Source organism: Parus major, chromosome Z (assembly GCF_001522545.3).
Source record: "Parus major isolate Abel chromosome Z, Parus_major1.1, whole genome shotgun sequence".
Lineage (NCBI taxonomy): Eukaryota > Metazoa > Chordata > Aves > Passeriformes > Paridae > Parus > Parus major.
In genome coordinates this window covers 32,819,823-32,964,001 of record NC_031799.1, presented here as the reverse complement: position 1 = coordinate 32,964,001, position 144,179 = coordinate 32,819,823, and the positions used below count along the sequence as shown (strand labels likewise).

The 144,179-nt window shown below is 38.4% G+C and overlaps 1 protein-coding gene and 1 long non-coding RNA gene across 6 annotated transcripts; both read left to right on the top strand.

Moving 5' to 3' along the window:
* The first annotated feature begins 12,104 nt into the window (after window positions 1–12,104).
* LOC117243704 lies at window positions 12,105–13,507 on the top strand. The gene is made up of 3 exons (XR_004495524.1): window positions 12,105–12,248; window positions 12,560–12,605; window positions 13,196–13,507. It is a non-coding gene; the product is annotated as an uncharacterized LOC117243704 (long non-coding RNA).
* Window positions 13,508–28,315: 14,808 nt separating this feature from the next.
* Window positions 28,316–140,805, top strand: SLC24A2 (solute carrier family 24 member 2). Of its 5 annotated transcripts, none has more exons than XM_015615369.2 (11): window positions 28,316–28,432; window positions 30,281–31,355; window positions 83,466–83,504; window positions 84,552–84,660; window positions 101,348–101,398; window positions 108,766–108,861; window positions 110,495–110,580; window positions 124,120–124,251; window positions 131,167–131,256; window positions 131,674–131,840; window positions 133,819–134,157. In XM_015615369.2, the coding sequence occupies exons 2-11, from the start codon at window positions 30,423–30,425 to the stop codon at window positions 134,066–134,068; spliced, it is 1,953 nt and encodes a 650-aa protein (XP_015470855.1). In that variant the 5' UTR covers window positions 28,316–28,432; window positions 30,281–30,422; the 3' UTR covers window positions 134,069–134,157. The 5 variants fall into 5 exon arrangements, with proteins under 5 accessions (XP_015470855.1, XP_015470854.1, XP_015470856.1 ...); XM_015615368.2 differs by lacking the exon at window positions 28,316–28,432 and adding an exon at window positions 28,527–28,653; XM_015615370.2 differs by lacking the exon at window positions 28,316–28,432 and adding an exon at window positions 28,527–28,670.
* Window positions 140,806–144,179: the final 3,374 nt, after the last annotated feature.

The following is a 144,179-nucleotide window of genomic DNA, read 5'->3' as shown; positions in this document are numbered from 1 at the left end:
GTCAATAAACATCTTGCACTGGGAGATGAACCTGTTAAAAATCTGCGTAATCCCTGAGCAGTGGGTGGTACTGAGCAACCAGGTTCACCTTCCCTTCAGTAATCACTGTGTGTGCGTGCTACACTCTGCCTTGAGTCTTGGTGAAACAACAGCAGTTTATAGATCTGTAGAGGTGACTCCTTGGCTTACAGTGGAGCTCATTCCTTAATCCCTGGCTAGAAACTCTAAAACTGCAGCCTGCCTTGTACGACCCCCAAAGATTTTGTTTGTGTTTCAGAGAAGCAAATCACATTTCAGGAGACCCTCGAAGACAAAGAAGTGGACACTTATTACGTAAAAATTCCTAGAGGAATGCAGCACAGAGAAGAGACAGGAGTTTGGGGTGCTCATAATGAACTTGCCTTAATGTCTTATTCTGGTTTATCTTTTGCCATGTGCTGAGTGAAAAGCTCCAAACTAAATTACCTATTAAATCAGTCAGGATGTACGTTTGTTTGGCTGCAGACTCACAGACATTATAAAGCTTTTTTCCCCCTCCTTCCTCCTCCCACCTCAAAGGCACTGAGTCTTCTCTAAACACCGGATAAGAAATGGATCAGGAAAGTCACACACGCAAGATTGCAAATACAGGCTTGTTTTGACATTCCTTTTATCCAGAGCTTGAGAAATAACTGTCCTAACACCCTTCCTTATGAATCAAAAAAGGTGAAGGATATGCCTTGCCTGAGCTGACAGCACCTTTATACATCATGGTCCCTTTTGGTATACAATGTTAAACTGTTTGAAAATCGTTGTGTAACACAGACAGTTACTGAGTTAAATATGCCAGTGATATTAGCCAAAATACATCTAACATATTTATCAATTTGATTGAATACTTTTAGATGGGTACTGGAATAAAGGCCAGAATTCCAACGATGTGCAGACTTGACACACTATATGTATTTTATTGTTGTATAAGCCTTTGATTATTTTTACTCTGTTAAGTCTTCCACCTTTCCATGTGACTAAGACAAGTGCATTTTGGATTTAGAAATTAGCTAGTTAATAGCTACAAGCTACTAACTTGTAGCTTCAGAAGAGATCAGTTTCTACACCCTATCTTTTCCCCGCACCATAGAGCTTGCAAAATGAATCTCTCCATTCCCAGGCCAGGCCCCAAACATAAATGTTAAAAAAACTGGAAGAAGTACCCCCTTCTGGGTCTCCCCGCACAGAGTGTACCTTCTGTTCTCTGCTTGTGCTTCTCACAGCCATGCTTGAGTCCACAGCTCTTTGGCAGCATGGACTTCCTTCAAATATACCTATATGATCTGAAGAAAATTAGTGAAAAGACTGAGCCAGAGATACATAGAACTGTAACTTTTCCATTCATATCTCTTTGGGCTTTTTATATTGTGCTTGTTTGGCAAAGAAATCCACCTTTTCTTCCACCTCTCTACCTTTTAAAAAATTATTTCTTTATTGTAAATTACATTGACCTTTTCTTTTTTTTTTTTTTTTTCAGGATGAAAACACTGAGAATTTATCATCCTCCCTGCAACATGGCAGTAGTTGAAATTATGACCCTGGATATTAGATGTGAGATAGCCTTGACCTTCCGCATGATATTAAGGTCATTTTATTGTCCAACATGTCTCGCCAATCTACTTCTATGGAACAGTTTTTTCTGCAAGGTACCATGTTTCTTGTCTGTGGCAGTTTTGATCTGTTGTCTAGTTAATCTGTTTTCCCAGTGATGTTAGATGTCTGTTTTCTTTCTGCCTCAAATCCCATGGTTAACAGAAACATATCTGCTCCCTCGAGCCTCTAATGCTCTGCTTCAAATCCATGCTTTATTAACTCTTTGAGCTCAGATGTTTTCTTTTTGAGTGGCAGTTCATGGTGGAATCTTTTGCCTAATACTGCAGGAAACAGTTCAATAGGACTTCCAAGAGAAAGCTAGTATTTTCTAGCATGAATATTTCTCAAGGGTAGAGAAGAAGGAGGTCTTGTTATTTGGATATTTTTATAACAGCCTTCTTTAAAGTCCCTGACTTTGCACTTACAGCTGCAGGAATTACGACTTTCCTTTGCAGCTGTTCACAGGACAGAGATTACACATTCCTTCCAAAAGGCTCCATCGTGTAGTACAGCACTTACATCTTGACAATATTAAGAAGGTCCCTGAAGCCAGAAGTAATAGGTATAAGGTAGGCACCTCCCTTGAGTTACAGTCCAAGGGAACTTTTCTTTCCTTGTATGGTAGGGGTCTACTTTTTCAGAGCAGAGTATTTCTGTTTTAGCTGATGTTTCTTTAATAAATAAAAGAAAGCAAAACAGTAAATGTGTGACTACCCCAGTAGTTCCAGTTTTAAAAGTGTGATATTCCTAGTTGCCACAGTGCCTGTCAGGAAGAAGAAGAAACATCTTTGGAAACAGACACCACTTCAGGGGAAATGTTTTTAATCTGTGCATATAAATACTTCTTTCAAGAGCCATGGTATTCCATTTAAGGCCAAAAAATATGCCATGACATGAAAGAAATGTTTTTTTACTTATCTGCGTAACAAATAAGTAATTCCTGTGTGTTTTATTGTGTGGAATTATATTTTATCAGATGTAGTGGACCTGTAAATCTGTAGGTGTGTTAACCTGCTAAACCTGAAGAGGTGCCGCAATGCAGGCTTGAGACATAAAGAGAGCATCCCAGAAAATAGCTTTCTTGTGTGTTTTTTCTTTATTCAGCAGAGAAATCACTGTAAAAAACCCACCTGTATTCTGTGTTTTCCCTGCACTTGCCTGTGAATTGGAGACTTTAAGACACTTTTGTCACCTTCCAAACTTAGGACGTGGTTTAATATCTGCGTTACTGGATTGGGTCCCACATGCCTCATTTTCTGTTGTTCTTCAGCCAGCACCGTTTTCCACAAAGGAACGGATTTCATTTGTTGCATGCAGTTCATTTGTTCAGACACAATTCTCATGATATTTCTGGTCTGGTCCAGAGATACCCTGATCAAATAGAGGTACAGGAACACTAGGAAAAGTAAAAGTGTAGGCAGGGTGCTCCTAGATATGATGGTTTTCATGTGTGGAAAACTCTTTGGTTAGATGCTTTACTTCATAAAAGAATGAAAAAGGGAGGATAAAAGGAATCTGTTACATCATCTGCAGCCAGAAAAAGAGTTTGTTTATTGTCTCTTCTAAAAAAACATCAAATGTAAATGAGAACTAAGGGCTTCAAAGCAAAATTAATACAATCAAAATGGAACTTTTTTGGCTATCTCTGCCAGCAATAGGCATTAAAAGTTTGCCTGTGGCAGGGCAGAGAAGCTGAAGTACAGTGGGCTACAAAATGCCAGTGCAATCAGTCAGGTTCAAAGATTAGTAAAATCTGTGGAGCACAAGTGTGCAATCTGTAAAAGTAGCAGCACATGCCTGAGTTGTCACAGTGTTCCTGAGTCATCTGCTATTGGTTACACTTGGAAACAGAACCACTAAACAGGACAGACCTTTGATCTGACATGATGTGATCATTCTTATGGTCCCCATATGCTGCTACAACATCTGGCCAGTTTTGTTAGCTTTGTCTTAATAAGGCAGAAGAAATCGAATAAATATTTTTATTACTGTGGCTACCAAGCTTTACATGCAGACCAGCACAATGCCTTTGCAAGGCAATACATCTCCTGGTTTCAGAGTAAAGGTGTTTCAGTGAAGTACTGTGGGAGCTGTGTGCAGGATGGCACAAGCTTAGCACTGATTTTTCACAGTTCACTGGGGCAAAAAAGCAACCATCTAGCTGTTGTGAGTGCCTTAACCACCAGAGAATGATAGCAGTCAGCAAGAAAATGTGGTCCTGTGTTTGCAATCACTACACACAGCTTCCAGGTGGGACTGTCAAAGTAACAATTTTTATAGGTTTTACAGTGGCTAGGGAATGGAAACCCCACAATAACAGAAAATTTCAAAACTGTATCAGTAGGCCAACATGAGGTTCCAAAGGTCAGTTATTTCTTCTGTGAAGAAGCACATAAAAACTGATAGACCAACCAACCAACCAACCTGTCCCCATCCAGAAAAATTTCCAGAACCCAATCCAACCCAACTCAACCCCAAAACCCCAGTAATAACAAAATCAAAGCAAAGCACACCCACTCCAAGCCCCCGGCACTGCTGTTGGTTTTGTTGTTGTTGTGGTTGATGCTGTTATTATTACAACCATCATGAAAAAGGTGGGAAACACTTTCTAAAGAGAAGCCCCGTGTTCTCTGAGCGCGGGTGTGTGTGCCCAGTGGGTACTGGTGGGAGCTAAGCGTGCAGGCGAACAAATCCCTGCTGCCGTGGGAAAAGGGGCTCCGCAGGAATCACCCGGGCCAGGGGGAGCTGCTTCTGCAGGGATGCACCCTGCGGGTCCCAGTGCCGGGCTGTCCCCGCGGCCCCCACTGGGTGGTGGTAAAACGCTGCAGATGATCGCGCTGCCGTCACCTACAAAAAGTAGTTCATGGGCAAAAACCTTACAGGCTTATTCAGATTCTGAGGGATCGGTACGTCTTCACTGCCTGCTGTAACAGCCTTAATCTTCCTGTCTCCCCGGTGACTGAAGGGCCTTGATGTCTACAATAGCAGTCCATGCTGTACCCAGAGAAAGCCCGGTGATGGACACTTTCTGGACTTGTACACACTGTTCTGTAGAATCACAGAATGGCCTGGGTTGGAACTGACCTTAAAGATCACCTAGTTCCAAACCCTCTCTGCCCTGTAGAGAGGGATACCTTGCACTAGACCAGGTTGCTCAGAGCCCCATCGAACATGACCTTACATACAGTGATGGGATGTTAACAGCTTCTCCAGGCATCTGGTTCCAGAGCCTCGTCATGCTCACAGTCAAGAATTTCTTTCTTCTATCTAGTCTAAACCTACTCTCTTTCAGCCTGAAGCCATTCCCTGAACACAGCACTCCAGGTGGGGGTCTCTTACCAGACCAGAGCAAAGGGGTCCTGCTGGCCACACTGCATTGGATACAATCCAGGATACAATGCGCTTTCTGGGCTGCAAGTGCTCATTGCCACCAACAGCACTCCCAGGTCCCTGGTGAAGATAGAGAATCCCCAGTGCAAAAGCGTTTTCCAGGCATGGCAGGGGATAGTGTCTCTTCCTGTGGCAGGAAAGAGCCCTTTTGTCATGCCAAGGATGCTGTTATCCTGCCACTGAAGGAGACAGACAGACCTGGACTGTGTGTGCATGCAGAAATGGTGCAGCATTTGAAATGCTGCCTTGCAGAGGAGAAGATGATCTCCCATGTCTATAGTTAAAGGACTGGGTGTGGATAGCCTGTGGGACACATAACAAGAAATTATTTAAATGCACAGTTTTCATTTAACTCCTGAACATTCAGGCTTAAAAATAGAAACACAAATAAAAGTTTCCTGAAGTTTGAGATAGATGGAGGGTACCACAGTACTGCCTCTCTCAAAGTTATCAATTGTCCTAGAAATAATGTTAAAAACATGCAACAAATAAGTGTACAGACACAGAAGAGAACAGTGAATATGTAGTCAACATTTATCTTACACATTAATTTTCTTATGAACCTCAAAGTACTTTTATTGAAGTTTTTGGGAAATGCACTAAGTTTCTTGTGCCTGAAATTTTACTGGTTTAGCTGTAGACTTTCAGAAGGTCACAGTTGCAAGCTGCAGTGTAGCTGAATGCTGATGGACAAAATTTCTTAGCAGACTGATTTTTTCCTGCCTTGGAGCTAATAAATTATTTTCCAAGAAAGCACTTTTAAATTATCATTTCTATGGTTTCAGTTGGGCCCCTAGGCCAATTCTTTTTCAGCCTTTAGTCAAGGTAACATAGTATTGTGAGGTAACAGAAAAGCATGTTTTGTAACAGCAACATCTGTGCAAAGGTGGCCTTCAGCTTGAGTAAGAGTACAAGGTCAATGCTGAAACCTACAAGAGCTAACTAGCAGAAGACTGAGGAAGAGCATAAGAAAGAACAACCTCAGTGTCAGGACGTGTTCCCAGTCCCTGTGAGCTAGACCAGATGTTTAAAACTAAACTTGTAAATATGAAGCTGGTTCTAGACCAAGAGTACTCTCTTCTCCATATGCTCGGATTGTTATTTATATCCCTGGGATGAAACGTCGTGTCCCCATGTGGTAACTGACACTTCCAGATCAATAGCACAGGCTGAACTGCTGCTGTCTGAAAGCAACAACACGGGGCCTGTGATGCTGGAGAGGACAGGCCATGTCCTTGTTAACACCTCAGGAAGTGCAATCCCATATGGCACTCTTTAGCTAGAGCTTTACAGGAAATAAACTGCCTTCTGGAGTTTGTCATTCTGAAACAAGACTGAGGAAATACTGAAGACAACTTTGTCTAACATTTTCAATTTTATCCTGTCATTGCATAAGGAGAAGCCTTCCTTCTTCAAGGCTATTGAAGAACTAGGACATATTGTGCACTTCAGCCTGAAAAGAAGAAAAGTGGGGACACTATGACAGGGACTGCATCCTTGTGAGTGATATGAAAGGCAGATATCTACATCTCTTCTGTCAAAAGAAGATGTGAAACAGAAGGTACAAAACTAAAACCTCACTTAGCAATTTTTTTACCTCTCTCATGAATAAAGCTGTAGAGCTCACAGCCAAGAGGTAATTTTAATGGGCTTAGGGGAAGAGTGCAGAAGTTCATGACAAACAAAATCAGCAAGACCCTTAAATGGGAAGGAAAAGAAAAGAACCTCTGATTATGTCCTTGAGCATGAAAACACTGCTGTGTGGGAGAGCATACTGGGGAAGTGCTGCTGTGAGCTGGCTCTTCCTTAGGCATCACTCTTCAGCTGCTGGTTTCAATGAACCTTTGATCTTTCACTCTGAGGTGGTTGTTTTCCTCCTGTGTCATGAAGCAATTTACTTTGAACTGTCTTTGCAGACTTCTTAGTTGCCTCTCTGGAAAATAGGCATAATTATTAATCTTACTGTATTCAACAACTTTCTTGCATTTATTGCCATTGGTGAAATTACCTTACTTGGTAAGGTTTCTTAAGCTTGAAGGAGTAGGAAAAGACTGAGACAAAATAGAATGAGGCTTCATCAGGCTAACCTAAGGTGCTGAATAAGATATAGAAGATGGAGTCTCTGTAGCATTCATAATAGTTTAAAAGCTTAGATGCAGTGTATGTCACTCTCAATCATGTCTTTGTAGTATTACTTATTAACAATGATCATAAAAAAGTAATTGGCAAAATTTAAAGCATCGTGTTTCCTACTGGTGGAAAAGAACTAGGCCTTCTGAGTTCGGCATCTTAGCACTGCAAAATGCTTTTTTCTGCCAGTGCTCTGCTGGCAAACTTTAAAGAGGCACAGGCTGTAACTATCAACATTCCACCTGCAAATATTTAACCTACTTGCATTTCTACAAGGATTTTGGGTCAATTGGAGAAAAAAAATACGCTAAAAATACACGCATTTTTCTGTATTTATTTAACCTTATGATTTTGGAAGCCATTCATGTATTTTGGATTTTTACCTCAAAACTGTGCTCAGTAGTCACATTGCCAAAGGTCATACGTCTGCACTGTACCTGTTCTTTGTATTTCCTCTCTAGTGAAAAGCTGCATGCCTTATAAAAATGTTATATATGCATCTGCTATTAGCTCTAGAGGCTTGAAGAGAGTTGAGCTGGTTTGACATGATTCTTTAGCTGTCACTGACACAAGTCTTTTCTGCACTGAATATGTAAGTCCCAGGAGTCAGAACCTCAGTGTAATAGGTCATGGCCCCCTGCAACTTTGCTTTCAGTAACTGATTTATCTACTGATGAAGTGTTCTGCAAGTTTACGTGGCTACATTAGAGAGCAGAGCTCCATTTCCTCTTGTCCTGGTGTTTGGAGGTAAGTCAATGAAATGCCCTGTCGAAGAAGTAGTATGGTCTTTCACACTCAAGGTACACATCAGTTTAGACAGAGTCTTCTTGATCTTCATTTTCTTTTACATCCTGCACCTTAAACTTCCCTCATGCTGCTAGGTTGTTTTACTCTGTGTTTTCCACTAAGCTAGCCCATAATAAATTGAAGGAAAAGGCTGATTCCAAGGAGATATTTCCAAAAGAAATGAGCCATTTATTGCTTCCCCAAGTACAAGTATTACCACTGGAGAACTGATCAGCTGGAATTAGCCTCTTGTGAGAATGCTTGTGAAATCTTCAGCCAGTATAGATATGCTGCAGAAATAAGGCAAATCATATAGCAGCCTCCATTCCCTCAGATGCATGAAGGCCTTCATCAGTTGATGAATTAATTAACTTTTTAATCAAGACCTTAGCAAAGAGATGATGATGAATGTCAAAGAGTGGACACTTTAATCAGAAGTATTACACAGAAAGACCTGTCTGGTGCAAAGGAGGTAAATTTCTGGGTGCTGTGATAATCACCTCCCACGACTCACAGATGCACTTAAGAGTCCTAACTTCCTCCATTACCTCAGCTGTGAGAATGCAGATGCCACTTGAGTGAGAAAGAAAGCAGTTAAATATACAGCTGCAGCATGAAATAATTGCTTCTCCAGTTCTCTTCTCTATACTCCCAGAGGATATTCCAAGAAAGTAGACCAAACCCATTTTTAGCTCAGTCTTGAATTATTGAACGTACTATATACCAGGCTATTAACCAAGGGGAAAAGTGTTTAAGAAAAATACTTGCATCTATAGAAGGACAAGATATTTATTAGAAAAAAAAAAAAAAAGGTATTTTTATCTTGTGCATTTGGGTTTTTGTTTGTTTTTTGGTTTGGTTTGGGTTTTCTTGTAATTGAGTTTTTTTCTGGGTTTTGTTTGTTTGTTTTGGGTTTTGTTTGTTTGGTTTGGGTTTTGTTTGTTTTTTGTTGAGTTTTGTTTTGGTTTTGTTGCTTTTGGGATTTTTCTGTTTGTGTATAAAGCAGGTAAATCATAATTTTAAAACTAAAAGCTTTTTTTATCCTACAAGGATTCAGCTCTCATTATAGGTAGAATTATTATGGGGATGGCAAATGCTATGAAATAACTTTTTATTTATATATTTTTTTTTTGTTAAAGTCTCTTTTTCCCAAGTGGATCTTCCAAAATGTAATGTTAATTCATGGAGCGTATGGCATTGCTAACAGCTCTAATACCTCTTGCAGCAAAGGTATGTCTGCAGTGCAAATCCAAGGCATGACTGCAGTTCACAGAAGCATCCATCTCACAGGTAAAGCAGTAAAGCTACCACAGGGCAAGAGGAGATACACTCAGTGAGTTCTCAGGAGCTTAGTTGTTCCATAACTCTGCTGCTAGTCTGCAAAACATTCAGCAAATCTACATCTAGATAACCTCTCTGTGTACACAATCACTAGTGGTGTTAGTGAGCTGCTGATCTTAAATCATACTGGACTAAGAGAAGGGAAAAGAGACAGAAATGTGTGCCCACGAGCATTTTCTGTATGGAATGGGGGTACTCACAGCACAGTACCACACTAACTGACAGCATGGCATCTGCTCTGACCTTCCTGTCGCCTGCTCCACAATTCTTTTGGGAGCCCCAGGAGCAGCTCCTCAAGGAGAATGGTAGGAAGTGGAGGAGCACTGAAAGAGAGAGGCACCTCCATGTGAAGGTAAAGACTGAAACATCGCTTTAAAACACCTGCAGTGGGCATCTTTCAAAATGGTCACCGTTTCAGCTAACAGCAGCAAAAAGAGCAATGAAGCAGCACAGTAGGACATTAAAAAAGCATAGCTATTTCCCACCACTGCTTGCTGTGCTGATCTGCAACCAGGTGAAGGTTGCTGGCAGCTCAAAATCCAGCCTGACCACCTGGACAATTAATTCATTGTAACTTCCACACCACTTGCAAAAATGCCACATCATGTCAGTGTTGTTGGAGCTATGCATATGAGAGGATGAATAAATTATACAGGGCTTTTTGAATGCATCTGTGCAATCAGTGAGGAGAAGTTACATAAGGCTCCTCTTCCTGGTGAAGGGGAAAGTGCCTTTCTTCAGCACAGTTCATCCAGGGACAGGTTCCTCATAGGAGAGCACTGACAAACTCTCTTGTAAAAGACAAAGAAAATAAGGTGACATTTTTCTGTACAATTCTCAAAAATTTATTAGAAGGGTAAAATCCTAGACCCTATGGAAAGCTTGAGCAAAACAGCTTTTAGGCCAAGGATTTCAACAGGCACAGGTAAAACTTTGAAAGCATTGCAGCTGCAGGTCTCCTGCAGGTTCTGCAGTCCAAGACACTTTTGCAAAGAAGAAAGCCTAAAAAATAGACACATAAACTTGCAGAGCCCAAATCCCATATTAACATAATTTCCATTCTGGCAGTCAAGGTACAACCCTTTCCATGGTTAAGACATGGGTCCCATGTCAAGCAATCTTCAGGACAAACATTTTGGTACAGCTTCCCACAGAGCTTCCTGCATTCCCAAACAAAGCAAAACTTGTCTGGTGGCTTGCAGACACACGAGGATAACCTTACAAGAGCACCTACACAGTGCAAGGAGTATTTCAGTGTCTGCTTCACAGTGTGCAGTGCACAGAGCAGTTAGTGATATCTTGTGGCTAGTAGCAGAGACAGACTTTTTTCCCAGTTGCTTTAGGAACTCAAGAGATTGACAGATGGACAGAGAACTGGGAGATGTCTTGAGACCTCTGCTTGGTATTTGGAGAAGAAGGGGCATATGCCTCTCTGAGAGATGCCAGTGGGAGCAGTTTTATCTCCAAGTGAAGAAGACTAGCTATGCACACACTGAACTGCCACAACTACATGCTGTTTATTAGAAGAAAATGCACAGTAAAGCATTCTAGCCCAGTGGGAGGCATTTTCCCCCTTACCTCTGCAGTGGATTATGAGTACCAAATTACCATAACTCAGCTACTTTTGATGTCTTGATTTAGGAAATAACTTTGTGTTTCCTGAAGCTAATCTGAGGGAAAAAAGTACTTTCTTCTTACTTGTGTGTATGTATATTTATACACTTTTTGTGACACCTGTGCGACAAAAGAAATCATGACCCCCAAGTGTTCTGGGTACTAATGAGAACTTTCCTATACAAAACCTCTGTGATTGCCACTACTTTTCCTGGTTTAGAACCTTTGTTCTGACCCCACTCTATAGCTGAATGCCTGCTGTAACTTTTCTACTATTTTCTGAATCAAGCTGGCAAGAAACCAGATTTCAATGTTTATTTCCAGTGCTATTTGAGAAGAAGAGATTGACTAGAGACTTCTCTGCTGCATGTGTCTTGTTGCAGATGGACTCCAGCCACTGATCAAAAGACAGCAGAGCAGCAGATGTGGATTGTAAAGAAGTCTGTTCATATTTCATAACTGGGAGGATGCAGCTTTCTTCCTATGTGTTTGTAGTTAGAAATAAAGAGCCAACAACAGCAAAAAACAATAATAAAAATTACCTGGTATGGACCAGAAGCCTATTAAAAATAAAAATATTTAAAAAAAAGTGTTAAGTCATTTCTCTACCTCTGTCTCACACTTTTCTTTCTGTCTTGAATTCCTTGGGAATATTTGTCTTACTAACTTGACAATCATCATCAAAATAAAATACCAGAATACAGTAAGAACTTACCTTCACAGGGAGCAATAAGAATCCAGCCACTACTAGGCATTTTATTGATTGTTTTACATATTTCTAATTCTCTGGAGGGAACAGAGCAATATTTCTGTGTTGCTGCTCTTCTTCCTCATTTTTGCTCTGCAGTCATTGACCCAGGGGACTCTAACCTGCAAAGCTCTCTGCCCACTGCAGTGCTGACAGACAGAGTCAGCAGAGCTCTCTCACCACAGTTGTTGCTTGCACAGCAGTGGGCTTCTGCTGCTCACCCTTGAAGAAGCAGCACCCCTCAGGGTAGGCACAAGGCTGAGTATCCAAGGCACAGCTCAGTGTGAAAAAACACAGCTGTTGGTGACGAAATACCATTCTGAAGAGGGCATCTGGAATAACAAACAGCTGCTTTAAGCTCCAAGCTTCTGAAAGGGTCAGAGAAGAACTAGATCTTTGGATAGTAATTGTAAACTGCAGTTTACACCCCACCACTCCAGAGCAGACTTGCTGAGGCTGGGACAGCTGCTAGCAGTTAAGCAGGAGCTCTCTGGCATAAAATTGAAAAGCAGTGTGGCTGCAGCTTGTTGAAAAAGAGATCAGACAAGCATGAGAGCAGACAGGTAGATGAAATGAAAAAATACTGTCTTGGGTGACTCTCTTCAGTGATAGGAGGGTAAGAAAATTATTGTAATGTACTAGCCTGATGAGGCAAATGAGAAACCATATTCTTGTTTAGAGATATCAAAACTATTTTATTCTTCCAGTCAATTTAGTAATACTATCTCTGTGTTGCTTTTTCAACAGTAATACGTTTCTCAAAGCTATTAATACTGTAAACTAGTTAGTAAATTTGCATGTACCAAGACATACTCATTAAAACAAGGGGAAGTGATTTATTAGTCAAATTAGTAGCACTAAAGGACTTGAACACATAGCAGGCCTGGAATTTTCTATACCTAATATTTTCTGTACCTAATCTTTCAGGAAAGTGACAAGACCTAACTGAAGAGATAAATGTATGGAAAATTCTGTAAGTGTAACAGAACATGCAAAGAAAAGGGAAAAAAAAAAAGAAAAAAGGGGAGGGGAAAGGAAACAGAAAGGAAAACAAGAAAAAAGAATTTGCCTACCATGGAATTTATATCTATGCAGCTAGTAATAAAATCAGTATTGCCAAAATTTGAACTAAGTTTGAACTTTCAAAGGAAATTAAATTTTTTAGTCACCAGTTATATTTAGAAAGAAAACAACAACAATGACAACAAAAGAGACATGGTGTGTATCTCTCTGTAAGGCTGAATTGAAGAATAATGTGATTCTATATATGTTTCAAAATAAAATTAATATTTTTTAAAAAGGCAATGATGTTGAACATGGAACCAGAGAATTCAAATAAAAATATGGAAAGGGAAACTATAGTCCAAATTACAGAGTATTTAATAAATAGAATTTTGAAGGTATCTATTATTTATTTACAAAACATGCTTTTTGAGGTTTATACTATGCAACTAGAAAATAGTATAAGTAGTACCTGTATTGAGAAACAAAAAAAAAAAAAAAGAGGAAAATGCAGATCCAGCCTGAAGTTATATGATGATTAAGGTCACATTTGCACAACAGCAGATCATCTGGCAGAGGAAAGCTGAAGTGGACCAGAGAGAATGCATGATTCCCATTTCTGCTGAATTACCCAGTATATGTGACACAGAAGACAACTGAAGACAGCTCTGAGAGACCAGTTCAGTGCTTTGCTTTATGTGGATAAGGTTTTGGATGGGATTTACTGCAACATGACCAATGCCTAAAAAAACCCCCATTAATATCACAATTTTGAACAAGAGAATAATTAAAAACTTGGTTGCAAACTGGTAAAAATGGAGGACAATTGTACACCATGCAAATGAAATGAAAACCTCGTGTTTTTATTTAACAGTGGTTTTAAAAATTGTCGTTTTTTTTTTTAAACTAACACAATTTTCAGGTTTGTCAGATGAATAAAATCTCATAGTGTTCTCTGAGTGGACTTTTAATAAGCTTTTAAGCACTGTCCTTTTCATATACTGCCATATGCAAAATTAGGTGACATAGCAGGGTATTGAACTGAAGATTATCCATAGTCACATGTAACAGGTTTTGCAGCAATAAAAATATAAATGACAATCTGATGATGAGTGGCTGCTTGAGAGAGTTTCTGCTGAAAATCATGGTGAATCTACTAAGTTTTTTAAAATATTGTCCCTTATACAGTTTAATGTGTTTACTGATGGTATAGTAAAATTTTATACACTCTAAACACTTTGTCCTTTGCAGCTCCCAGCTGAGCTTTTTGTCCTTATCCCTTCTTAATACCCACAGGAAGTAAACTTTCATCCCTAAGGAACAGTAAAATATTTGATAGAGAGAGGGCATCTTACTGTAAAGTGCATGCCTTTAAGCACAATTTCTCAGTGCAGTGGTTTCTGAATTTTCTCACTTGCTTTGTTGTCCAAGGAAGTTTCACTTTGCCCCTCTATCGCTACCCACAATGCATCATTAAGAGATCTGGTTGATGGCAATTTATGTACACCTGATTCCTCATTAAGTCTGATCTCAGTGAGGTCAAGGCTAATCTGTTCTAACATCCAGACCTTCTGCTTTTGTTTAATATAGCCCACTGAGATTAAAATAGGATTAGAGCTCATCTGATCGGGAGAATAACCTCTGCAGATGAACTCTTCTACTGTTCTTTTGAAAAAATCACAACAGTGTCTTGCAATGGCCATAGCTTCTATATATCAATAGACATAAGACATTTGGTTGTTTTGTCATTTGTGCCTGGCATAGTTTTGAAACCAAATTTATTATTTCCTGGAGTCAGATCTAGTTGTTACTGTACACATGGAATTCATGATTAAAGATTTCAGAACGGGTCATTTTCTCATTCATCTCAATGCATTTTCAGCTCACTACAGCAATAGAATTAAAACAAATTTAAATGAATTAAAGGAAATTGTCAAGGGATACATTTAATAAGGTTAAATTTTCACATATTTTATTTCCAAGTTTGCATTTTAAATGCTTTTTCCTTCTTTAAACACATGCAAGTGCTAACTGTACAGAACTGTGTTTTCATTTCATATTGGTTCAACATCTACATTATATATAATCACAGAAAAAAGCAGGTCTATCTTATCCAAAAGATATGCCTCAGACTTCATTTGTGACAAAGTCGAGCACAAGGATTGCCAAAAAATTTAAACTAATAATACATTTTTGTGGGCTCCCCCCTCAGTACGTTCAGTAAAACCATTCTTTCACAGTTTTTTCAATCTTGACATGGAAAATTTTATATTAAAGAATATGATTTTGATGTGAGAATAAAAGTAAAGCAAAAGTAAAAAGAGCAAAATTATTTGGTCAAGGTGTTTTCATTATTCAGATTCTAAGAAATGCAAAATAATATAACTGTCAATGATTAGGATTATATAAAATATCACAGGTAGCATGCAGTGAAAAGATCAGCAGGGAGAGAGTTCTGAAAATGTTATTTTTGCACAGACAGGCTGCTTGGCTGCTGTCCCAGATTTCAGCCTGCTCTAGGTGGAGGTCATGCTGTGGCTAAAGTAATTAGCAAGGTCAGTCTGACCAGCTCAGTATAAACCTGGAATAACTCTACTGAAGTGCAAAACAAGAACAACTGAGGAGAAAACATAGTATTTTTATCCTGGGTGCAGAACTACTATCCATACTAGCAATGACACCCGTAGATTTCAGGATTTTTTGCCTTTGGGATGATCCTTGGCCATTTTACTTCACTGGTGCAGGGTATTATCCTATAGGTGATGTTATTTCTTAATAGCAGTCTGAGAACCATTCTGCCACCAAGGTTTGACCCTTACCTTCTCTATCAGTTAAGTTTTGGTCTTGCTTGGGTATCCAAGTGAAGGAAAACCCTCTTAAAAGATGGAAGTGAATAATAAGGAGTTCAGTTCTTAAGGAAGTATCACTGGGAGCAAGAGAAGATACCTTTCATGATCTGTGCTAATTACATTTTCTTAACAGTATGGAATGAGCTCCCATGTTCTTTTTACTTCAAGAGACAGAGCAGCAATTTAAAGCATCATGTATCTCACTAAATGAGAATGTATGATGTTATCAGTGTCATTCCACAAAGGTTCACATTTTTAATCTGATCAGAAAATTCATACTTTATAATGTAAGAGTATGCAACTGTGTGAAAACATGAAGATAAAAAAACCAGCATTATTGCATACGTGTAAAATAGATCTTAGACTGCTACATGATGGTTTAACAAAGTCTTTCTTACCAGACACTCTACAATGCATCCTCCTGCTGTCTGTGGTTCTCATGTAGGTGTCAAGTTTGATTTCTCCATAATGAAACCCGAAGACCACATAAGCATCAAAGATACGTGTGTGTGTAGGGGAAATAATATTTTTGAGAGCCAAAGCAATAATCACCTTTATAATCAGGAGCTGAAAATGCATTCTGTGTTGTACATTGCATCTGAAATTATTACTTAAGCAACCTTTCTCAGTTGCTTCCTGTATGCTAGAAAAAGCAATGCACTCTCATTCGCTATGTATAGAAATCATAAACTTTCTGCTCTTCTAACTCAGTAAATAGTCTTTTCTTTTTTTTTTAATTCTCACAGAATGACAATTTTATTTTGTGAAAACAAGAATTGCCATGCAGATGATATTGCACAATTACAACTAAAATGGAAAGTCTCATTCATAACTCTATTTTTAATTTAAAAAGTTCATATTTTTCCTGTGTATCAGAGGTTCTGGACGAGCCATCCCCAAAAATGCTTACATTGCATATCAGGAAAAATTTGGTCCCTTTACAAAACTTTTATATTTTTGACAGGGAATTTTGTTATTCTAACACCTCAGAAACAACTTTGTGGGAAAATAGGTCACAGACCACTACATGATTGTTTGCCAAAGTTTTTCTTGCCAGACACTATACAACTGACCATGTCTGACAGTGGGATATTGTGTATAATTGTCACCAGTTTAAGTAATTGCTGGGAAGACAGATTTCCTAATTAACAGGCCCTGTTGAAACTGGTTCAAAAAGCTGGTGGAAAGTCATATAGGAATAATAAATCAGCCAACCCAAATGGCATTTGACATGAGAGTTTGAAGGTAGAACTGTTAAAGAAAACATGACTAAATCAGAGCGTGCCACTACAGAGGTTCTTGGTAACATAAATTTGAAAATGGAAATATGTGGTTAAACTGAGGTCTGGAACCTTACCATTAGAAGAATTATGATGAAATGGGCAAAGCTGCATCCAAGAAAAAACAATTTGAAATTATGGGATATGCCACATATTTATAAACTTATGATGGAAACTAATGATTGGAAATCATAGGGGTGTCATACAGATTTACTGAAAGAATAGCTGATACCTTTTATCTTTAGAAAAAGGGGAAGAGACAAGCTATAGCACATGGGAGAGTCCAAATTTGGCAACATGCACATCAACATAACTCAGGATATCAACTGCTATAGGAAAAGACTAAATTACTACATCCTGAAATTCCCAGCAACTGGATGAGATACCCAGAGACTACATGTAAAGAATTAAAAAACCCAATTGTATTTGACAGTGTGTATAATAAAGTGTTAAAGTTAATAATATCTTTAGGAAAAACAGGTATGCTATTGGAGCTGAAGCTTTAGGAAAATCTGGGGATCTCACGGAGGTCTGCTGTAATGGTTGAACTATTGTGAAGAAAAGCATGCGTCCTTCCAAAGCTTTGGGACCTGCAGCAATCTGTGGTTGCTGGTGTTTGCAAACATGCAGCCTTCCTCTGGGAATTCACAGCAGCCTGAAGAATGCAGAGAGCTGGTTCCCTCTGCCTGTGGGGGCCTCCAATATATCATGCAGCATCCCTGGGCCAGGACACCTGTGAGGAGCAGCAAGGAAGCAGGGCTGGTCCCTGTCTCATGCCTCCCCTCTGCAGGACCTGCACCCGCGGGCAGCTCACCTGCCCACGGGCCCTCAGGACTGCCCCTGAGGCAAAGTCTGACAGGGCTGTCCCAGCACCAGCTGTGTGACACCACTTGGCAGCTCCAGCTAATTTTCTATGGGAAAATTCTGTTTTCTATTTCCTTCTTACGTCTCTGTTTCATTCTTCATACATAGAAGAATATATACATTCATATACGTTCATATATACATTAATAGACCTCGAAAGCAGAAGCACCTTGGTCATCACCTCTCTCCCTGCAGTTCCTTTCTCATGTTTGTGTCTTTCAGTCCCCTCTGAAACTCAAGGCACATGTGCTCTGTTTATTTGTGGGAAATCAAAGTTTGCCAAAGAGCAGACACATACTGTTTGGCTTTTAAGTATGTTAATTTATCAAAAGAAAGCATTAATTTCTATTCCAAGTTTCAGCAAATTAACTCTATAGAATCTGAATTTAGTATGCCTACATAAAATGAGTGTACCATGTCTGCATACTTAATTTTTGTTTTTTTAAAATGTATTAGTCACCAGTCCAACCGAATTACAGACAGAATGTGACTGATGAGAAAACAAATCCAGTAAATAATTTCACTTCCAGTTTCTGTTGCCAGCAAAGTCCTTTGTTTCGAAGCAGCCAGATTTTTCGCTGTCACTCCCCCAAAATAAAACATCAGGCTGGGATAAAACTGAATACTGACTAGATTGGCAGGAGTTAAGCACCATACAAACCCCTGGCAATTCAGGTAAATCCCACAACTGAATCATCCATTTTGAAATCTTTGACTAGCTAAGCCACAGATTAAATAAAACAAAACATAGTTCCTGGGCCCTTTAGAAGGGACAGAAATTACTCACAGACGGAACAACTTTGCAGAAATAGGTTTGGCTCTTAAAGTTTGCAGGAAAGTCCACACAGGCCACAGAATTGAGCTAGATCTATTCTAAAGGCACCTAAACTACAAATCCTTTATTTACTCTATCAGCTCCTCTATTGGCCCAAGTGACTTTCAACCCTGCATGTGTCCATTCCAAGCTGACTTCCCACACCTAGCATTCCCACCCAAAATGTCCCCCCAGCAAGGTGCAGCATCTGCCAGACTATGCATTTTGCCTGTCCCAAACCTTTTTTCATTGGTGCATCTGTATTTTGATACAATAAAGCAAATAGCCTGCATGCAAAGGATAAAGAAAATTTCCATGGAAAGCATGAAACATCAGTGCTCATGCTAGCAAAGGCCACATAGATCCCTGATACACATGTAGGGCATCTATGAGTAATGAGAGGCGCAGCCCTTTGTGCCTGAACATCACTGCTGCTGCTGCTTGACCCTGCAAGTTCTTGCTGTGTTTGAGGAATGAGAATGTCCCCTTAAAGGACAAAAAAAAAAAAAAAAATTGTCCAAAAAAGAGTGGATTAGCAATCTGGCCTTTTTGCCAGGAGGAATTTCTAGTCTTTCACTTGAGCTTAAACAAAATCTCAGCACACAGCCACCCTTTTCCCCCGTCATGAAAAATTGCAGCTTAACATGGTATTCTGTTCATTCATTGTTTTTTTTCAAAAAGGTCTGACAATAAACTTATTGCTGGAAAAAAATGAAAAATCATACCATCATAGGCTGTCCAGCTGTGTTCAGTAGATGCATGGAAATCAGCCACACTGTTCTGAAATAAATCACCACACTGATTTCCAGGCCTGTTCTTCCTAAAGAAATGACAGGAGTGTGCATTACAAAAGGTGAAAAAACTTCAAGAAAGAGCTACAGCTCTCATCTCAAGACATCCTGCAGTAGATCTGAACATGTACTTTCAGGTTTTAGGTTATTCTTCTCTTGCTCTATGCCAGCAAGATGACTCAAAAATCTTTAGTTCAGCAAGGGTTGTCAATCATTTGCTCTACATGTTTGGGGAGAGAGGACAAGCTTAATGGACTTTCATTACCTGGGCTGTGCTGGAACAGTTCCCAGATGCATGGAGAGTACCACAAGGCAACGCTTCCCTTTCTTGCTTCCCTGTTGCCCTACAGGCACTTATGCAGAAGTTTCTCCTTTTACAAGCAAAGAGAATGGGAAGAGAAATGCTAAGCATTTGTGTCTCAAACTCTGTACACAGCCCATACTAAGAAAAGCTGCTCTTTCAAACACAAGCCAGTGCCTGTGTGCAAAAACCAGTGCCAGCTGGTTTTGTTAAGAGAGTCATGTTTCTCTTACTTTGTTGAAAACTTGCCCTTGTAGCACCAGCTGTAATATCATCACTGACAAAAAGTCTGTAAAGTCACTCTCCTTTTACCTACCTGGCAGTAGTCAACTTTAGTTCAGTGACAGCATTGATTAGACCTATTTTCATTTTCATTCATTTAGAACATTTAAAATTTGGCTAAACTGATGGATCTAATGTTGTTAACATCAAATATTAAGTTTAAAACTGTTCACTGATCTGCTGAAAGATTGCATAATCAATGGCATACCTGTTTCTTACGAGTACAAACTTTTACTTGCAGAAATGATTTCAAGAATATTTTTAGCTTACTTTCTCTAGCGAGTGCTGAGAAATACAAATCTAGAGTACCAAGATTAAAAGGGACTCAACATGCATTTTATACTACATTTAAAATGCTCAGTTTAATTTTAACTGCATGTGTAATGTTAAGTCTCCACTGACCTGGGACATGGTGCATACCATTTACTATTAAATGACAAGAGATCATAAAAAGACTACTCTTTCCCAATGATTACAGAAATCAGTAAAGATGTTTACTCACTCTTGGCATTAAAATGGAGCTAACCTGAATAAATTTTGCACTTATATGTAAATTTCATGTGACAGCTAAGGAGATAAACCAAGATGCCACAAGACAGTGAATGCCTATGAGACAGTCCAAAATTGCCTTGAAAGCAGTAGTAAAACAAGTTTGGAGCAGCACCTTCTCAGATCTTCTGACAAGAAATACTTATCACTTAAGGCTGCATTCAGGCTATCACTGGCCATTTGGTATTTGGAGGGAGATGTTTAGGTTCTGCAGGAACTGATGCTAGTGGTCCAGCCTCAAAGAGTTGAAAAGTCAACATCTCTTAGATGTGACATGGAACAGAGATTCTTAGCACTAAAGATCACGTATCTGGGAGAAAATAAAAAACAACAAACCCAGATCAAGTAATTGCATCTGTCTTCTTAAATTGTTCTTAATATAATGAACATATTACAGTGACCATTAGAATGTCTAATGGGTGATGCATTTAAGCTTTTTGAATATTTAAGCCACCTTCAAATTATGTTTCACTTGTTTATTTCTACCTTAATCTGTGCACTAAACTGCATCATACCCAAGATGTATTAAAAAACAATGCAACCAGTACATACAGAGAGCTCCAGATCTCATTTTTGTATTTTGTCTTAAATCTCAACTATAAAAATAATTCTCTCCTGTTTCTCTTGAGTTACTATGTTTCTCTGGTCTGTTCTTCTAATTCTTAAGAAAGCTGCTACAGTACATAAAAAAGATCACTGATCTTCATTTGTGAGCAGAATAATTCTACACAATACAGGTTTGTAAAATGCAGAAATTTGAATAGATTTTGGGATGTATTTCTCTATAAAGCTAGATGAATGCAGGAAGATTACACACATTTGAATTATTAAACTTATGACTGAGTGTCTTCCATTGAAAAAAATGTGTTTCTTGTCTTCTGAAAACTTAAATCATCAATTTATTTTGGTTCCAACTTCTATTTTATATTCCAGTTTCAGATCCCATTGTTAGTTTGACAGATCTGGTTTTTTTTCTTTTCATGGGACTAATTCTTTAGTGCTGTTTTAAATCACTCCTTAACCTTACTCTAAAATTCAATATAGCTCAACTCAGCGCTTTGACCACTACCAGATACAAAGCCCACTATGTCAGCTGTATTTTGAAAGATTTTTGCTCCTTTTGCAGCCACTGCGAGTTTTGAAATTCTGCTGATAGTTCAGGTCTCTTGTCTGCTGACCTGGGCATGCCTTAGTCCATGATATAAGCACTTCCAGTGCACGTGTGCAGGACTCTCTAATTGAGCAATACTAATTGGTACTATGCATTCAAGGACCTAGCAATGTAAGAGGGAAATACCTCATGAATTTCCTTCCTTTTCATTGGCAATGTCAAGGGGTTAACATTGACTTCAGTCATAAAATGATTTTCTTATCTCTTTCATTTTGCTTCTTCTGTACTCCAGCTCTGTGCATAGTTAAGCATAGTTCATAAATCCTCACTATTTCAAACCTCACTATTTGAGGACAATTTTTACTTCATATTTATTTACCTGAAATAAATCCAGAAGAGTGTAATAATTTACCTGAAAACTAGATTACTGCAGAGATGAAGACCAATAACTTGTAATTCACTAAGTGGAAGGATTATGAGAACATAAGGATAGAGAAATGGTAGAAAAAGGGAATTGTGATGTGTGTGATGATATAGCAACAAAGACAATTTTGTGAGAGGAGTATGGTCAGTGGGAGACCTTCCCTACCAGCTCTTTCTGGACAGTGGCCTAGTCATAAATAAATTGTGTGAGAAATCAACAGTTGTAGCTAGTATAAAGTTCAACCTCTGCCCCTGAGACACTCCTCAGTATTAGATGTCACTGGGAGCAGAGTGTTTCAAGCCGAGGCTTTAAGCAATGTGACATGTGGAACTGCTGGGTACTTGGCAAGGATGCTGGAGTCCATCCACCAAAACAACAACCATTCCTAACTCTGCTGACTTGCCACCTTGCAGGTGTTATAAATGGGGCTGGTAGACCACAGATTATAGTGAAATAAACATTCTTGTTGATTTCAGGGCAGCTCACTGGGGTTACTTTAGATACAAGAAGCTTCAGAGAAGCAATTTATTCCATCTGAAAGATAATGTAATGTGAAAGCTAAAGATGTGTTGCTCCATGCTGCTGGGGTTTTTTGGAATTACCGTGCAAGTAAAAATAATTGTTTGTGTATAATATACCCAGATGTTTTTTAGTGGAATTCAGTAATGACTCCCACAGAGTATTTTCTTCTGTCATAGCACTGAATATTGGGCTGTTGTGCTGTTGTGGCTCTGCTCTGAGATGGGTCTCTCAAGCCTAGATAAAGAGAAGTAAGATTTATACTTTCAATAAGCTTGAATTAGACTGTCCTTTAAGGATGCCAGCATGTTATAATGACAAAATTTACAACTGCTTTATGTCTAATTAGTATTTTAAACATTATATTAAAAAAATATGTTATTTAAGAAACATGGCCAAAAAACCTTTTATGTTTAAAGTTAACCCCAGTTTATATTTTCCTATCACTTTATTCACTAGCAGAAAATGGAATTTAAAAAACCAATTAGTTTTAGCCTCCTTAATAAAGTTGTTCATAGTGCTCATTGTGCCTATGGAGTACACAGGTACAGTCCCCAAATTTCTCATCTTATTTATTCCTAAAAACAAACAAATAAATTAGACAAAAAAAAAAAAAAACCAGCCAAAAAACAAAAACAAAAAACAAAACAAAAAAACAAAACAAAGAAACAACCAAAACCAAAGACCCCCTCAGAAACTCTCAAAACATTTAAAATTGATTATTATAAAATGTATGTTTTCACTACAACTAATCATGATATATAATAATAGCACTAAGGCTGTTTCAAAAGGCATGTAGTAGCAAGCAATATTTAACCCACTGCAAGTTAAACCGAAATGTCAGATGATCTTTGAGGCTTAATAGTAAGCCAATACTAACAGTTGAAGGTAAATCACATATTTTTCATCTTTTACAACTAAATCCCAAAGTCAGGCTAGTTGATGGTATGACAGCAAACTACAATAGTTACACGGTGATACTTAATCTGCATGCAATTTTAGCTTGTGGTTTTGACTCTAGTGAAGAATGTGTACCATTGTGTACATGCTCATACTTTGTTTCCCAATATGCAGAGTGCTGATAAGTAACATTTCTAACTTAAGGCATCTGTAGGATTTACTCATCACTAAGAATTTTAGTTTATGAATATTAATTTTAGATGTCCTCTTTAATATTGGCTACTGGAAACTTGTCACTGTAGTTAATTTAAAGAAGTCTGATTAATTTTGCTCAATATATTCCTCAAGAACGTATTACTCAGGTAATATAAACAATTTCTGCTCCTTAAACACAATGGTTTATATGTAATGTGTTTGCTTATTATTACTAACAATTAAATTATTTAACATACTTTAATTATAAAGACCATATCCACCCTGTTCTGGTTTTGTCTGGGAAAGAGTTATCCATAAGGGCTATCTTTTGAATTTGTATCAGAAAGAGTGTTGATGACACAGGGACGCTTTCATTACTGCTGAGCAGGGCTTAAGCAGTGTCAGGCCTTTTCTGCCCCTCACAGCACCCCACCAGTGAGTGGGGATGCACAAGGAGCTGGGAGTGGATACAGCCTGGACAGCTGACCCCAGCTGACCAAAGGGACATCCCAGACCATAAGGCATTATGCTCAGCGTGTAGAGCTGGAGGAAGGAGAAGGAAGGGTTCCTCACCCACAGCTACTGTCCTTTGAGGACAGAACCTGCTCCAACATGGCCTTACCCATGGTTGCATACCCCCTCATGGGGCACATCTGATCTGTAGTGGGTTTCTCCCTGGCTACACACATTGAGGTGCTCCAACATGACCTCATGCACGCTTCAAGCTCTTCTTGCTGCAGGAGGGATTAATCCCTGTGCCACAGTCCTCTCAGAGGTGTACCTGCAGTGGTATAGGCATAACCATGGCCACAGAGAATGTGGAGTGCCCTGCTCTTTCCTGTGTGCACTTAATCACCGGTCACAGTCCCTTTCAGTTGATTTCACAGTGGAGTTATAGCTTGCCCACTAAACAGAATAAGCAGTGATGCCCTGGCCATCTGCCAGCCCACATGCATCACCACAGCTCTTACCAGAACATTCCCAGGCCTAGCAGAATAACATGATCAGCAGACAGCTCTACAGCAAGCGTGAAAGCAAAACACAGTCACTAATAAGCACTAGTCTCTAACACACAGCCATGGCAAGCACAGGAACCTGTTGATTAATGGCAAAGCAGCATAACTGCTATAAATTCAATCTAGCACATTCCAATCAAACATTATTTTGCACCCTTTAATAATCACACTGGGTGACAAAAAGGACTATTTTGGTTTAACCCCAGCCATCAGCTAGACATACACAGCTACTGGTTCACTACCCCTCCTCAAGATAGAGGGCAGAAGCAATGAGAAAATAGTGAGAAAACTCATGGGTTTGCAATAAAAATTATTTAAAAGATAAAGCAGAAGCTGCTCATGCAAGCAAAGGACAAAAAACAAGGAATTCAATTGTCATCTCCCGTGGGTAGAAAAGAGCTCATCCATTCCCAAGAAAGCAGGCCTCTGTCATATGTGATGGTGACTTGGGAAAACAAAGATAATCATCAAGAACATTTCTTGCTCCTTTTCCCCAGCTGAGACATGCTGAGGATGACACCGGGATATCTCTTGGGTCAACTGGGTTCAGCTGCCTGGCTGCTTTCCCTTCCAGCTCCCTGTGCACCCTCAGCCTTCTTGCTGGTGGGGTGTGGTAAAAAACAGTAAAGGCCTTGATGATGGCTAATAAAACCAGTAATAAAGTATCCTTGACTTATCAATACTGTTTCCACCACAAAGCCAAAACATAACCCCATAGTGGCTGCTTCAAGAATATTAAAGTAGCTGGTTAAAGAAAATTAACCCTATCTCAGCTGAAACCAGATCCAGTGTTTTAATTTAACTCTATGCTGTAATCTTTTCCATCCCATTTCACTTGTTACAAATGGCAAAGTGTGAAATAATTTTGATATTTCAAATGTCACCTGTTCCCAGCTGCAATTAGCATTTAAAAGCTTAACATCCATTTTCATTCAAATATGCCGCCTCTGTAGTCATGGTAACCTCATCAGTTTTATCTTCCAGCTTTAGAAGGTACTGCTGGGGTACTTAGAGATGTTGTTATTTAGGATTTTTCATTTGACTCCCTCCTCCTTCCCTCTCTAGCACAAAAAACATCTCTGTGCTTGGTTTTACCAAGTTGAAGGTTTACAACAGCAAGCAAATAGACAAAACAAAAATACTGTTCAAAAAAACAAAAAAAAGAAAAAAAGAAAAAAAAATAAAAAGAAAAAAAATTTACTTCTTGGAGCTTCCTGGAAATAGGAATTGATGAAGAAGAATGGCTTATGAATTCAAATGACTCCTCACACATGTTGCAGTAAACTACAGATAAGGTATTAAAAACTATATATTCAGCATGAATATAAATAAACATAAATAAAAATGAAAACCTAGTTACACTTATGAATGTGTAGGAGTAGGTGCAGAGGTGCCTTCTCCCCTCTCTTTAAAGAGAAACATTGAACCAGCCGTGAAGCAAATATTGCTTCATTAAAATCATTTAGTTATTCTGTTTTTAACCAGGATACCAGGTGTTTAATTTTGTAAGGAAAAAAAAAAAGGGATTTCTTTTATTGTTATTATCCTTCTTACACTAATGTAACTGTGCTTATTTCTCCTGATTATTGGGCAGAATTTATAGGAGAATGGGTCAGCTGATTCAAAATGCTTAAGTCTGGTAGAGATATTCATCTATGAGCCACATAATTTTTGTTACAGATATTATTGTCCCTGGCTTGCAACATATTTTTATTGTTGGGAGAAAAACCATTGCAAGTAGAGAGAAACAGATGAATATTAGAATTCAGATACATGGAGTTTTGGATGGTATATAATATCATTATAGGGAATATAGTAGCATAATTATAGGTGGATTTTTTTACATATTCCCCCTGTGGTCATTTGCAAAAGTCACCTATTTCCAATTTTTACTTCAGAAATTGATAAAATTGTGGTAGTACACACATATCTCAGCCTGCCTTTGGGCCATCTGTGAAGTTGTAAAACAATTTTTGGTATTTTTTCAAGTGGCCACTTTTCATAGACTACAAACCAACAATTCAGCAGTCACAAGAAATTTTATATGCACACCTACCCTTAATCCTTGGCACATTGTATAGTGCACACAGGTTGAATTTCTGAGATGAATTTTCATTTAGGTCTTGCATATGTGGATACAGAAGTAAATCCACATTTTAGCTAATTCTTATCTATGTGGGGTCTCTAGAAGCACGGTTAAAAGCAATCTCCACATGTGTTCTTGCATCATCCTGAGACTGAAGGCAAAGACAAGCTGTGATAGTCAATGGGCCCCCCTCCATTGCCAGCCAGCAATGACCACCTCCCAAATAAGTAAGACGAAATAAATGTACGCTGCACGAGCAGACTCTGGCCTTAAAGAGCACTTTGTGTGCATGACTCAGCTATGGCTCTCACTAGAAACCAGTGCAATTCTGGACATATCTTTGTAACCTTTTCTTTTGTGGCCACATAATTTCTAAAATGCCTGCTGTACTTTGGTGTATCTGGTTTTGCCATGTCCTAGGTCTTTACAACTTATGGGCTTCCCATTAATGCCAAGGGCAAACCAAACAGCCCAGGTCCTACAAAATGCCTACAAAATGTGAAAATATAAACAGACTGTGCACGCCAGGCTTATACCAGTGGTCCTTATTTTTCATGTGATGTCGTAATAATACTTATAATATCTGTGTGTTAAGAAAAATTCTTACATTTTTGCATTCTTTGTGAAGCACCAATTAACAGTTATTTTCTGTTTGCCAAGGGATGAAATCAGAGTACAAAATGAAGAAGGTAGAAACTGAAAAAGGTTATTTTTACCCCAAAGAGACTGAGGGTTCACCTCTTACAGTAGGGCTTTTCAGAATGTGCAAAGGATGTCACTGAAAGTGGACAAGTTAGTGAGCTGTTTACAAAACTCTTCACAGATCTCAATGGCTGTCCTACCCAAGCCATCCGAATATCCTTGCTCTTGTCTGGGCTCTGCATTTTTCAAGACTTCCACATGAAGTTCCTCTTAAAGTGCCCTGAACCAATCAGGATCATCCTGGGGTACTGGCCCACCTACACTGGATTGCTTTAGTTTATCCATGTAGGGTTTTTAAACAATGGCGTAGAGGAGGAGTGCAACTGCTATTTCAAAAGCCCATCACCTGTGTACTCTAATAGATCTCCAGCACAGAAAAAGAAATTCTACAAGAATTTAGCTGTGGCAGAGCTGCATTGTAACTGTTTCAAAGTTTGTGAGTTTTGAAGCAATTACTTCATGAAAAACAGCTTATTGGGGAAATACTTATGTTGAAAGCAGAAGACAAAAAGAGAAGGAAAGAGCTCCGGCCAAGGAATTCTCCTATTTTCTTGTCTGTTCAGAGCACCTTTATTGTTCTCTTTGGCAACTTTGAAATGCAGTTTTAAGAAATTTCTTCTCAGCAGTAAATTAATCATGATGAATAGCTTAATCGTGGGTATGTCGTCGTCCTTAAATCAAAACCAAAATGAAACGTCCTTTTCTTTCATTACCTGATTCCCCTTCATTTGACATAAAGGATGTTTTGCTCAGAAGGCCTCACCTTTTTAAAATAATCGCGCTCTTCGAGGCTTGAAGACCTTCGCTAGAAGCGCTGCATTTTACCTCGCTTAAACCGCGCCAGCTAGCCCGGGGTGCAGGGGAGAAGGGAAAGCAGTAAATTCCTCGCCCCCCATGCTCGGCCAGTGCCCCGACTCCCGCGGGATCGCGGCGGGCGGGGGCGGGGCGCCGCCTGCCCCGCCTGCTCGGGGCGGATCCGCTGCCGCCGCCCGCCGCAGTCGGAGCGGCTCGGGGCTGTGCAGGGGCCGCCCGTCCCTGTCCCCGTCCCCATCCCGCTCCTTGCCGTGCCCCTGCCGAGCGCCCGCGGGCCGGCGCGCAGCGCAGCGCAGCTCCGGGTGAGCGCCGCGGGGTGCGCGGGCGGGGGTTGGGCTGCGGCGGTGCGGGGACTCCCATCCGCAAATTCCCGCCTCCATGGGCGGTACCGGCTGCCGAGGGGTGACCGGTGTCCCCAGACCCCGGCCGGTGCCTCCGCGGCTCTCCGCGCTCGGGGCTGGACCCGCTCCCCTTTCGGAGGTGGAAAAAGTTTGTGCGGCGTGGAGAGGAGCGCGGCGGAGCGGTGCGAACTTGGGCTGAGTTAGGCGAGGCTCTGCGGCATCTCCGCGGGGGGACGGGGAAGAAGGCGGGGCGGCGGGGGGCTGCGCTGCGCTCCGTCGGGGTCTGGGGTCCGCCGTGTCGGGAGCGGTCTGGCTGAGCTCTGCCGTGCCAGTGCCGGGGACAGCATGAGCGCTTCTCCCGTATCCCGTTCGCGCAGCGGTGAAGGCAGCGCGGACACCGGCCCGAGCCGCCGGCTGTGCGCGGCTGCGGTGGCGGTGCCGTTCGGCTATCTTTCCTGCTAAGTGTTTCTGTGGCGGTCCGTCGAGTGTTAAATCTGAGGTGGAAAATAAATATCTCTGCTGGGCTACTGCATCTTGCAGATGAAGTATGTCTCTATGACATCTTAGTGTGGAAACTGTTTGAAAAAAATCAGGAGAAACTGCGAATGACTTATTAGCTTATAGGGAAATAACTGAATGTAATAGCTGTAATCTTGTATTTGAGAATATAAAATCAGTTATTCTGCTGATTGTTCAGAATTCAGCTACTGCTACAAATGACTTGAATAAGAGATGTAACAAAGTATTTTTGGGCAGTAGTTGTAAAGACTAACGTTCAGGTTTGTTGAGAAAGTATCTTATCTTTTATTTCATATAAAATACAACTTACTCTGCACAACGTATATGTAACTAACTTCTACATTACAGATATTCTTCAAATTCCTTTACCGAAACACCTGTTATTGTCTAGAGGTTTTCCCCTGTATTAGAGGGCTTTTAGTCAAGAACACTTATCTCTGCCATACGTGAATAGTCATTCTTGCATAATTCTTTACCATTTCATTTGTTTCAGGATCAACTCTTGTGTAAATTTAAACTATTTTCTTAAGTATTGGTAAGAGGAGGACTTTTAAAAGGTACTGCGTAGGTATTCTTAGTAACATCCTACATTTATTCTAAATGCATGACATAAATCAAAACAAAATGAGGGGTGACTGAAAATTTTGTCTTCACTCATCCAAGACAGTGTACTAGGTCTGATCAGAAGCAAGCCAAGTTCTCTCTGTAAACCTGAGTTGATTTTATAGAGGAGCTACTCCCATTTCAGTCCTGTTCCAGCACCAGCGTTCTACTTACACATCAATGACTGTTGCACTGTGCACACATAACATTTCAATTAATGCTGCCTCAGCTGTCTAAAGGTCTGATGAGATGCTTGTTAGCACTTTGATTGCTTTTTTTCTGGCAGTGTTGCCCCTGCATTTGGGATTTGGGCATTACATGTTCATAGTGGAAAGTAATTACAGCAGGTAATAATCTTTGGTGTATCCATTAAAGTAATAGTTTCCTCATTTTTGTACAACATCTGGGGACAGTTTTTACCTTCCACTAGGATATTTTTTTGGTCAGCAACTGAGGAGAGCAGTGGAAGAGGCACATGAGAGGCATAAAATGAGTATTGGTAAATTGTTATCCACGGGGTTACTGCTTAAACAAACATATAATTGCTGTGTCTGGTGGGATGTGACAGAGCTTTATGCTGTGTGTTCTGATTTAAATTTTAAATGCAACCCAGTGTATAAAATGCTTTCAGAAGTTTCTAATCACTTCCTCTTTCACTAATATCAATAATATGTTTGTTCTTTTAAGACGAATGAAGAAAACACGTCCTGTGAAGAGTAGAAGTACTTGATTCTGGGAAGACTCTTACAGCACTTCTAACTTCAAAGCTGGAGAAAAGTATGAAGGAACGGTTCATCTGACTCCCTCAGCATCTCGCACAGAACACGAAATGGCTCTTCAGAAAAAGACTGTTGTTGGTGTCTTGGAGGAGTGGTGTTTGGCGGAACCGCTGTTCGGTTGCAGGTGGCACCAGAATGTTAGGAAAAAACTGAGACTGATACGAATTGTAGGGCTCCTTGTCAGTGTAGTGGCCATTAGTACTTTCTCACTTTCAATGAGTGCCTTTTTCAAGATGGAACCACATAGCATGGCGCTGGTAAGCAGCCTAGATAGCCAAAAGCTGGTGCGTGGACACCAAAGAACTCTCTTGGATTTCACAGAACAGAATGAAAACGGCACTCCAGATCCACATGCGTCTATGAAATATGAAGCTGGGCGCGACAATGAAACAGATGATCATGCGAAGGGAGAGTACCCAGAGGACCTTTTCTCTCTTGAGGAGAGGAGACAGGGAGCAGTGATCCTCCATATAATTGGAATGATTTACATGTTTATAGCCTTAGCCATAGTCTGTGATGAGTTCTTTGTTCCTTCCTTGACTGTCATCACTGAAAAACTGGCCATTTCTGATGATGTGGCAGGGGCAACCTTCATGGCTGCTGGTGGGTCAGCCCCAGAACTCTTCACTTCTTTGATAGGAGTGTTTATATCCCACAGCAACGTTGGCATTGGTACAATAGTGGGATCTGCCGTGTTCAATATCCTATTTGTTATTGGAATGTGTGCTTTATTTTCTAAGGAGATCTTGAACCTTACTTGGTGGCCACTCTTCCGAGATATGTCCTTTTACATCATCGACTTGATCTTGCTAATCATCTTTTTTCTGGATAACTTCATAATGTGGTGGGAAAGCATAACACTCCTGACAGCGTATTTTTTCTATGTGACATTTATGAAGTTCAATGTCCAAGTAGAAGAATTGGTGAAGAAATTTTTAAACAGGAACAAGGTTGAGAAGGTAACAACAGATGCTGAAGGAAAGGTTGGTTCAATTTTTAGTTGAATTATATGTAATAATGTCCTTTCTATAGCATAAGGGTTCTATTATAGTACAGTAACCAATATAGAAAAGTTCTGTGTTTTGCTCAAATGTCTTTCTGTTTAATCAAACTGATAACATTGAAAACAAAAGAACAAATAGCCTGCTAGCAAATAAATAGCTTTTAATTCCAGAATGATCCTGATCACACAGAAAGCAAGAAAGAAAATGCCAGCAAAAAGACATAAACCTTTACTCAGCATTTTGGCACATTGATGAGGTCTGAGCTATTTTTTCCCTAAGCTTTTGGATTAAGCAGTGACAATATCTGGGGAGAATCTTGTGACAAAATTTTGCTTTCTAAAGACTTTTAATGCACTTTCTTCTTTAGAGGAGGTACCAGTAATTCAGAAAAATGTACAAAGGTATTTTTATACCTGTTTTTCATCTACTGATGCTGATAATGCAGCATTAACTTCCTGTTGTAATTAGCGACAATTACATGAAAAAAAACTCGTGGAAAGTGTGACCACAATGGCAAAAGTCATAGGTTCTCTGTTTAAGGAGGATGGTTTCCCATATGCCATTTGCAACTATGCAAACTAATTTTTCTCCACAAGCATATAATGAAATTTATGCACAGAGGGCTTGGTGGGTCTCCACCGATTATGATAATCTTTTGAACAGTTTTCTTCTTAAAGCAAGCAATATTTAAAGGACCCATGAAGCTGAGCTGATTAATACTTTTGCATGTTGCAGTATGTTGGTTGGAATGTCTGTTTTTGTATGACTTTGGGTATATTCATCAGATAAAGCTTTATTATACAGTAATTATTCACATTATCAGGGACCTAGCTGCTCACTGTCCTGTTTCTTTTGTTTAGCAGTCCTATGTGAAATGGTTCAGAAGAGACACAATCCACCAGTATCAATGCACAGGCACATAAACAGGAGGAGAGGTAGATTTTGACAGATACATTGTGTGATAGATACATCCGGTTTTAGGGGAAGCTACAAACCATCAAAATCAAAACCCAAAAAAAGTATCTTTTTTTTTTCCCTCTTTATTTTATTCTCTAACAAGGTTTAACAGCTGTACAGTTACTTGTAACTTTGTATTTTCCTTTTAGGGTTTGTTTGTTTGTTTTCCAAAATCAGCATGCTCATTTTCATTGGATTTTATAAGTAAATGAAAAGAAAGGTCAATACCAACAAAATACTTGCATAACTAGCAAAGAGCTTCTTTCACTACATTAGTTGGTTTCTAAATAATCTAAGAGTTCATAGTGCATTGTAAGTCCTTTGACAGTGCTAAAAATATGTGGTGATAGAAAGACTATGGTATATGGAGCAAACTTTATCTATCCAAAAAAGGACAGAAAATATAAATCTCTAACTGGTCTGAAGCAATCATCAGTATGAAAAGCAACTGTCTTGTGTTGTTGAGGCTACAAGGTAAGGGAGAGTAGCTGTATATCAAGGTGTTTATTTTTGGCTGAATAGAAGAAAAAATCATTTGAGAACCACACTGAGCATTATTTATATTTGAAGAACTCTAGTTAGACTTGATTTTAAAAGGATACCTTTAGGACCACTCATTTATTGTTTAACATATTAATTAGTTAGAGTTTGTTTATAACACAGGTACTCAGATTTCAGATAGGGGTGAAAAAAAATTAAAAATTGGCTACTTTTCCTAAAACCACAAGCTTTGCATCGTATGTTTCATGAAAATATTTCTCCTAAATTAACTTGAATTTAATTAAAATGATAAAATAATGTATTCATGAATCATTGAGGGGTGAAGAAAGATGAAAGATGCTCTAATTTTATTGCAATTTAGCTAATGCATATTTTCTGCTTCCTGAGGAAAATAGCTTTTCAAGGTGTCAGACCATGTTTTTACTCTGTGAGCCATGCTGTAAAGATGTAATTTTGAATATTCCACTGACACTTTGAAATTATAAGCCATTATGAATGATTTTATTCTTTGCTTGAACAACATTAAGGAGGATGAATGTAATTTTTTAATAGCAAGGATGTCACAGATTATGGGCGTTGGATAAAATCGCAGTGAAGTTCTCTCTTAATTTATTTGCTATTATTAGATAATTGGTTGTCTTGCTTTTTGAATTAAAAAAAAAAAAAAGTAAAAAGAAAAACTATTATGTGCAGTCCCAAGCCTAACAGAGATGCCTAGGGCTTTCAGCTTGAAGTTACTCTCTAAAGCAAAGGATAAAATGCTTTGATAGTCTGAGGTCTGGTGCCTCGTAGTGAATGCAAGGCACATGGATGTTTATTTCCTAAACAGTGAGGGTTATAAGTATCACAGAAATGATAGTCTAAAATGGCAATTAGTAATAATAAATAATAATAATAATAATGGTGGCAAAAAATATTTCCTCTCCAAAGTATTAGCTATTAGCCTAGCTTGCTTCCACTCATCAAGAGCATGTATGTACAATTGTATGTATCGAATTAGCATACTGAACTGAGAATCTGTGGTCTCAGTTGTTTCTGATGGAAACTTTTTCACTCTCTTTTCCCCCATTGAGACAGAGAATTGCTAGGCAGCTCTCTGGAACTGGGTGTGTTTAAATCTCTTGAAATATTTTAATTTCAGGAGAATAGAGAAAATTCTCTCTCTTCTAACCAAAACTCCCTCTGTGAATCTGTTGTTGACTGCTGCTGCCAAACTGGAAAGTATTCTGCTAAAAAAACATGTGTGTCGTATTTATCTTTAAGACTGTTGTAATCTGAAAGCAGCTCAACAAATTTGAGAAGTCTAAATAAGGCAACATAAAGCTGGATAGTGAAGAGTTAGGTGGCTTATTAGCAAACAAGCACCAAAGATTAAAAAACTGATAAGATGAGAAACCTCTTGAGATACTAAAATGTGTTTTAATGTTAATATCAGTGCTTTTATTCTCAGTTGTCCTGAGAGGCTGAAGAAAGTTTTATGTTCTCATGGATGGTATTTCCCATGAGGAAAGGCTAAAGATATGAACGTATTTTTTTTATCTAGCTTTCATCTGCTCTAGGTGTATTCATCAGGTTGCTGCAATGCATGCATATCTCTGTAGATGCCTTTTTGATTTCTCTTCCCCATTCTTAAAAATTAAAGCACATTTTTTTTTGTACTAGAAAATAGTGACTATTTGAACTTCTGATCTTGTTTTCTTTAGTGTGTTGGTTCCTTGTACAAATTTAAATGCAGACAGAGTACTCTGTATGAATTTCAATGTGATCACTATTTTCCTTCGCATGCTTTCAAACATATACAGTCTGGATTATTAAAGAGTCCAGGTTGAGAAAATCTGGTGACTTTAATTTTTGGAACAATTTTGTGGCACTGGTGAGGACAGACTACAAGCTTTTTTCATTTAGAGTTCATAGAGTTCATTGGCAAGGTTCTGTTTGAACTGTGGATAGTTCTGCACCTCGTGCCACCCCCTAGGAAGCCTGATGGCAGTCTGATACTGATGAACTCCAGAGAGCACTGTGAGGAGGATGAAAAAAAGGAGGATAGATGAAACAGCGAGACAGCATGAAAAGACAAGATAAAAACCAGATGGCTGGGTTCTACAGTGTAGGATGGCATATGGTATATGTGGATCAAGATAGGTCTCTAACAAGTCACACTGAATGGGCCCTACTGTAGTAAGTGCCATCCCACCCATCCCACCACTTGATATCCCCCAAAGTCCTGTCCAGCCTAACTTCTTCTGTGGCATGATTTTTAGGTTTTATGTAGCTATCCAGCAAAGAACAGAAGACTTTTAGGACTAAGGTGGAGACTTTGGTATTAATTTGGTATCTTCCTGAGCTGAACAAAGATGTTTAAAAACATAAGCCTGAAATTTATTATAATAGACAGGAAGAGGAAAACAGAAAAAGCTAATGGGCAAACTTCTTAAAAATAAGACTTTTTTAAAACTTTCTGCTAAGATTTCAGTCTGTTCTTCATTGTCTGTATTGGTGAAGTTTTGTTGAATGTATTAAGTCATGTTAAAACATCATGTGGAAACTTCAGTGCTTCAGTACTTTTTTTCCTTTAAAGTAGCATGGAGATCATTGCAGAAATGCTTGAATCTGATTGTTCAGTAAATAATTCAAAACAGTTCTGTTTGGCAACTAGGAGAACAGAATGTGGGTGGTACAGGGATGTTGTGCAATGACATCTGTTTCACTGACAGTACCATTTTAGATAAATAGCTTACGGTATATACAAGACAGTTGCAGTTTTTCTACGTTTACAGAGAACTACATTTGGAAAATGAGCTATTTTTACCAACATGGCATAGCTATTATTTTACTGCCAATTTTGTTTTCTCAAAAAGCTTGAATAGCTTTTGTGTGATATTTTAAGATCCACATTGATCTCAAGTGTTGCCACGGTGTACTTAATGGCAGTATTTGCATTCTAAAGGAAAGTAACAGTATTTTAGTTGCTTTTATGCTTGGTGGTTGTATCAGCACTGCACATGCACATTCACTGTCATAATGCCTGATACAATATGTGTTCAAGGTAAAACACAAGTTACCTGCATGTGTACGAGAAAAATTGAAACTTCATCTTCCAGGGCTTCTTAATGTTGAATCCACAGACCCAGTAATTATATCTACAGAATAACCTTTCTTTTCTCACTACCAAGATTTTTTTTTTCGTAGTTTTCATAGTCCGCAGTGTTTCATAGTTCTTAGGAAGATTTGACTTTTATTCTAGACACAATTCTCAGTTGGTCTACTTGTGCAATCACGTGTGTGAATACAGAGCTATGAGTATCTGGATCTTGCAAGACAGATGCATTGTTTTAAGTACATGTTTGAAACATAAGCCTCAGCACTGACATTGAAATATCTTTTGTTTAGATAAATGTCTGGTTTTGTGTCACGTTTTATCTGCTTTTATTCTCTCAAAAAACTTTCAATCTACTTCTGTGTTAATTTAATGTTATTCCAGTAACAGGAACTATGAGTTAATTTGCCTTGCATTTTTAGCATTGTTGTTTCAATTTAGGACTATTAACTGACATAACCATAGGCTGATACTTTATATATGAAACCATTAGTACAGTGAAATGGAAACTATTCTCAGTTTCTTTTAGCACTTGTCAGTAATTTATTGACTGTGAGGCAATGATTATAGTTTTCACCACAGGAGTCTCTTGGTACTTTATGTGTGTACTTTGGTAATGAGCAAAAAGTGACAGCATGCAAATACAGTGTAGGTTAAATTCTCTTAAAACATGGCCATCCACTAAGATGCTTCCCTTGTTAATTATGATGGGGAAAGGAAGTCTAGAACTGTGCCACCATTAATAAATAGCAAGGGAAAAAAATCCATCAGTATATTTAAAAATAATAAGTATATGTAATTAAAGAGAAGATAAATTATACATCTTAGAGGCTGTGCAAAGCCAGCTATGTTGGCAAAATTTACCATGCTGTGTATCAGAACTCCAGACATGGCTAAATTTATTGTACCAGAGGCTGTACAAAGAGAGGAAAATCGAGGGATGTTATAAATGTCGTGTTCTTCCTCAGTTTTGGATACTTTGGTCCATTCCTCCACAGAATGTGAGAGCTATGGGAGACTGTAGGTGGAATTTCACTCCAAATCAGTAAACCAGACCTCAAAATATCTGCCAGCTTTGGGGTGCTTTGCTTTATCTCTGGAAGAGCTTTACTTTAAAATCAAAAAGAGGTTCAGAAATCTTTTTTTGGCTCACCTTGTGTTCAGAAATGCCAGACACAGGTGCAGCAGTATGGTACTGCTTTTCCATCTGACCCATATTCCTCCTATCTTGGGGGGAAAAAGTAGAGACTTTTTCCCCCCAAGATAGCTCTCCAGATTTACCTCTCAGATAAATATTTAAGAAAATCCAAAGGCTTTTACAAGGTCTTCAGATTTTGGGGATGAGAGTGTTCAACTTTTATGAAATTACATACAGATCTCCCACATTCACTTCCCGTTTTAAGTTGGTGCTGCACTCATCATGTAGTTTTGAGAGGCAAGGCACAGCTAACTCCCCTACTCTCCAGGTCTTGTTTTACAAGGCAGTAGTGACCACTCCACAACATGTGTTTTAGACTGTGGATGTGGGATGTGGGTAGTAGGAGCTGCCCTAGGGCTGTGCTTGTTGCAGTGTTGAGAGTGCCATGCCACACACATTTGGAGTGTGAGATGCTCCAAGCACTGCTGACTTCCGAGTGACCTTGGCCTTTCTGAGTGGTGACACTCCCCTGGCAGCCAGCACTACACTGCCAGGGCCACAGGCCAAAAAATTAGGTTTGATGAAGTGCTTCTTTCCTGCTAATGATCTGGGTTTTTGTTGTTTTTATTAGCAGGAGTCAGTTCTCCATTGCCAGCTGTAGAGGTGAGAAAACAGGCTCTATTGTGTTCTTTCTCATTTGATTTTTTTTCCCCCCAAGAATTCATGTATTTTGCTTTTGTAACTGTGGAATAAAATTATAAGCAGTTTGAATTTTTTAGTGTGTAATGACTAGTGTGTTCACAACAAAGAGAGCTCTGCATCAAAAGAGATATAGAAGTGGAGATCAGGAAAGTTCTTAAAAATAAGGTATGTGCCCATGCTTCTCTTGGAAAGATCTGTGTGGGTTGAATGAGTATTAAAAGTGTTTTATACATGGCATATAGAACAGATGGGAAGATGTCTTGGAGATGAGTGTAAATGAACAGCTGTAACACCTATAACTCTTACGACATTCTATCTAGCAACATCTTTTTTACGGTTTATAAAATGAACTTCAATATAAAGAATAAGACTTGCTTATTTGTCCCCAGACATGTACCAAGTTTTGTCTAACCTGCAAATGGTGACTAGTGTGATGTTAATTACTCTGTAAATGGTTTCCTTCACCTCAGCCTAGATCAGCCATGCTCTGTTGTTCTTCAGCAGCTTTTATTTAAACATCACTTTTTATCACTTAACTTAATGGCTGCTTCCATTAATCTTTGCAGCAATAAGTGTGCTATTGGCACAAACCAGAAGTTCAAATGCTTTCTTGGCACTGAGAGGTTTTTTAGAACCTACCATGACAAGGTAGATCAAATACTGGGTAATTGTAATGAATTTATCATGCACAGACATGTACCATGAGATGGTGGCTTAGAAAAAGGAAGGTGGTTTTGTGATTTTATTTTTTTAAAATTCCAAACCTCTCATTAATTACTGCTAAAAATCACTATATTCGTTTATCAGTGCAAGCCAAATACCTTATTAATACTTAGCTGTGCATTTCAAAATGCTAGAAATTTGGTCTCTCAAGTAGAACACCTTATAGAATGCTCCTTACACTGTATTGTTCTGAGACAGGCGCATATTTTTAAAGTATTTTTAATTTTCCTATTGAAGTAATGAGATGATAACCTAGTTTCTCCTAGACTAGGTGCTTAGGTAACTGTATGAAATCACAGCTGCTTTCCTCAGTGGAAAGCAACTCATCATGGGAAAGAGATAAATGTGATTCACAGTACCTGATCAGAAGATGATTTGTCATGTATTCGATTTTATGTTAGCATACCATCAGTCTTTTCATCCTCACCCAAGCTGTCACTGAGTTGCTGATTATTTATTAAACATAGATGTCCAAGAGGTGATTTAAAGAAGTAGCTTATTTCTCTGTGTGATCATGCAATAGATCTTTGCAAGTGTCATCAATGATATATCTGGTAGAAGGCAGCACCATTTTGTATTACAGAACCTAAGTCAAAACACTACTGCTGAGGCCCTGTTTTGCTTTTGAGGAAAATAGTCAGATCATGGTTTGGATTTAGTTTGGTTTTGTTGCAAATTTTTGTGTTGGAAGTTCTTGCAATTGTACTGCAAGGTGCAGGTCAGTCACAGGCAAATGGAAAAATCCTAAGTTCAAGCAGCCTTAGGACATACTTTTGGCAAACAAATTGCATCTGACAGAATATATATTGTAGTACATTACTGCCTACTGTTATTTTGCACGCAATACCTGTATCTTTGAGGAAATTAGCTATTTGCTGTCATTGGTGGTTTATTCATGTACCTGTGTTCCGATCTGAAAAAAAGGAAATGAAAAAAAAAAAAACCCTGCTGTGCTGGGAAAACAGCCACTGCCTTGCTGGTAACAGAAGTGGGCCTCAGGGCTGGGGAGAGCAGTGAGAATTCAGTGTGTTGATCATGTATTTGTTTCTACAGCAGGTGGAGGGTTCAGAGCTCACGTTGCCTCTGAAGCAGCTTTATCTAGCAGTGTAACTACTGCCCTGCCTTAACCACTCACTCACTTTGGGTGATTTTACTGTCCTTGTCAGGTACAATTTCATCCGGGCAGCTCAAAGAACAATTACTGCTGAGTTACAGTGTTTTGCACTATTCCATTGCCTTTCCATTGCCATCCGTATTGTGATTTACATGAACAGCCATAAATAGCTGTGATCTTGGATGACTTCCTTTAAGGTGAATGTGTGAAAACAGACTTAAAGGTGTGTATGTGAAATGATATTAAAACCACGATAAAATCCTGCTCTTAAAAGAATAATGGATTGGCACAAAATATTTTCCTGTATGGGGAAGAATTAAGGTAGCAGGGAATTTTTACTACAAACTATGCTGATAAATTAATCAAAAATTTTCCTCAGGAATTAATCCTGCTTTATCACCTCTTAACTGCTTAATGCTGCAAGTCTAGTCTGAAGTCAGCAGTAATACCAGTGACATTTATTGCATAACCAGCTAGTGTAAACTCTTTACCCTCTCACATTGCTGTAAAACAGCTCTAGCTGATATAGATCACTGAGGAAAAGGCACGTCTGCTGTCACAGACTGTGTTTGGTGACCTTCAGGGCATCATTTGAGACCTGTCTAGTTATGTAGACTTTTGCCCAAGGGAGAAAGTTGAAGTTTGCAAGGATTGTAACATTAGAGGATGAGCAACTCTTTAGGGATTAATCAGATGTTAATTTTGTTGGTTTTTTTTAATTTGTGCTGCAAGCTTTTATTCAATTACTAATTAAAGTCCTTCTGTTGCTACAAGGCACAATCACAAAGTTAACATTTAACTAAAAATTTATGCCAATCAAACGGTTGAGTGGAAGACCCCCAGATTTTAGAACACCAACAATTTCTTTGTCCAGGAGTAGTTTGAAATACTAATACTACTACTGCTACTACTACTACTACTAATAATAATAGTAATAATAGTTATTATTGTCATATTATTAGTGACTTACGGATTTTTAAAGTAAACTGAAATAATTTGAAAGCATCGTGCTGTTACAAATAATTTTGTTTGCATATATTTTTATTTAAATATTACTGGTTTTCTGCTTTATTCCTAATATTAATTGTATTTATTTAATACACTTTATTTTAATTTAGCACGTTATTGGAGTGATTTTGTAACCTTTTGATTGTCTCATTGTCAGGAGCCATTTCTCATTTGTGTGTGTGGGCACACTTACGTGTACATGTGCATGTGTGCACACACTGTCGGTCTGAAAGGTGCCATGTGCACCATACAGGAGGTAAATCAGAAACAGTGCAGCTCTCTAGGATGGTAATTTTGCAGGCTTCCTACACCATTTCACCGGTCTTCTGCCTAGTAACCCTTTTTCGTAAGACTTACTTGAATATTTAAAGTTTCTGAGCAGTACACTCCTCATAGGATTTTTCCAGATTAGTTATTCAGAGAAAAAAGTCTATTTCTTCTTAAATATGGACTCCTTCTAAGCAACAAACAAACAAACAAATCATTCCTGCCTGAGGCCAAGGACATGATGTACTGAACTATTGACATATTTTACTGTACCAAATTTATCACATTAATGATTCCCTATACTGTCCTTCTACAGAGATAGAAACAGTAGGTCTACATCACTGTAGTCAGCTGATTTCTTGCTTTACATTGAGGTAATCATGATCTGATTCTATCATGAGATTGGCCCACGGTGCTATTCTTTACTACATGACATTGCGTGTGGAAAAAAGCCATTTCTTGTTCAGGTGAAAGACCAACAGCTGTAATTACAGTAAATAAAATTTGTTACATAAGTAAGAAACTTTGTAGCAAGTTGGGGTGAAAATTTATTACTTTCTTTATTTAAAGTTTCCTATAAAGTATAAGCCCTTTTAAGCAAAGGAATGGAGATGTTTCTGCACCTATTCCTTAATTGTCTCTTACAATACATTTCCAAATATATTAGTAATTATTTGCAAATATAAATCTTAAAAAACAGAATTTTCAAATAGATTAGTATTGAAATTACTTACTGAATTATTTGGATAACTTCCTGTGTCCAATTCATACTTGCAAGAAACACAATAAGGCTATTTAGGATGTAATATGGTGTTTATGTATTTAGCATTAAAAAAGAAAACAAACCATGCAGCCCCTTCTTTTTAGGGCCATGGGAAATAAATGTTGATTTAAAACCCCATATGTAGACATGTGTGAAGAAATACAGACTCTCATCTTAAAATAACATCAATAGGCTTAGTAACAGGCTGGACTGAATTGCAAACTCATGCTTTATCCTCGGTTTTAAGGGTCAAGATGTGGTTCTCTCTTTCATTTAATTGTCTTAGAAACCTGTGGTTTTCAAGCCTCATAAAACACTGTACAGTGTGCTGTAGAAAAGTTTTATTTCTGCTTGCTTGATTGGATTACTATATGCAAGAAAAAGAAAGGTCACTGTATTAATGGCAAAATGGTCTTAAGGCAAAGCAGGAACATGGTGGAATCTGAGAAAAAGGTGGTCAGGCTTGGTGGAACGAAACCAAATAGCATTCATGAGGCTCTCATTTTGCATCGCGCTTTTTTTTGAAGCATCTTGGTAAGCATATCCTCTTTGCCAAAGCTTTAAAAGTAAGTAAATTTTCTGCTTAAGAATTCTTCCCATCATTAAAATTATTGTCCTTCCTTAAAATTTTAGGAAGGATAGTAGGGAAAAAAGTCAAATGGAACTTGAATAAACCTTATATGTGCAGGTTTTTTAAATATCAATAATTATTTTGTTTTCTTCTTTTGTGAGGGAAAGGACTAAACTCAATGAAAGGTAGCTTTGAAGTTGATGACAAGTTTTCCTGTTGAGATTGATGAAAGTGAAATTAAGCCCAAAAGTCAGGACACTGAGAATTACAATCTGGCTGCTTCTCTGATCTCTATGTGCTACTGTATTATTCCAAGCCTCTGAGCTGCTCTCCTTCCATATTAAATCACCCCTAGCAAACAAAGAAAGCAATTTCTTTTGCACTTGTAGTGAGCAAAACAGGCTTTATCAGCTTTCTGTGCCCTTGGACTCAAACTGGAAAAGGGCACTCAGTGCTTCACAGCATGAACTGTCCTGTCATGTGGATTATTGATAAATATCAAAGCAATTATTATGTGGTGGGATCATAATTGTCTTTTCCCAGACCACTGCTAGAAACCACTGCGGCTTTCATCCTTTTTAAGGGGTCTGTCTCTTAATGGGAAGACTGGGCATGGGAAAAGCCAGTTAATTCCTTTCTTAAAGGTAGGAAAAGCTATTAGCTATTTTATTAATTAGGTACACATACAGGCATGCTTTTGTGAGTGATCAAGTGGAAGAAAGCTTTTCTCTGTTAATTACATGCTCTTCATATAGAAAACTACTCTGCAAAATTACAAAGGCTAATTTTCAGATTTAGTTGGCCTACACTCAGAGTTATCAATGAGAACCTCAAGATGCAGACAATTGCAGAACCCAGCTCCTGGCCCCAGATTCACTTGGCTTAGCTGCACTGCCTGACCTATGAATATAGTCTCCTAATGTTACTTACATAATCACTACAGAGGAATCGGCATTTTTATAGTGTCATAGATTCAGGCTGGAAAAAGCACTTAAGATTACTGAGTCCAATAACCTAACATTGTCTGCTCTATCACTAAACCATGTCCCTAAGCACCACATCTACACAGTTTTCAAAAGTCTCCAGGGATGATGGAGACTTTCCTGGGCATCTTTTTCCAATGTCTGACCACCTTTTCAGTGAAGGCATTTTTCTTAGTACCCAGTTGCAACTTGAGGCCATCTCCTGTTGTTATTTGGGAGAACAGAATGGCCCCCACCTGGCTACACCCTCATTTCAGACTAGTAGTGGTGTAGTGAGTGTCATCCTTGAGCCTCCTTTTCTCCAGACTGAACATCCCCAGCTCCCTCAGCCGTGCCTCACTCACAGGTCTTGTGCTCCAGACGCTTGCTCAGCTCTGTTGCCCTTCTCTGGGCACTCTCCAGCCCCTCAGTGTCTCGCCTGCAGTGAGGGGCCCAGAACTGGACACAGCACTCGAGGTGTAGCCTCACCACTGCTGAGTACAGGGGGACAACCACAGCCCAGGTCCTGCTGGCCACACTATTGGTACAGGACAGGATGCTGTTGGCCTTCTTGGCCATCTGGGCACAGCTGGCTTGTGTTTGATTGGCTGTGGACCAGTACTCCACCAACAGGATCTTTATTGTAATGATAATCCTCTTCTGACCTTGAACTGCAAAAATCTGGGCTTTCATCTGTAGCAAGAGATTGGTAATACCTGAAAAGCTGTCTCCTGTGCTTTTATTGCAATACCATGAGTAATTACCACAGTGCTGCCTCTTCTAGAACCCAGAATTACATCAAGTTGTGTGAGGGTGATAGCCTGATGTCATTTAGCACAGGGTCACCTTTGAGATAGAGGTAATTCAAAGTTACTGTTTTTCTGTGCTACCAAGCAAAATAAAATGCTTACATTTATTTAAGTGTTAATCTAGTCCGTGAATATTTAATTTGCCATCTTTCTATTCAGGTCAGTATGCAGATACTACATATGGTTCCAAATAGGTACTTGAGGCAAATAAGCTATTGAGTCTTACTGTTATTTATAGCAAAAATATTGACACTGCAGCCACAGGCACTGTTACTGTACATGATTCATAGCAGATTTTTCTGGATTATCTTTTTTATAAAATGAGACATCATTTTAACTTTCAGAGAATTACACTATTGGTTAACTACTTAATCCCTTCTTTAACTGATCAAATTTTTAATCTTCCATGTTGATAACTGAACATTTACAATAAATGAGTTATATTGCATAGAGCTCCTAAAATAGCTAGGAAACCCTTCTTAGGATTCAGAAACTCCAGCTTCCAATAGAAAAAGGAGTGGTTAATTATGAAAATTCAGATTACATTATTCTTGCTCCATCTGCTTATAATTGTTTCTGGGTGTTTGTTCTTCACAATTAAATGGTAATTGTTGTTTTCAAATATTTCACAATTTAGTGAGGGAACAGAGCCTGCTGTAAGGAGGTGTGTACATACAGTCCTTAACAAAAGGAAATCAGTTTGCAGTCGTGCCTCTTTCAGCCTTCTTTGTTGAATTTCAGCAAGTAATTTATTTCACAGTGTCTCAGATCTCTTCACAGTTGTAAAATCCTATGCCTGCATTTCTCGTTCCTGAAAAAGGACCCAAACCCTGAATATCCTTGGATGTCATCCCATTAAAATAATCAGTGTTACAACACCTGTGTGAAGCAAGAAGACATTGGTATCTCACTGATGAAATGTGGAGCATCATCTCTTTCTTCCTGTTGCAGTGGTTCTGACCATCACCCTATTTTGACATCATGAATGAATCATCAAAGTAATGATTACCCTGTTATATCAGTGTAAGGGTAAAAGAATAAGGCAGAAGTGTAGGAAATTACTATTGAGAAATGGGTATTTTTTAAAGGGCAGAATCCCTTCTATAACAGCAAGGATTTCATGCCACTCTTCATTGGCATGCCTATGTTACATCATCCACTGATACTGTACCATATATATCAGTGTCCATTTGCCATGGAAAACCTAAAATTTACTGTCTTCCCTCTTTTAACCACCCTTCTGAGACATGAGTACCTTCTTTCTAAATGTAGAGGGTGCTGTGTGGGTGACTGGCCAATGGTAAGCCTCAGTCTCTGCTCCCTGACCTCTTCTAGGGCCAATGCTGGTTGCAGTTTGTTCACCAAGACTCTTAGAGCAAAGGAAGAATAAAGAAAAACCATCAGGTTCTGGTCAAGGAGCCATTACCTACCTGATTTCCTAATATGTTGATATTTCTGTTCCAGTGTGTCAGTTTTGTCAGGTGCTGTGAGGGGCTGAGATTGTTGCATCACTGTTTCCCAAAGTGTGGGCCAAGAAACACTTTCTGGCAGCCTGTGAAAGACTACATAGCAAAGTGCATCTTGACATCAAGAGCAGAAGGATCTGTTCTTTCAACTCCAAATGTCAGCCAGGAATTGTGCACTGCAGAGAGCTGAACAGCTGCATGGGACTGGCTTTCTGCTCACAGTAGATGGATATCAGCATTGTTGGTTTTAATGGGTTTTGGGTAGATTCAAAGTGCTAGAAGGACCTTATGTAATTGCAGCATATTTTGTGCAGAAAGTGCTGACCATTATGATGTTTGGCATCAAACACTTCAGAAAAAGGAAGCAGGATTTTCTAACTTATGATGCCCTGTACCTTTCTGAGTTTATTAGAGGGGAACTATACTGCCCAATATTAACCTCTCCAGCAAGGAGAACTTTGATAGAAAAACAGTTTTTCTACACTTGAACTATTACTATGGTTTAGCCTTACTTAGCTTGAATTATTACTACAGTCTGCAGTGCTCCTGATATAAAAAGCTTACTTAAGTTCACAAAAATATGTGGGATGACTATAAAGCTCAGTGTTGAGCAGAACTGCTAGTTTCTATGATCAGAAATAACTATGGAATGTATCTGTGCTTATGAATTTTACTTTTGATAAAATGCAGCACAATTTCCTGTGAAAAATGCTAATGCATTTCTCAGTTTACTTCCGAAATATGGTGCTGCTGTATTGTCTGCTGGGTGAATTTGTTCCTTGTAAAATGCATGAAAGCTTGTAAAACTAACACAGGAGAAATGTTTTCTGTGTGATTGAACTATGTGGGGGGACTTCTGGCAGGGCTCTCCCAGGCCTGTGGTGGCTATTCTGTTGATTTTGATTAGATCCACTTGGGTACTGAATGTCCAGGGAAGCATGTACTCTCCAAATGGGAATTCAGGAGAAAACCTTTTGTTCAGATGACCAGTAAGATTAGATACAATACTGGAAAGCTAGTCTGTTTTCCTTCAACAAGGCTGCTAGCTTCTCCAGTGCAAGCATGTATGTCAATAATACACTTGTCATGAAGTAAACTTCTTTCATTAACTCTGCTATCACATTAATCCCGTTCAAGATTCTGAAAAGATGACTGCATTTTGTCAGAAAAAATTCAGTCAACCTTGTGTGGGTCAGGACTTGTAACAGTTGGGCGTTTCCATCCGAAGTTCATGGCCTGTTTTTTTTCCTGTTTCACCACTTATGAGTTCGTTGAAGTATAATATATGGTTAACTAAAAAGTTTATTATGAATGGGATATGTGAAAGCAAAATAGTAATTTATTGACTCTGTTTTTTTGTCCTGTGAGTCAGGAAAAGAACTGTTAGGAAGCTTGTGTAAGCTTTCGACAAAGCTGTGTCTGAACGAAGCTAAAAAACACGTACAACCTTGAAGCATTAGCAAGCCTAAATTACTATTCTAAATTACTCTTCTAACAAGCTATAGAGCTAATCATGACACACATATCAGGGATCACAAATTAGTACCCACAGAAATGAGCAGTGGTTTTCTGTTGTGAAATAGACATATCAAGAGTTGTTCAGACCATTTGTACATGTTGTGGCAATTAGGAGTGTTAAGGTTAATATTTCTGTTCACGTTGTTAAAAGATGAGCTGGGGACAATCAAGAGAGGTTCAAATGTCAGCTTTCATTGTGTGCAGTATTTTTCTGATAGGTGTGCAGATGCATTTTAATTGGGTCCAAGATGCACCTTGGATATGCTGTATGTCTGTTAGTATAATAGAGTAGAGAAAAGTATGTATTACAAGTATGCCTAGGGCTTTTAATCTCTCTGTAATGACAGCAGAGGGTTTCTGCTTACCAAAGAGGAAAAATCAGCATAGGCAAATGTCTGTGCGTTCCTGCTGTGATGTGTTCCCATTACATGCTAGTCCTTGAGCAGAGAAATACATAAATAACAGAACAGTCTGTACCTTTCCTCTTTTTATGTCTGTATTTAAACCTGCAAAAGAACATCTGGTTCTCAGAGGACAGTTCCTCTGGAAGAACTTGTTAAGGCTGCAGAGATTAAAACAGAGATGCTGCTCATCACACTTGCCCCAAATAAATGTAATGCTACAGTAATAATAACACCAGTTCTTCCACAATTAAAAACTTTCTGTGTGTATTAAGAGACTGAAATCAGGATGACAATGTGTAATAGTGCCATCTGGTGACCCTCTTTCGGATTGTGCAGTGAAAATACGTGATTCAACATAAGACATTCCACTTAGAATGAAACACAACAGGCCTTTAGGTTTAATTTTTAAGATTCAAATTCCTTTGAAGTTGAGTTATCAAGAGAGGATATTTTATCAGCCCATTAGAGATAGATGAGGATATGCTGTCTAAGCATGTGTATAAATAATTGGAATATTTATTTCTCTAGTGATACTCATATTGAAAAAAGACAACTTTTACATATACTGATGTGTGTGTCTTCTTGCTACAGCTGAGAACTGTGGTATTCATTCAGTCTGATGAGAAATTCAGATTATTAATGCACTGTTTCTTCAGCAAGTCTAATGACACCTCCTGTACAGGCCAGCCTTGCTGCTGCTGATTAGTGCTGATCTGTCACGGCATTTGTCATAGGGCTCAATCTCCTGTGGGAGCAGCAGATTCTCCACACTGCTGCAAGCCCTGGCTCTCAGTCTCTTGCTTGATCCTGAGATAATAAGGCTGAAGATCCTGTTCAACTTCTCAGCTGCAAAGAGACACAAAAAATAAAAATACAGCCTCCTAGCTTTGCAGATGGACCGCCTGGAGATTTCTGTGCCCCTGCTGGGCCTACTCAGAGACAAGATAAGAAATCTGATAATACTCAGCACTGTCATCATCAGTCTTGCTCAGCAGCAGTTGGAAAATGGAAGATCATCTTAAATTTTTTCCAAATATGTTTCCCATGTTCTCCACTTTCTTGTTTCTGGAACAGGGCACCAGTAAAGAAGATGCAGTTGAGACCTTAAGTAAAAGAAAACTATTGCATGTACACTGTTATTATTATAAAATATGGTATCACATGTCGTGCTCTGTAATTATAGTCACTTGTAATAAGAAATGCCCTTCCCCTGTCTATATAGATAATTAGTTATCCACACTTTAGGCCAGAAAGCACTTAGTCCCATCAGAGATCAGTCATCAGGTGTATCATGTACAGCAAATAAAGGCCCAGATGTGATGATTTCCAGTAGGTTACCAATGTTGGAAGTATGAACAGAAATGTGCAAATAAACAAGAGATTTTAACAAGCAAGACTATACTCGCAAATACTATGATTTTATTTAATGGCAGAGGTACAAAAAAGTACTGCAAGGCACACACCAGCAAAAGTACTTTGTCCTTCTAGTCCTTAAATTCTAGAAGTCAGATGCTTTTGTTAAATTCTGTAAGTTAGAAAGACAAGATTAATGTAAGTTCAGTTTTTAGCTTTCTTTTGTTGTTGAAGGAATTTGCCCTGATTGAATATATTGCCCTTCAGAGCACAGAGAGTGTAAGCAAGCTTATTGAAACAGCTTTTATTAAAGTATCTCTAATGAGGTTCTCCATTTAGAATCACACCTGGGTTGAGGCTTACCCACCTCTGGGGATTGTCCAGACTCAGCCCACTTCAGGCAGCTCAGCTACTGTGGGTCATATCAGGGCCATACCTGGTTGGACTTAGGAACATCAAAGGAGAGAGGATCCACACTGCCCGTAGGAAATCTGGACCCCTGTTTGACCACCCTTGTAGTCCAAAACATTTTTTTCTAAGGGTTAAGAAAAAATTTCTTGTATTTCAGTCTGTGCCATTGCTTCCTGTCCTTTCCCTGGGCACTGCTGAGGGGGGTCTGGCCCCTTTACACGCTCCTGTCAGGTATTTATGCACACGTGAAAGCTGTCCCTGAACCTGCTCCGCTCCAGACTGACCAACCCCAGCTCTCTCAGCCTCTCATTCCTAACATGATCTGTTCTACCTACTACCCACATCTGGAATGGAAACAGACAATTATTTTTTCTTTCTTATGGGCAACCTCTTTCCTGAGGCTGAAAACTGACAGTATTTTAAGGAGTTATTTTCATGTCTGGGTATTAATTTTCTGTGGTTAATTACTGTTGTACATTAATATTAATATTGTACATTAATATTGTACAGGATGACCTCACATTTGTTTTATATTTGAAATTAACAGGAAGCAAGAAATGAGACTAGGCTGAGTTACATACACTGCATCAAAGTAAGTAGTTATGTATCAGGCAGAATTCTTGTTGGTAATCTCCAAATCCAAAACCTCTAAGTTTTTAGCCAGGGCAACATGTGTTTGCATATTGTGTATTAAATGTTGTAGATACTCTTGTCCCAGATCAACTTTTTAGATTTTGCAGGATAAATTGATTCCAGTGTATTTCAGCTTACATAACTGTTTGGAAAAGACTGACTTGCTCTGCACAGCATGAGGTTTGGGGGGAAGCTACGGAGAGTTGCTTTAATGCTGATCTGGACTTCTTGCTGCCTGTTTAGGTTGTATTAGCAAAAATGAATGTATGGAGAGGAGATAAAAAAACCTCATTAACAGATGCCCGTGAAGAACATGACAAAAGCCAGATGTGAAAAAGTTGTTCTTCTGTTGCAGATGGAATATGGATGAGTACAGAATGCAACACTTTTCTTACAGGGCCAACAAGCTAAAGACGTTTGTTGGAAATGCTTGAGATATGTTACATTTTAAAAGTACAAATATCTTCCTGCAGATCACTTCAGCTGTCTTGCACGGATCTGCCTCATGGCTTTCTCTTGCTGGAGAAACCCTGACTGGTGCAGAGCTGCTGAAAGAGATAGAGTTTAGATTGAGAGATTTTGGACAAAAAACAAGGTGCCCTAAAGGTGCACCACTAATGCCAAAATCTAGAGCAGCTGCTGTACATTATAGAAATCCTCTGATTTCTCTTGGTCCATGAGCATGGTATGAGATATCTTTGCAGTTACGATTTAAACAAGTTTAAGTGAGACAAAACCTACTTTAAATTTTTGTGTAATTATATTTTAAACCAGTCAGCCTAATGGCAACATTCTAAAATTTTGCCTTTTTAAATTGCAGACTCAATTTTTCAAATACTCTTGTAACAAGAGGAAAGTTTTTGAGAAGTTTTGGTAGGCCTGTCTTAGCAGGGCAGGTACATTTTCCAGCATAGTAGGAGCTTTTTGGTCTAAGAAAAGAAACAGGAAGCTATACTTTTGCCTATTTTCTGGTAAGTACTTGCTTTTTGCAGTGGACAAAAGTACTTTTGGCATACTGGTTTTATTGTTGTTTATTGTCATATGAAATCTCTTGTGAAAAGCACATAAAATTCGTGTTTATGTAAATGAGTTATTCCAACAAAACATAGAGAAATGCTGTTTTAATGAGAATAAAGTATGAAGCACATGAAAAACACTTACATGAAATGGCAACAGTTAACATTTTGCTTGCAGAGTCATACCCTGCTACCTGGCCAGATACAGGAGGAAACAGATGAAACAATGTGACTGTGTTCTAGAGATTACTGTAAGCAATTTTTTAACCCGCTCACAAATCTCATAGACAAACATACCAATCTCTGATGAACTTTTCTCTAGGCACAATGTAAAGAAGAACTAAATGAGTTCTTTGATCACTTTATACTGTCGTGATGGGCATCACAGTAGAAACCAAACGCCTTCTCTGTGAGCAGTCTCTGAAGTATTAACTAGGACTAACTCAATGGGTCTGTTTTCTTTAGAAGTGACATCTCACTGGAAACTTGGACTTCCAAGCAGCTCTAAACAGCATTAAAATTCAGTGGCCTGACCAACACCTCCCACCCCCCCTATTTTAAATATTTTTTGGTTGAAATTTGTAGGAGCAGAGCTTGTGCCTGAGAAGCTGATATTTTTCTCATGATATGAAAATAAGTTTATTATCACCTTTATTTTATTAGCTGTTTCTTCCTCAACAAATTTATCTTCTGCACCTCACAGATTAAAAACCCCACCATTATATTTACTTAAAGTTACAGCAACATTTAATTTTGCAAGGCAATAAAAATACATAGAAAGCCTCATTCCTCTGCAAGGAATGAAATGTCGATCAATTCATTGAGTCACCCTGATATCAGCTGATTTCCTTCCAGGTACTGGACCCTGTCTGACAGTCCTTAAATGTGAACATCCTTTGAAAGAGACAAATAATCGAGCAGGTACATGAGACATGAGATGAGGTGCGATGGGGTGCTGCACCCCACCTTTTTAGGTGGAACACTCTTCAGACATGGCTTCAGAAACAGTCCTCAGAAGAGTGATCAAGGTTGCTAATACTGGACTGACCTGTGTCTAGGATCTTTTTAGCTAGCAGCCATGACGGGCAGGTAGGACACTGTTTTCTGGATAATGCGTGGCAGGATCACATTGCTATGAACCCTTAAATCAGACTGAATTTCAGTTATTGGAAGAAAGCACTGAGTACCTTCAGTATCTAAATCACAGAGTCACAAAGATTTCAAAGATTCACAAAGATTTAACACCCCCTTTGTTCCCCAACAGGAAGCACATCACCACAGCAGAAGGAGTAGAAAGGATTAAAACAATTGACTAGTAATGAGTGACTGCCAAATGTAAATTGCAAATTATCAAGAGGTGGAAGAGGGAGTAGAAAAATAGCTGGCAGATTGTTGTAGCATTGCTATTTTCTATCTTCTGTATGATAATGATAGAAAAATATCCTCAATCTTTGTGAAAATAGAGCTTGTTTACTGAAGAGTTAAACAAGATGAGTAACAGCTGTCAAGTAAAAAGGTTAATTTCAGTTTTAATGAGTTATTTAGGAATGGTAAGGAACAGGGAGTGGCTGAAATGGACACACAAAATCTTTTACTTATTTCAGGTTTTTCTGCTCACAGCTTTATGCCCATGTCGTAAACACAGAAGTATTTATAAGAAATCCTCTGCAGGTACACCAGTGCTTAAACTTCCATAGATATGACCATTGTAAGCACTAGGACATGATGCTGAGAGCAGTGAAAACTGTGTTTTTCTTATTTCTGTCTCACCAATATTCAGTGCACTGTAGTGGTTTCAGCTGTCTGCACCAGCTTGCTGTGGCCTAGCAGTCTTCTTTGCATTCAGTAATCAAGGGGAAATTTAAAAGCAGTTGCCACGTTCAAATGTGGTAACATTTAAATTGTTCTAGCAGAGAGATTTCTCTGTCTAGGAGTCCTCACTGAATTAGAGCTAACTAGACATGCTGCATAAATCACAGTGGGACTAAGTAATTTAGTAATGAGCTCTGTGGGGCTGTTATTCAGCAAGGGTGGCAGAAGCATATCTTTTCCACCACAAGCTGTCGTAATAGTCTGAAGAGAGAACGCTTTGTGATAAGACATACTTGCTGTTTGTAAAACCAAGTCCTTCTCTGCTAGCTTGTACAGCAGAGGTGTCTCATGCTGATGGGCAGTGTGCAGTCACTCAAAATTGATGGAAATGGGGGAGTATTGTTGAAAAAGCCTGCCCAAAAGCAGCTGTACATCTGAGGATGCTTTGGCATTTTCTCTTTATCTCTTACTTTAAATTAAAGGCAATGGATGAGAGCAATGGAGAGAGCTAAGACTGTGTGATACCCCACTGAAAATGTTTGGGGAAAATTAATTCTTGGACAAGACCTAAATACAGCTGGATCCTTCTTTCACGGAAATGTGCAAAATATCTGTGAAGTAAGTTCTTACAAATACAAATAGGTATTTAGTGATTCTCTGGGTAGAAGATAATCTTTCTGTCCTCACAGGTAGAGAATGGTGTTTCATCTGGTATATATAGAACATGATGTGAAAACAGACATCCAAAGCAATATTACCTTCCATTCATGACCCCTCCTTGACTTAATCTTCTTAGGTTCTTATAGGAGGTTATTAAGACTTGTGTATGATAGCTGAGTCATAGAATGAGAAGAATATAGAGGTGAAGACAACTTTATTATAAAGGTCCATAAGGAGTCCTTATCCCTTGGTACAGGAAAGGAGTCCTCAGACCCTACATCATCTTATTCTTTGCAAAAATCTGTGGAACATTGGTGAATAATAGGTAATTAATTTTAAAGAAGCTAGCCAGCAAGGATAATGATCCCTCTGTCATATTAAAAGTGTAGAAAGCCTAGTAATTACTTCAAGTGAGTATCTACATGACAGCTAGAAATTCAAAGCTGAATTACTTCATTAACCAGCAGGTAGCCACATACCTATCAGGTTAACCTATGATGGTTAATAAAACAGGGAAGGGAGGGAAAGTCACACTTCATAGAATGTTCAGTTCTGAATAGGTTAGTGGGTCCTGGAGATTCAAAGCAAAACTGTCTCTTAACATGCCTTTGTCTTTCTGTAGAAAGATCATTTATTCCAGCCATGGAGCAGGAAGCAGAAGTACTTGATTTAGTATCATTTTAATCTCTTCCTACTTTAGGGACTGCTCTGTACCTTACACAGACTTAGCATTCATCAGCACTGTTATGTAAACTGAATTACAGGCCACTTTGTTGAGTGGAGCTCAGTAAAGCAGCTTGCAGCCACAGTTCCTGGTACCTGAACAAGCACTGCATTCTGTAGGTTTAGCTTGGAATGGAATTGTTGACACTATGAGGAAAGATTACTTGCTTTTTGATTAAAGTCCATATTTGGCAGCACTGTCAGTTGGGAAGGGGGATTCTTTCACAAAGTCATAGCTGTTTGAGTCTCTCAATAGAAGCAATTGAAACTACTGAGTCTCTCAATAGAAACAATGAAATTTTTAATTACTGTATTTCTGCATTACAGTATCTGTTATCTCATTTAGGTATTGTGCTGTTTCTAACTACCAGATAAGCCAGCAGCACTATGATTCCTTATATTCATGAGCTGATTTTACTGTAATCTTCAGTATTATTTGGTTGCTCATAGGTAAGTGATGTTAGCCAAGAGTGAATTTCTGAATTACAGTGAATACTGTTAAGAGAGTTATTTATTTACAAGTGTCTGCACCCCATCATTTTTTAATCCTTCATTTTCATGGACCTGGATTGCTTTGTTTGTGGTCAAGGGAGAGGGAGAGGATGTGGGCAACCAGTGAAGTGAACACAAGGTCAGGGGGGCTACAGTGCTGTTTTTCCTGGGGACCTCAGCAGCAGTGGCAGTGGTGGTTGCATGGTGCCTATAAACTCTGAAGTGGATTGCTGCACCATAGTGCTTCTGGGTGCTTCTGAAATTGGGCAGCAGTAGCAGAAGTGTCTCTTCAGCAGGCAAGAACTTTCTCTAAGCCAGGGCTTACATTCAGGATCCGGCTGTAAGCTGGGGCACAAAAGCAGAAAGTTGCATCTTCCTGCTACCTGGAGTGAGATACCAAAACTTTCTTGTCTGTGTCCTACTCTCTGTCCCAGTAGGTTCCCTGCTCATGAACATGGGCTGAGCAGGACCTCATTTTGATACACTTGTTCCATGCATTGAATGTGAAGCCAGTGGGCCTCAGTTAGGAATTTGGTTCCAGGTTTCTGTCCCTAAGATCCTCTACTCTTGTAAGACCCCACCTGGAGTATTGTGTCCAGCTCCAGAGTCATCAGCACAGGGAGGACATGGGCTTGTTAGAGGGAGTCCAGAGGAAGCCCTCAGAGGGCTGGAGCACCTCTTCCCTGAGGAAAGGCTGAGATAGTTGGGATTGATTGTCCTGGAGAAGGCTACAGGAAGACCTAGCTGTAGCCTGCCAGTACCCAAAGGGAGCCTGTAACAAAAATGGGGAGAGACTTTAGCAGGGCCTGTTGTAATAGATCAAGGGGTAATGGTTTTGAGGGTGGTGAAACCCTTGAACAGGATGCCCAGAGAAATTGTGGATGCCCCATCCCTGGAAACATTCAAGGCCAAGTTGGATGGGGCTCTGAGCAATGTGGTATAGTGGAAGATGTCCCTGCTTGTTGCAGGAACGTTCAACTTGATGACCTTTTGAAAGTCCTTTACAAGCCAGACTGTTCGGTAATTCTAAGATATTCACAGGCCTGAATACTTTTGGGGCTGTCCACAAATCTGTGTAGTCTCTAGTATGCTTTTACTCAGTGTTTATTTCAGTATAGCTTGTTTGCTATGCTCTGCTAAGCAAGAAATATTGACATGATGGTAAGGGAAGATGTGGAAAAAGAGGTTATTGAAGGTGACATTGCTTTCAGGAACTGATAAGCCTGCAGAGGAAGAGCCAAACAGATTTTATTATTATTATTATTCCATATTAATTTAAAATAGGATGGTTAAATCAGGCCTCAAATAGCTCACAATGGCAGTTTTTGCTACAGTGAGACTAGCAGGATTGTTTAAATGAATACTCCTGTTCCAAAAAAAGAAGATGACATGTTTAACTCCCAAAGTTCTTGGCTCACTTGTAGGCAATATTTTTAACTGAGGATTTTCCAAATTCTGCAAAGAATTATTGGTATGCATCTTTATGAGTAACTCCTGTATGTATAAGCAGAATTCTTTGTAAAATGTGAAAAAAAATGCTATGCTTATCTTTAATTTATTGTTACAATTTATCTGATTTTATGTTTATTTTATTTCCTGGCTCTTTTAAGTTTTCACTTGTAATTCATGAACTCAATTTGCAAATGAAAAGTTTTCAGTTATCTAATGTTTGAATGCTCACTTCCTCTGTAGAGAATATTGTAGATGTTAAGTAAAATTGTTTCATGGTGAAATCATTTTGCCATAATATGATACACTGCTTCATGTGATTTTCCAATTTATATTCATTGCCTGTTGTAGATTTATGCAAGTAATAAACTAGGTGCTCCTATTGAAACATTGGCCATAAAATATTCTTCTATTACTAAGATTACAATCTATTTTACTAGATAATAGTCTGCAATAATACAGTTGGTTAGAGTTTGACTGCTTTTATAAATTACATACTCAACTAAATATTTTAATATCATTATATAAAACTTATTCTCAGTTAATAATCTGTTGTGGAAGTATTTAATTTTTAAAGATGAACTTATTTTTTTAAATAAAGTGTTCTTTGGGATTTGTTAACAATGGGATTAGTTTAAAAATAATTAAAATTGAAAAGATGACTTTTAACTGGTGATACAGAAGACCCACAGTAATCCACATATTTTTAATTCACACAAAAATTGTCAGTGTCTCCCCTGGTCTGATGAAAGGAGGAGAAAGACTTTCCCAGGAAAGACTTCACATCAGGTTTCTGTAGCCAGGATTACTAAGCCACTGCTTTTTACAATGTCTATTTCATATAGCTAGTGCATTCTGATGTGTTACCATAAATAATTGCTGAACAGCATGTAATTCCTTGTGCCAGTACTCTTTGTGGCACCACAGTGCACCTGTGGAGGTACTGAGTACAGTTCCCTACAGAGCTCCCCATCACCAGCTCTGGTATTGCACTGATTCATTTATTCTTCTAGAAATCTGAAATATCATTTTTGCCAGAAACTGAAATAATTTTAGAGTGTCCACATTAAAGGATCTCTCCCCTTTCTGCTCTGGTTTTTCGCCCCCAGACATTGGCAGAAAAACTGTAGAATCACAGAATGGTTTGGTTTGGAAAGGACCTTAAAAGATCATGGCTTTCCAACCCCTCTGATGTGGGCAGGGATCCCACTCACTCACTCAGGTTGCTCAGGACCCCATCCAACCTGGACCTGAACACATCCAGGATGGGGCACCCACGGTTTCTCTGGACAACCTGTTCCAATGTCTCCTACTAGTAAATAATTTCTTCCTAACATGTTATCAAAATCTCTCCTTCTTTAGTTTAAAACTGTTGTCCCATGTCCTTTGAAACCATTTTAACCAGTTAAAAAGCATTGTCCATGTCTCTGCCTGTGTGAAAACTCCCTCTCCCTCTTTTTTATGAAATCTATAAATTTATAAAATATTGATGCTATTGATGTTAAAACCAGGGGCTGGAAAATTACTTCCAGTGTGACTAAGTTGTGTCTGTGCATTATCAGATAGTGCTTGGAAGTGGTTGTATTTTATCTTACTTTGTGCATTCTTACATTCAGATGCAATAATGTGCAGAAGTTTTCATCAGCACTTCTTATATCCCCTTTTTTAAAATAACACTAATGAATTATTGGTTCTAGTGATGCAGTGTTCTGGGGGTTTAATAATACTAGGAGCTTGCTACACATGATACCCTGTCAGCAAAATGTCTCTGCTTGATGCACGACAGGTCCAAGGGGAGGGGCACAGAGCAGGAGTGGTCAGAAAGCTGTTGCACAATGGCTAATTTAAGTTGTGTCTGAAGCTCATTGTAAAAGTATTGAAACATAAATCAGGCTCTCTCACCAGGCCTTGAAAAACAAAAATAGGCATTCTAAACCATTATTTTTCTAAAGAAACATTCATGGTATATAATTTCTGATGTGTTAAATTAATTCCTTCCTTCTCCTTGCTCCAGAGACATAACTATTCACTGCTAGAATCTATTCTAGCTTGATTTTTTTTCCCCCATCTCTGTAATAACTTTACTACATGCTTTTTGAAATTTTGAAAGATTAAAGCAAGTCCATGTCTCTTGTCTTAGCCAAAAACTTACTACCATGCCACATGATCACACTGCAATACTATTGCTGGCAAAAGAATATAAAGGCAGAAGTAGTGAAAGAAGTAGGTTAGCTATGCATTTTTCCCAGGACTACATATATATATTTTAAACAGAGGTTTAGCTGCTATTCTTGCTTAAGTAATTTTCAGTCAAAAATTAAAAAGAAATTAATTATACATTGAAATAACTCTGTAGGAATGCTATGAAGAAGTGTGTAGATGCCATCATCAAAAAAGCTTTTTTTTTGCAGTAACTCCGTCTTTAAAAAGCAGACAAACAATAAAATTGGAAGAAAGGGGATAGACACTGGTACACAGTGAAGCCTTGCAGCAAATAATCTCTGAGCCACAGGGATTGAACTTTTGCTCTCTTCTCAAGAGGGGAGGAATAGAAAAAGGGGGGAATGGGGGGAGGAAAATTTTAGTAACAGTTAACACTTTTTGTGATAAAACTTAAGCCTTACTTTTTTTTCCCTGAGAGAGCAGTCTCTGAAGAAGTGGGCTGAGACAGAAGAACATTTGGCCACTGGAAAAAGGCATATTCACTTCTGGAATTTCATAGCACATGTGCAGTTCTTCCCAAAGATGCATCTGCTTGAACTTTCGTTGATCCCATTTCTAAAGGTTTAAAATTCTGCCTTATCAGAAGTTTTGTGGAAAAGTGAATGGGGGTTTTTGGCGGAGGTGGCAGAGATAGGAAGGTTTCTGAGTCAGTTTCCTTGCCTGTCTACTTCTTAAATAATTAGCATCCATGGATTAGGACTGCAGAAGTGTTTTTGAAGGAGTTTAAGGTACCTGCTGTGCAAGGCAAAATGGCACAATGGCTTTTAGGTGTCTTCAGCCATCCACACTCCTTAAGGAGCTTTTGTAGTTTAAAATGTCATCTGGTTTCCACAGTTTGATGCCTGCCAGACCCCAGTGGTATGACTCACAACAGTGAGCTGAATGCTTGCTTTAAAATAGGAAATCAAGGTTGGGGGTGGTGGTGGGATTTTTAAACAGAAAAAAAAAAAAAAAAAAAGAAGAAGAAATTGTGATACCTTCATCTTTTAGCACTGTTTTGAAGTACATTTTCTCAGCACCTCTTGTATTTAAATCCAAGCACCTAGGCATTAGGTGCTTGCACAGTTTAGCATTAGTGGTTTTGATGATGTTTCATAAAATTAGATAAAACTAAATCATTAGAACTAAATGGAGGATTATAAGTTGGGTTTTCTTTTAGCTTTGCTAACTCTTTTTAAAATGGTAGACAGCAGTGTGCCACTGGCTATGTATTATGCCAGGAATAAGAGGTTGCTACATTAGACTTTCAGCTGAAGGTTTACCTAAACATTCTCATTTCCAAGTAAGCGTATTCAAGGCAGTTGAATAGTCCTGTTGCACAATGTTTTATCTCTTATTTATATTTGAAGGGTCATTATTTCATATGAAAGCATATCATATGAGTATGGCCACCTTGCATTCAAATTAATAACTGCATTCTTCTTAAGTATCATACCAACTAAATTTCTTTATAAAACCCAAATTAAATAATCTGGTTTTATATTGAAGCATTCAAATAATATTTATTTGGACTTCCTGTCATTATTTTTAGTTTTGCCATGTGGATTTATTTCACAAAATGTACTACATGGATTTCTCATTTGAACACAACAATTCAAAGTATATAGTCAAAATGTAAATTTTTAAGTAAGTCATATTTGTGTTTCAATTTTTGTTGTGACCTTTTAATATTTTATCTATATAACTAAATATTTTAGTGAACATATGTTGTGATAAATATGATATTGCATTTATATGCTTGACTTAGTAAACCAAATTATTTCCAGGGAAATTATTGCTTCTGCAACATATATATATATATGTAATGCCCTTAATTTTAAGTGCTAGTATAAAACAGTAAAGATGGCCTTCTACAATTCCTAGGATGGAAGGATTTAAAAGGCAATATGAGTATAGCCCCTGCTGAGTCCTTGAAATAGTTGCTATCTTCCATGGCTTAAGCACAAAATATCCTATCTTGGTAGACATGAAATTGCACACAGTCTTGAATTAATGCTGATTGTCATTTCACATCTAATTCTGGTTTGCTCATAGTAATTCTGACTATAGTAAAAACCTGCAGAGGTTTTTGTTTCAAAATTGTCATTTAGTGTACACAGAGAAAGCAATTATAGGAACCTTCTTTCTCTTCCATCATGAAAGTAAGCAGATTTCTCAAAGTGACACATGAGCATCACTGAGATGCAAAAATGTACTCACTTTCTGTCACTGAGATTTATTTTTGTAGATGACTATAAAGCTTTCTAAAATGTCCTTTCTGTCCAGAGTTCCTTCCTGGGAAATAATTTACCCCAGTTTTTCAGTCTTCTCTTCCCCGTTACCATACTTTAAGTGGGGAACAGTGACAAGATCCCATCCTACCAAGAGTCTGCAGAAGTCTAGCAACTGTTGAAGTGATGAATCACCAGTGAATTGTGTTGACTAGAAGACAATTCAGAAAAAGTAGGTTTTGCTTATAAAAATAACAAGTTGTAAGAATAGTAATAACAAGAAGAAGAACAACAATAACAACCACCAAATCAAAACCACAAATCCTGTTTCATTCAAAATGTAGTGTTTTGGAGGTTGGAGGGGAAGTGTTTACTTACATGTTTTGTATTTGCTGCTATGAATATCAGCTGTTAAAATTAAGTAGAATTCTGTTACTTGCATGTCACCAAGCAGAGGAAATGCTCTTTTGATAAATCCTAGTAAAATTCAAATCTCCTCCTGGATATGCTGCAAATACTCATTGCAGAACCTGACAACATAACACTGGCATGGACTTATTTGTCCTGGTGCTTGTAAACAGAGGCAATTATTTTATGCTGTTCTTTGTATACACTTCTCAAAGCCACAGGAAAAAGGCAGATTCAAGTGTGGGTGCTCAGAATTTGACCATTCCTGTATGCCAAGCCCCTTCTTATTTCAAGATTATTTGTTTCTATGTTCAGCTTATAACCTTTTGTCCTATCCTTGTTTCACTGATAAGTTTCGAAAATGGCCTTTGTGTTCTCATCATCCCATTTCTCCTACACAGAGAAATAAAGCTTTGAAGTCTCCTATTTTCTCCTTTACTGGTGTCCTTCCCAGCACATGTCCTAGTCAGAACCTGTATTTCCTCTTGGCATATGACTAGAGCTGTTCACCATCTTGCTGCTGGGCCTTTGTTAGTGCCTTTTTGAAGGGCTGCCAGTCTCTACTGGAAACACTTTTATTGGCACATCCTAGAATTTAGCTTTTCCACAGTGAAAACGTACATGGCTCATCATCATCCTGTGACAAAATATGACCTTCCTCCTTTTCTGTAATTTCGTACTGATAGTGCCTTGCAATGGTTGTGTTGCTACTTAATGAACTGTGATTCTCTAGGTTTTGATCAGTTTCGCCTAATTGAGGTAATGGAATGTCTTTATAGAACCCTTTCTCTATATGGATGTAATGGTAGAGACCTATCCAAAATATGCAATCTGTTACTTGCTTATCAAGGTAATTTCAGTGATTTTCACTGTTCACTTACTGTAGCTGAATTCCAAAATTAGATGGCAATCCTTATTTTAACAGTAAGGTGCTGAAGCCACTGAAGTTCTGTGCACCAAAATGTCATTAGAAATCATGCAAAATAATTCCTTTATAATTTTGCTAAATTTTAACAATGTTAAAAAAACCCAAGACTACTGGGTTCACAGATTTGATTAGAATCTGGCTTGGCCTCATCAGTACTGAAGGACATAAAAATGCTTAGGCAGAGAGACAGGGACAATGTATCCTGATTTGCAGCTTTCTGCCCCAGTAAGTATCTAAGGACAGACAGCATGAGCAGACTTTTTTTCCATTATCTTCTCATAGGTGTTGTTGCTGCTGTACATTTTGTAACCAACATGTACCTTTTAAAGGGCTGTAAACTAGATTCTGTAAATTTATCAAAAGCTTTACAAATAATAAAAAAATCAAACTCATCCCTTGACTCACACACTCCCTTTTTCAGTGTCACAAAACAATTCAAGTGAAAAACAGTGATATCTGAGTATAACTGAGTATTTCAAGGCAACATTCAGTCTCTTTCTTTGACCTTTTCCTGTCCATTGGGGAGCATCTGCGCTGTTTTCATAAAACAAGGACAGATTTTAGTCAGTGTTGTCAGCCTTATTTCACAGCAAGAGCCATATTATAACACATGCAGGGAAGGATGTGGACTGATTTCCAGCACATTGTTAGTACAAGGAACTCATCAAATAACTGATACTACCAAATGCAGTACTTAAACTTCATCATTCTTCATGAAGTCCAGCAAACCAGAGAAAAAGCTGTAACATAGTTTTGGGGAATGAATAAAATATGTACTCAAACAAAACAAATCAGAAGGAAAATAAAGAGCCTTCCAGTTTTGAGTTTTCTTTGCTTGAAATCAGTAAGTAAAGCCAAAGAAACACTCAAACAATTGGAAGATGCACTGTGCATACACCTGTGAATACAGTAATTTGTGCAGAGCAAGAAACAGCTGTGACAATGCACATACATTCAGGAATTGAAAACTATACATATAAACTTCTGGAAAATGTGAAAAGAATGTTATATAGCACTCTGCTGATGATGCTGCTTACATTGATTTGGTCCTTGCTTTTAACAGGTTACCATGTTGGTACATGCTTACTGCTGGTATGACTTATGTTACAGTATTGAAAGAAATGTTTGTTTTGCAAATTTTATAACATGAAAAATAAATAGTTCTGAAAATATTTCTAAGATGCTTTGAATGTCTTCTTCAAATTTGTACATGCATTGCAACAACAAAAAGCATTCTGAGCATCACACAGAAAAAGTAGCTCTTCAAATGTTTGTTTTCATCACTGACCAAAAAACATTGCCCAAGATGCATGGGATTTAGGTAGGAGCAGATGGAATTAGAAATATTGATTAACAAGGGACTAGTAAGATGCTGGATGATTAAACCAAATATTTAGCTCATTCTTTGAATTTTGTGTGTGTGATTAGCAAAGCTCTTTGTAAAAACATCCATATTATTATCTTAAATTTGCAGATGGGGAAACAAACAGCAATACATTACATAGAAGCGGGTGGTCCTTTGGTGTAGTAGATAGTGCTGGTTTGTAGAAATTTAAAACTTTGTAATTTGTTCTAAATGTGCAGCAATTCTGCAACCCTCTCTAGAAGGAAAATCATCACAGAGAAGACAATTTTAGCTCTTGGCAGGTAGCTCTTGTTCTTGTGATATTTTCTGTGGCTAATAAAAAAGCTGCATATGCACTGAGGACCTGCTTCACAAAGGTTGTTAATCACACATCTTAGTGAGATCAAAGATACACTTAATAAGATTTTCAGTTTCAAAGTAGGCCCCTCAGTTTCCACCATTTGGAGCAAGCATTCTGCAGGGCTGCAGAGCTTACACATGGGGAAGAGAATTTGTCAGTAATGGGGAGAAGGCAGATTCGGATTTAGGGTTCATCTAACATAGTATGACCCCACTGTTCTACTGTATTCTGTTAGATATATAACAAGAAGCACTTGTAAATATCTCTGTTCTCTTCTCCACCTCTGCCAGGACTGCCAAGGTCACTCAAGTCTTACCTGTCTTAATAAACAATAAAGCTCTCAGTAAAGCCAGGATTCTCCTACTTTAGATCACCATTGTCTGTGCAAGACTGGGAAAAGTGGCTAGAGAATATTCTTAAACCTCACATTTACTGTCAAGTGAAGAAGAGCTTATATCAGCTCTTGCCTTAGAGGAACATAACCATATTGCCTCACATAGTAATGTTCATCATTAAATCAATACTGGTTTTCATTTTATGTTTTAATGAATTAAATACATGCACAAAGTCTACATAAGTGCCTTCTTAGGTTCTTTCAAACTGTAAATTGAAAGCTTTCACTAGCTTGTATGACCATTTTCTGCCCTCAAAATTGTAGAAATTCTGTCCCTGGTTTTGCTTATAAAGGTTGAGTGATAGGACATACAAGATTCAGCAGCACTAACTAGTGTTGTGTGGATTTCTTCCAACATTTAACCCAAGAATTTAGCCGCAGCATAAAGAATGTAATTCCATTTTCTGCCTAGAAACGGGAAAACAAGATCTAAATCTAGGTCAAGGAGTTGACACCTTATTTGTTAGGTTTCATGTTTCTTTCTAGCTCTTCCTTATTGTGCATAGTTGAGACCATTTACCTGCCCAACATGAAGGAAATGCAAAAATGCAAACTTACGAAGCACTGGTATGAAATGCTGTCACTGCACTTCTTGTAACCACTTTAGGACTTTGTCTAAACCCACTTTGACCACTCCCCCAGCTGACAAATCTGTGACACTGCCTTCACTTGTAAACAGCTGTGATCAAAATGTATAGACTGGCAGCAGAGTACCCCCTTTTCAAAGAGAATGTTAGGAAGATGTGGTGTACTGAGCCGAGTTCTGTAACTATCATGGGAAATCTGAGGCTGCTTTACTGAGGTGAATGGAGTTCCTCTTGTGCACAGTTGTCTGGCATCCATGTAAACCTGTGAATCAATATAGTTTGAATAAAAATGTGGGTTTATTGAGGGGAAGAAAACTTTCTTATTATGGAGCTAGCATTGGGCTCCCTTGTCTCTTAGCAGACCAGAAATGTAGATATATAAGGCTATAAGAAATGGATATTCTCGCACAGCGTGGGAGTAATTTTTGTCTTTAAAAAGTATGTGAATAAGTTTTGAGGCTTTTAAGAGAAAAGTACTGTAGTACCACAAACCTGTGCTCGTACACTCAGGAGATGTCCAGGGTTAAACACAATCTTGTTCTGATAGAAGAAATGAAAGTGAGGTCTTGTTCCCTCCCGTGTGCCAGGCAAAGTTATGTCCCAGCTCTGTCCCAGCAAATCTCAGGGAGGAAAGAGATGTCACAAATTTGTCTGGTCAAGTGCCAGATCCTGATTATCCTTTCCATTTGCATAAGGGACAGCACAGCTGATCTAAGCTGACTGTAAAGCACCTCTGGTAAGAGTGATTTGGATAGCCTAAGGATCTTATATTTAAATGCGACTTAAGTCTACTACTAATTTTATTCCATTTGAAGGAAAGATGTTTGTGCAAAATGATTTAGAACTTATCTAACTTGTCCAGCACAGCAAAATCCACATACACACAGCAAGTGAGATTTCATCATGGCTTCTGTGGTTCCTTCAAAGGTGGAAACAGTTTGCAGTTTTCTTCACTAATCCTGCTATTCCCCTTCAGTGCTCGTCATCTGTGTGGGAGGAGCAGCAGATCAGTGTTTTCCCCAAAACCACAGAGGACTACCCTTGTTCTTCTCATTTCAGTAGTTTATAGTCAACTGCAGTAAAAGAGACTTAGCAAAATTTCTGGTATGTTGGTCTAATTTACTGATTTATACAGGCTTTTATTGACTTTAGATGCAGGAGGGCACACAACAAGGAGAATTACGTGACTCCTGCCTTTGGTTGTGTGTAGCTGTACCAAGGATGGTACATATGAGAGTATGATGAGAATCAGTATACAGCAAGGAAAGAAGCCTCATTAATCACAGTGTGGATGTGGGCTTTCACTGACATTTGGCTTAGTCTTTCTGGGACTTATATAAAAGTCTTTTAATAATAAAATATTGAAAGGAACAATTCATGTTATCCAGAAAAAGATTCAGTATGAGTAAAATAGATGTAGAGTACCTCACAAGCCACTTGACAGATGAGTGAAATTCAAGTGAAATACAGCAGCCATGTGGCAACATGCTACAACAGTCTGTGACAATTTAAATAAAAATAAAGGAAACTGTCACACTCTTCAGTAAATATTTAATATAGACCAAATAGCCCTGGTTTTCTCAAGAGGTTTCTTAGTCTCTCCATGTCTCAAATTATTGTGTTGTTTTACAGTGAACTGCAGCTGTCTTTGAGAGAGAAATAAAGGGATTTTCTTTGATAGACAGAGATAACTAAAGGCATTAAAGTCACCAGAAGTTTAACTTCAGGAGCAGGCTTAGTGGTTTTCATTCCACTCTTTCAAAAATGCTTTATAAAATAAATGCAATCACTACATTACTTACACAAGGCTTAAAATAAATGAAACTATGGAAATTTCAATGTTACAGTCTCTCCTCCTGCAAGCTGAACAAATCAAAGGCTTGGTGCTGGGATATGGGTACTTGATTTTACCTCACGCTGTAAAAATATTTTTTATCCATTTTGTGTCATTGAAACCAAACCTGGGGTATCTATATATGGAAAATATGAAAACCATCTAACAGTACACTGAACAAGTGCTTATGATACATTCTCTAGAAATCCAAACTCACCGTGCTCACTTTTTCTGAATACTGCTCAAACGTGCAGATGGTGAGCACAATTCAGTGACAATAAAAATGATAAATATGATGAAGGGGTTATTTTTGTGCCTTCTCAGTTCATCCTCCAAACAAACCATCTGAACCACTATTCTTTGTCATCTAAGACTTTCTGACACGTACTGTCATTTGACATGATGTGTTGTTACAATATCAGCTGGTATGAAAAAGTAAAGAGGAAAAATAAGAAAATCAGCCTTACTTGAGAAGATCATCTGTGGCCTCTTGTTGGAGTCAGGCAGAAGATGGTTCTCTTTATTGCTGCAGTACCCATGTCTAATACAGTAGTTACATTTTACCATGGAAACAGACTAATTTTTTTTATTTCCAATCATAATCAGTATAGTATTGTTTGGTGGGCTTGTCTGTAAAGCCTTTCTAGTTGTTATTTTTGGATTATAATTGCACATGATCTTGGAAGCTAAACTTTCTCAGAGCTGGGAAAGGAAAGACAGTTAAAATTAAAGAAAGTGTAAAGAAATAGTTTGCCAAAATGGGAGCTTCACAATTAAGTGATAAACAGCACATAATTTTACTGAATGGCTTCATTATAACCACATTTACTAAAAGGAAAAAAGAATGGCATTTCTCTGGAATAGTAAAGTTTTGGAGATGAGAACTACCAAACATATTTGTGACATGAATACTGCAGAAATTGAGTGGCATTGCAGTGATGAATGCATTACCATTTTTCCTGTCATCTGACTATGATTATTTTGAGATATGTGTATGAAATCTCATGTCTGAGAATACAATTTCACGTTTACAAAACCAGTACTGTAAACCAGTTTCATCCAGAGGCATGAAAGTTAGGTTTTCAATATAAATTAATAGACTGCCATTAAGGATAGCAAATAAGCACCTGTATGCTTATGGCAGAATTATTGCTTGGGATTATTGCTTGGGATGTTAATACTCAATAAAAAACACTCAATAAAAAATTATAAGAAATGTATTCTAAGCTAGCTGTATCTCTGTGATTTTCCCTACTTGATACATCAAAAGGAGACAAAGGCAGAGAACATTAACAATTCACTGAGTTAAAACAAAATAGCTAGGATGCAAAATGACAACCTCCAAAGAACATTAGCTAAAAAGTTCAGTTTAATTTAGTTTTGTTGAACTTGCCTGTTATGATGAACACAGAAAGTTATCTTTAAGCAGATTCTGAATGAAAGTGAGAAGAATAAAAAGGAAACAAATGCTTGTGGAGAACATCCAGAAAAGAGTGTGGAGCAGTAGTCACAAGTAGTAAGGGGAGCAGAGATGGTGATGGGCATAGTGCCTCTGATGCCTTTTGTAGCAGGTGAAATAGTGCAAACAAGTAAAAATATAAATAGGCTAAAGGAAGCAGTGTATTTTATCCTCTGTCTTAATGAATGAAAAATCATTTTAACAGTGAAAGCATTTTCAAATATTTAAAGCATGACACTGACATAACATGTTGTAAGAATGGAAGAAGTTTCTGGGATTTATATTCTTTCCTAACAGAAGCTGAAACACAGAAAATTGTCTTACACAGAATGATTTCTTCACTCTTTTTTATATCACTAAGGAAGCTTCATGCTGAGCATTTAGATTGGAGACAGATCAAAATGCAGATGCTTTATTTGGTTACCTTAATAGCTTAATAGGCTTTATGGATTATTAGTCTCACAAGCCTTTTTGAGCTTATAAAATCCTAATGTATTTGCTATTAGAAATTATGAGCTCAGTCCCAAAAACTGTTACTTGTATGAGCCCCTTGGTGAATTGCCTGATCTTTAAGGGTCTGCAAGACAGCCAGTCTGTGCTTACAAAAATATTGCAGAAGACAGGAAGTACAAGAAATTCCCAAGGGGAGTCAGCCTATAAAACTACCTTATTCCACTCCCCTCAGTATCTTGCTAAGCATTTTTTCTCCATTTGCATTCATGCTAACTAAAAAACAAATGTATTTGTGTGGTAGATGTTAATCAAAACTGCATTCATTTAAAAACTGTGGGTTTTGGTGACACACAGAAGCAGAGTCATCACCTAGAGTAGAAATATCAGGCTACTGCATTTTAATTCTGAAATCCAGCTCTTTACATGGAGACACAAATCTACTCTACAATACATCTCCCTTAATTTGCCATGGTTTTCCCATGGATAAAATTACACTGCTGTTATCCCCTAAACTGCTGGGTGACCTTCCATTTGTGTATTCTAGCCTTGCTTTTAGTTTTGCTTTATGGTGTTGATTTTTTTGTACTGGACCAAATCTCCTTGACCTTGAAGTTTATATTAAGTCCCTTTATATTGTTATCCTTGGTTCAAAATTGATGCTCATGAGAGTTCTGCCATAGGACTACAAGAAACATCTTGGAGTGGAGTCACTTGAAAAGGTGTAATGAAGAGTTAGTTAGGAAAAATAGTTATGAAACTTCAGTGTTGAGGGCTCTCTAGTTGACAGGCTGCTTTTTTAGTTTAACACTGACAACTGTTTGTTCCTTGGATATTTTTATAGGCTTTTTTTCCCATATGTCTCCCATTCACTGGTGTAATTTAGGGAGAAGAGAATGAGCAGCCATTGCTGCAGGATGTTCTGGCTCCAGTAGCATAAATGTGTACATTTTGGGGTGAACCAACAGGGGTCATAATTGCATCTCTCCACGACACTTACTCAAATCAAATTCAACAGACAAATTCACTGCCAGCAGAGTAGTACTGTTGATCTCTTGCGAAGAAGTGAGATTTGCACTGCATGGCATTTTCCACCCAGGTATTTAAATTATCACATATTTCTGACCACAGCAAAGGTCATATGTAACTTTCAGTCCTAAGACCAGTGACAGACCTTGCAGAAAACCTGGCAGTTTTACAGAAAAATGCAGGACAAAACAGTGAATATGTTAGTGCTGTAAAACTTAAAAATGAAAAAAAAAAAAAGTAAGAAAGAAGTAAGATTGATTCAGAAAGTGTTGAGGGAAAAAAAAAAAACCCACAATTAATTGGTCCTTCTGAGAGTATTAGATTGAAGACCAAAACAGAACCAGACTAAGAATCCTGAATCAAACCTTTTCTGCAGGAAGTTTGAAACCTTTATTATTAAGCATGTAGAATCGATTATTTCTGTTTAAGATCCTAAAATTGAAATTCTCTTTAAAGAACTGTAACAAGGCATAGTAAAAGTTATTTTTTTTTTGTTCATGTGTGAGAATGAGTCCCGTTCTACTGGAAGCTGAAGTTTCCTTTAGAAGAACCTAAGAAATTAAGAAAAAGCAGCTGTGAAGAAGCCAATACCTTTTACCCATAACCTTTTAAGGAACCATTGGTCTTGGAGCAGTCATTGCTGAAAACTTTTGCTGATACCTTGGGGGAGATAAATTCAAAAATATAGGATATAATATAGAAGAAGGTTTACTTCTCAGTATATACTAGACTAGCTCTTGCTTCGTGCCCCACCACCATGCTCAGCCCTTTAATGCAGAAATGAAGCTTGCTTGCTTTAACTTGTTTAATCCTAATAAGTGGTTTATGCCCATCTACGTTTACAAGGTTATCCTCACAAGGATAAAGCAGCAAAAAATAGCATTTTATAAATGAAACTGAGATTCACCTTCATAGTTTCTGAAATCAGAATTTGTAGGTATTAGACACTAGGCATGACTTTGAGTAAGTGATAAATAAGGGAAATTTAGAGGAGAAAAAATGACTTAGATGATGAAATACTTTTATTTTCACCAGGAGAAAGAAGCTCATAAAATTTAGAACACAAAGCAAGATTTCTCTTCAGCTAATGACAGAAGGGAACAAATTAATTAAGAAAAGCAAATGTATTTTTTTTCTACAAAAAATAGGCATGCTGACATCACAATAAACTGAATAAACTGTGAGGTCTTAGATGACAAAAACAAAGTGTAGAAATTATTCCAATTCTCCTTTCAGTAGAGGGCTGCACATTCTGAGAGAAAAAATGCCTGAAGTAATTAAGCAAATTAGTGTTCCAATTATTTGTTGGAAGAATTACATGAAAATTGATAATAAAAGACTTGCTGCAAAGGCTTTAAGTCATTTTCTTTCAATTAAATAGCAAGCAGGGTATGATTATAGGAAATTCAAAGTGCTGTGATGCCAGTGAAAAAAACTCTTCTCTTTCTAAATACATTTTATGTAAGTAGAATCCATACTGCCACATCTGTTTTTCACAAGTCTGTCCGTAACATGACTTCTTTTTTGCAGAACTTGTGATGAAAGTGATTAGGTTTTGTTTGTTTGGAGCATTTCTACTTCTGGTTCTGTTGGTGTTCTGATACATTTAATTGTCTTTAGCTACAAGGTATGCAGTTTCTTTCTTATTAGGCTTTCACAGAGACATGCGAAGGCCCTTTTGTTGGGTATTCTTTCATGGTCCCAGAAGGCATAATTGTAATTAACTTGTGCCACAAATTTTCCATGATCACTATGGTTTTTGTAGAAAAAGATGCAATCATAGGTCTCAGTCTTCCTTGGGAAGTCATGGTTAGAAAGATTTAGCCAGCGGGGGTACATTTCTCTGGGAGATTTTTGTCCTGTGTTTCTGAGAGATACATAACATAAATCAGTGCCTTCCCCCAAAAAATCAGTGGTTGGAGTTCACCCAACATGGGTCTGTGATTGCTTCTCAGGGACAAAAGAAAGTCATTATAGACAGAAAATATAGGCAGTCATTTGATCTTTTGTTTAATAAGAAGATAGGTAAGAGAAAAGCATTGACTCTGTGTTTCTGTGTGTAGCACCCTTTATTCAGGCACACAAAAATTTGTGCTTTTTGTGTCTTGGCAGCAGTCCTGTCTGTTTTAGCTTTCCATCTCTTGCCTTGTTTCCATCCAAGATACCATGTCATTTAGTGTGGCCTAAACCAAATGATGAATTCTTTTGTATTACATACGGTTACAAATTAAGCTGGTATAGTTGTGTTAGACAATTTATTCCCATCAGTGGAATTAATATATGTAGCTTCTCTACAGAACTAATAAGAATCCGAAGAACAGTTTTTCCAAAGGGCGAACCAAAACTTTGATTTTATGTTGCCTTTTAGGTCCAAAGTCTTTGGTGAAATGACAAGTCATTGCCATGCAAATCGGTATTTTGCTATTCTCTAGCTGCACCAACCAAAAGGTTGCTAGGGATTGGAAATGCTGTGATAGATTCTGTTAGTACGACAAAATCTGCAATCACCCAGGTCGATTCTCCAGTCCTTTTTTCACAGATGGCATTACTAATCCAGCAGACAGGAGCAGCTCTTGTTTATACCCAACCTGAACAAGCCTTCAGCTAGAAATGAGACACAAAAGGGCTGGAATCCTGTTATAGTTCCTGCTTTGCCATCCTTTAATGAGCTCAGAGAGTAGTTTATAATGTTGTCCTTACTTGCCTGTGACTCTGGCTGCGGTGGAGGCCAGGAGTGAAAGCAGTGAGTGGCGTGGCACATGGCTGAGCCGCAGCGTGACTGCTTGGTGGTGTGTGAAGCTGCTCTGGATGCTGTGGCTGGGAGTGGCCAGGCATTCCTTTACTGTGGGGAACACTAGCACAACTCACCATGATTTGCTATAGCCTTGGGAAAGCAATTTTAATAGCAATTTTAATTGTTTTTTTCAACAGCCATTGCTGTGAGAGCTGACTAGAATAGGTAGGATATTGAAGTGACTTAAGTGCTTTTTGCAGAAATAGTCAGGCAATTGTTTTTGTTGGAGCAGTTGAACTCTCCAGATCATCAATGCAGTTTGATCTGGCTTGTTAGGGTAAGTAAGTCGATGTTGAGCCCTCCGTTTTCCCAGCTCTCAGTGTTGTGTGTCAGACACTTGTGACTTTAAAATACACCAAAGTCTTCACATTTTTGCATCCTGCTGTTTGCTTGGTGAGGCTCCAGGCTGAGCTAACAAAACCCAACAATCTGCAGGGTCTGTATAGAGCCTGACTGTATGACTTCAAAAGCCCTTGTTAGGAAAGGTCTGGGAAAAGGTGTGAAATAGGAGCACATCCTACAGATAAACTTTATTATAATCATAATAAAACCATAATTTGCATTGCAAAATATGCCTTTTATTTTCACTGTATTTTTGCTTTTTATCTAACAAACTATGAGATGGACACCTTCTTTCAGCATGCTGTGGAATAAATATCACCTCTTTTCCTGCATGCACAATCAGATCCTGTTCTCAATTAATTTGGTTTTATGCTAATGCCATGAAATTAATTCTGAGTGGTGTGAAATAAGACTTTGAGACAGTATTTTTTGTTGTTTTGATCTGGGGGCATATGCCAGTGTCCCCTGTACTTGTGGTTTTTTTATTAAGATTATGATTTTACCTGATCTTCTTAAATTTTGCTTAATCTCTGTGAACCAAAATACAGAGGTTTTGATAATTCAGATTTAACTAGAATATTTAAAAACATTATTGGTTTGAGAGGAGATTTCTGTGACTGTAAATAGGAAAGTTCCGTTTGCACATAAAACATGGTTAGCAGGAGTTGAACAATGATAGCTCTGATGATTCTGTCCCTTTCAGTAAGCATGTTTTTGAACAAAAAGAAAAAAAAAATTTAATAAAACAAGCACACTTCAGGTATTGCCATTGACATCTACAGCACAACTGCAGGAGTGCTATTTATGAAGCATATTACAAATGTCCATACACAGAGATGTCTACTGTAAAACAGCCAGTTAAAGCAAACAGGAAGCAGACAGACTTTGGGAGTTCTAATCCGTGCTTCTCCTCATTCTGTCCACACACCATTTTACAAATGGAAAGATGACTCTACAAGATTCAAATTCTTTTATTCCTTTGACTCTCTTGGTCAGCATCATAAACACAAAAGTGTAATGCAAAAGACCATGTATGGAACCCCATATAATAAAATGTAACTTAAATTCATAAAGTCCTGATTGGATACTCACGTGAAAGAACTCCCACATGAAAGAACCATATTTACTGACAATTTACCTTGAAACAGACTGCAAATATCCAAATCTCAGGTGAATATTGTGAAAAGAATCATGTGCATTGTTCGCTGAAGTTTTTACATGCTTGCAGTGTGATTGCAGAATCATGTTGAGCTAGAAACATGTAGATTCATAGCAATGGGATTTTTCCTGTTTATGGATTACTTCCAGACAGATTAACACTGCAAAGCATATAGTGATTTCTGTTTTGCCTTAACTAAAAGTTTTCTTTTCATTACTAATTTAATTGTATTAAAATTGTATCCTAGGGAACTAGGTTGTTCCCAGCCAGATTTTTGTAGATCCAAGAGAGTGCGCACTACCTGGAAACAGATTTATTTTGGGATGTTAAAGCCAAAAACATGCTACCATAGAATGTAGCCACTGAAACTGGAGTCTGGCTATTAAATAATCACCAAATAGATATACTAAGGCTCAGAAAGCATTTTTATTTGTCTTAGTAGAATTCATAACCAGTCTATTTCATTTATGAGGGCCCAGCTTCACTATGCAAGTTCAGCTCTTAGTTTCAAATCCCTTCTGTCTTGGATGACTTCACTCAATGTAAGGGTATAATTTTTGTTAAAAACTCTCTTCAGTCCTTCCATTTAGTGTACCTTTTACACTGAAGAAGGACTGTTAGGGCTGGGCGATATTGAAAGCAGTGGGATGTAACAGCCCTCTTGTTGCTAAGTGCAGAGTGTTATGACCACACTTCTTATTGAAAGCAGATAGCTGAAACAGTAGGAACATCCCTCTAAGATACAGAGGTGTGCCTGTCCCTGAAGCAGAATGTTCCTAATGGGCTGGGTTTCCGTGGGCATTGTGTGATGTGCTTGCCAATGAGATAGAATTAAAAAAGAGGTAGCAGGAAAGTCTAAGATACAATGAAGATACAGGTTCTGGGGGAATAGTCATGAGAGGAAAAGACCTCATCACTACCTACAACTTCCTCTCAAGAGGAAGCGGAGGGCAGGCACTGATCTCTTCTCTCCGGTGACCAGTGACAGGACCTGAGGGAATGGGCTGAAGTTGTGACAGGGGAGGTTTAGATTGGATATTCAGAAAAGATTCTTTACCTTGAGGTGGGTGGGCACTGGAACAGGCTCCCTGGGTCACAGCACCAGCCTGACAGAGCTCAGGAGGCATTTGGGCAGTGTTCTCAGGCACATGCTGTGACTCTTAGGGCATCCTGTGCAGGGCCAGGAGTTGGACTTGATGATCCTTGTGGATGCCTTCCAACTCAGCATATTCTGAGATTCTGTGATTTTATGACAAAGGCAGACTGTGCATTTGGGGAGTAACTGATGGCTAGAAGGATGCTTACAGCTGGGGGTAATGGAATGGTCTTGTGCTTGTGACTTCTGCAGTTAGAGACTGCAGACTTAGAGATACCAGACTTTAAATTTTATTGTAGTGGAATGGAATTACATAAAAGATGGATGGAGTTACTGTGAGTTTCCCTTCTCTTGCTAATTGAAAGACCTTGCAGATTGTTATTTTGGCTGGTGTCCAAAATAACATTTCTCAGAAAAGTCTCAGAGAAATTTCATGTTTTGCCGTGAAGCTCATCTGGCTTCACCTTACCTGTTATTCAGGTAAAGAAATGCTTTTTCCATAGACTGTAAATGGGATAAAGAGGTGAAATACAGCTAAGAGCTGGACGTCAGTACCATCAGTAGCTGCTTAGACTGCTGCCCTCACTACTTCATGAACTCTCTCTGGATTTCCTGTACTATGGTCTCTTATTACATCCTTGTAAGTCCTTCCTAACTCCAGCACATCTGCTTTTCCCAATGCCTATCCTCTTTGATCACAAGGGAACTATCTTTGGAGCTGGATGTTTAGCTTAAATATTAATTAGGAAGCTGTTTTTGGAGGACCAGACTTTGCAGGGAAGAGAACAGCTTCTGCACAGGCAATGGTTTCCCTACAGGCATCTGTGTCATAGTTGTAGGGACAAATCAGTACTGCAAAAGACAGTGTGAAATAGCAAACTGATTAAGGAAGGTGAGCACAAAGACTTTTTTTGTCTATCCTGGGCTATGCCATGAAGAACACAATTTTTCTGATGATCCAGACAGTGAGAGCCAAAATGGGGGAGGTCTGATTTACGTTCTGAAGGTTGTAAGCCTTCATTTAGGAAGAACAGTGTCATTTAGGTCTTTCTGCATGGGTTCCATCTCTTGGCTTGAATGGAGTTAAAAGTAACTTGGCACATGCATACTGAACATTGTCCAGAACACATTTGGTGGTCTCTAGAATCTCAGCACACAGGGATGCTCTTGATTTCAGAGCACAAATCTTTGATCTCTTTCATCTTAATGCCAAGCAGAACATTGTAGAAAATAGTCAAAATCGCATGTAATCAGAGTAAGACCGAAGTTAATGTGGTCCTCTTTTTTCTTCTCCTAAACTGAAGAAAATTTTTTTGCTTTATTTTATGGTTGTAGATGAAATTTGGATATCTGACTTGCTTTTCTGTCCACACCTCCATTGGGCACGCTTGCTGGTTTCTTATCTGCAGGTTCTTCTGTAAAATTTCATCTCTATTTCTCCATAAAATATTTTCTTCCTATCCCTGCACCAGGTAAAAGACAAAACCTTAGATGGCATTTTCATATTTCATTTCATAAAAGGACCTAAGAGGCAGCGATGGAAAAGCTGAAAATGGTTATCTGAAGGATAAACATAGAGGCAGATGTAGTTAGGACGACAGTGAGTCTTAAATACTGTTGAGTCAAATAGGTAAAATTAAGATACTTTATTTTATTAATACTTTGTCTTGGACATGATGTCTAGTTTCACACTGTAAAACTGAGAACACATAACATAATCCAGTTAGTGGATGAATAAAAAAATTAAACCATCATTTTTTCAATTTTTTTCCCTCTTACTGTGTTCAGGAATTAGTCTAACATCCTATGGGATGTGAAAAGCATTAGTGTTCTGTGTGTTTTGATTACATGAATTCTTATATAATTTTGTAAACCCCTAGGTTCAGATTTGTTAGAGACATAAATAGTGCAAAAAGATTAAAAATTAAATGTTTATTAGCTAACAAAGCATTGTAGGAAGTACATTTTGAGCCTTTACCTATAGCTATTGGAGATGCTGCTCTCAAAGAAGATTTGCTTTTTAGCTTATTGGAATGAACCTCTATGTTGTGCTCAGCAGGAGATGCCAAACCCAAAGGAGCACAGTTAATTGCTGTAGAGAGGGCAGTCATACCCAGTAACCAGCCCCTAAAGCAATCAGCCCTCTCCATAAGAACAAAGTTCTTTACAAACTTAGACACAAAATAGTGTCTTTACTCCTAGGTAATGAATGAGGAAATGGAGGAACAGAAGCTGACTGATAGATTTTACCTATTACTGGTGTAAAACTGATACCTATGTTACTGCAGCACATAGCTGCCAGCAAGCTCCCAGAGATGATGATTGTATGTTTTGAAACACGGTTATTTGAAATGTTTGTACCTCAATACCAACTGTATTTTTGATGCTTTCCTTTAGCCCTGCTCTCTCTCTCTCTTTTTTTTTTTTTTTTTTTTTTTTTTTTTTAATGTGTGAGTTAGACCACTTTAAATGTTATTACTGTTTCACGGGAGAGGGGGTCCCAGAGGACAGCCAAGGCTTTCCCTTTGGCCAGTGCTCTGCATTCTGTTCTCTGTCCCTTTCCAACACTGTGGGATACATCCACTGCCAGCAGTACTCAGCTAGCTTTCCCGGTGTCATTCATTATATGAATATGTCACACATTTGTATGTGCCCCTCACACATTTGCTTATATTCTTCCTGCAGCCACAATCTGGAGGGCTCAGTCAGGCATTTCTGCCAGCTGAGATCCTGGTAACAGAAAGGTCGCCTGGAAGGGAAAGACAGCCATGAAAGAAGAGGAGAGAAGTGAGGAGATCTTGGTGGAGCAGGGACTCGACGAGGGCAGCTGAGGATGTGCTGATTCAGCATTTCCTCCCTATGGGCTGTGCCGCCTGGTTTCTTCTCTGCAGCTGGAGCTGTCCTTCAGGATATCCAGGGTGCTAGAGGTGGAAAGGCAGTGAAACTGCAGCCTTTTTTGTCTGTGTGATGAAGCCACTGCAGTATATAGCCAACAGACTGCAGTGAAATTTATTCAGGAGCTGCAAATCAGCATAGCAACAGCAACAATTGAGACTTTGTCAAACATTTTTCCCTCTGGGAATTATTGTGACCACTTCTAAGGCAAACTCTGAAACCTCCATTATCTGTTGCAGATCCTTTGTGTATTTAGGCAAGAAGTATCAGGAAATGCTTTTTTTGCTGGCTTCTTGCTAAGCCAGTCATGTTTAATTGAGTTGCAAAAAAATGAAGAGCAAGCATTTCCTGTCAGTAGTCTCTATGGTGCAATTGCAGTTCAGATTAGAACCTTCCCAGTCCCCTCCTTACAATTTGCTTCTTGTTTCATAGGTGATTTTAATTCCAAAATTTCTTAAGTTTTGAGAGCTTATACTTGGAGCACTCACTAGTGCTTTCTCGTGTAATGTTGTTGATGAAGTAGCAGCATATTAAAGGCTTTAAATCCATGTATTTTAAAGTTAGCCACATAAATCCATACTGAAGTACTTAAACTGTCACTTGTGAACACATGTTCTCTGCATGTGTATCTAATGACTATTAAGTACATAGATTTAGATTTTATTTATTTATTAACTTATTTATTTAAGGATTCTTTTGCCCTCCTGAAAGTTACATAGACATACAGAGCTGTGGTGGGTGCTAAATTATTTGAGTCAAAAAATAGCAAAAGGTGACTTCTTTGGTAAGTCTTGAAACGGGGATAAGAGGGACAACTTAAAACTGCATAATTACTTTTGACACTAAGGTGATTAAAAACTCATGAAGTCTAAGCTTGAGCTATTACATTGCCACCCTAAGCCAAAGATACCTGACTTTAAGCAAGTTCAGAGAAGGTAAGAGACATGGGGCAGACTCTTCCTTACACATGATGGGGAACTAAATACCATATAATTGGTTATACAGTCTGACTAGAAGAGAGAGCCTTATTTCACTCAGTGGGATACACAGATATCTGGAATTAAATCAGTTGACCTAACTTTAGCATGTGATTTAGCAACTGATGGCTTACACCATCTATTTGTCACTGCTCAAATCAGCTATGATGCATCTTTTCTGAACATTTATGAGGATTCACTATGTGTATGCACATTGGGTAATTGCATGGACAGACTGGCGTAAAAGAGACAACTGATCTGAATTAACAAAGCCATTTTGCTTTTTCCAGAGCTACTACTTTCACACTTGGTGCCTCTAAAAAAGCTGTTGTAAATGGAGCCAGATATTCCATTTTGGTGGTCCAGGTTAATGTCTTTGGAAGTTCAACCTCTAATTTAATACAGTCTTCATTTTGATGAGTAAAGCAACTCTACAACCTCACTTTAATTTTGGATGTGGTTTTGTGAATCATATTTACTTTCTTCGACAATACAGAGGTCTGTTTCTTTAGGTAAAACTCCGTGTTTTATTTTACTTTTAGAAAAGGGAAAGGTGAAAAGAAGAAAGAAGGCAAAATGAAAGAGAACTTTAGTGTATTTTTCTACAATGTGGTTACTAAAGCTTTTTCTTCCTGTGTTTTAAATAAGATCCAAGGTCCTTTATGCAGTGTTAATTCACAGTATGGATTCAGATACTGATGTCTAAGCAGTAATATACAACTTAAAATCCTTACTATCAGTTTACTATAGCTTAAATACAGAGGTATTCCCTTGCAGCTACTTACAGCCTTTTTACAAAAATTGTCTAGAGAGTGGGGTAATGAGTTACAAAGTTGTACTGCCCCACTGCAGCACCTGACAGAGGTACTGCAGGTGGTGATGGCCAGTTTTTATTCCCATGGATACATAGAATTTTAGTTTAAGATAATCGAGACCACTAGGATTTGATCTTTCCAGCCAACCATCAAGTAGGTAAAGGTTAGAATTGTGGATTGTTTTGGAGTAGTCACAGAAAGGATGTCTAGGGGGTTCTAATTTGGTAAAAATCAATAATTTATGTATTAAGAGAACTAGATGAAGTATTACCTTCATTTTTGGTTCCCTCACTAAGCTTATTAGGCTTATTTCTGAAATCTGCCTATCTGGTTTGTTGCTGGGGTTTTAGTTATGTCTTAATCTGACTTTCCATGTAATTTCAAAGAAATGCAGAACGGTTCAATTCCAATTGCATTACTAGCACTCCTTAGGATACTGGTTTTAGAAATAACGTCTTATGTTAACTAGATTGACTTCAGTGACTGCCTTTGAAATCTATCTCATTTTTCTGCAGTCCAGTCTAACAAAAAAAACCTAGGAGCCCTTAAGTGCAAGATTAGAGAATCCTAGAAATATTCTGGAATTTACTTGAGGACTGACAAGTGGTGACTCACCACCAGTTATAAAGTTGCTGTGTCCAGATGCCACTTTTTAAAGTAGGAGTAAGAGAGAGCAGCAGAAGTCCTGTGCTAGAAAGCATCTTGAGACAGTTATGCAAATTCCTGTCTGGGCGCATACAATACAATAATTGGAGACATCATATTGCATTTAGCACCACACTGCCACCCAACAAACACCACTAAATGCCATTATTCCCAGAAAAGCTGACTGACTGATTGATTGATTGATTGATTGATTGATTTTTAACAGCTTTTCATTATTATATTTGGAAAATATTTATCAGGTAGAAAAGAGATGTGAACCCACTCTGCAGAAAGGGTGTTGAAATCCCATTGCATTTTTACTTGCTTTGTTTGACAGCTTGCATTTCTCAGAGAATGGGCAGTCCAGCTCACTGATTGTTTCTGGTTACTGAACCTTTAACATGGAAGCTTCAATTACAGCAACAACAGCTTGAGCTGTGGACAGTCAGCTCTCTGATTCTGGCTGTGGACTACACACTCTAACAGATGATCCAAGTTACTAGCCACCTTTTGCTAACAGGGATGCTCTGTGTCAAATACCTAGAGCTCTTTACAGATTCTGCTCCTCCTTTGACTGTCATGATGCTCTTTGTGTCAAAGGAAAGCACTGGTAGACTCACCAGGCACTTAGTGAGCCATCACCTCCTGCATGAATTACTCAGAAGCCTGGTTTTCTACAACATATGTTCCCAAATAAGGCAAGGAATTTGTCAGGCTCAATTACTGATGGACTTAGGTCACTGAGGAGGAGAGATGTGTGAAAAGAGTACCAGAAAACATTTCTCCATAGCAAGTAGATATTTTTTATGTATTCTTCCTGAAACTAAGTCTTTTAAGACTTTTAGCTCATCTGAAGCAAGTTTGATCACTGATGGTGGCAGGAGGATGGACAAATTCTGATGGCCTGCCATGGGGCATGGGAGAAGTAACATGAATTCTCTAAAAAAATTAGTCATCTGTCTAATGATTAGTCATTTTATAATTCTGACAAAAACATGATAATGGATTGTGCCCCAAATACTTTTGAATAAGAAGGTATGCTAGAATGCAGTTTTTTTTCACTTTGCAGAATCATAATAAATTCATGGTTTAAAGAAGTTAAAGTGTAAAATTGCAGAAGATAATTTTCACTAGTAAAACCTTCAGAAATATTTGTACTATATAAGACATGGAACCTTCATCTCTTTCTGATCCTAAGGGAACTAACATGCAAAAGTTGCCATGATTTAAGAAGAAACCTATATTTACAGAAAACGTGTATTTTCTTTTAAATGTCATGGTTGAGCGGGTCCACAAGTGCAGTATTCATTCCCATTGCAAAGAAACACCACCAGCTGGACCAGTTTTTAAGTGTTGTCTCAAAATAAGACGGCATAAAATACCTGAATACTCAATGTTTCTGCAAGGAAAAAAATGATACTTTAAGATACTTTCCCATGCAGTATATGATACCAAAACTAAGTAGCAAAGACCATGTTCAAAACTTGCTATGAACAATAGTAAAATACTCTGACTTTTCCATCCTGGTGCAGTCAAAATGCCATCCAATACTGAATTTTTCACTGCCATAGTTTAAGATGTTATTTAAAGGTGGGTTTTTTTTATTGTTAGTCCAGGATAAAATACAGGAAATATAAGTATTTAGTATCACCAGAATGTCAAACTATTGTTTACATTCCTGGTTTTGAAATTGTCCTGAATACTTTTGCTAGAATATAACTCGACTGGCAAGTTCAACTCAGAAACAATTGCATGGCTAATCATGTGTGGAAAAAATAATTTAAAAAATCCATTTCATGGTGTATGCCCCAATTTGTATTGGCAAATAATTAAATTATTTCACACTTCTGCTTCCTTAACGCATATAGAAAATGTGTTTCATTATTCTTTCTTTTTTTTTATATAATTATCTTTTACTAATCAAATTATATGGTGAAAATTATCAACTAGCTGGTTTTATGCATTCTTTTAGCTTCATCCCATTATTTTTCAAGTAAATGAGAAGTGTTTCCTTCAACATGAAATTTTGAAAAGTGATAGTCTTCTGACCTTTGTCAGATAGAAAGTACAATTTACTCAGTTTCACCAATTCTCATATCTTTCAATATTAAAAAAAAAAAAAAAAAATATTTCCTATCTTCAGAAAATCAAGGTATAAAGAAAAAGTAATATTTTTTTTAAACTTCTAATCAAGTACCAGTTCTGTGCATTCATCCATCTATCAAAGACTTCTATAACTATAGCCACTGATCCTTAGGACTCAACTACCCTAAACTGCTTCTTTTTGGAGACATTAAAAGCTTTCCCAGCTTCTCTTTTTCGCTTTCTTGCAAATTTTGCTGTCATATGGATTTTTTTTCCATGAAGGTCCCTCAAAATACCCACATATAAATTGTTGATTTGCTCATTTGTATGGGTTTATATCTGAAAGATGCATGAATATGTATAATATATAACCATATATATGTACACCTTTGGCCAACATTTTCTAAGACACATCTATTTTTAAAAGGACCTTTTAGAGTACAGATTTTATATTTTCTTTTTGTTTCATTTTAATTTTATTCCTTTGGACGTTCTTTTTGTGGTAGTTTTCTTCAATACAGCATAAAACTTTTTTCCTATTATTTTCTCACACAAGTTTAGATTTATTTTAGAGGTGACAGGTAGTTCCTTTATTAGAACAAAGACATTCTTGTTGTCTGATTATCTTTCTTTGAGTTAATAGTTCAGAGCTGTAGAAGCACATTTTTGATAGAGAGTTCGGTTCTCATTACTCTTGTATTTATTATGGAACGTAAAGGATGTTTGTTCTGTCATCAGTGTTTGTTCATAGCTTCCACTTAATCTTCAAGGTTAATTAACCCAAAAGGCATGTCTAAAAAATTAGTGTTGATGTGTGTCCAAAAACTGGGTTTAACTGAATGGGAGACATTGTTCCATAGAACTGTTGTGATGTAATTTGTTTTCTGTGTATTACATAGCAGTAAAAAAGAATCCTCAAGATGGAGAAGATAATTTAAGACCTATTCAGGGTCTCATTTTCCTTCATGGCAGGGCAGTGTGTACCATGTTGCTTGCCCTTAATCAGAGCTGCCAGTTTGAGCTAAATGGTAATTTGTAGGGAGTGGTTAAACTGAAATATATTTTTTCATTTCTTTGCCTAGTCTCTTCATGCAAAATACCAAGGTTACTCCTTTTTAGGCTTTTTGTGGAACTCACTCTTTTCTGCTCAGTTTGGTCAATCCTGAGTTTCTCGTTGCCCTTAGTCTTCTATCTTCACTCTCTCAAACTGGTTGCTGTACAGGGTACTTGTATAAAGTGAACATTGTGATCTGCAGCCCAGCTGCTGTGCCAGGCCCTGAAATGACAACAGTTTCCTGTCCAAGAAACTGACAAGATTAAAAGATGCTTGCACACTGCAGTGTGAATTTACTCTGATTTACTTGATCAGTAGGATGCCTTGAGTGGTTCAAAAATCTGTCACAACATAATTCATAGTATCAGACATGTGTGATGTTCTACTGCCTTTCCATTCCCTATGTGCTCCATCTGACACTTCTTTTTGTTCTTTTTCCCATTCATGCAGTCACCTAATGCTGGAGACAAGGATGACCAAACATTGACGGTAGGCAGCAATTATGCATCTGAGCATTTGTTTCTCAGGGGGGTGGTGAGGCAAGCTTTACCTTACTTTGACGTGCATCAATGTTTTTTTAAATTGTTGGGATTTCTTTCTTCTCCTATGCTGCTATAGAATTTAAATAATGTATTTCCAAACATAAAGCAGTGAATTAATCTTCTTTATTGGTTTCTATAATTTATCATTTTGTATGTGTATGACACCAAAGATTAATCCGTGTATTATTGCCAAATATTGTTTTCTTCAGAGGTTTTTTTTCCCCTCTAATTGTATTTCAGAGTTGTTCTAGTCAGTAGTCTGTTGGCTCTCACTATCCTTTTTATTGAAACGAACAGCCACAAAACAGTCTTACTCTATGAGGTAAATGCAGTGCATCGATTATTGTACTAGACAATTGCATGGGGAACAGAATCTGAGAGTATGTTTTATATTTCATTACAAGCATGCAAAAGAGACTTGTACATTAGTTTCATTGCTGTAGATGTCTGCACTGCCTCACCACACTTTCAATCTCTTTTTGCCATGAGACTTCAGTGGATTGAGCCAAAGTGAGGAGCGTGTTTCTGATTGAGTGCCATTAAAAAAGAGTACTGTCTGCCCTTACTCTCCATAGTTTTGATCATACATGCATATTTGCAGTGTACCAAAGTAATAAAAATTAGAACTGACTTCAGTGATTCAAACAAAAGGTTCTGCAAAGAAACACATTATTAGTTCTTCCTGATGCAAGTATGAGGTTTTCATTTTCTTGGCACTTTATGAGTTTTCACAAAGACAGACGCTTTTTGCCCTGTTTTTTTCCTGAGTCCGTGTGAGACTAATGGCTGTTCTGACAATCCATCCCCTCCAGAGAAATTGCCTATATTTATGACAGTGGGTGATAAAGCCTGTGGCTTAACGTAATCTGCTATAGGCTATAGTTCAAAATGTTTCACTGTGCAGTGAGGTGTGAGATTAATTCGTAATGTTTCAGACGTCTTTCCACACAAAAAACAAAACCCCCTAAATTCTTCACAATATTTTTTACCCTAGACCAAGCCACGTCTCCAGCGAGGAGGAAGCTCTGCATCTCTTCACAACAGCCTAATGAGGAACAGCATCTTCCAGCTCATGATTCACACTCTTGACCCACTTGCTGAAGGTATGCCTATTAATTTTTATTGTTTTTGCTTTCCTGATGCAAAAGCAAACAAATGCTTTATTTTTCCTTTCTCACCATGAAACTATTTTTTGCATTTCTCTTGCTTTCATCAATCTTTTCTGAATGTGTCTGGATTTTCTGAGAGTTCTGCACTTTTATGGTGTGATATACGTACTCCCACCAACACTTTCAACTTAGGAAACATATTCATTGCAGTGAAACTAAAACTGATCATTTGGTTGATGCATAACTACTGATTCTCTTCTCTTCTGGCTTCAGCAGCAATGTAAAAGTTACACAAACTGTACAGTCCTGTACTTTCATAAAGATTTTCTTTTGTTTTCCTCCCTGATTTTGACCTTATTTTTAAAAAAAGTCAAAATGATGGATAATTTGTCATGTGCACTGTAGAAAAGAATGAGATTCTGTTGATTTGACTTCAGGTTGTTTAATGCTGACATTAATAAAAATGCAGCCAACATACCTCTATGTTACATGTAAATGGTTTACTTGCTTTATCCAAGCGTGGTGGGATTTATTATTTCTTTGACAAATTATCAAGAAGACCACTGCTTTGGTTGGAGAAGCTGGCAGGAAAACCATATGGGCTTTGTAATTGTGGGATGGTTTGACTCTCGGATTCTCATAGAAGAACCAAAAAACTTCAAGGCCATGTGTTATTTGATGTCTGTGTGTCTGTGGGACTTCTCTTGCTGCAGTAATAGATGTCTTGAGAAATAGCACTTGTGAAGGAATAGGGAAGGACTAAAGAGACCTAAAACATTACTGACAGACCTTTCAAACTTCAGTGACAAAAACTGTATAGCACTTCACTCGAGCATACATGACAGATTGAAGACTAGACTACAAGAAAGCTAGAATTGTTGACTGGAGCACAATTTGAACCTAATGTAAATTGAGAATAAGATCATCTCTCAGGTATTTTTCCATTGCTCAAGCTTATTTCACTTGTTTCCCATACATAGCTTGTTCAGTGTTCAGAGCTGTCTACTTTTCTGCTGTAGTAAGCTTGCACTGTGTAGTGTGATCCAGAGGTTTTCCCCTTCACAACAGTGAAGGACAAAAGGAGTTTGAAATCTGAAATTCATCTTGGGAGAGACAAAAGTGCTACATTTCTGAAAATTAGGTATTACTTATAATTAAGTTTGTCAGGTAACTCAATCCTGGTTTTCATTATGTCAGTAAAATGATGGAGATCACTGTGGATTGATACAGGTGTTTACAATGCATAAATCTTACTTAAATTAGTCCAGTAACATTTTCTTCAGGGTTTCCTCACACATAATACTTCACTGTTCGCAGATTTTTTTCTTTCCAAAGTCTCATATTTGTCCTGGAAGTAATACTCTTTAAAAAGAATGGGAATAGAAATATGTTGTGGCTTTCAAGTAAGTACAAGGCTGTAGCCATTTCATTATCTGGACATTTCATTAAAACTAACACACTGAGTTAAATTTACAAAGGAGGGAAAAGAATCTACCTACATTTACAATAATTACTGTATTTTAATGCAAAACTTTCATGAAGAAGTGGCCAAAAAACTGGCATTTGCAGATATTTAAGTTGGTGTATATAAAGAAGACAGCATTTCAAGCTTTTGCTGACTACAGAATTCAAGTTTTAGTTCATGAGAGCATGAAAGTGCAATTCATTCAATAATTTGTTTTTGGACATGGAACTCTGGTTTTAGCTTTTTATAAACAGACTTACAACTGCAGGAAAAATCTGAGAAAAATGCATCCATGTTTCTGTGGCACATTATTAACCTTTTCTGAGGCACCACCTCATTTGTAGAGTCTTGGGTTTCAAGATCTTTTTGCACTGTAGGCAGTTTGGAGGGCAAACATGAGCAGTATTGGATGTCTCCACTGAACACACTCATGTTGTTTTCTGAGATTTTAAGCTTTTAAGTGTCCATATTAATTATTCTGTATTCAGCTTACTCTGCAAACTTCTGTGAAACAAATGGTTTCTTCATTTGATATAAATACTGTGTCTGGTCGAGCAAGGTAATACTAGTTAATAAATTTGGATGTCATTGTATTTTAATCTTACATTCACTTAAAAAGTATGTGTTAAAATGGATGTGGGTACCTATCTTATACAGTATTAATTATCTACTTGGATCTGTATGAATTTTATCTACAAGATTCTCCCCATGTTTTCATGTTTTAATCTGTGTATAATGACCTTGGAGAATGAAATTTGTGCATCATCTTTGTTTTTAGAGTCTTTTGCCAGCTGATTTTTTAAGCTGATAGCATTTAATTATTACAAATTGAAAGAAATAGTATTTATTAAAAGTGTCTGAGAAATGCAGTCCTTTGCTGTATCAACCTATTGTTTGGGGAGATGTAGAAATGTAAAGGATTATCTGATGCCTTCTCTGGCCCGTGTTGCTCTCTCCAATTTACATATCCTTTCCTCTACCAAAAAAACTCAACATTTTTGAGTTTTGTGTCAGTAAAGAAAATTAGCTCTCCTGCACTCCTGTAATGAATGACGATGGACCTGCTGCATGATCTGTGAGGCTAAAGGGCTTTTTCCAAAACATTTGATGCAAGTATGGGTCAGACTCAAAGGAATAGCAGAAAGTTGTAATAAAAATTTTTCAGTCTTACTTTAGTCAGCTTAAATTTCTTAAGTATTTCTGCCAGATGATGACTTAGATCAATAGGTCAAAAAATTGCATCATTTGCTGAATTTTTTTGATTTGCAGAAAAAGAACAGTTTATGAAAGCATTAAAAAGTGCTGGTCTCACAGAAAAAGAGTTTGAAGGGTGTCTATCAAAGTTAGTTAAGACACACACGGGGACTCTGGAACCCCCTGCACTTGGGTGTACTCCTGACGTCGTCATCCTCCTCCGTGTAGCATTTCCTTTTTCCCCGTTTCTCAGCATTTACTTCTTTGCCTTCCTCATACTGGAAGATGAGGAAGATGATGACATATACATCTCACCCACCTCCACCCACCTTCTTTCAGTCTTCTCCCATAAGATGTCTTCTTCAGGCCCCACTGTCTTTCTGGACTGCTGGGTCCTTTAGTCAGTTCACTTCCCGATCAGGCACCAGCAGCACTGCAGCTGTCACAGCCAAGTGAACTGTGTTTTCAGTGGCTGGGAAAGCATGGGTTAAGTCTGGGAGCTCTGTTCTTGGTTCTTGAGGGCTTCTAGATCAAATATTGCCTTTAGAAGCTACATTTCTAATTTTCTGCTGAGAGATCCAGCTTTTCTTTCTCTTTAAGTCACTTTAATATCACTGTTACATTCCCTTGAATAATTGCAGGGGAAATGGGGGCATCAGAAGGGAAATGGGAGCATCAGAAGGGAAATGGGGGCATCAGAAGGGAAATGTGGGCATCAGAAGGGAAATGTGGGTATCAGAAGACACACTGCTCTGTCATTTAGAGTTGTGCAGATTTTGCAAGCGTGACAGAGAAGTCCCATCTGCATCTTCTTGGTAGCAAAAGCAATATAGAGTGTATAAACAGGCCATGTGACTATAAAAGATCAGCTTGACCTACACACCATTATTATTGCATTAACATTCAGTGTATTTATAGAAAACCAGCTCATCAAATTTACTTCTGAATAATTCATTTGTCAAGTCAGAACCAACTTCTGCTGCAATTGAAAGCATCTTAAAAATGCACTTGATTGCAAGTAGGATAACATGAAATGAGAGAGTAGGATTTACTTTCCACAAAATGTGGATAAACAGAGCAGGCCCAATATACTATTACACACTTGTGAACCTGCCCTTCCTTTTCCCTTTTCACATAAATGTGGTTTTGGTTGGCTTTTGTCTGTCTTTTGAAAGCCAACTTGTGAGCTCTCCAGAATCAGTAGGCTTGCAAGGTGTTCAGCCCACCCCTGACAGATGAATGATATCTGAGATCATTGGGAGCTGCTGGATATTTGGCTCTTTGTATTCAGGCAGGTGTGCAGTCATGCTGTGGATTTAACAGTCTAGACAAGGAAGGCTTCTCCCCTTCAATATCTTGGTCGCAGCATAAAGCTTCTAAGAAGATAAGAGTTCAGCCACTCTAACAGGTGAATGTGTAGGTTGCTTGTTAGTGGGACATGAACTTTACATTACAGTTGCGGCATCATCATTCATTAAAAATACAAATATCTATATGACATTAGGTTTTTGTTTGCATTTATTTTATTACAGAAATAATGACCTTGATAGAGATCATTTCCTGAGGATTAAGATTAATGACTGCCTGTGTTTCAGGTTATCATCAACTCTCAGCCAGTCATTAATCCCCAGGAAATCCTATGCCATATTTGCTTCTGCTTAAGTGCTAGTCTGGCAATCCAGCTGGTCTGTTCATAACAACCTTACCCATATGAATAAGGATGGCATCATCTGACCCGCTGTGTTGGTCAGACCCCAATCCAAAATCCAAGCAACCCGCAGATAAATCATGACAATCACTGATCATTTGTAGCTGTTTTCTCCCGAGTCCTGTACCTCAGATACCTTTGTCCTAGTTTTGAAAGGGATATTGCTAGGTTATGAAAGCCTAGGTTCTACAAAGATCTCTTTACATTTTTTAATAGACAATGGCTGTTGTTGCGCAGTGGGAGCAAGGCAAGAATAAGATGGTAAGTATTTTTTATGAAAGTGTGCCACAAGTAGTAATCCTGTCTTCTTCCTATAAGTTGTTTATAGGGTTTCTTTAAAAAAGATACCTTCAGGAGTGTGGAGAGAGAATTTTCTCTCTGGAGGCTTCTACAGCAGCCCTGTTGAAAAGGAAAATACCAGCACTGGGGTGAGGATTTAGAGCAGCAGTGCTACATTGTTTTTCTTGCACAGCTTTATCAAGACACAGGAAGAATGAGATCTTTTCATTATCATAGCACCCCTTTTCTGCCTGCTGATAAGGTGCCACAGGCCAGCAAAACATCTCCCACAAGTGAGGATTTAGCTAGTTGCTGACTTTCTTGCTCCTGTGTGACAAGGCTATAACTCATATGCAAATGCCATCCTCTGCATGAAAATGAGTGTGATATAAATCTCTGTCATGCCTTAGTCCCCTGTGAGAAGTAGGTATCTTTGGCAATTTTCTCCTATTCCCATCTCGAGTCCTATTTCCAAAATGGAAAACTACAGGATGTAATTCTGCAGAAAATGAATCGTTTGTCTTATATGCTGTACTTTTTTTTGAAGATATAAATATGGTGCATGTTATTGGTGAGAGAAGTAACCTTCTGTTACATAAAGCTGAGCTTACAATTCTGTCACTTCACTGAACATGGAAAAATACAGTACTGTCACTATTCTGACAAAAAAAAACAACCAGAAAACCTGCATTCATACTTCTCAGGAAAATAAAAAGGAATCCTCAGAGTTTTTGACATAGTAGTGAATGATTTATAATTGCTTGACAGATTCTGTTGTGTTCCTACATACTGGTCTTAAGAATTTTCCAACTTTTCCATTCACTGCAAACTGTTCTGCTTCATTTGCTGCTGCTACTTCAATACTTTTCTTACATGTCAGCGGTACTGTTAGCTCACCCCAAAGACAGGCTGGGTAACCCTTGCCTGCAGTTACTCAGCAGCCTCCCATCTTTTGCCTCATTTTGCAAAAATCTTAGGTTCTTACTCTTCCCATGACATAGGTGAGCTGCACCATCATGTCTGTGCTCACTGCCATTGGTGCCATTGGAAACTTTGTTTGCTTGAAGCTGTTCATTTGCAATATCCTCAGAGAAGTAAGGCAGGCAGCTCAGCTTACGCATGGGTAATGCTCAGCTCCTGCATGGCTGAAGTGATCTGAGCACTTCCGCTTTCTTCATCTCCAGAACGTGGGTTTCAGAAGTCGTTTTTCAATATTAACCATTCTTTGATTCTGTGATGCTGCAGGACTTCAGTGCACTTTACAGAATCACAGAATCAGAGCATCACAGAGTCACAGAAAGAATTAGGTTCAAAAAGACCTTTGAGATCATAGACCAATGACCTAAAACCTCCTCATTAACTAAACCATGGCACTGAGTGCCATGTCCAGTCTGTTTTTCAAATACCTCCACAGACAGTAACTCTACTACCTCTCTAGGCAGATAATTGCAGTGCCCAGTCACTCTTTCAATGAAGACATTTTTCCTGATGTCTAACCTAAACTTCTCCTGGCACAGTTTAAGACTGTGTCTTCTTGTTCTGTCCGTTGTTCCTGGGAGAAGAGACTGACCCCACCTGACTACAGCCACCTTTCAGAGAGCTGTAGAGAGTGATAAGGTCTCCTCTGAGTCTCCTTTTCTCCAGGCTAAACAACCCCAGCTCCCTCAGCCATTCCTCACAGGGTTTGTGTTCCCAGCCCCTCACCAGCCTCGTTGCCTCTTCTGGACGCACTCAAGCGTCTCAACATCCTGCCCAAACTGAGGGGCCAGAACTGGACACAGCACTCCAGGTGTGGCTATGCCAGAGAAGAAATATATCTTCAGAACTATATAAACACAAAAGTGTTTTATTTAACGTGAAGAAATATGCAAGTCTAGACAAAACTAATAAAAGTAGTTTCATATGTTATTAACTATCTCTACTTTAAATCATTCATCATTCTTGAGCATCCTTTAGGCACGCCTATAGGCCTGCAAAGAAGCTGAGCATTCTTCTTCTTCTTGCGCTCTTGTTCTTACCCAGCTTGTCCTTGGTTCCTCTTCTGTTCTGTCAAGGAAAAACAGTACTCTCAGCACAGTGCTCAGACCATTTTGGCTCTCCTCTCAGCTGCAGACTGAAATGTTTGCAAGGGACTTCTGCCAGAGAAGATGGGGGCTTCCTGCCAGGCTCACAAACACATTAGTAGCTGTTAATTATTACACTGTCTTCTCTTTAACTCCTTCCCGTGGTAATTCAGTCTGACATGATGGTGGTAAACCAGTGAAAAAGACAATTGGACTGACCTTCAAAGTGTAGTGTCGTGTCAGGCAGATACTCATACTCTTTTTATGCATCTACCTTTCATAAAATTGATGTGGTTTTTCTCATGTAGGTTGGAAGTGACTTCTTGCATTACAGAATCCAGCTAGTCCAATCCCCTGCTCAAGCAGGATCAACTCCAGCAGGTTGAATATGACAGCTTCCAGACGTATTTTGAAGGTGTTCACAAATAGAGACTCCACAGTCTTTCTGGGAGACCCATTTCAGTGTTTACCCATCATCCCAATATGCATCTGGATGGAATTTTCTGGTTTTTAGTTTGTCTCTACTGACTCTTCCCCTGTCAGTGGGCACTTCTGAGGGAAGAGTTGTTCCCTTTTGTTCCTTCTGTCCCATCATGTGCTTATATATGGGGATAAGATCTCCCTGAACCTTCGTTCCTCAAGGCTGGATAGTCCTAGCTCTCTCAACCTCTCCTCATATGAGAGGTGCTACAGTCCCCTCATGATGTTTCTGACCCAATGCTGGACTTGCTCTGGTATGTTTACAACTGCCATGTACTGATGAGCCCGGGACTAGTCCCAGCACCCACATATGACTCATGAAGGTGGAAGGAAAGTGTCACCTCCTTGAGCTGCTGGCAGTGCTCTCCTTGTGGAGCACCCTAAGGGTGCTGTTGATCACCTTTGCTGCAGTGGCACTTTCCTAGCTTTCAGTGGCATGACCCTTCACACAGTCATTAGCAAGAAAAAAGCTTTTTCCTGGGGGAGTTTTCAAACAGCTAAATGAGATAAGTGAAGCAATGAGGCACATCATTCTCCAGCAAGGTCTTCTTTCACCTTTCACTATGTTTCAATTCAAGTAGAGACCACCAAAAATGTGTTCCTAATTTAGATACCTGAGATTCCATGATAATGTTGACGACTATTTTAAAAGTATCTCCAATATCAAACCCCCTACACTACCACAGTCAGCAACATCATACATAGAGTAGAAATGCATTTGGGTTATATGCAGCTAAGGGCACATCTATTTAAATAGTCAGAGACAGTAGTTTAGATAGCCTAGTTAATACCTGTCAGAAAGAGAGAGAGAGAAGTTATATAGGTGTTTCCTCCAGTATTAAGAGGACTTCAAAACCAAGAATGGATTTCAGTTGTATTTACAAACTTCCACGTAACATACAGAAATAGATGTCACTGTAAGAGCTGTGAAACCTGAGCTGTCGATAAAAATGTGTGATTCTGGCATAAAGAAAAATCATATCTCGGGCTAGTGAAGAGAATTTTATTATGAGGTTTTTGTTCAGCTGATTTTTTTATAGGTCAATCATAAATATATAGTAACAATCAAAGAAGTAGACATTCAAAGCGAATTATTTTACTGAGTGGGTCTATTAAATCTACAAAAAGGAACCATTGCATTTTTGTCATACTTTGCGGATATAGGTCTACACTTGCATGACTATAGGGTGGGTGGGCTTGCAAATTTTATCCTACCCACATATATTAAAAATTTACTGTGTTTTTGTTGAACATAACTCATGGGCAATGAAGGCCTTGCAGATTTCTCTCAGAAGGGGCAGTTCAGTGTGAAAATTCAGCTCTTTTTTATAATGCTCTCCAACTCTGTAGCAAGATGTGTCAGATCTGCTTCAGAGGTTCCCAAAAATCAGAGGGAAGGCACAACTCATTGTTGTACTAGTTTCACTGAGAGAATTTCTAGTTATATAACTAGAAGCATAGATCTCCCTTTAAAATCAGTGTTGATCTTTGTAGGTGGAAAAATTTAAATTATGAAAGTTTTCTGAAACTTTTTTCATTTAGTTTTGAATCCAAAATATAATCCATGTGTTTGTTTTGTTGTCAATTTTCACAACAATTTATTTCTGCATGCCCTGATTAGTTGTTTCAACTGTCATCTACTTAAGTTGTACACTGCAGGCAGAATTCTTGTTTCTCTTCTCCATAATATTTTCCAGTGATGCCCTGTTCTTCAGACAGTGTATTCCTCTTGGGGTTTCCTACAGAGAATGTGAGGAAGACATAAATATTTAAATACAAACATGATCCCAGCACAGGGTACAGCTGTCCTGACTATGTATTTCCATGCTTAATGACTTTAGCTTCATTTTAAGTTTCTTCCAAAGCCAGTATTTCTTTGTTAAAAATATGAACAACAAAGATCATAAATAATGCATAAACCTGTGGAGGTCAGGGAATAGTAGTGTCTGTGAGGGGCTTTTCATTGAAGCTGAAAGTGGGAGATTCCCTTTAGTACAGTTTGCACATGACAGATGACTTCATCCACAGGTTGGTTGGATTTTATGACTGGCTAGTGAAAGGAAGACATGCTGTCCTGTTATTCTCCTTGGATATGCTGGAAAGCAAAAAAGATGAAATTTTTTCAGTTGGAGTTGTAGGTTTCCAGACCCTACAGTGCCTGGCCTAACAGACACTCAAGGAAATCCTCATCCCACTAGAATCAGTTGTTGAACTCCCAATATCATCAGCATAATGAGGTTTTCACTTCTACACCTTGGAATTCCTATTTTCATGAATATTTGAAAATTGTTTGAAGATAAATACTATCTTTAAAATCAGCAGGAATTATGTTTGATCCAGGCCAAGTAAACTCTGTTGTATTAGTTGTCTCTTGGTTTTACTACATTATAGAGAATGTTTGGCACTTGTCTTCAAGATTAGATGACAGATTGAACAAAGGTATCTTATGAGGGAAGAAGAAACAAAGCTCTCATGAACAAGAAATTTCATGCTTTAATTTAAGAAAAATAAAATCACCTAAAAATATCAAAATCTGGGCACGACATGCAGTAGTAATTTAATTTGCTTTCTGCTCCATTGCATATGTCATTGACTATCCCCTTAAAAATATTTGCTCTTCAGACCATAGCAATTAAAACCCTGACAAATTTCCTTTTGTCACCACGAGAATATTTGTTATATGGCATGGAATGAAAACAGTGGATTTTTCACTCTTCATTTTAAATGTTGCTCTAAGAAAAAAGTAATGGGTAGATCTAGATTTTGGATGCTGTCACTATCTTAAGCTGCCCAGAACTCTACTGATATGATTGTAAAAAATTTAGTTATATTTCTATTCACACTCTAACTTGATAAAATTGCAATAAACCAATTATATAAAAGCAGACAACTCTAATGAAATTATTTTCAGGGAAAAAACACCTTAAAAAAAAATAAAAAAACAAACGGGGAAAGGACACATGAGGAGAGACAACAGGAATAGATGGCTTGCAATTTAAAGACAAGATGAAAGGTGATCACATGTGTTTTTAGAGCTCAGATATGCAAAGTACTGAATTATTTATTTACTCCCAATTTACTGCCCAATAGCCAAATACCTGAAAGGCTTCATTTATGTTATTTTCTGTATTTGTTTAGGATTACTAAGCATTACTAATTTAGCATTAAAGCATAACTGGTAGTAGTATAAGCAAAAAAAGGTGCAATTCTGAAATTCAATGCAATTTTAAACTGTATTACTTATATCCAAAAGGGACCTTTTTGTATTTTTGACAGAAGCAGCTCAGTGGCAAGGCCTCCATTTTTGAAGGACTAGCAGCTGGAAGGTCCACAAGTGAAAATACAGGGTACAGCATCTGATTATCCAGATGTAGTAGGAGAATAAGTATTTTACTTTTTAAAAGAATATTGGTTTTCTCCCTTCTGCATTCTGCAATGATACTACATACAAACTCCTGCAGCAGTCCCTGTCTATCCCAGATGGAGTATAGCTACTCAGTAAGAAAGCAAAGAGGTTTATGAACTTTGTCAGTGCTAGGAATCAGAATGAGATTCACCAGAAAAAAAAAAAAAAATCTAAAGTTTCTTTCTTTTTTAAAATTAACAACTCCTGTTAGCCTTCAGTTGGTGGGTTCTTTTGTGTTTTTCCTCTAATAGTGTAAGTACAAAGGCATTTTCTTTTGTTAAAGATCTCTTAGAGGTTAGGACTGTAATTTTAAACCTGCAATGTTAATCTTCACTAGATCTTTCACAAGTTCTTAGCATCAAGAGATCTTTGTTCCTAATCTAACACCAATGCTGAAATCAAATCAAACTTTGATTTCCAGTTTATTTTGGATAGTTACTACAACTTATACAGAAAAGTTCTTCAAGTGGCCCACTTTTTCTGTTTATGGATGAGATCTAATTAAATTTTCTCTAAACCATGATGTCCAGAAGAAAAAACAGTAAAGACATCCTTGTGCTCCTTGATGTTGTTACATGAATTCCTCTAATTCCTTTGGCCTATTTTTTGTCCTTCTTTTTAAAAAATGCAAATAAAAAAGGACATCTTGTTCAGCATGATGACAATGATAAGTGCAAATCAGAGGTCATATTAAAAAGATGTGAAGGCAAAGAATGGGTTTCCAATATAATGTCTTGATAACCAGGAATTTGCTGACTTTTAGAATTATGTGTATAACCTTCATACAGAAATTCTCTTCCATCTCCAGCACTCAGTTTACTTATAAAGTAAACTTTGTAAGTTTAGAATTTTTCATAATTATTTACTTACTTCTAAGTTAAAGTTCTTTGCTGCATGCATATTCTTAATTTAATTACCAGTTGGAAGCCCTTATTTTCTAATTTCACTTCTTGTCTGTGTCTTAGGTATTCAACCTTTTGGTAGTTTGAATTTATGAGTATGAGAACTAGAGAAAAATATGTGTTCTCCATCTGTTTGTTCCAGAATGCCTCAAAATTTCTTTTAAGATAAGCTCCCACTGATGCAGATAGAGGATTAAGCCTTGACACCTTCATGACTGTAGAAGTTAAACAAAAGCTGTGTCTAGGAAATGCAACGGTGGAATTGTAGTAAAAAATTATGGGATTGCTGTCAGTAATTTCCCATTACCAGTTTTGTTTCAAATAATAGACATAGGAACTTTGAAGCTTTTAATTACCTTGGAGGAGTGTGATATGAATTCTCATATAATATATATGATATATAACAAATATATTTTTTTCATGCAAAGTGAAAGTCTTATGCTTGTTGAAGAAATCCACAATGAGTTTCTTTCATTTGAGAGTCTGACTTTGCATTTTTGAAGGTATACATACCTTTAGTAATGCAGGTTGCTGTCTCTAAAATGGCTGTGTGGCTTATGAGTAGTTGGAGAAACTCTGAGACAGGCTCATTTCTGACCTTACTAGGGTCAGCTGCAGTCTGTATCTGAGATCTTAGTCACAGTGAAGAGAATTACAGGTTCTGCTTTTCTTCTATGGCAGCCTGAGGCTATATACTTAAGAGACAGAAATGAGTATTTCATCACAGACAGTGTGTCCTATACTTAGTGAGTGTAAAATAGAGTGAGTTATTAGCTGTCTTAAGTAATAGAATCATAGAATAGTTTGGTTGCAAACCAGATCATCTACTACAATCTCCCTGCAATGAGCAGGGACATGTTCAACTAGATCAGGTCAATCAGAGCTCTGTCCATCCCGACTTTGAGTATGTCCAAGCATGGGACATTTACCACATCTCTCTGAGCAACCTGGGCCTTTGTTTCAACATCTTCCATATGAAAAATGTCTTCCTTACGTATAACTAATGTAGTTTCTTTCTACCACAGTAACTCCTACTAAAAAAGTTCATCCCCATCTTTTTTGCAGTTCCCTTTTAAGTGACTGCTCTTTGGTCTCAGGAGCCTTTTCTTCTTTAGGCTGAATAACCCAAATGTCCTGTTTTCATAGGAGAGGGGCTCCAATCCTCTAGTCATCTTGGTAGCCCTTCTCTGGACTCTCTCCAGCAGTTCCATGTCCTTCCTGTGCTGGCACCCCAGAGCTGATGCAGCCCTGCAGGTGGGGTCTCAGCAGAGCAGAGCAGAGGGGCAGAATCCCCTCCCTGGCCCTGCTGCCCACACTGCTCTGGATGCAGCCCAGGACACGTTTGGCTTTCTGGGCTGTGAGTGCCCATGGCTGGGTCATGACAAGCCTCCCATCCACCAGCACCCCCAAGTCCTTCTCCCCAGGGCTACTCCTCATCTGTCCATCCCATAGCCTTTTCTGGAACCTGGGATTGCCCCAACCCAGGTGCCATGCACTTGGTCTTGTTAAACCTCAAGAAATTCCCAGTCCCACTTGTCCAGGTCCCTCTGAAAGACATCCTGCCCTTTGGATGTGGCAACTGCATCACCTAGCTTGATGTTGTCTTCAGACTTTCTGGGGATGCACTTGATCTCCCCTGTCAATGTAGCTGATGAAGAAATTAAATAAGACTGATCTCAGAGGGACACCACTTGTTGCCAGCATCCATCAGGACTGAGAGCAGTTCACCACTACCCCCTGGATGCAACCCTCCAGTCAATTTATTTTCACTAAACAGATTCATCTCTCTCCAATTCAGTGAGAGGGAGCATGAGGAGATCATACAGAAGTCCAGAAAACTAACATTATTCTTTGTCCATTGATGTAGTCACTCGTAATAGGTCACTAGGTTGGTCAGGCAGGACTTTTCTGTTAGTCAAGCCATGCTGGATGTCTTGAATGTAATTTGAAATCACAAAGAACATAGCCCCATTAACCAACAATATTTTTTTGTTTGCTTTGATGAGGTGTGACACCTACAAACACAGTAGAGAACAGTAAGTAGGTAGTTAGACAAAGTTGCTGTAATTCTTCAGGAATGTCAGACAGGGTTATCAGGAACCTTCTGTTCTTTTCTAGTGTAAAAATATGCAGAAGGGAACAAATTAAGTCAGTGACTCTGTTGGGGATCAGCTGTTAAGCTGCATCTCTGCATCCTCTTTGTTTCATGTGACCAGCAGGGATGTAGGTACTGGCTGTCATCCAGTCTATCTACTATGACCTCACCATGGGAATTGCATAGCATGTTCACAAAAATGGAATTGTCAAATTTTAGTTGTATTGAATTTGGGGATAATTTTTGAAGTACCCTTTTCAATTCCATTTCAAACAAGTTTACTTCTAAAGCTATGAAATTTTTACAAAATTACTTTTTTTTTTTTTCCTGAAAAGTACTTAGTTTTCTGTTTACTTAAAGTCGTATTAAACAGAATGTATCATGGTATGGTATAACAGGAGAACTCAAAAACAAAGAGCAGATTTAGTCCAAATTTTACAGCAGAAGTACCATATATTGGAGACAGACTGTATAGAGGCAGATCTGTCATGGTGCCAAGAAAGCATGACCTAAGTAATCTTAAAACCCTTAAATATAATTCATGTGAGTATATGCAGCTGTTTTCTGGGATCACTGTAGTGCACTGCAGTCAGTGAGCTGTTGATTGTATAAAGTGTTCTACTCTGAGTACAGGACTATAAGATTTGAAGAACATAATCTCACCAGCAAGATTAGAGTTTTCCTGGAAATTTACTAACTGCAGGAATTAACCTAGTTTAATCCTTGCTCTGTTGAATTGCTGAAGTGCCCAGAACATGATTATCATCAGCATCATGCACTGTCATGCATCACCTTGTTTCTCTTCTTTTTTGGTCTCTGTAAGGTCAGATCAACCCTTTTTTTTCCTCCCTGTTTGTCTTTTATCCCTCGCTTCAGATGGGAAGCAAACAGATTTAAATGGGATTGCCAGTGTGTGAATGTCCTGCCTTGCTGCCACCCTGTTATTTTTGTTTGAAATTTAGAATTCACAGTTGTTGTTGGTTTCCTCTGAAATCTCTTCTGCTTCATCTACTGAGTCAGAAATCTCATGCTATTCTGTTAATTCTCAACCTTGTAGCTTGCATGGTGCAATGTTCTTCTCAACTTCATTCATGCAGTCCTCCTCTGACGAAGTTTTGTTCTCCATGTGCCTTCATTTCTTTATTTACTCTTACACTCCTTTTGTCAGACTCTTTCTGGCATATGTGTTCCAGTTCTGTCCTCAATCTCCAGTGAATGCCTCAGCCCAGGTTCTAGCAAAGCAGGCCACAGACACATGAAGGCAAAGATCAGTGAGAATAAGTATAAGCAAAAGTAACCATAGAATAACCATATATAACCATAGAATCAGCGAATACTGAGCCCTAATTAAATAGGGCAAGTAGTTCCAAATGCTGTATAGGGGAAGTCTATATGATGGGAAATATGTATTGGCATTATAGGGAGGTCTTTCCAGGTAAGGAAATTAATCTTTAGGACTAAAATTAGGATGGTAGGACAGTAGCTTCTAACATGTATTAGCAGCTACAAAAATTTTGTTGCAAGTCTAAGAACATTTTTAGAAAAGACTGTATGCATTCTTTATTGCTGTAAGACAATATATTCAATTCTGACTTTAAATTACATTTTTCTTTGCTTTAAGAGAGACCTAATGTCCTATTCTGTTTGGCTTACTTATGGACAAGTAAGACACTGCATTGCACTAGCAAGAATATATGAGTACTTGCAAGTTTCTTTACAATATACCCATGAAAAATCATTACAATCCAATCATACTTACTAGATATACAACAGTTATAATATCCTGTGTGTTTTAGTTGCCTGGCATAGGGCATTCTCTCTCTCTCTCTATGTGCAAATGATGTGAGATCCCTTTTTTTTTTATTTTTAGATGTACGTCTTAAAGTGTCAGAGTTTATATCATCACAGTACTTTACAGTTAAAAACTAATAGCCAGGCCTCTACTGAAATTCACCTTTGTGAAAAATTTTTGAAAAATCATTATGCATCATCAAAAACCAAAATAATTGGATATCACATTTGCATTTAATTGCTTGAGACATTTCATAAATATGAAAAGAAAATATTTGCAAAGAAAAAAACATCCTCAAATTGTTAAGTATCCATTTTTTAATGGTTACATTCTCTCACAGTTGGATGCTCAGAAGCTCTTTTGCTAAACTTTCCATAAAAATGATGAGTGGTCATCCACAAATTCTTCAGCCGGATCCTTTACAAATTTCTTGTTGAGCTTAATTTCCCATTGTCCCATTTCATAGGTTCATATTAATCATTGTGTTGATACATATAATAACATATATGCCAAATGAAAAAAAAAAGCACTTCAAGAAAAGGAGTGTAAAGCCAAAAAGTAAAAAGTAAAAAAGAAGTAAAAAGGTAATTTCATGCAAGATTGTATCACACAGAAATAAATAGTAGTAGCCCTACAGACCTGGAGACCTCTGCATTCCATTCTTTTTTTCTGCCCTGATAGAATATAGTAATGCAATATATTCAGATAGATTTAATGATTTAATTAATTTAGGTCTCATATCTGATGAAGCAAGTAACTTTTTTTTGATTTCACAAGTGACAAGAAAGTGGTTAAATTAAGTTGCCCCTCTAAAGCCAGTCAAAATCAGCACTGGTATCAAAACAGTGTTCAGGAGAAAGCATTATGTTGTTCCTAAAATTATGTGGTTTGAGACTTTCTTGTTTAATTTGGATACAGAAGTATTTGAATATCTGACCTGGGGAATGATAAAAGAGCTTAGCTTGCAAAATTACCACTGTTTAGGTACTCTCAAGGTTTATTATCTTTTCCCAAATGTAAAGGCACCAAATTGTCAAGAAACCTGAAAAGGCTAAATTTTAGATTTCAGTGCTTCTCCTACATCTCCCTTTAGCAAGTTTAACACTTTAGCTAAAGTCAATGACTTGTGAAATTTTGGAGGGGGAAAGCAGTGCCATTTCTGTAATCTGTGTTTCATTGTCCTAGAAAATGTTTTGCATAATCACTGTTCCAGTTTATTAAGCACATGCAAAAACATGTACATTTCTTGAATGTCTGCTGGTTCCTTATCTCTGTGTCTTTTACTGTGATGTTATAGAGCTTGGATCATATGGAAACCTAAAATATTATGACACAATGACTGAAGAAGGTAAGAAATATTTTAGAATTGTTTGTATGAGCTTTTTTTGAAGCCCCCTGAGCGCCTTTTATGTGTTTACATTTTCCTTTGTTTTTCTTGGTCCTGTTTTCATTTTCTCCATTTTTGAATAACTCCTTTTTGCATGTCTTTATTGATGGCTCAATCAGTTACAGCTCTTTTTTCAAGCTTTTCTTTTCAACATTTCAGTTCTTCTATTCCAGGTAAGGAAATACTATGGGCTGCCTTTAGCAAAGAACATGTGCAAACCCATACTTGGAAATTATATGACACAGTATAACATAGATTGCAGGTGCTTATTTGATGCCATGTTTTACAATGCATTCAAGAAGAGGAATTAATTTATGGATTTTTCAAATCACTCAGAACAATTGCTAAGTGACTTCAGTTTACTGTCTTATTGAAAAGTAATGAATAACCTTTAAAAAGTAGGCGTGTTTAATCCTGGGTTATTAATTGTATGCTTGATTGCAGTGCAAAAAATTTGCAGTTTGAAATCCTCATTCTAGCAATACAAGAAGGAAGCAATTAGGGCCTGAATCAGGGCTCAGTGAAATCTCAGGAAATTTTTCTGCTGACTCAAAGGCATTGCAGTTCTGTCATACTAATTCAGTAAAGCAGTTAACTCTCTACTAAATTCCCAACACATACTTTTCATCCTAGTGCGGTCAGCATTTCTACAATTCGGAATTATCCCTGAACTGAGACCTGATTGTCTGTAGGATCTAGGCCTCTTGCCCAGCTCTCTGATTATAATGTCAGACAGATATTTTCATTATATTAAGTTTAGAAATTATTAGCATGTTTGGGAATGGGGAAAATCTTGAGGTAGAAAAGTTAGCCACCTACTCCTATTTGTTTTTAATCTTGGGAATTTGAGACAAATACCATAATTCTCTCTTTTTAAAAACACTGCTGCTTTCTAGTGTTGAGTAGTCTTGAAGATTTTAAGAGAATCTTCATTACATGACTTCCTCATGGTCGTTTCTCAGGGAGGATGGAAAGTCTGTTTCCCTCTTTTTGCATCTGCTGTTGGTACACCAACACCACCATCCGGTTCTGGGGCTGGCTGTGCCAGATGGTTCCATGCACCTTTGCAGCAGGTGTTGGAAGATGCTGTTTTCATCTGTGGGGGGCCTGAGCTCCAGTGGTAGAATGCTCTTGCCTCACTGTGCTCCATTGCCCAGATTAAGCATCTGGTCCACAGAGGTGGCACCAATATAACAAAAGATGTCTTAAGGTAGATATTGACAGGCAAACAGTGGTGTCTGTGTTGTTTAAGTACACCTCTCAAGCACTTGTAAGGAGCCATGAACCTGGGCCACTCAGATATGACTTCCAGAGGTAAAGCTTTTGCAGTATGTCTTATCTCAGTCTTCATTACAATCAAAATGAAAAGGTAACTCCTCATTGTAGCCTTAATTGTGGGTATGTTAAGGTTTTTATTTTTTATGGTGAAATATTTAATCTACTATTTCCAAAGTAGCCTTCTGAAATTCATAAATACTCCATTGACATCTAAATGTAGTTATTTGTAGGGAAACACCTGTTGCAGTATAATACATACATATATGTGTATTATTACTGTGTCTTTGCAGAAATAATGCATTTCATATTCAATGTCATCTCAGAATGCATTTCTCAATAATAAATAATTCAGGACCATACTGTAGCAACAGGAAAAATCCAGTAGCAGAAATAAAAAGGAAGCTCTTTGTCTTTAGAAACACTAACACTGACAAGAGTCTGTGATGCAGTTTACCTTCTTAAAAACAACCATCATCATTTTCACTTGTCTTTCACAAAGCAAGTAATGATTAGTTTATCTCAGAAGTTGTATTTTGATCAAAGTGAACTATATTTTCAGCTTTCTGTTTGGATTTTCAGAAGTTTAATTGCTATCACTCTGCATCACACTTACTTGCATTACCCATTTTCTTCTTCCTCTTGTTTTTTTTTTTTACTGAGGTTTTTGTACCTTTTGCACAGCAACTTAGTCACAGAAACACATAAATCCAGTTACAAATCCATTGATTTTTTTTTCTGACAAAATATACCCTTATGTACAGCCCTCAAGCCTGGAGTCGAGATAGGGAATATTCTTTCAGTCCTCCAGTGAAGAAACTCAGGTGCATTTATTCTTCCTGCTGCATCAGAAAAATCAGGGACAATAATTAATGGTTAAGCTATAATACATTATCAAATTCAGCCTAACGGCCAGAGAGCCATAGTGTTCCATACATTAGAAACTGATTTCTGTTGTTTTGATTGTTTCTCTTTGGTCTGGAAAGTGACTTTAAATTAATTTTAGATTAATCAGATCAAACTGGGAGAGTAAATGTGCCCTACAAGATGAGAAGAGAGGCTCACTGTAATCTTGTGCTCTACCAATAGCCTACAACGTGACAAAATAGAATGTGTTTTCATTTGATACTTCTGCCAAGGAGAAAGCATGTAAGGTGGATTTCTGGAATTGATTGGTAATGACTCACTAGTTATGTTCCACAGCAGGTCGTAACAGAATTAGTAAGTACAGTTCGGAGTGCTCAACAGCCACAGATTTGACATGTTCAGACTCACGAAAGCTCAGCTATAGCTATATAGATGCAGTAATTTTCCTTTGATCACAGACTGAAAACAAGGCAAGGGATAGAGTCTTGAATTTTTTAAATGAGTGAATTTCTGAAGAACTGTTTTCACATCAAATCAGATATTTTTCTGACCCAGGGAGTCTCTAGACTGCAATTTAGTTTGTAGATAAAGGATTGGCTTTTTAATATATCCTTTATCAGGAGGAGAATCTCTGCCAGCTGATGCCAGCTGGAGTTACTCATGCAGATCAACGCATATCTACATTATACAATACTGATTTGTTTGTATCTGTTCAAATAAAAACAATGTAGTTTTAAGCTACCTTCTTTGGTAATCATCTGGCCTTGATCAGCTCTTCCATCTACCACATTCTTTGCAAACTAAAATGAGCTGCCAGTTCTGGTGGGGTTTAGTGAACCTGGATTAACTAAGAATTTTCTGTAGCGATCTGTCCTATTTTAAGTCCATGGAAGCATGCACTGTCATTCACCAAAGCTCTCATTATACCAACTGTTGTGAAAATCTCTGTTACAAAGACAAACCATAGGACTGTTCCAGAGGAAACATAGGCACCTACCTGCTAGAAAAAAGAACAGTGACATTAGATTCCTATGCTTTATTTAATGACCCCATCTAAAGATAAGAAAAAGGACATTACAGAAGATCTGTGCCTAAGATTGACCTTAGTGGCTTTCTGAAAATTGGAATAACATGAATATATCCTCAGCTGGTCCTTTTTCTTGGAGGCTCTGTGCTTCCCCTTCAGTGAGCAAGTTTTGATTTGGTTTAAAGGAGGAAAGTCTTAGAAAAAGGAGGGAGGGAGGGACGGAGGGGGCGTTGCTCTGCTGGTTTTTTTACATTTCGCTATCTTCATGTAGGTGGGTGCTTTGCTTTGTCAGTTTCATGTTTTTGATAGTTAATAATGCTTTTTAATAATTTCCTTGCACTTTTGTTACCTACATTGAATGAACCTAATGGAAGGTAATGATGTTAAACAGTGTAAACTAATCATGCATCTACTGAGAAATAAAAATAAAGCAAAACACATATTCCATTTCAAATGCTGATTTTGACTTCTGTGACAGTGACTTAAACTGTTGAAGAGTGTCCTGAATGAAATGGCGTAACTTAAAATTGTTAAAGGTCAGTGTCAGAAATTCTTTCTAAAGATGCTGGGAGGTTTCTGTAAATGTGAAAAAATGGAGGACACATTCAATTAAACTAACCTAAACTGGTGTGACTCTCTGTGAAGACATTTTCTTTTCAGTTCAGTAATAGCCATATTTCTCTGTTAAAAAAACCTACAGAGTTTCACACAATCTCAAATGAAATACTAGAATATCCTTAGGATCTTCATCATTTTAATTAACCTCTAAAAACTGAACCCTTAATTGGAAGGTCCTACACCATCTTGGAATAGGTGGAGACATGGGTGGGTCCACAGATATTTTTCAGAAAATGTCTCAGCTGCATCATGTTCATTGATTGCATAAAATGCATTTGTATATATGTGGCATCACAAACTGAATATTCAAGCATATAAAGCTTAGTTGGAGTCTTAAAGCTAGCACAATCCTTTAGCAAGCTGAAATTATATTAGATCTTTTAATATCTACTCATTCTTCTGGATAAGCTAACTCATTCTTTTAATTTTTAAGTGCCCCTTCTCTTTCTAAAGAAATTAGGAACCACTACAACTCAGCATTTTGGCTTAAAATATTTGGGAATATGATTTGTATTTTTTCCTGTTTTCTTCTCTTTTATCTGCTATCCAAAAAAATTCTCTTTCTTTCACTCTTTCTTTAACTCTTTGTTACTTCTTCCCTTCTAACTAGAATTTCTGGCTCTACCCTGTGCAGTGAAATAATGAGATAAATAATCATATTATTTATGATTGTGTTCTATGCTTAAATACTATTCTGCAGGAATTTTACTCTAGGTGCCAAGAAGATAATATTTGCAAAATATTGTGAATTGGTTTTTTTGGGTTTTTTTTGAGCAAGATGTGTTTGTGAAAAGATAGGGACTTCAGAAAGGACAGTAATAAATATTTATAAATAAAATCTTAATAAATATTTGTGGTATTTTTATTACTTTCCAAGTGGTTTGCTGTCAAGAAACTTTAGCTCCATTTCACAGCAAATGATAGCTGGTAGTCCCTGTGAACTGCTCATATGTTTCTTCACATACCAAAGTGTGGGTATAGGGGTTTGAAGCTTCTGTTTTAAGGAGGGAAGAGAGAATTTCTTTCCCAACTAATGATTTATCCTTGTGTGCTTGGAATTTCTCCAGGTTTTTAGCTTGGCAACAAGTGACTGTTATCCAAATAACTGAATTAATTCATGACTTCTTACTTTTACTTTCCACTGATAATCTTTTATATAATTCCATTGAAATATATTCTGGTCTTAAGTCTGTGCTGGTTTTGCTGCAGGGACCCAACAGTTTTCAATGGAAAATAGTTGAATAATTAAAAGAGCTACAGGCCTGTATTGTAATAGTATTTTGAATTAGAAAAATGTGCTGTAAAATAGCCACCAGTTAGACTTCTAAAAAATATTTTATAATACTACAAGTGCAATTGCAATCAGGATAAATCAGTTAAAGGCATATACATCAACTTTCTACACATCATAGGTTGTCATAAGATGTCCAAAGAGTCCTTATATAGAAAGATCTATCAAGGCAGAAAAAGGTTTTATTTCACTTGGTATTTGACATCTTTGACATTGCTGTGTTTTAATGTATCATTTGGACACAGTGGTCAATAAAGAGTGACAAAACTTGGGACCTCTGGAGAGTGTGTTGCCCCAGAGAGTGTAGAGCTTGAGCTGCATGGTTAACTTCATGGGAGACAAAAAAAAAATCCACCTAGTAGGTTAAGAAAAAAATTTACCTTTACGAACTTGATATTGATATCATGTATTCTGAAGATTTCTTCTTCCCCTTTAGAATTACAGAATCACAGAATATGCTAAGTTGGAAGGCACCCACAAGGATCATCAAGTCCAACTCCTGGCCCTACACTATCCCCAAGAGTCACACCATGCGCCTGAGAGCAGTCTGAACGCTTCTTCAGCTCTGTCAGGCTGGTGCTGTAACCACTGCCCTGGGAGCTGTTCTGGTTTCCAACCACCCTCTGGGTGAAGAATCTTTCTCTAACACCCAACATAAACCACCCCTGACTCAGCTTCAGGTCATTCCCTCAGATCCTGTCACTGGTCAGCACAGAGAAGAGACTGGTTCCTGCCCCTTCCTTTCCCCTCATTAGGGTGTTGGAAGACTGCAATGAGGTCTCCCCTCAGTCTCCTCTTCACCAAAATGAACAAACCAAGTGATCTCAGCCACTTCTCAAACAGTTTGCCCTCCAGATCCTTCACCATCCTCCTCTTCCTCATTTGGATACTCTCTAACTCATCTAGTTGGATGTACTTCTGATGTGGCACAACCCAGAACTGCCCCCAGCACTGGAGGTGGGGCTGCCCCAGCCCAGAGCAGAGCAGGACAATCCCCTCCCTTGCCCCGCTGGTGATGCTGTGCCTGATGCTCCTCCAGGACAGGGTTGGCCCTCCTGGCTGCTCAGGGCACTGCTGGCTCATGTTCAGCTTTCCACTGACCAGGACCCCCAGGTCCCTTTTCATGCACTGCTTTCCAGCATCTCATTTCCCAGTCTGTCCATACATCCAGGGTTGCCCCATCCCAGATGAAGAAACCAGCACTTTCTCTTGTTGAAATGATTGGTGATTTCCAAACCTTTGTTGAGGTCTCTCTGCAGGGCCTCCCTGCCCTCAAGGGTGTCAACAGCTCCTCTGAGTTTTATATCATCTGTGAACTTGTTCAATATCCCTTCCAGTCCTACATATAAGCAATTTATGAAGACGTTGAAGAGCACAGGGCTGAGGATGGAGCCCTGTGGAACCCACCAGTGACAGGTCCCCAGTCTGATGTGACCCCTTGTGCCTGACCCATGAGCCACTTGCTCACCCATCACATGATGTGTTTGTGCAGCTGTGGGCTGCACATTTTGTCCAGAAGGATTCTATGAGAGACAGTCTTGGAAGATTTACTGAAATCCAAAAAGATCACATCAGTTGGTTTCCATTGATGAGCTGGGTGTGTTATCTTGTCATTAAAGGAAATCAGGTTTGATAAGCAGGACTTTCCCCTCATGAAGCCATGCTGGCTGTGATAAGTGACTGTGTTGACTTTCAGGTGTTTTTCAGTAAGTCCCAGAATAATTTTCATAATTTTACCAAGCACTGAAGTGAGTAGAAGTCACAGACACATAGATGAGTCCAAAGTGACAAAGCTGACCACATTCACTATAACGAGTATGGTCAATATATGTGTTAATATGAAATTCTATTCTATGGTATTACTAATTGAGAACTGAAACTCTTTGGTTTGTTTATGATATCTTGATTTATGTGTACTCATCTTCTGCTTCAGCTAAAATCTTACACCAGCACATTTATAGGTGGATTTTTACTGACTTCTTCCAAAGAAAAATCGTAGCTTTTGTTTTCAATTTCTTGTTCTGTTCGTTGCTGAGTTCTCAAAAAAAAATGCAGTTTTATTTCCACAAAAAAAACCAACAAATCACCAGCCCTGTATATGGGAACAGGAGATAGAGTTTAATAGGGTATTTGTTGTTTGAGGAGGAATTGAAATGATTATCATCAGTGATCTATGGAGCCTAAGGTATGGCAAATAAACTTTGCATCTCAAAATGGCTGCATTGTAATAATGACAATGTTTTCTTTTAGGAAAGTTCAAGGAAAGGGCCTCAATTCTGCATAAGATTGCCAAAAAGAAGTGCCAGGTGGAAGACAGTGAAAGGCAGAATGGAGCTGCTAATCATGGTAAGTGCAGCATTACAGATTTATCACATGCTCCTGATAGTATTTTCATTGTTTTATTTTGTTTGAAAATTGTTAATCATTACTTTCTCCTACATTACATATGCTATTTTAATAAAAATACTCTGATTCTCTGTACCAAAGAGTCTGAGAATTATGAATGGTACAGAAGTTAAATGCAATAATTGAAAGCCAATCAAGGCATATAGAAAGTCTTCTACAACGTTGAAAAGAAAAAGCAAAGCTGATTTTGGTTATGTACTGAAGTGACAGAGAGACAAAACTTCCTTGCAGTATATACAAGAAAATTTAATTAATTTACTGAAATTCTCCAGTAGAATATGTGCTTTATATGGTACACTCTTGTCACAAAAAGTATCACCTTCATATTTAAGATTTGATTTGTCTGTATACTACTTGCTAGAAGTCTTTGAGGCCCATCTGTGCTAATTGTGCAAAATTAACTGACTAGGGTTTGCCATTAAGGCAAGAATTTATATTTTATTTCCAAAGTTCCTATGCTAAAGGAAAATCTGTACCATGAAAAAATCTGTTTTCCCTACCTCATCATATTATCTGCATTAGAAAACCAGATACAAATGTGTCAAATAAGATCTGAATAATTTTATTATTACTTGACGCTTTTTCTGACCTTGTGTTATGTTTACATATTATTTGTTTCCAAATCAGGCAGTTGGTTGGGACAGTCTGTTAATAAACCATAATGCTGACTGCAGGGTTAAGAGATAACACACATATACTGAAATAATTACAGATAGTCTGGCAGTCTGCTGTGGCTGTGATCTCAGATTTTTAATTTAGAAGAATCTCAGGATAGCAGTAATGTAACTAGACAGCTGTATTTACTTCTATGCACAAGAGCATACCATAAGGCATGTTGAACTTGAGTAAGGCATTTCATATTGCTATTCCCCATTTCTGTTGTCCTAGGGGGGTTAGGGCCATTGACACATTTATGTACTACATACTTATGGAGGTTACTGCTTACAGAATTCCAAGATAGTCAAAGTAAGAAAAAATTTAAAAAAATTTGGCGTCAGAAACCAAAGGCCTAGCTTCATCCCTTAAACCCATGTGGAAGTTCAGCACAAGGACTACAGGATTCTGGTTTAAAGATCATCCTCTATAATTAGATGTTATTACACCATGTGTTTACTCTTTCCCACATTTTTGCATGGAAGACAGCAGGATTATGGCTTGGAAGCAACTTTACTAATTGCAGGGGTTAGTGTGTTAGAAAACTTAGAGCACTGAATGTATCCCCTCACCTGTAAATGCAGCACAGTGCATTCTGTAATGTCAGGGGTGAATGCTGTACATCACTTTTAACCTGAAGTATTACACTCAGTGCATTTAGCATAATCAGAGAGCTCTGAATATTGCAATGAGCTTAAATATTTATTGGAATGCAACTCACTGCTTATAAGATTTTTACTGAAAATGTATACCAGGCAATTTTTTCTCTCTCTTTTAACACAGATGTTGGTTCAACTTTAATATTTTATAATTTGCTCAGACTGCATATATGATAGCTATTTCACTAGTATATTTGTAATTTAATATTCTGATCTGTTGTTTTCCTGCTTTTATGCTCTTATCCATGGATGATCCACAGAGAAAGGTGCAAAAGTGGAAGTTGCAGTAACACCACCGAGTGATTCAGGACCAGTGCAGAATGGAATCGCCCATAATGTTGAAGAGGTTAATGCCTTTTTTTATCTTTTTTTAAATTCTTGTGTTAGTGAATATATTGCATGCTTGATTGTGCTTTTCACTGAAAGTGAATATCTTATTAGAAAGGAGCTGACAGTATGAACTGTCTACATAATATTTAGTTTCATTTACAACTGAACTCAGTGTACAGTTTGCCATATATGAAAGATCTTGCTTTCTGTTCCTGCCCTTCATTGTAGGGTAAGGTGGGAGTCTGGAATCTATTCTTTTGGGAAATGTATTTTTACTTTACAGGTAAGATGTTTGCAGCCCTAAATATAGCTAATAGAAATTACTTGTCACATTGCACAAAACCTGTTCTCTTAAGACAACCTGTCAGGATGTGCCTCATGCAATAGTCAAAATTCATTATGAAAGAGGACCTGTACACGAACTTCTGCATCCTTCCTTCTGTTACCTTGCTTCACATGATTTTTTCCCACTGAGATTGTTCAGTGAAAACAATGAAGATAAAGCAATCTTAAGCAATTACATATCACAGCAATGTCCACATGCTATCAATTTATATCATAATAAAACATTTCCTAGGCTTGTTCAGAAATCTGAAAGGTCAAGGAGCTTTATCATTTGAGATAAAGGCTTCAGTTTCAAGACACTGCAGGGGAAGAAGGGAGAATTATTGCAAGAGTACATTACTCAGCAATGTGAAATTCCTTTCATCTCCCTTTGGACAGTTTAAATTTGCAGTGATGCAGGCTTTGGAATTTTTATGTTAATTTCAGCAAGTATTAGGACATTCTGAACAATGATTTTTATGTATGAGATGTAGGATACATTATTTATCCTTATCTAAATGGCACAATAGAGCAAAGCAAGGAGGTTTGTAACTGGTGGAGGAATGAGTCTGCAGGTTTAGCTCCATCAATCTGAATGAAAGGATTTCAGGTATCTGCTGTTAAAATAAAAACTAGCAGTCTCCTAACAGCATTCTGAGATGGTCCATGCTGGATTACTCCCCAGTGGCCTTTCCAATTTTATCTTCTTCCAGTGGTATCCTGGCAGCTTTCTTAGACTGCTTGAGTTATTGATATGCTGAAACCTGTTTTGTAATTTAAAAATACATACTGGAATTTTTGAGAAGTTGCAATGAAAGTAGTCTACTCATCCATGGAACAAGTAAATAGGCTTCCATAATACTTAGGACCCTACTGTCAGGGTCTTTGCCAGCTCTATTGTGTACCAGAGCCTCTTCTCAATGTATTGACAGACTTTTTGTGTATAGCTTCCTTAAACACCTTTCCAAACTCCAGCATCACTCTGAAGTTAACATTGGAGGTTCAGTTTCCTTCTGCTCTGTATATTGACTTCATGGACACTAATAAGATTACTCTCAATTTATAGAAGACAATAAAATTTGCAGGCAACAGCAGAAGCCCACTCACAGCATTTCTGTGACCCTTTCCATTGATGAATTAAAATTTGAAGAAGGGAAACCAGTCATTGCCCTCCTAAGCTTTTTAGCTTTTCCAAACTTGACCTTGAGTTTTGATCTTTTTGTAACCAAGTGTCTCCATTCTATATTGACACTATTTGTTTCTGTTTCTAAGTAGAATTCAAACAAGTAGCTTTAAATTTTGATGATTTTTCCTTACGCTAATTAAAAAGGGATTGTTGTAGTGTCAGAATTTGGAAAGATAGCATAAAATTGCTTCTCTCTGGTTTTCAACTTACAGAGTCTAAAGATACAGGTTTGTGATCCGTAAGTGCTGTTTTGAAAAATCCCTTAAAAAAACTGTTGGTGTCTCCATGTTCTGGTAATGATAATATAGAACTGAGAAAACTAGAGACACTGTCAATCTGGATTGACAAAGCTTCAAATATGCCTCTGGGGGAAAAAAATGTTGCCCTGAAATCTGCAGGATGTGAAGTGGATATAGTCATATAGTAGGTCATCCTGAAGCCTGTTTGCTGTGATGATACAGAAGACCTGCATAGGGACCTAATTCTTTCCCCTGCATTGTCAACTTCCATGAAGTATGTTCTTCATGCTTTTCCCTCTTGCAAATCAAGCATATCTGTGGGGTTTTTATTACTTTTCACTGATACAGATTATAGTGTCTGGGTCTAAATCCCTAGACACAAGCATTTTGGAATATCAATCTCTATATTGGAGCAAATGAGTACATTAAATATCCTGTGTTCCCCTAGTAAAAACTGAATATGAACATAAATCAATTTTACTTATAAATGCCCATTATTTGAAAACTAACAAACAGTGTTGAGGAAAAGGCCCTTGTGAAAAGACAGTCTCAGGGTAAGGCTACAAGAAAAGGAGAAAAAATAGCTTTCGTATTGTATTTTAATTTTCATATATTTGTATTTTTTTTTTTTAAGCATAATACTCCAAATTGCCATAATTTAGTTTACCTCTCCTAGTTTCTTTAGGAGCTTTTTAGGAACCTCTTTATATTTTTTCCAAATTATTTTTCTTTCCTCCCTTCCTTCTTTTTCAAGAGAGAAGAAAAGGCTTACACAGAGCTGGAACACCACACAAGACAGATGCAAGGACACTGTCGAGTTAATGATTTCTGCAAGGTGTCATGACTAGGTGGATTTCACCTATTTTATTCAGGGTTTTTTTGTTTTGTTTTTAATTTTTTCATTTCTCTCTTCCAAACACCACTGTCTTGCTTTTCCCTTTTTCCTAGGGGCTTAACTCTGTTCTTCTTACTCCACTGTCCTCCAGGGAAATTCAGCTTTTCTCTTTCTAGCTCAAGCCCTTGAGCAACAAGAAAACCTCTCTCCTAATGCTGCTTGCAGAAATTTAAAAAGGGTGTCCAGAAAATGTACCCAGCAATCCAATCATTTGAGCCAGACAGCGACACTCTTATCACCCCACTTACAAGCAGCTGCCAATGTCCTACTCTGATAAAACGGGGATCATCAGCTAAGAAGGACAGACAACTGTGGTCTCCTTCCCATTCCTTAGCCAGCACAGGAGGGAACAATACCTCCTCCCACCATACCATCTGTAAGACATTACTGCTTTATTTGAAGTCAGAAATTGCCTTCCTTTCTGCTGGATATTGCATCTTCCTTGGGGATTTTGTTCTACTTAGAGCATTCTGTCTCTTAACCTTTAGCAGGTTGCCACAGAGGAGAAGATTCTGTTATATAAGGCTTCACAGAGTGGTACCAAGCATGAATAAGAAAATGAAAGAAGACTAAAAGGACACTTAGTAGCTCATTAAATGTTTTATAAAGTGCCCTTCAGAATTCGATCCTTCTGAGAAGTCCAGTTCCACCCCCGCCACCTTCTTAACTAGCATTTGGTAGTCGTTTTAACCTGTGGCTTACCTAAAAATAGTTTCCAATCTGAAGATAACACCTTTTCCTCCCACCTACACACACACGCACACATGCACGCACATACACACATACACACGGACACATGCGCACAGTTTTTCCTGTTTCCGTGGAAACCCCCCTGGAAAGTATTTACATGCCAACCATGACTGAGATAACTTTTCCATGGAAGTATAAGGCAATTTTTATGTCACAGGAGGATGATGCAAAGGCTTCATTGCTTGCATTGGATTTAATCCGTTTACCTGGGCAACAGTCTGGCAAAGCAGGTTTTGCCTTCCCCACTGAAGAGCAGCAGCACCATTTCAGAACAGAGCACTGATGGGGACATATCTCCCCTGCCCTGGAATACTCATTCCATTCACATCAAATTAGCTTGGTGTGAATGTGAGTACCATTGCTTTCTCTGTCTCAGGGTATTAATCTGAGCTATGTTAAACAGGGCTATTTCATAAGGAGAGAGGATAGAGAAGATTAGAGCAGCCTTCATTAGGCTGGGATATATTCCAGCATCCCTGGTATTTGTTTGATTCACCATAAAAAATTTGTTTTCCAAAACCCAAATACTTTTTCAGTTGCCACACTTGGTCTAAAGTAAATGTCTGCATCTTGTTTGCTCATTGTAATTTGTAGAGAAGGTGCTACTATCAGAAGGGGTTGATCTTCATTTTCACAATGTTACTTTGTTGCCTACTCCACATTTTTTGCTGCTGTATACCGGTCTGACTTACTTGAAAATTACGACTGTGAAAAATGGCATGAAGACAAAGGCTTATTCTTGTAGAAGCGTCTCCATTATACCATGGTTGTAATTTCTCCTGGTGAGCTGACTGCAGTTTTGTGTGTTACATTCTGAGAATTTCTTCTCAAATTCCCTGAAGAGTGCTGGCAATAATATAGCATAAAGACTAGCATAAAAGTTTTGGGAGCTGTGATTTTACTTATTTCTGCAAGTGCCCAAGAGGACTCAAGCATCAATCGGAGAATCTGGACCAAACACCTACCTGAGCTTACTCCCTCCTGTAGAGTCTGCTCAAAAGGTAGCTCTTTTCAGTGAGTTTACTGTGCAGCAAGGATTTGCACAAATTAGCTGTCCTAAGAGTATCCAGTCATAAACATAAGTCTTAGCATTCTGAAAGCTAATGCATTTAATATTACTGCCTGCTTGAATTTTACTCAAGAATTTGTGAGGAAAGATGTTGCTTTCTATCTTAGTCAACCCATAGAAATTGCATACTCTTGTACTAGCTTACTATCTCACCCTATTTGTCTTATTTATTTTTTTTTATGACATGTAGGAGAAGATAAATGGGTGATATGGCTTACAGACAAGAAACAGAAGGCAGAGATTGAGGCTGTTCATAGTAGGGCTCCAGTTGCCTCTATTCTGGCTTTCTAGTGAAATAGATTAATGTGAGATGTGGCCTTCTAAATAAAAAGAAATAAACCTCAATGTTGAAAATCATTACATACCTCTGGGACAGAGAACACTTGAGATCACAATCACATCAGTTTTTCTTGACTTATTGATTGTGAAAATTTGGGTAGTACAGAGCTCATTTCCAAATGAACAAACAAGCAAACAAACAAATAAAAACCCACCCCAAAACAAAACAAAAAAAATACCTGAGCAGTCTTATGCAGCAAAGAAAGAAATTACCTCTTTATAGGTGGTGCAATATCCATAGTGTAGCTTAAGCAAATGGAATTTCTTCTGGAGCCCTGTGCTAATTCTTTATTGATTAATCAGAAGACAGAATGCACAAGAAATGTACAAGCATGAGAATTTATAGCTTATCTCTTCATCTTAGGTGGACTAACAGATTAATCCTCAGAATGTGGTATTTATAGTTCACATGTTACTGCTGTTATACAATATGAGTAGTTGGTGAACAGTAGCAGATTCAGTATTTCTGGTAAGTTTGAGGTGGCTCTTTGTACTTGTTTTCCATTTTCTCCTAATGTGTGGAAAAAAGGTGTAAAATTCTGTTTAATGCTGTGCCAGAAAAGTGACTGTTTTTTCTAATGTAATATGACTGTAAGCTTCTCTGGAGACAGTGGTTTTGTGATGTTTTCTAGAAGGAGCGACTCCCTTGTGGCTTTTGCAGATGGAGTTTGCTATAAACTGTTGTTTCTAAACAAAATAATTGTGGATGAAATGTCACTGTATGTTTGTATTGTTTACATAATGTGAAACACGTCATAATTTCCTGTTTGGAAAAAAATTTACTGGAAAAATTGGATAGATTTAGATTAGCTATTAAGAAGAAATTGTTTACTATGAGGGTGGTGAGGTACTAGAACAGGTTGCTCACAGAAGTTGGGAGTGCCCCAGCTGGAACTGTGGAAGTGTTCAAGGCCAGGCTGGGTGGGGCTCAGAGCAACCTCATCTAGTGGAAGATGTCTCTGTCCATGGCAGGGGGGTTGCAATTAGGTGATTTTAAGGTCCCTATTAACCCAAACTCATGTTTCTAAAATGGTCCTGAGCAAACCAGTATGTTTTTCTTCCCTGGAATTACAGATAAGTATTTGATAGATGTTTTTGCATGAAGAGCTGTGAAATATGTTTCACAGTTTCATCCATAGTTTTCATCCCTTTTTAATTGTTTGTAATGAGTTAAAAGTTAAGTAGCAAGAATAGAGTTTTGAATGTATGTAGATTGGTTTAAAAGAGTGTTTGTTACAGATGTATGAAAGAGAACACCAAGCAGAATAACACTTCTAATCTCATTTCTTAAGATGCAGAGTGGGCATTTTCCTAATAGAGTATTCATTTCCTTATCATCATTAATAATAGTAATAACAACAATAAAATATATGCCAGGGTACCACAATTATCCCATCTAGGCATTAGTATACATTTGATATTCAGCACTGCAAATGTTTCTGTAACAAAAATAAAGTCTCAAACATCAGCAAGAAGAAATGAGGATCCTATGCATAAAGAGTAAAAATAATTATGACAGAATTAGTAAGGACTTCATAGAAACACAGTAATGACTATTATATGTGAAGGTGTAATGTAGCTACATCTAAATCTTTAATGACTGGTTAAGGGATGAAGGGCACAATGATGTCATTCTGTATTCTTCCAGTTGCAGGACATGATGAGGGAAGGAACGGGAAGACTCAGAAGATCAATAAATTGCAGAATTTCAATAACTTGCAGAAGATCAATAACAAGTAGAATTTTAGGAGTTTTTATCATGGATTGGCTTAAATGAATTGGGCCTGCTGATGAAAGACAAGATGCACCTGCCTCAAAGGGGCAAAAGGCTCAAATAAGCAGGGCTTATTGAAAGAGATAAAACTAGATTTGAAAGAAGAAAGAGGCATGCTAGAGATAAGCCTAGGAGTGGCATATTTATGTTTGAGCAAGAGTGTGCTAGTGTGGTCCTTCAGTCTGCTCCATCATGTGCTGGGTACACCGAGACACATTGGAAATGTCCCTGTATTAATTCACATGGCACCTTCACCATCTCAATGAAGATGGTGAATCAAGATCCATACACAGTTGCAAAGAGCTAAGCATAATCAATCCATTAGAACCAACAGAAGCAAGCACCTGAGAACAGTCACATAGTAATTAAGGCTCCTCCACCCAATACATAACAGGATTGATAGCCCAGCTAAAGTGCATCTACACCAATGAATGCAGTACGCACTACAAACAGGAGGAACTGGAAGCCATTGAGCAGATGGAAAATGTGTGATGCAATTGCAGTAATATAAACATGGTAGGATTACTTACACAGCTGGAGTGATGCAGTAGATGGCTATGAACTCTTCAGAAGGGATAGGCAAGAGGTGCTGTGGTAGCCGTATGTTATGGAGTGTTTGACTTTCTTGAGCTTGATGATGATGGAAGGGTTGAGTATTTATGTGTAAGACCAATAAAATTGATATCCTGGTGGGAGTCTAGTACAGACTATCCAACCAGTTCAAAGAGGAAGACAAAAATATACTATAAGCAGCTGGAGGAAGTCTTACAATTGCTGTTCCTTTTTCTTCTGGGACACTCCAACATACCAGATACTGGCTAGAAATATAACACAGCAGAAGGGAACAGCCCAAGAGTTTTCTGAACTGTGTGAAACATGCCTTGATGTTCCTGACACAGTGAGTAAGGAAGCCAGCCAGGGAAGGTGCACAGCTGGACCTACTGCTTGTGAACAGAGGATTAGTGAGAGATGTAGTGGTCAGAGGCCATCTTGGGCACAGAGACCATGAAAAGAGAGCTTTCTACTCTCAGAGCTGTAAGGAGGGTGTTCAGCAGAACTGGCAGGGACTTCCAGGGGGCAGAGTCTGGCCTGTTTACAGGACTGGTTGATAGTGTTCCTTGGGATGTGGTCCCAAGGGGACAAGGTAGTGCAGGAAGGCTGAACATTGTTAGAGAAAACAACATTAAAGGTGCAGGAGCAGGCTGTCCACATGTACTGAAAGAAGAGCTGTCTGGGAAGAAGACTGGCCTTGCTGAACAGAGTTTAAGCTGAAGTCAGGAGAAAAAGGAGAGTTTATGACCTCTGGAAGAAGGGACAGGCAGCTCAGGAAGACTAAAGGATGTTGTGAGGTTATGCAGATAGAAAACTAGATGGGCCAAAGCCAAAACTTAATTTGGCTTCTGTAGTTAAAGACAATGAAAGGTGTTTCTAGAAATAAAAGGTTCTAGAAAGACATCAGCAACAGAAGGAGGCTTAAGGACAATCTCCATCCTTTCTTGAATACAATGGGAAACGTTGCAACAAGGAATAAGGGAAAAGCAGAGGTATGGAACGCCCTTTTTGCCTCATTCTTTAATAGCAAGATTCATGTCACCAGGGTCAATCAGGCTGGAAGAAAAGGATGGGGAGTAGAATGAAGCCCCCATAATCAAAGGGGAAATGGTCAGTGACCTGCTACACTGCTTAACACACACGAATCTCTGAGGCTGGATGGGATCCACTCGGGAGTACTGAGGGTGCTGATGGAAGTGCTCACAAGCCACTTAGCATCCTTTACCAGCAGCCCTGGCTAACTAGGGAGGTCCCAGTTGACTGGAGTTGGCAAATGTGATGCCCAGCTACAGGAAAGGTGGGAAGGAGGATCCAGAGAGCTTCAAACCTGTCAGTCTGACCTCGATGCCAGGGATGGTCATGAAGCAGATCACTCTGAGTGCCATCACACAGCATGTGCAGGATATCAAGGGGGTTGGGCCCCACTAACCTGGGTTTTAAAACACAGGTCCTGCTTGACCAACCTGATCTCCTCCTATGACAAATTGACTTGTGTAGCAAATGAGGGAAAGGCTGTAGATTTTGTCTACCTGGACCTTAGTAAAGCACTTGACACCATTTCCCACATCATTCCTCTGGAGGTACTGGCTTTCCATGGTGTGGATGGGTAGACTGGGCGTGAATGGTTCACTGGGTAACAAACTGAGTGGATGGCAGGGCCCAGAGAGTGGTGGTGAATGGAGGTAAATCCAGCTGTCAGTCACTGGTGGTGTTCTCCAGGGCTCTGCACTGGGGCCAGTCCTGTTTAATATCTTTATCAATAATTTGGATGATGGGGTCAAGTACACCCTGTCATTTTGCAGATGACACAAGTTGGGTTGGAGTTGATCTTCTGGAAGGTAGGAAGGCTCTGCAGAGGGGACAGACAGGCTGGATCCATGGGCTGAGGCCATTGGTATGAGGTTCAGTAAAGCCACGTGCTGGGGCCTGCCCTTGCGTCACAACAACTCCATGCTACAGGCTGGGGAAGAGTGGATGAAAAACTTCATGATGGGAAAGGACCTGGGGTTAATTTAGTCTAGATCTCCAGACGTCCCTTCCAGCCATCACACATCATCTGTTCTATGATGCTGTGATTCCGTTCTGGCCAACAGCAACAAAACACGAGCCAGCTGTGTGGCCAAGAGGTTCAGTGGCATTCTGGCTTACATTAGTAATAGTGTTGCCAGCAGGACCAGGGCAGTCATTGTCCCCCTATACCCCTGGCACTGGTAAGGCCACACCTCCAATCCCATGCTCACTCTTGGGCCCCTCACTACAAAAAAGACGTTGAGTTGCTGGAGAGTATCGAAGAAGGACAATGGAGCTGGTGATGGGTCTGGAGCACAGGTCCTGTGGGAAGCAGCTGAGGGAAGTGGGTTTTTTTAGCCTGGAGAAAAGGAAGCTCAAGGGAGACCTTATTGCTCCCTACCACTGCCTGAAAGGAGGGTGTAGCCAGGTAGGGGTCAGCTTCTTGTCCCAGGTGGCGGGTGACAGGACAAGAGGAAATGATGTCAAGATGTGTCAGAGAAGGTTAAATCAGATATTACAAAAATTGCTTCATGGAAAGGGTTATCAAGCATTGGACCAGTTACCAAACATAAAAGTGCTTGTGTCACCATCCATGGAAGTATTTAGAATATGTGTAGGTGAGAATATGTGTAGGTGAGGTGCTTGGGCACATGGTTTAGTGATGGAGATGGCGGTGTTAGGTTCATGGTTGGACTTGATGATCTAAAGTGTCTTTTCCAGACTAAATATTGCTATGATTCTATGAATTTGTGGAATATGAAAAAAATACGCCATATTCCAATACTTAGTTTCTGAATGCCCATGTCTGATTGCAAGGTACTGGTGTAAATTTGCTTTTGTTCTGACTTAATATGGCAACTTCTTTCTAATGGATTATCATCATAGTTCATAATATCAGGTGATGCAGCTTTCCCATATGTCCTGGCCAGATTTGTTAAAGTTAATTAGCTACAGAGTCATAGCAGGGAATAAGTTTTAGAATGAAGATGGGTAGGTAGGAGCACTTCAGCTGCCCTAAAGAAATGGAGAACTTTGCACAATGATGGTAGGTGTGTCATAAAGTGAGCAGAATATTCTTTACTTCTGTTAGAGCATGTGGGGGTCAAGGCAGATACCAGAAGGTATCTAAAACAGTACCATCGTTTATGTTTTGGCAATTTAATTCCTGGGTATATATCACATAATAGTTTAGTTTTCTTCTTAGCAGTGCAGAATGTAATCATACTGAACATTGCAAGTAGGGAGTTTTCATGGTACAGACTGAAACAAAACTGTATTTTTAGGATTATCTTCTACAAACTGTGATAGTGCATATTCAGTATGTACGTGGCTGTAGCCACAGACAGCGCATGCAATCTCTGCCATAAATCTGTGCTGAGTCATTTTCTGTCACTGCTGCATAGTCCACAGCATGACACTCACATTTGTCTGGTTTTAGAGCTGCTGAAATTATTTCCCATTCTTTTCTTCAACATCAGTGGATAATTTAGTATTGCTTTGAAATTCATGGAAGCTAGATCTACAAATACTTTGAACTTCATTACTTCCACTGATTTTGGAAGGTCAGCATTGAAAATCAGATGCCTAATCTAATTTAAAAAATAGGAAATTAATATCCATTCTGCAACATCTCTAATGTATCCTGGAGTTAAGCTAGAAAGAAAAAGTGTATTTCCTGCACTGTGAGCTTGTGTTTGGTCTTATGTTTTGGGGATAGTTGTCTTGGGGAAAGGGATGATGTAGGACAACTGAAGGTGAAAGATCTTGAACAGATAGGTCAAGGTTTCTCAGGAGACATCTAGCAATCTCCAAAAGCAGTTCTTTGTGGTTCTTTGCTACAGCCACTCGTGTTGCCTCTGTGCTTATGCGCACCCAGAGGTATTTGACACAGACATGAGAATAGAGCAAGTCCCAGTGTTGAACTACAGTGTGTACTGGTACAGTGTTGCATGAACCAACGTAGGCATTACTGTCTAGATATTTTTAAGACTCATATGCAAGCTCAGAGTAATGTAAAGTTTTGTTGTGATTAAATATAATTGTTAATCATGGCTAATCTCTAAAGATGGCAATTCAGGAAGTACTTTGCCACTCAGTGCTGTTTATGCAGCAGTCACTTAGAAAGCTTTATTCCAGCTGAGTTGGCTGATTGAATTACACATAGGCCATTCAGAAAGAGTTACCTAGGCAACCCTTCAATTGTTCCTTTTGTGCTCCAATTTTTTCTCAGTCATCACATTTCAAAGCTGAGCCTGTGTCTCAGGTTGATTTTCCCACCCCAAAAGCATCTACCAGAATGGAAAATGAATGGATTTGGTTTTGGAAGTAGCCTCACAAACTTCTCCTCCAGCACAGCTCCTCTAAAGTTGGCTTCTGTAGTTTTCCAGCAATGAAGCATAGGATGTCCACTTCAGTGAAAAGCTGAAAGCCAAAGGCAAAAGCTAGCCTCTTAAGCTGCTCAGGAGCCTCTGAAGTACTGCGTTGAGTGCTAAAAATTGTGCTTATATATTTTTAATTTTTTTTAAATTATTATAACCATTATGACCTGTTCACTTTACTGTTGTCATACAGTTGTGCAACTTGGGAGTTTTACAAAGTATAGGGCATAGCAAAATATTGTCCTCTGTTGACATCAACACATAACTCAAAGGTAGCTGCAACTTGTCAGTGTGTCAAGAGGTAAATAGGAATTTGCTTCCAGTCCACTGATGTCAGGTGATACCTTCATAGTGAAAGATCCCAAGCTAAGAGCTGAGCTTGCTTCTGTAGGTACTGATCATTTCAGGTAGTTGAACAATTCAGAAGTTCATAATAGTGGAATAATCAAGACCAGTTCTTCAAAATTGGCAGTAAGTAAAAGAAGTTATTAACAGTATCAACCTGTGGTGACGTTTCATCAATAACTCTTTTGCTTAGAAAAGAACAACTAGTTTGGTCATTTCAATGATTGCTTCAAATAGCATTGTCATAAGGTTTATATAAGCAGTCTTAATACAGGGCAATAACTGAAAAGGAACCAATTATAAATCTATAGGAAGATTAACATGCATGTTGTGGAGAGATCTCAATTATTATCTTTTTTCAAAAATAAACCCCAAGAACACGACCTGAAAAAGTCATCATATATCACCCACGTTGTCAACAGTTTTCACTGCGTGCTCTTTTTCAGACTTTTTTAGCTTTCATTGAGCTCTCTAGAAATCTTTCCACAGTTTTAACAGTGTTTGCATTACACACATCTATGTGAAAGTATTGTTCAGGACATTTTTTCAGTTGTCTGATTCTGCAATTTATATACAGTTCTGGAGACATCACCTACCTATGTTAACAATTTAAAAGTTATTTTGATTCGTGAGTGCAAAAGGCTGAGTCATGCCCACTACACTTGCTCCATTTTGTTAGCAGAAGCAGTCTAAGGAAAGAGAAGTGTGTGGCAGCCAAATGTTTTCTGTCGTAGGAGAGGGTTCCTACACACCTACTCTATAATAGGGATGACAGGTGGGCAGCTTTCACATAAATTGAGACTAGGGACCAATGTGAAAAGCAGCGACGCAAATTGGAGGGGAGTGTCTTCAGTTTTAGCACCAAGTTGTTAGGAACACTCCTGTGTTGTGACTGGTCTGTACACAAGAGCCTTTGGATAGAGACAAGGAGAAGCCCTTTCCTTGTGTGGACAACCCAGCAACAGTCTTGGGGTCCGGAGAAGCTGGGCCATCTTTGCCTTTGCTGGTTTCACAGTTTGAATGGGCAGAGCCCTCAGCAGCCCAGACTTACCCCAGCAGCGTAGCACTACAGCTCCCTAGGTGCCCGAATTACCCTCCCTCCCTGCGGAGAAGACAGTACATACAAAAATATATGCATATATATTCAATAGCAAGGTTTGAAATTACTCACAAAAGCTTAAGAAGTTAGTTACATGTATACATCTACACACAGTAGGCATAAAGGCATATATATCTATACATATAAGGATAAAGATAGGTGTGTGAGAGTGTGTGTGTGTGTGTGTGTGTGTGTGTGTGTCTACACATTTTCTCTGTCTTGTCTTTGTGGCCAGGCTTGACGCAGCCCAGACACATCTCAGACACATCTCATCCCCTGACTAGACTAGCCCACATCCCAAGGGAGAGCCATCCCCAGGAACACTTGTCAGAGACACCCTGTGCATCCCAAGGGACCAGCCACACTGTCAACAAATGGACATCCTATCCTGTGCTGTAGGGATACCTCACAGTCTGGCCAAAGTCTTTTTTAGTGTGTCCTAGCTAACATTGCTAGGTAGGTGTGGTGTAAATGCTATGTTCTCAGACCCCATAGTTCTCCCTGAAACACAATGCTGTCCTTGAACTCTTTTTGAAATAATTCCTATCTTCATTCATCCACATTGATAATCTGCTCACTGGAGCTTTTCTTACAGAATGAAGATGAGGAGGAGGAGCAGCCTCTCAGCCTGGCCTGGCCTGAAACCCCACGCAAACAGGTCACCTATCTTCTTGTGTTACCCATTGTTTTCCCACTGTGGGCTACCCTGCCAGACGTCAGAAAACCTGTAAGTAACTGTTGTAAGTCAGTGTGTTCTGCAAAAACGGTGGTACTCTAGTTAAATGCCAAAAATGAACTAGAGCTATTAGCTTTTTAATTGTTTCTTCTTTGAAGAAGTCACAGCATTAGTATTCAAATCTTCAAATGAGTGCTTATGAGCAACTGGTTGGTAATAGCTCTATAAAAATTGTCATTTGTATTCACTTATACTTCATGACATAAAGTGGATGGTCTGAAAAATCCTTTGGGGTCTTCACATTTGTATTTCTGAATCTCTGCTGAACATATGAGTGCTGAATCTCTGCTGTGCCCTAAAGGGTATGACTGGAGGGATTTTAGACTATCTAAAATTTTTCTGTAGTTCAGACATAAAGATATGCATTTCTCTTAAATATATGTTCTATTAGACCTTTCTCTTCTACCCATGATCTTGTCATTTTCATACTAGGATGAGAATCCATAAGTCCTTTTGTATATAAAATACTTGGTAGTTTTGTCCTGAAGACAGCTTGAAGTAATGTAAGACTGACAAGTTATCAAGTCTTACCACTTTTATACAAATAGACCTGACTGGGAAAGTTCATGGAAAGTAAAAGTGTGTCAAGAGCTGAAGGAAAAAAAAAAAAATTAGTGGTGTTTTAATCTCTCTTCCTTTCTGGATCAAAATGGGTTTAAAACTGCTGCAAGAGAGACATGCACAGCATGCAAGTTTATAAATCAACACCCTGAATTCTTTTTTCCTGCTCACAGACAGTGAAAAAGCTTCCCATCCCACATGCTGAAAAACTGCAACTCAGTGCAAGAAAGAAGCTAAAATAAGATCTCTGACTTGTTTTTAGATAAAAGGTTCCAGAGGCTATAAAGTGACGATTTTCCCTTCTTTCCCTTCTAACACTTTTTCCCTTCCCAATCTTCTAGCTTTCTTTTTCTTAAAAATTCCAGAAAACTCTGGAAATCGTTTTTGTCTCGTAACACACAGAACATACTACATTAATTTCAAGATCACTTATTTCTGAATTTTTTCCCTCCTTTTGTCATTCAAAACCATTCCTGAAATTTTTTTCATATTTTGATCTAAAATAAACAAGAAATATTTTGGGGCATTATTTTGAGTTTTGAAAATCTGAAGGTAATATAAGAAGACCTCTAGTTTTATCCAATATTCTGCACTGTACAAATGAGAACAGTTTTGTAAATAATAGTTTTGGAAAGTGAATATCTTGACAAGTTGCCTGCAACTGTGTGATGCATGTGATTATTAGCACTAGTACCATTCACAACAGAACTCCATGCTGACATCCAGCAGCTAAAATACCCTGCCATACCACAAGAGATAAACATACTTGTATGTGCCAGATAGACAAGTGGACAACAGAGTTTTAAGACTCCATTCACGGAAAGGAGTAGTTTTTCCTACAGAAAAAAAAAAATGTTGTTTGTAATTACATGTGGATTAACAGAAGAGGTAATGGGCTGTATCAGTATAACAAGCTACTTACTTTGAGCATTGCTGTCAAAGAATTAACCAGATGGTTGCATAAACTGTCTAACATTTTAAGTATGCTTCATTACTGTATCTTCCCAATACTCTCACTTATTTCTGTGTGCCATCCCCACTAATCCCTTCCTAACAAAAAATGATGCCTGCTATCACAGCTCAGCATGTGCATCAGAAAACAATTTTCAATGAAATCTATGAGATAGAAGTTAAAGCAAACCTAAAATAATACTCAGACTTTTTAGATAGGCCTGCCATCAGGGGCTCGATTTGCAAGTGTGGTGATTTTTAGTCAGAAACCCAAATTCTGCATCAGGATGCTCGGATTAGCATATGCATATATAAAGTGAATGCTTGTGTGCTGTATACTGATTTGAAAGACCATATGGAGCCTTTGGCATCCTCTGTGGGTGTCCACTTTTCAATAAGTTGTTCTTTCCGTCTAGAGTCTTTTTTCTAATGTATTTTTTATCTCCACACGAAGATGTTTTCCCTGAATTTATTTGTACTATTCTGAGATACATTTAGCGCCATAAAACCCAGAAGCCCTAGAAAAAAATATTTCGTAGACAAGGTCTCTGGTTCTAAAGTTAGCAAAATCCTGCTGCCTTATTATGGTCTGGTGCACACATATGCAGATTTTTATATACTTAGAGTAGATTATGCATTAGTTCAGCTAACTGTCAGCTGATTTACTTGCTGAGATGTTTTAATGTGTTTAGCGCCTTAACACCTGCTCACATTAAGCCAGTATATATTAAATCCTTACTATAACATCAATAATGTTGTTTGCATATCTCAGAGGTAGGTGTGCCCGTAGTGAATTTTTTTTCCTGAGGTTTTTGCTCAGGTGTTTTGAGTATTAATGGGTGTTTTTCCTGTACTAATGGCTGTTTCCCCAGTGGCTCTTTTGAGGTCACATATGTAACTGCCCACCTCCTGGAGTAACAGATATTGAAAGACTGAAAGAAAAGCAATGTGACCAAGGTGCCCCAGTAGGTCAGGAGCAGTTATTGAACACCACCTCCTTTATTATAATCTTACTCCGCTGTCCATCCCTTTGCATTACATGCCAGAAAAATTATCTTGGGGCTCTAGTCCTGCCATCACTGCACCCATATGGGGGAGTTCCTTCTATCTCTGCAAATTCCCATTACAAACAAAGAGCTACAACTTCCATGAACTCTTGTTGCCATACAGAGATGCACTGTTACCAAGGGGACAAGGACAACATGTTCCTGTACAGATTCAGTTAGAGGAGCAGGTTCTGAGTAATCAGAGTTAAGCACTGTTAAGTGTGAAAGAAGGATCAAACTTTGCAATGCAGATACATTTATGTACGAGACAAACATGTGAATCATTCAGGTTAAAGATGCTGGTAATAATGCTGGCTAAAATGAAAAGAGTTACCTTCCAAATTATTCAGCACACACTACTTTCCAGGATCAGTCTCTTAGAAGAAATGCCTTCATACCTCGATTTTTTTTTCTACTTATAGCCCTGTTTTTCAGACATTGGCATTATATAAATATATAGAAATGTATAAAGAAAAATGTTCTAAACGTTTCTGATGGACAGGAACAGTACTAATACATCTAATCTACAGTGGAACTACAAAATCCTTTTGCTTTTGTTAAAGGAAAATGGGATATGAACTGAATGAGCCATGATTCTCTCATTTCTGTTACTAGGACCACAAAAGAGCCACTTGCTAATAAACTCTGCACTCTGTCTTTACAAGGCAACCACCACAACAACTACTGAAAAAGATGGAGAGGAGTATTGCTGTCTGCTGACTCTGACTAAGTCTTCTAGGAAAATGCTTAGAATTGGCAGCTCTCTGTATTCCAAAGAGCTAGGGAGTAGAAATTACATAAATCTCAAAAGAATGCTGAAACTAGTTATAAAACCAGCATGATTATTATTGTTACACCCCGGAATAAAATCTAGCATACAAAAAAGTATCAGCATTCTTGTTATGGCTTTTTAAAATTTTCATCTATATGCAAATTATATAGCAGCATCTATGCAGTCCATTTTTGATTTCATCACTTGTAAAATGCACAAGCTTTAAATTTTGCCCTTTCTGAATTTAAATGTTCCCCATTTTAAAATAGGTAATTTAAGTGTTAAGCTTATTAAAGTATCTTGGACTGCTGCTTATCAGTTAATTTTAGTGGGAGAGGATTAGCTAAGACGGGCGAAGAGTACACATGCTGCAAAGTTACTGACTCGTAATTCTTAGCCATCCAAATTCTGTGGATGTCTGACTCAGATAGGCAGTGTCTCCTTGTTTTGCTGAACCATTTGGTGTATATAATCACACCATCAGAGAGGTATTACTGACCAGTATGGCTCTGGTTCTATTAGTTTTGCTTAAGCCAGTGTATGCTTAAATCTTGAGTATTGTGTGGTGATCATTCAAATTGCATTGCTGCAAGGTGCTCTTTGCAGATTTTGTGACCAGTTCAAACAAGTTTATTACTCCATTGTCTCATGAACCATATCTCTTGCCAAAAGATCACAGCCTTTACAAGGAAGATGAAAAATGTTGAAAGTTGGAAAAGTTGACTACTAAGAATGGTGGGAAAAAAACTGCTAGCTGCTGGTTAGTTTTAAAAGAGGAAGAGGTTATTTTCACTCATTTATTTCTACCAGTCTTAATTCTGCTCCCACTGGTGTCAGATGGTTGTAACATAGATATATTTATTTCAAATTTTGTTCCTTTTCACATTAAGGTCTTCTACCCTCCATTGCATATAAAATTTTGATTTTAAACTTAAAAGTCCATCTGAGTAGGTTTTAAATATCATAAGCTCATTGTCATATTTTTTGGTTTGACAGAAATTTAGAACTCTGTTTTGAAAAAGTAACTCTGTAATGAGTTAAGAGACAATTAAGAAATAGATCAACCAAAGTACTCTCAGTAGTTCTAAAAACAGTGCTTGTGACAGCAGTGGAATTTATATGAAAAGGATGTTTCCAGGTGCCATGGTGGTAATTTAAGGGTAATCTGTTTAAAACCCCTACTGGATCACTTCTTTTACTTCAGCAGAGGTGGAGTTATTATATTATGAGGGAATTTAGAATCACAGATTCATAAAATGGTTTGGGTTGGATGAGAACCTTAGAGATCATCTAGTTCCAAGCCCCATGGCATGGGCAGGGACACCTTTCACTGGGCCAGGCTGCTCAGAGCCCAGTACAGCCTGGCCTTGGACACTGCCAGGGATGGGGCATTCACAACCTCTCTGGACAGCCTGTGCCAGTGCCTCACTATCCTCATACTAAAGACTTCTTCCTAATGTCCAGTCTAACCCTACTTTCTTTAAGTCTTCTTGTCCTTGTCACTACATGCTCTTGTAAAGAGTCTCTCTCCATCGTTTTTAGAGGCTCCCTTCAGGTACTGGAAGGCTGCAATTAGGTCAACCCAAGCCTTCTATTCTCCAGGCTGTACAATCCAAATTCTCTTAGCCTTTCTTCACAGAATAGGTTTCCATCCCTCTAGTAGTGTTGTTAAATCTGTATCATTTTTAATGTGTGTTCCTGTGTATATCCAGTTGTGAAATTCTATAGGTCGTGCTAGTCAACGTGCTCAGTTTTCAGGAGGACATTTAGCATTATGCAAAATACACACAGGGAGTGAGAAAGTGCTGTATAGCACAGCCAGCAGCTGCACCTGCTGCTGGAGCAGATATGGACCTTGTATTTGTCCCATGCTGTAGATGACTGTGCACAATTGCCATTGCTGACTTCACCCTTTTTACATAAGTTAATGTCCCGAGCTCATTCCAGTTACATCAGCAGAAAGTCTACACAGTCTCATTGAGCTACAGACAAGCTGCATTGTTTTCAGGTTCAGCTGGCAAAACAGAGTGACATTCCTGTTTGACCAGCTCTAATGGCCAGCCCAATACATCATCTCTTGGTCTACAGCCACACTGTTCCATGCTGATCAGTTCCTAAAGGTGTGCTGTTCCATACAAATGCCTGTTGGTTTTGTTATATAAGAAAAGCTGGCTGTGCAGCTAGTAAACTCCCTAAAAGCAAAGTGTTTATTATGGCTTGAAGAAACTGAATCAAAACAAATGGTATTTTCTCTCCAAAAGTCACATTGAGGTAAAGTCCTGCAATCCCATCTACTCCCGCAACATCTAGGAATGATCCACAGTCTTACAAGCCCCCTGGTGCAGCTGGGGCATGACCTGAAATGAAAGTGGGCACAAAAATTCTGGAGTGGAAGTGTATTTAGTGAGGACCAAATGGGAAGAAGTACTGCAGGACTGAGCAGCAGCTGAAAGAGGCATTCAGACTGGTATAACTTACTTCCACAGGCAGCCCTACTGGTTATTCATGCAAATTTGTAGGACTCTGCTAGTCACATGTCAGAAATCATCTGGGGTAACATCTGCATTCAGAGGGGCAATGAACATAAAGATTGGTAGAATTCATTCACAGGACAAATTTAATTTTAAGTACTGATTTGATTTAGAGTGTTTGCCTGGTGCAGTACTGCAGTTTTGTTTCCTTCCTTCAGTAGTTAACTTGACCTCTTTTTGTTACGTAGATTCAGTTAGTCAGTAGGAAATATGGAAAATGCAAAAGATTGGAAAGAACATAAACAAAAAAAAATCATTAATCTGTATGTAACCCACTCATTGGCTGCAAGAACACTCTGTTCAAAATATGACACTAGTAAAGGAGACAGTGAAAATGAAAAATTAAGTCACTTTGGTGCTACACAGAGTATTTAATTCATTGAAGGGCCTGATGGTATGTTTTGCATATTTCTATAACATTAAAACATTAAATTCCTCTGCAAAATGAAGCATGGAAAGTACATGTTTAACATACCTTCTATTGAGAAAGTGAGTCATTTTCACAAGCAGAGTAAATGACGAAATAAATTTTACGTGTGCATGTTTTTAGCTCTGCCATATGGCAGTCTTTGTTATACTGACTGTGAAATTTGTTGCAAAAAATTACTAATGCAGGAAAGAAAGATATGGGCAGCTGTTGAAGCAATTTGAAAACATTCATTCTGAGGAAGCATGAAATTATTAATAAATTTAGAAGTCAAACCACTATTGAGATAAACACGTACGCAAACTGCATCGTAACAAATTATGATAAAAATCACAACCCAGGACTTGCCATTCATCATACAAGATCTTAGGAGATCCTGTTTTATGACTGAAGCAATTGGAAGAGTGAGGCATAGGTTAAGTATAGTACCGGTGTCAGGGCATCTGTTTCTTACTTTTCTTACAAGTATTTTGATCATCTGATGATTATCAGAACAGTTGCTTAGAACAGGCCGTCAGAAAAAATGAGAAGCCACTCTCATATTGATAAACAATTAAGAATATGGCATGTCACCCTTCAGTATAGGTTTTCACTTGTTTCTCCTTGTTTCTGTTTCAGACATCAAGAAAATTTTTTCCTATCACGTTTTTTGGCTCTATCAGCTGGATTGCCTTCTTTTCTTACTTGATGGTCTGGTGGGCACATCAGGTAAGGAGGTGATACTGGTACAAAATAAAAGCCCTGCATTATGTTTTGCACAGTAAAAGATCATTTCTAATCAGAGTCCATCTATCTCATGCTGGGTGCTGCTTTATTTCGGGAGCTGTAACCATGGATGAAGCAAATCAGTACTCACTAAATTGAAAGTAGTTCAGAGAGCTGTGGTTGGCCTGACCACAGGACTTGATCTTCTTGTAACATCAGAACCATCAGCAACTGCCTGTCAATACCTTATGCTTCTATTTGAAAGTGTTATCTTTCTCCTGATACATGGGGAAATCTGTGAAAAATAGTATTTCTCTGATCTTGTCTAGTATTCTCCAAGCTAGTGGGAAAGTCCAGGACAGCTGAAAACATTTCTTCACTGCAGGACACATTTTTCTGGTTTTGTTTAAACCCTTCTAGGTTGGAGAGACCATTGGTATCACTGAAGAAATCATGGGGCTGACTATTCTAGCTGCTGGCACATCCATTCCTGACCTTATTACCAGTGTTATTGTAGCGCGCAAAGGTCTGGGGGACATGGCTGTATCCAGTTCTGTCGGAAGCAACATATTTGACATCACAGTGGGGTAAGTTCTACACCAAGAAAATTGTGTCTATTTTAAACAAGTCTTTTGTTCTTAGCACATTGTTGTGGTGTTGCCCACAAGCAGCAATCTTTAAAAAGGAAAGTGATGCAAATATGCAACAAATGTTACTGTGGCAAGTGCTCCGAAGTTTATAGATATCTGCATGAAGAAATGTTATAAATTTGTTGCCTAATCCTTGCTTTGATATATTACAGAGAGGCTTAGGCAAGTGAAATGCACATTAAAATTGTGCAAGGGCATTGTTCCGAAAAGGAATTTCAAAGCTTTTTATACTTTTGTGAGGGTGCTGTTTGCTTTCTGCTACCACTCATTGTGCTTATATTAGAGCTTTCTTTATAAATGATGATCAGGAACAATTCATTGCCTCTGCAGTAATAATGTTTGCTGTAATAACAACAGAAAGTCTTTGTCTTGTGTAACTCGTTTAGGCTGCTGTTGACATGTGATTAATTTTTTTTTCTATACCTGACAAGTTCCAAATTACAAACCAATTCTCTGTTAAAAAAAAAGGACCCTTTTTATAGCTCTGACAATATGAAGCTGCATGAGATGGTGCAGAAGTTTTCTATTTACACCTCACTGCTTCATGGCAGCTCTAGGGTAATGATTTGTGGCATAATGTTACAATTCAAATTATTTTTTGATTTTTTGAGACCACTGTAGATCAGGTTCAGGAATGATATAATCTATGCCTCAGTGTTTCAAAAATGTGCAGAAAATACACAGATAAATTCTGTCTTTGTTGCCATAGTCCCATCTTCAACACAGGATGGAGGTACTTAGAATCATGCGCATATTTTCAATTTCTCCATCTTTGGTTGTCTCTTGCTATCACACAGAAGAAGACAGGTCTAGTCATAGTTACAGTGCCAGACAGCCTGGTTGTAGAAGAGATCCTGGTTTTCACAGTTGAAAATACACCAGCAACTGCACAGAGGTACAGAAAAGGATCCTGAAGTTAGAATGTATAATAAATATTTTTTTTACTTTATCTGTTAGCTAATGGCAGTACTTTATATGCAGTACTGATATGCAGCAAACCTGTAACATTCATGAGAATCATGTCCTCCAACTTGGAGTACAGAGGATGCATCTCAAAATTATTTCTCTTTTGCAGTGCTTGCTTACTTTTTAAAAAATATTTAATCTTCCTGCTGATGGAAATGGTTTTGTCCTGTACCAGTCTGGTACATTTACAACAGAAATGGCACAGTGGAGCTGTGGAGTGGTGTAGTTAGTACTGCAGCTGTAATAAATTATTCTCTCTTAAGCTGCTTATTCAAAGTTTTAATGTTGTGAGCTTCTGACAACTTACTTCATGCTTTCTAAGCCTGCTAAGCTCCAATCAGTGTCTTAAATATTTATTTCAGCTTGACATCCTGCAGAGGGATATTGTCTCCTTCTGTGGCGTGAGAGATGAGAAATGCAATGACAGCAAACACAGAAATAGAAGTTAAGCTGAAGTTCAAATGAAGTTCACAGTTTAACAGAGGTTTATACAGTAAATGTGGACAAAGATATTTAAGGGTGAAATTTTGCAGGCAGTGCCTTGCAGAGTGCTGGTTCTTCATGGCAAGGACATGTTTCTATGCAACCCACCCTCCTGTCAGGCAGGCTCTTGGAAAGAGTGCAAATAGCTTCTTCTGCAGATGGTGTGAAATCTAGTAACAAATGAAAGGGGTTTTCCTCTTCACAGACAGGATGCCAGGTGATTTGCCAACCAAGAGAAATATAACTCACCAGTATAACCAGTGGAAGGGGAACCATGTGTTCTCCCCAAGAACCATGAGAAAGCTTACAATCTGTATTTATGCAATTATTAGAAGAGTTGAAACTCTTCCTGCCTCACTTTATGCAGGAAGCCTTTGGCTGTGTTTTGAACTGTTGCCAGAAACTTCCTAGTGCTCCCTTCGGGACTTCTCCAGTGTTTTAATTTATTTTTTCTGTTTCTTGACAGCCTTCCTCTTCCATGGCTCCTGTATGCTGTGGTTAATGGCTTTGCCCCGGTGACAGTCAGCAGCAATGGTCTGTTCTGTGCAATTGTCCTCCTCTTCATCATGCTGCTCTTTGTCATCCTCTCCATTGCTTCCTGCAAGTGGAGGATGAATAAAATCCTGGGTTTCCTCATGTTTGGGCTTTATTTTGTGTTCCTGATTGTCAGTGTCCTTCTGGAGGACAAAGTGATCCAGTGTCCTGTCTCCATCTAGTGGAAAGTGATGTTTCTCAACAAAAAGAAAACAAAACAAAACAAAACATATATATTTATTAAAGAAATGATACATATGTCAAAACAAAAGAGAAAAAAAAAACCCCACGGTGGAAAACTTCAGTGGGAAGAACCCATGGATCTGTAAATTTCCTCTTCCTCAATTTTAAAAGAGTGAAAGAAAGAGAAAGAGAAGGATACAAAGGGTGAACCTCAGAGCTGAAGAGTGGCTGCTGCTGGACAGTGCAGTTACACCTGAAGGGCTGGGTCCAGGTGCACCGAGGGCTTCTCTGCTGCAGAACATCCTCGCTGCTCAGCGCTGGACACGCTACGTACGCACGGCAACAGTGAAAGTTACTGCTTCTCCTCTGCCTACGGTACATGCCCGCTGACTTCTCGTTCTCTGTAGTAGTATACACAGACACACAGTGTGCTCAGCTCCTAAAGCTCTCCTCTTCTAAGGGGAATGCTAATGTTAACTTTGTGGAGGCACCACCCCCCCACACACCCTGGTACAGGATTTTTCTGATAACCTGCTGAAACGCCTGAGTGGAAAGCATACACCAAGCAATGGGTCACGAGCAGGGAAGGGCTTGTATGCCTCTTCATGTAACTGGATGTGATATATGATGTGATTTCAGCAAAGCCAGGGGATTAATCAGTGTTTCAATCATCTGCATCACAGGTCTGAAAAGGCAATCAGCAGGATGTTAATGGTGGTTTTTTTACATCTTGCAAAACTCTTCAGGTTCCAGAAACTCTGTCTCTGGCACTGAAGCCATGATGCCTGACCATTTTGTAACTGGTGCAGATTTTCATTGCATTCTCATGCAAAGACCAGAATGGGGATAATCTTTCTTCTGTAATAGCAACGCAGCATGCAGTGACATCATACAGCTATGCGAACACACCATTTTTTCTAATGCAGCAATATCAACAGTACCAATGGCTTTCAGATGCTGTTATGAGTTTGCCTTTTCATGCCAGAATAAAAAGGCTAATTTGCTTATGCATAGTATTTCATACAGAAAATAGAAGTAGTTATAAAGTGGCAGCCTAATTGGTAAGTGAATATATACTTTATAGGCTTTCACTATTCCTTGGAGTGTAAGGACCTTCACAGCTACATATAGTTATTGCTGGAAGAGATCTCCAGCTGTTGTATAAAGCTGGGGCAGTTCACATTTGCTGTTATAAATCTTGAAACTAGGTAGGAGAAACACAATTTAAATACAGTGGAGCTGCAGGAAACTTACATGAAAATTCTTCAGTATTGCTGAAAGTGTACATGTCTAAAGAAAGGAAGGAGTGAAAATGCAACATCCTTCTTCTGAGATACTGAGAGAAGGTCCAAACCTAGGAAAAAAAAAAACAAAAAAAAAAAAACCAAGAAAGGAGAAAGCAACTAACATTCATCTTTCTGTAGTAGTAGATGATAGTCTGTAGTTTGGCTGCTTTTTTTAAAAATGAGAGGACTGAAATGAATGTTGAGAAATTATTTCAGATAATCATCATTTGTTTGTCCAAGTCTTTTGTGCAATTAAGAGTTCATGAAGTTTCAGTGCATTTCTGTGACCTGTTTCAGCATTGTTTTATATGTGTATTGTGCTCACAGTGGCAATGCCACGCTCACATCTGTGTAACAGAAGGCTCAGAACATTTTTTCTTGTCTGTTTTTCCCTGCTCTGCACTGTTTGTTTCTCACTCATCCCCTTCTCCTTTCCTATTTTTCCTGTTATATGTCTTTGTATGTAACAGTGTATGATTAGAAAGTAAGGACTTGACAGAAAACAATGGTAGAGAAAGCAGTACAAAAATTCATATTAGGAATATTAATATTTTGTGATATCATGAAGAAAAAAGTGAGATGTTAATGAAATAAAGGAAGGATACTAGGAGTTGCAATGTCTGCTACTCATATGTTGTCCTAAGTCCTAGCTACATGCAGAATCAGTATTTGATCTTAACCATACAACAAGCAACATCTCTTACTTCTTTGTGCTTTTTAGAGTGAGCTTCTCACATTGAGAGCAAAAACTTGTCCCTCCATTCAAGATCCTTCACTGGTGCAGAATCCTTACCTGTCTTAACGATAGTGCTGCCCTTTAACATTTGTTCCCCTGGGTGTACGCGATGGAAAGGTGGGTGTATGGACATAACTGTGGTGCCCTCTGCTGACAGAGCAGCAGCCTAAAGCAAATTCATAACCCAAATTCTGACCCCAGCTGAAACGTGTGTCCCAAAATACACAGCTGACTCCACAGTACAGTCTATTCCAGAGGAGTCACCAAATGCTTTTGTTTCTGATGACAGTGTTCAAAACGGGCAATCCTTTTCCAAGTAAGCAGAATCGGACAAAGGAGTGAGCTAAAGGAAGGGCTGTGTATGCTGCCACTTACAAAATACTGCAATGCCCAGGTTCTCTGATTTGACATTTCAAGTCAAGAAACCAGACCAGAGTCTGATCTCCATTTAGCACACTACTCTTTGTTTTTGTTTTTTTTTTCAATTTTGTTTTACTTCATGCCACCGTGGCGTTAACAACTCCCACACTGGAAAAGGAAGGAAAACTCCTACCTGACCTTCAGAGCTCTAAGAGCACTCTAGTGCACTCAGGGCATCAGCAGCAGAGCAGAGACTGCTGCCCCACTGAGGGCAGGTAGGGAGTAGAGAGTAACTGGCATAAACAGCTTATAGGAAGAACTTTATGTACACCATTAAGGACTGGTGTCTATCTTTCTATACTGTCTTAAAATGTGTCTCATTTCTTTCACATGTCTGTTTGTCCCTATCACATATTTATTTTGGAAGGTATTAAAAGTAACTTTTTCTCCTTCAGAGTGAGACACCTCATGGCTCCCACTGCCTTGTATCTGTTGGGCAGTTCATTTTTCAAATGGCTCAATAACTGTGCCCGTGACACCTCAGATACAGAGGCAATAGGACAGATTTCAGTTGTGTGGTGCTTTCTGTGAAGGCTGTCTGTGAATGATGTTTATACTTGCCAAGGCACCTTTCTACTGCTGGGGTAAACTGTTCATGGACACTTGGATGCTGATGTGCTCTTTGATTACAAGACAACAGGCTCTGCTGGCTGGTAAAGAGAAAGAGGAGTGGGATGGAGGGAGAAGCTTAGTCCCTTATCCTGTACAGTAGGAATTCAGTCTTAAACTGGAATGCTGAGAAAACAGTCAAAAGCTGCTCTAACCCAGCGACCGAATGTCAGTGAATTGTCCAGGCTCAGTGCTGCCAGAAATGCACACACTCTTTGCAAAGTTCGTATTTTACAGTCTCAGAAAACTCCCCAGCATAAAGTGCTTCTCATTGTTCATAATTATTTCAGTGTGGAATCATGAACTCTTCTCAACATTGCACACCTAGAAGCCTGTTTCTGTTTTTTTCAGCCAATGTTCTGAATGACTTCACTAGGGATCTGGTCCCCCGCACTGCCCAAGTTTTACAGCGAGCTGGTTGGTGTTGAAGCCTGTTCCACCTGCCTGTATGCCTATGTTCACTCAGCTGATACTGCTGTCTGCATAATCCTTACAAAGTAGAAACTAATAATTAGTAGAAAAATTGGCATTATGATAAAGATCCTGTTCTAGCTTAGCACTTTCAGGACACCAGCTTGGCAACATAGCAAGTAAGATAAGAATGCAACTTCAGATTAAATAACGAACCCTCTGTGCCACCATCATCTCTGAATGGAATAAATGTTGAACACGGTTTTTGGAAGGGATTTCTAGTAGCATTTGAATAGGATCATGGTTCAGATTGTAGCCAGTTTTAAAGGTTTTCTGCACTAACTTCATTGGAATTAAATATGAAAATGGGCCCCATTGGTACAAAATACCATTGGAGTTCTACAACTAACTAGAAGTTCTACAACTTCTCTGCAGAAGCCACCCTGGTTACAACTTGGTAGAAGCTATGAAAGTGTGATTAAAAGTGTGGTGTGAAGATTCTCTCCTTAACAACTACATGTAGACATGGAAAAAATCTTTCAGCAAAGCTCTATGTATTTTAAATTAACTATTTTACTGAAAGCTAGTGCTTTCTTATAGTGCAGACAGGCTCTTGTGTCTGTATGCTTCTGCTTATGTATCCAGTTGATGTGGCTGACTGCATAAACTCCATGAAGCATAAAGCACAGTGGGTGACAAGCATCTTATCTAGGTGTCATTTGTTTGTAATGGCAATGAAACTACCATATAATTTCCACATATACTACTCTGAAGTAGTTTATGGTCACTGTCACTCATGGTACTGTTGTGTGTGGATATGAAGGTCCACAAAGTGGTAAATTAAACATGTAGTTAATCCAAGTACTGTGAAAAAATAGATGCTTAGAATATTATTAATGTTTGGGTGTTTTCTAAGGGATTATTTCTCTGGTTGTCTTTTACTTCATTATATATTTCGCAAAAAAAAAAAGGGGATATTTGATGTTTTTTAATTATTATTCTTTCAGCAGTAATTCCTTAAAATAGCATCTTGTGGTCCATATAACTTATGTTCTGAGTCAAGTATGAGTCTGAATCAGATGGTTCTTTATTTGTAACAAGGAAATAATCCCTTCTCTAAGAACTGGCCCAACAAAATACAGAAGAATTCTGCCATTAACCTGGACAAGACAGAGACTTTTATCTTAGGTTCCCGTATTTCATAAATGCAGTTACATAACAAACCTGGTTGTCCTGGGAGCTATGTACAAAGAGATAAATTACATTCACTTGTATTCTTAGAAAAAAATTTAACTCTTGTAAATAGCAACGACTAAATGAGAAAGATGCTTGATTTGAGCAGGTGATTCTTTTTTCTTTTTTTTTTCTTTCTGCTGTTCCTGGAAAGTTAAATTGAAGAATTTGCATCTGGAAAAATACTTGCAGAAAGTGATTTTGAGATTATCAAATGGGCTAGTTTGCACAAATGGGATAAGTGTGGAGAAGAATCCTGCTCCAGTTCTCCAACAGCCATGGGTCTCATTCCTGGTTGATATTAAAATTATCCTTCTTGAGTCTGTTGCCATCAGTTACAGGAATATTGGTATTGAGGTATCCATCATTTCCATTGGAACACACTTGCTAGGTGTCAGTGTGCAGCACCCCAGGACTTCCTGCCTGGATGTGTGCAGGTAGTCTGAGCCTTCCCCTGACCAGACACAAGCCGTGTGTCTTCTCCAGAAGTCATGTTGTCACATTAGCGTGGCACCGAGCCCGTGCTCCAGCCAGCCAGGCACAGGTCAGCCCCAGCCTAGAAGCCATGTAATCCCTTGGAGTGTGGGTAATCCAGACACATTATTGGCCATATCATTCCTACATGAGCCGTAAGTGAAACAGCCCAGGACAAGACTGAGTGACTCAAGATTGGTAAATGAACTGTACATTCATGTAGATTTATTGTAAATTCACCACTCATCAAACACAAAACCAATCCCAACAATGAAATTTGTACACGTTTTTAAAGATCGTGCACTTTACTATTTTATTTTTATTTTTATTTTATGTCACATAGTTGTCTTAATGTAAAAAGAAGCCATAAAAAACCCAGAAGACTAGTATGGGGTTTCTAAGTAAGGGGATCATTAATTTTAAAGTAAAGAATTAATTCCATGTCTCTGTTTGAGGTATAATGTCAAATACTGACAAATAAATGTACAGTAAAGCAGGATCTGGTTTTGCCTTAGTGATGCTGTGAATAAGTCAGGGGAGTTTGCTCCTCATACTCTTGAGTTTTCCTGTGGGGCTGTACAAAATGCTGCACCTTTGCAGTAGGGACTCAATCCTGCTACCTTTGTTCACCCCAGGAGAAGGAATAAAATGCTTGCAGAGTCAGGCCCAATGAAGCAATTAAATCATTCTGCTACTCTGAGGTTTTCTCCCACTGAGATCACAGCAAAGGAAGCTCCTTATGTTTTAGTAAGTTTATAAGAAATGAGTTGCTTCTGTCAGTTTTTCAAAAAGTTTTCAGGGTCAGGTTATCCAATAGGAATCAATAATTTATTTTAATCCCTTATCAAAATTAAGTAATGCCAAATGATTTCACTTGGTTTTGTGTTCATTTCCATTATCAAGATCTCTGTTGCAGTTTTAATTTTGCAATCCTGACTCTGGGGAGTTGACTTACATGAATTAAAATTATTTCTGTCACTTGAGATGGCAAGATCAGGACATGGTATTGTGATGTGAAAATAGTAGTGTGTTATAACTGACAATCAGATGCTATTTTTGTAATAAAGTGTTTTTAGCACGTTTGTTTCACTTTGTAGTTTTCATATTCTTATGACCCCTCATTTTCAGCCTATTGTAAGAAAAATCTGAAGTTCCCCATCTTTATTCATTTCAAACTTTAAAAGCAAAAATACATTGCCATGTATTTTTTTTTATTTTGCACGTCCAGGCAACCCCCTGAAGATTCAAGTTTTTCTCATGTGTTTAAGTGTATGGATCATTATTCACTAGATGAAACTCTTGTGTCTCTGAATCAGTACGTTCTCTGTGAATATAAGTTTGTATATAGTATGAAAGCTACCTTTATTTGTACATAGGCTCTTGGAAATAATCCCTTCTATCAAGGTCCTACTTCACTATCTACAGAATGTTTCACTGTGGTGTGTACACTTTTCTCACCTTATCATATTAATACAGAGTTCTTCATATAAATCACTTAATGTAACTGAGTTGTCTAAGTGTGAATAACAATAACAACAATAAATACTAATAAAAAGACTGAAGAGTGTGTCAGTTTGCTCAGTATCTTTTGTGTTAATGGTCTTGGTTGCTTGGTTGGTCTTGCTGTTACTCTGAAAATAGTACCTTAACTATTAAAATTTAACCTTCTTTGGCAGCTGATTTTGGTAGTTTGGGTTGAGTGATGATCTGCAGTGCTGCTTGTCATTACTAGTGTTCAAGCTGTACTGCTTGCCTCTTGCTGTGTCCCAGTGCTACCTTCTGTGTATACACAGAGTAAAGAAATTGCCTGTCTTCCAGTGAGCTTAAGATTTTGTTAGACAAGGATTTTTCATCTACAGCACAATGTGAATCCAAACAACCTGGAGCTGTGTATGTCTGGAGCCCTGTCGTTCCACTCAGGATCAAGTTTCCTTACACTTTACTGATACATTTGGTCACAAGATGTTTTGAATGCCATTCTTTATTTTGACACCTTGTTTAATCTCCAGGCTGCACAGTCTGTTGTCCTTGCCAGTTAGGCTTTTTCAATTTTTTTTCAATTTTTTTTGTCAGTCTTTTGGTGAATGCTGCACTTAAATAAAAGAATGATCTTCTATAAATTACAGCAAAAGAAGGTCAAATTTTCCCATAATGAACCAAACTTTCCATCTTCTCAAGTTAGAAAACATTGCACATGGACATTATTACTTAATATTTCTCCCACAGCAGCCCAAGGAAGTCATCCTCCCCAGAGAATTAAGGTGTTTTTTGTGAGGCATAATGCCAGCACTGAAGGTGTGAGCTCAGGAGAGGGGATTTTCATTCATCTTTAACCTGATTAGAGCCTTAAAATTTTAGATTGGAAACAAAAGAAATTTGCAGATAGCCAAGGAGTTGACAACGTTGATTGTCCTGAGACATTCATGCCTGCCAAACAACAAAAAACAACAAGGTCAAACACATCCTGCAGAGAACAAAGTTGGTGTAGGCTCCAAGTCACAGAGACACATGTGGGATGTTTCAAAATTTAGATTGGAGATAGAGAGTTTGTAAAAAGCCATTTAGACATTTTTTGAGAAGTGAACATGCATCCATACACACAGAGGTGCTCATAGCTTTGCTCTATGGGTGTGTGTTTTCTTACCCTACTGCTGGCTAACATTTAATCCCTTCCTCAAGTGCAGTGACATTTGTAAAGAGGAGGATTTTAAATCCTTCAGTACCACAGCAGGTCTTGATGGTATATGACTGGGTTGAGCAGGGAGAAAAGAAAAACATGTTATATATCCACAGTCCTGCCTGGGGCAAGTTGCCTTACTACGTATCCACAAGCAAGTACTTCACTGCCTTACCAGTAGTGCTGAAAAAAACATTCACTATTACTTCTTTATTTTACAAGTAGTTGCATTTGGAGTGTTTACTGACAAGGAGAAATCAATGTTCATGTTAAAACGGAGTTCAAACTTCCCTTCCCTGGAAAGACTTCAGAATTTCCCTTTAAAACAAGGAATTCCTTTTCTGTCAACACATATATCAGAGAAATAAATATTTGTGCCAGAAACTTGCAAGGAGTACAGAGAGCTAGACTACAGATTTTAGCCCTGAAGAGATGTTTTTCCTCCCTTCATCTCTTATTTATGCAAATTTTCACATCACGGTTTGAACAACATATATATTGTGTGGACAAGGGGGCGTTTTTTGGCAGGATGATGAAGTAGTAGCAATTAGTTGTAAATCTACAGTATAGCTTCTGAGGCATCAAATCCAAACTGAACCATTTCTTGTTAGCTAAATATGAGGGTAGTCAGAGAAGTTACCGGCATCATGTAAGATTAAAACACTCCAAATACAATGTTTGAACAACAGTTTTGCAAAAGAATGAAACTTTGAATGAACAAGAGGTGTCCGACCAACCTTTGGGTTGCCTGCAAGCACTTTTTGCCTGTGCACCAGCAATGATGAGCAAATACCAGCCCCCAGCTGCAGCTTTCCACTAACTGCTGCTAAAAATATGAAACTTCATGTGCTGGTTCTGCTGTGTTGGAGTGCTGCCTGCAGTGGGGTTGTGTCAGAGACAAGAGCAGGTCTGGCTTGGGGTTGCTGTCTGAGGCAGAGGAGGCAGAGGAGGAGGTGGGTGGGAGGGTGTGTTTGTGGGCACTGTCTGGCATGGGAAAACATGCCGCTTCCATGGACCCTGCATTTGACATTGTGATCCTGAGAGCAGGGCAGGAGGGGAGACTGAGAAAAACTGACATAAAAATCAGTTACAATTTATGTCTAAAAGGACATATAACAGATGGGTTTCCCTCCAGTTCCTTCCTTCCCAGTTTAATTTTGCTGTAAAATGAAGGAATACAACCCTGAGTAAGATCCTCTAGGGGACACTGTGTAGGCAGGGAGGTTGGACTTGGTGAGCCTGCCGGTGATGCCTTCCAACCTTACAAATTCAGTGTTTCTGTGAATGGTTTAGTGCACTCTATGGTAACATGGTAACAGTGAAAAAAATGCTCCCACTGCCCGCTCCTCACCCCCACTTATTTCCTATTATTCACTACTAACTAGTGTGAAGGAAAAGGGAAATTATTCCCAGAATTGTCAAATTCCCTGTGAAGATCTGGACCTGTTCTTGTCGTGTACTGCCTGCTTGCCTTGATACTATGCCATATTGCTGGTCAGAATTTGCCTCTCGAAGCAGAGACCAACTCTTGACAATTTTCAAGAATTAAGATATTGTAGTCTGATCCTCTGGCACGAGGACATACTGCTAGCCAAAACTAGCTCTAGAGAGTTACACTAAAGTTTACAAAACACAAGACTATTGAAGAAAAATTAGTTTGAGTGTTGACTCAGTCAGAAGTGTACGTGAATTCATTTTCTGTTATATTATATAGTGAATTTTTGAAAAGTTATTCCCTAAAATTCAGTTTTCTTTCCACTCAGAAGAACAACTTTCAGCAAAGCTTTACCCAGAAACTGACTGAAAAAAGGAATTGCTATAAGTTCGTGATTGTTAATATGCAATTTTTCCAAGAAGAAATTACCTGGGCAGCTTTCTCCCACCACTATCACCTGTTTTGCTAAAAACCTATTTAAAACATGCCAGGATGTTGTCCTGAGAAGAGCTGGGACGAGCATGGTGGAGCCAAATCTTTCTTGTACTCAGGCCTGTTTTTACTGTCCTGGCTCCCTCTACATTCCTATCCTCTCTGTTCCTCACACTGCCCAGCATCCAAAATAATTCCTGTCACCAATGATGCCCCAGCACCAGTGGAGGCAGGTGATGCTCAGAGCAAGGAGGTCTCAGGCCTTTTGATGCCTCGTAAGGCTCAGGCAGCAGAAAAGACCTACAAGTAAATCCACAGCCCAGGAATGAAACAGTCATGATGTGACTCAGGTTCTTCCTCTGAGGCTTCGTTTTGTTTATTCCTGGGATTTTCACCT

What these genes read in the sequence shown, in the direction of transcription:
- SLC24A2 (XM_015615373.2), top strand. Translation starts at nt 30,423, where the DNA reads ATGGCTCTTCAGAAAAAGACTGTTGTTGGTGTCTTGGAGGAGTGGTGT. An exon ending in TGACACAATGACTGAAGAAG is followed by an intron (nt 101,399 to 108,765) that starts GTAAGAAATATT and finishes GTTTTCTTTTAG; the next exon opens with GAAAGTTCAAGGAAAGGGCC. An exon ending in TGGTCTGGTGGGCACATCAG is followed by an intron (nt 131,257 to 131,673) that starts GTAAGGAGGTGA and finishes AAACCCTTCTAG; the next exon opens with GTTGGAGAGACCATTGGTAT.